This window comes from Mus caroli, unplaced genomic scaffold, assembly GCF_978045245.1.
Source record: "Mus caroli unplaced genomic scaffold, Mus_caroli_1 scaffold_18, whole genome shotgun sequence".
NCBI lineage: Eukaryota > Metazoa > Chordata > Mammalia > Rodentia > Muridae > Mus > Mus caroli.
Genome location: NW_028227273.1, coordinates 64,639,766 through 64,781,277, shown reverse-complemented (window position 1 = coordinate 64,781,277; position 141,512 = coordinate 64,639,766). Strand labels below are relative to the sequence as shown.

The following is a 141,512-nucleotide window of genomic DNA, read 5'->3' as shown; positions in this document are numbered from 1 at the left end:
AAGGTCGATATTGCTAGGATGTAACACCATGTCCAAATGCAACTGGGAAAAATGGGTCTATCTGGGTTACACTTCCACATCGCCATTCATCACTGAAGAAGTCAGGACAGGAACTCAAACACAGCAGGAACCTGGAGGCAGGAGCTGACGCAGAGGGAATGGAGGGGTGCTGCTTATCGGCTTGCTCCTCATGGCTTGTTCAGCCTGCTTTCTTACAGAACCCAGGACCACCAACCTAGGGATGACCCTCCCCATTAATTAAGAAAATGCCCCACCACCTTGCCAGCAACCTGATCTTTCTTTCTTTCTTTCTTTCTTTCTTTCTTTCTTTCTTTCTTTCTTTCTTTCTTTCTTTGAGTTTTTTGAGACAGGGTTTCTCTGTGTATCCCTGGCTGTCCTGGAACTCACTCTGTAGACCAGGCTGGCCTCAAACTCAGAAATTCACCTGCCTCTGCCTCCCAAGTGCTGGGATTAAAGGCATGTGCCACCACTGCCTGGCAGCAACCTGATCTTATGGAGGCATTTTTTCCTCCTTGCTCCGGCCCTGCTCACTCTGACCCAAAGATTTATTTATTTATTTATTTATTTATTTATTTATTTATTTATTATATGTAAGTACACTGTAGCTGTTTTCAGACACACCAGAAGAGGGCATCTGATCTCATTACAGATAGTTGTGAGCCACCATGTGGTTGCTGGGAATTGAACTCAGGACCTCTGGAAGAGCAGTCAGTGCTCTTAACCGTGGAGTCATCTCTCTAGTCCTGGAGGCATTTTCTCAATTGAGGATCCTTCTTTCAATTTGTTTGTCAAGTTGACAGCACAACTGTAATGCCAGCACTGGGAAGATAGAGGCAGGAGGCTTAGAAGTTCAGGGTCATCCTGGGCTACATAGTGACTTTGAGGCCAGCCTAGGCTACAAGAGATCCCATCTTTAAAAAACCAAACAGAACAGCAACAAAGCCCCTAAACTCTGCCACGCTTGCTTAGGTCCTCCAGAGCCAAGAAGCCCTGGGGCTCAGAAGCCGGAGGTACAGCAGCCTTCAGACTTGGCTCTCTGTGTGAGAGAGTACCCAGGGCCTGAGCATCATGGGGGATGATTGCTCGGCAGGGTAAAATCATGACCTATAGGCAAATACAGAGCAGACTCGTGTCAAAGTGGATGCTTTTCCTTCTCCGTGCTAGATGAGAGCTTTATCATGAAGCCACAGCCCAAGCCCTCAGAGCTTTCATTTAACACGTTAATTAGCGTTATGAATGGTTCAAAGAGCACTTTAAAAAGTTGGGCAACTTAACAAAGACAGATTATAGAACCAGATTGCAGAGTTAGGAGTGGTTTTTTTTTTTTTTTTTCTCTTCTTCTTTTTTTTTACAGCTAGTGAAAGTCTACCAGGCCATAAATCCTGGAGTTGTCTGTCTCATCAGACAGAAGTGATCTCCGACGTTCCTGAATAGACTCTGCGAGTTACGTGACTCTGCCTTAATCCGTTCTGTGAGGTGCATTAGCTGTGCGCAGTGTGGTCTATCTCATGCTTCTTACACTTTCTCCACAGGGCTCCTTTCACTGGAGAAACATTTTACAACATCTGGGGATGGAGGCCCATAAAGCAGGCATGCACATCAAATATTTATAGAGACACACTTGTAGTCCCAGTCCCAGGGAGGCAGGGATATGCAGGTTGTCAGGGCTTGCCAGGCAGCCTGGACTACTTAGAGAACTCAAGAACAGTCAGAGACTAGCAAAAAAAGATGGATAATGCCCAAGGTTGTTCTCTGGCCTCCACAGACACAAGCCAGTGAGCGCTGGAGCCTGCAGAGGCCAGAAGACAGAGTTGGATCTCCTGGAGCTGCAGTTACAGGCAGCTTACAGCTAGAAACCACATTCTGGTCCTCTGAAAGAACAAGCCAGACTTTTACCCACTGAACCACCTGTCCTGTGCATGACGGCATCTATCTATCTATCTATCTATCTATCTATCTATCTATCTATCTATCTATCTATTTGAGACAGGGTTTCTCTGTGTAGCCCTGGCTGTCCTGGAGCTCACTCTGTAGACCAGGCTGGGCTCAAACTCAGAGATCCACCTGCCTCTGACTCCCGAGTGCTGGGATTAAAGGCGTGCGCCACCACATCCGGCCACAGTAGCAATTTTTAAGATGAAACATTCTAGCAGAAAACAGTCCAGATGCACTGATTTGATACTTCAATGGAGAGGCTTCTAGGAAAATCCTGACTGTCTTTAGTTAATACATCATTACAGCTTTCTCCTTTCTTTCTTTTGGGGCGGCTGGTGGTTGTTGAGACAGTGTCTCTCTGTGTAGCATAAGCTGTCCCAGAACTCATTATGCAGATCAGGCTGGCTTCAACTGCACAGAGATCCAGGAGCCTCTGTGTCCAGAGCCCTGCAGAAAATTTCCTGCAAAAAAGTAAAACTTTGTATAATCAGTTTGAGACATACTCTTATGTGGCCTCTACTCTGAGCACTTTGGGAGGTGTTCACTGCCACCAAGTGACATGACCGCATGCATTGTGTGTCCAGAACTGTGGCTGTGGTGACGTTACACGGTGCAGCACAGTAAGCTCTGCCAGAGACATCTCGGATTCTGAATGTGAGATTTCAAATGAACTCGGTCTTTCTTTTTTTTTTTTTTTTTTTTAAGATTTATTTATTTATTATATGTAAGTACACTGTAGCTGTCTTCAGACACTCCAGAAGAGGGCGCTAGATCTCGTTACGGATGGTTGTGAGCCACCATGTGGTTGCTGGGATTTGAACTCTGGACCTTCGGAAGAGCAGTCGGGTGCTCTTACCCACTGAGCCATCTCACCAGCCCAGAACTCAGTCTTTCTGATACCCCCTCATTCAGTTATGAAACCCAAGAGCCACAGTTGGGAAAGCTTGCATGTTGTTGTCCCTGGATCACACTGGAAGGATTTCCTGTCCGCTGTGGTGTAGTATGATCTTACAAGTGTCAGATGGCTAGCCGGTATGATGCTACACATCTGATCCCAGCACTCTGGAAGCAGAAGCACATGGATCTCCATGAGTTCAAGAACAGCTTGGTCTATCTCATGAGTTTCAGCATAGCCAGGGCTAAATTACAGAGAGACTCCCATTCTGATGGCATTTAAAGCCATCCTACTAAAGGCTAGGGGGACCACATAAGTGCAAATTTGGGGTAGCGATAGGGAGATGACTTGGAGCCTACTGAGAGCCCTGCTGAAGGATGTCTAATATGTGAGGAACTGCAGACCACGCTCCAGATCGGGCAGGCCCTGAGCAAGCGACACTGACCCCGAGACAAAGAAAGCAGGGTGGCTAAAGACAGATGCCTCCTATTTCTTGCTCAGGCCAGAGTCTTTCCTGTGGGAACAGTAGCCAACTCATTCATGCTTTCCTTTCAGGAGGCCAGTTTCAGCTTCCTGGGTGGCGAGGAGCCGCAGATGATATTTGACTGGGTGGACGTCGAGAGTAGGGGCCGCCTGTCGCTGGAAGAATTCAGCTCTGGACTCAGTATGTCTGTCCTGGAAGGGTCCTGGGGACTTCTTGTACACTATTGGGCTGTGTGACAGGCCAGGTGATCCCCACTAGATCTGAGAGCTACCAGCTGTTCCCCCTGAACCCCTCCCTCCTATTCTCGGCATGTGTGTGTGTGTGTGTGTGTGTGTGTATGTGTTGGGGGAGGGGAGACTAAAAGCACCTGGCTTTGATGAAGGACCATGGGCTATAGTCTCCCCAGGGAGCTCCTTTCTAGTCTCAGTCAAGGCTCCAGGTCCCCAAGGGTGGCATCTGGGGGATAGAGAAGAGGAGGAGGTACAGGAGGTAGGAATGGTATCTAGGGGACAAACCTCCCATGACCTGCCCCTCAGAAGGGACCCAGGCATCAGGATAACTCCCGTGTGAGCCTCAACCACACAGCTCAGCCTTGAACAATCCCGTGCCCACTTGAGGTCCTCAAGGTCGTGGGGCTCAAAGGTTTAGGGTGTAGGAGACAGCAGAGGGGGGCCAGGTATCAGTATTCACAGGCTGGGGTAGCTCCAGGTTTGGGTGATAGAGAAGCTGAGGGTGGAGTGGAGGGACCAGCCTGGAATTGGTGGTGGGTGGCGCTATGCAGTCCTCACTCAGAGCCAGTCCTGCTCCCACCCTACGGACTTGCCAAGTTGTCCCTTCCCAGGATACACAGAGCACATACTACACTGATTCTGTCAGCGTCTGAGGCTCACTGAAGACCATCTGCCCCTCTGTCATATCAGCCTGGCTCCTCACTCAGGGCTGTACATGGGGTTCTCTGCCCAAAGTGCCTCCTCTGGAAACCCACTCTGTGTCCTGCTTGCAAGTCACACCTCAGTTTTCCTGTTACCGTCTTAGGGCACTCTGAGATTTCCCTTCTTCTTCCTCTTCTTCTTCTTCTTCTTCTTCTTCTTCTTCTTCTTCTTCTTCTTCTTCTTCTTCCTCTTCCTCTTCCTCTTCCTCTTCCTCTTCCTCTTCCTCTTCCTCTTCCTCTTCCTCTTCCTCTTCCTCTTCCTCTTCTTCTTCTTCTTCTTCTTCTTCTTCTTCTTCTTCTTCTTCTTCTTCTTCTTCTTAGATTTATTTATTTTATGTATATAAGTACACTGTCACTGTCTTCAGACACCCCAGAAGAGGACATCAGATCTTATTACAGATGGTTTTGAGCCACCATGTAGTTGGGAATTGAACTTAGATGAGGTTCCCCTTCTAACACAGTCCCCACCCTGTCTCAGTGGAAACCACTGGCTCATTTATTTTATTTTATTATTGTTCTTTCTTTCTTTCTTTCTTTCTTTCTTTCTTTCTTTCTTTCTTTCTTTCTTTCTTTTTTCTTTCTTTCTTTCTCTCTCTCTCTCTCTCTCTCTTTCTTTCTTTCTTTCTTTCTTTCTAAATAGGGGTTCATTGTGTAGCATTGGCTGCCCTGGAACTCCCTGTGTAGACTACGGTAGCCTTGAACTCACAGAAATCTTCCTACCTCTGCTTCCTGGGTTCTAGTTTATTTCTCGAGGTCATTTAACAAATTAGCTTTATGGAAAAAAAAAAAAGATGATGATGATGATGAAAAAGGGCCTGTGAGATGGCTTAGTGGGTAAGGGTGATTGCTGTCCAGCATGATGACCTGAGTTCAATCCTCAGAACCCACTAGGTGAAAGTCATGAACCAATCTCTATATGCATACTATGGTGCGTGTGCAAGCACCACACACACACACACACACACACACACACACACAGTGGGAGAGACATATTCTTCTCAACTGTTGAGCTAGAATGTCAGCTCTCCTGGGCCTGGGATTTGAGTGACTTCTGTCATCACTGGACAGTGAATGCTTACTTCCTGAGTGGGTGAACCCCGCTACCCTGGAGCTTGCAGAACGTCTCTAGGCATCTCTGGGCCTCAGGCAATGTGAGAAACAGGTGCTCCCAACTTACAAGACTCCCAAGGCTCAGCTGAGGCATAGAGGAATGTGTCCTTGTTCAAATGTGGGGAAGTCAAAGCCTTCCCTCTGTTACCTTCTATCCCCCCAGAAAATGTCTTTGGCTCCAGCCCTGGTACCCATAGACTCCGCACAAAGCGGTCATTGCCCTCTCAACGAGAATCTGTGACTTCCACCTTCCCTGTCCCCGAGGAGGCTGATGCTGAGGAGAAAGAGGCCTTCCTGGCCCTTGTAGGGCAGATGGAGACTGGCCACTCCCTTTCTGAGTAAGTCTCTGGTGGGGGTGAGGGATTAGGGTAGGACTGGGTGCAGACAGACCCCAGCTTGGCCACTTAATAGTGTGTGACCTTTGACCTCTGTTCCTGGCTACAATGTGCCCTTTAAAGCAGCAGACTGATAGAAGCCCTGTACAAAGATTGTCTGGAGGGTCCCCTTGCTCCACTCTCCCTAGAAAGATCAACCAGTTGGAGCATTGTCTCTGAGGGGGACCTGGAGACTCCCGAAGGGTCCCTCAGTAGTGTAACTTCAGACATGGTGGTGCCCTGGGCTGGATGGTTTTGAGATAGAAGAAGGTCAATTCCTGCGGCATGTCTTGGGATCCGGCTCTGAGTGTATGAGAGTTTCGTGTGTCAAGAAAAGGGGACCCTTCCCGAGAGGCCTGCTAGAGCCAGCCAGGGACTTGCCCTCATCCATGCTCTCCAGCTTGCCCCTCCCCCCACAGGCCTCCAAAAGATGAGATTGCTCCCATCTGGTTCAGAGGGTGGGGTTGCTGTGGGCCAGGCTGGGTGGGACCTGGGGCGTAGGCTGGCAGAACAGGTGGGGCAGGGAGCCATTTACCCACTTGGCAGCTTGGCCCTGCTCCCTCACCCTCTGGGCCTCTGTCTTCATGACTTAATTAAGTCCATGTGAAAGTAGTATGTACCGGGTGCCAACCGTGGGCAGGGCCCCGGGCTGGCACTTACTCTCAGTGTTTCTCTCCTTCCCCCTGAACAGTCTTGCTTCGTAAATATTGGTCTTCGCATTTTCCCAGTGAGCCCCGGGAGGGTAAAGGCTTGCTAGAAACCACACAACTCCAGAATGGGAGAAGAGCGGAGGCGGATGGAAGCCTTGAGCTAGCTGTCAGACTCCCAAATCTCCCCCTCCCCCCACGCCCCCATTAGCCACTGACTCACAGGGAAACATGTGGTACTGGGGGTGGGGTCAAGAAGGGCCAGCTCACATATAGAAATGTCCCAGGAAGCAGTGGCACTTGAGCTAAGCTTTGAAGTATCGTTAGTAGAATTTTGTGATTCAGGTCCCCAAGTCTCTGGGTGTGTTGCCATTAAAACTGAGGACTATGGTTAGGGATATGGTTTTGTTTGTGGAATGGCAGCATACATGAATCTGTCTGTGGGACCCATTCCCAGCACCACCATAAAACGGGACATAGTAATCCCAGCCTTTGGGGGCAGAAGAATCAGGAGCTCAAGGCTATCCTTTGCTACGCAGCAAGTGTGAAGCTAGCCTGGGCTGCATACAGGAGCTCTCTCCCTTCCTAGCCCTCTTGTATCTAATCTCCAGAGCTTTCCCCTACTCCAGGCAAGCTGAGATCTGGAAGCTGTGGAGAGAGTTGCGGCAGGAGGAGCCCCAGTTGGCAGGCAACTTGGAGGGCTTCCTGGCCAAGATGAACAGCCGCTTGCAGGAGGCTCAGGCCGACAGGGAGGCACTGGCGTGGACCCTGAGAAAGTGAGGAGGGGACATAGCAGGTGTTTCCTGAATGCTGTGGAACCCTGTACAAAGGGGGCTTGGAGGGTCCCCTTGCTCAATACTACCTGGAAAGATCAACCAGTTTGAGCATTGCCTCTGAGGGGGACCTGGAGACTCCCTTCTGGAGTGACTGGAAACTGGGAAACAGCCAAGTTTGAGGAGGAACAAACTCTAGGGGTCTGTTTTGTGACCCTCTAACCATCACGGTTACAACCCTGTCACCAGAGCCTGAGTCATGGAGTCTAAGATGGTGACTGAGGCTTGGGGCAATGGGCACCATTGACAGGGGTGGGGGTGGGGGTGGGGGTGGGGGGTGGGGAGGAGGCTACCATTAGAGGTATGATCAGTGTTGTAGACCCAAGGTGACAGGACAGGGGTCTGAGATTGCTGAGGGCAAGCGAGGCAGGAAGGCTCCAGGCATCAAGTTCCAGAGGTCCCCAGTGGCTTTCTGGTGCCCACCTCTTGCCCCTGTAGGCGAGACTCTGACCATCTCCACAAGGTGAGACAGCTCTACGAGGAGACAGAGGAGCAGATCCTCAGGGAGAAGCAGCAGCTGCAGGCCCAGGTGAAGCCATGGATGAATGTCTCTCTAGGCTAAGCAGTAGCTGAGCTGTAGGAAGGCAGCAGAGGGTGCTGGGAGCCACCTGCCCTGCAGCTTACACTCCCCAGAGAGATGGGGTGGGCCTGCCAGGCAGGCATGTGTTCTCTGCAAGGTACCAGTGTTCCCCAGGACTGACTCCCGTGTCTTGGCTTCAGTGTCCTTGTGAGAATATAGGCCCAAGTGGGGAATCCCCAAAGTCCTCTTTGTGGGTACCTTCCAGTCACTGAAACCCCAGGCCAGGGTGGAGGTAAGATAGGTTGGACCCGCTCAGCTAAGCTGGCTCTGGAGTCTGCGGGGCAGGGCTGACCAGTTTTCTCTGCAGAGCAACTCCCGGGGCATGGCTCTCAGTGCTCACATGCAGGAGGCCCTGGAGGCCAAGGAGCAAGAGGTTCAGCGGCTAGCAGAAGGCCAGAGAGAGGTGAGTACAGACAGGCCTTCTGAGAGCCCAGACTCCAGAACCTTTTTCACTGTTCCCAGCTGGACAGGTCTCCTGAAGCCACAGGCAGCCAAGAACTCCCTAGGCTGCTGACTGACACATCAGGGCTCCCTTCCCAGTGTCCTGGGAACACTGCCATGGGTCAGATGAGGTCCCCACAAAGAGCCAGACAGACCCAGGGAAATGAGTGGAGAGTTTACCATACCCTCAGGTTTTCAGTGTCCACGAAAAGAAGGTGTCTACCTCCGTGTCATTTCCCAGGCCTCCTGGGTCAAGTGAGGTTTATATGGAGACATCTGGAAAAGGCAAAGGTTTGGACAGGCTGGGTATGTGGCATGCGCTGTAACCCCTGCTCTCAGAGGTGGAGGTAGAAGAGTCAGGAGTTCAAGGCTAGCCTAGGCCATCTGAGACCCAGAGGGGGCATGATAGGGAGAAAGAAAGGAAAGTTCTGGACAATGGGCTCCATTATCATCTGAGAAACCTTGGCAGGTTCTTTATGTTTGTTTGTTTGTCTTTTTTATTTTTTTAAGATTTATTTTATATATGTAAGTACACTGTCGATGTCTTCAGACACACCAGAAGATGGCATTAGATCCCATTACAGATGGTTGTGAGCCACCATGTGGTTGCTGGGAATTGAACTCAGGATCTCTGGAAGAGCAGTCAGTGCTCTTAACCACTGAGCCATCTCTCCAGCCCATCCCCAACCCCCTGGCAGGTTCTTAACACATCAGAGCCTGCTGGGTGGTGGGTTGGCTGAGGACTCGAGGGCTACTATAGAGGCTGTGCTCTCTGCTCTGTGGGCTCTTGCTGTTGGAACCTTCTGAATTACCTTTGGGTGAGAAGCCCCTGCAGTCTAGCTGCTGCAGAGCTTGGTCCCAGGTGGGCATGGCTGAGGATCTGTTGTCCTCTGTTAGTGATATCTGTCCCCGATATCACAGGTCTCACTGTGTGGGGGATAAGGCAGCTAATTAGATGCTTGAAAGATGACCACCCATCCAATTGGACTGTTTAAGCTGGGTCTCCAGGACCTGGGCCATGGGGGCCAAGGGGACAGGGCATCCTTGTCTCGCCAAAGTCTTGGAGGGTTTTGGCCAACCCTCTCCTCCTTTCTTCTGCCCTCCACAGCTAGAGGCTCAGCTCCTTCACCTCAGCAGCACACAGCAAGAGGCCAACCGGGAGAACCTGCAGCTCCGGGAGGCTGAGCGGGACCTGGCTGGGCAGCTAGAAGAGGTGCGGGGACAGCTGCAGGTGACAAGAGGACACTTGGATACTGCCAGGACTAGGGGCAAAGTGTCCTGGCAGATAGAGGAAGAGCCAAGGCAAGTAACCACCCTCTCTGGACAAGGGTAGAGAGCAGTGACTCCTCGGAGCCAGGAAAGGCTGCTCTCCACATAGCCGGTTAGGTCTCTGTTCACACACACACACACACACACACACACACACACACAAATGCAGGCACAGACAGACACATACATACACACAGACAGACACAGATACACATAGAGACACACACAGATACACACATATAAACGCATACACACAAACATACAGATAGACACAGACATATAGACACATATACGTATATATACATACATACAGACAAACATACACAGATGCACAGATACATGCACACACATAATGTCTCTCATGCACAGACATACATATAAACATACACACACATAAACAGATAGATACATACAGACACATATACATACATATATACACACATACAGACAGACACAGACACATATACACAAATGCACTCATAATATTACACACACACAAAGACATATATACAGACACAGAAACACACACACACATAGACAAATAGGCACACACAGAGACACATATATACACATGCATACAGACACACACAGATACATATACACACATATCTCACACATACAGGCATACATACAGACACAGACATGTACAGCCACATACACACACAGACACGCACACACACAGCTCCCAACGAGTCAGGTACTTGCTCTGTTTGAAACAGCTCAGAGGCAAGAAGGCTTGCCTGGTCAGGGCAGGCTTCCTGGAGGAGGCGAGGCTTCATGTGGATTTTGAGGTACAGAGTGGGATGGGGGTGCTTTCAGCTACCCTTAGAGGAAAGCTAGCCACAGGAGGAGTTATGTGACCAGGATTTGGGGGTACCACTAACCTGTACTCCCCCAACCTCTACTTTTCCTTTCCTCCCCAGTGTCCCCAGGGCAAATAAGGAGGCTCCAGACCCTCAGGCTGTCCCCACAGAGGAGGCCCCACTGCCTGAGCTGTTTGGGAATAATGACAACTGGGACCAGTTCCTCAGCAGCATTGAAGACCACTCCTACAGAACCCTGCAGCTTTGCTGGAGCCCACCCCCAAGCCCGAGTAGCACCTCTGCCCCCCAGACTCCCCGCATTGTTAGACAGATCTCCATTTCCAAGATGTCTGCTCTGCAGTTTTCTCAGGCTCCAGCCTCAGATCCAGACCTGGGTCCAAGAGGCTCCCCCGAGGTGCCTCCTGGTGGTGCCAAAGATGGAAAAGGGGTGGAGGACCCCAAGGGACAGGATGAGCAGGGTGTCAGTTCTAAGCAGCCTGTGGACTCCCCTGACTCAGATGCCAGACCCAAGGGCCCTTTCCTCTGGAGTCTGCCAGGAGCCCTGACGGGGGAGTCTGGGACTGTTGAAGCAGCTTTCAGAGATCAGCTTGCTTTTGAGGCTGAGCCCCCTCCTCAAGGGCTCTCTTCTTCTCCTCAGTCCCCAGCCGAGCCCAGAAAACAGACCCAGACTCCAGATCTGGGTGACAAGAGCCTTTGGTCTGGACCCGATCCAGCCAAACTGTCCTTAGAAAGAGAGGTCATGGCAGATGACCTGAAGCTGGGGTTAGGGTCTCAGGGAGCCACAGCTCTCCCTGAGGGAGCCACAGAGCCTTCTCTGAGCCTGGAGGCTGTGGACCAAGTAGGCCCAGAGAGACCAGTGCAGGATGCAGCACATCTGGCTAGGCAGGAGAGCCATGCTAGGGGATTCCAAGAAGCCCCTGGCCAAGTCCTTAGTCTGGATAGCCTGCCTACCCACCTCCCCCAGAGTCTCGAGGAGCAGCTCAGGCCCGAGGAAGGAAACTTAGGAGAAAGAGGTCAGCAGGACCCCGGATCAGAAGCCAGGGAGGCTCATAGCCTGGAAACTAGAAGCACTGAATCACCCCAGCAAGATGACCCCATGCCTAACACATCACAGCCTCCTGCTGAGATGGAAGTCCCTGCTCCTGGCCAGATGTCTCCTCCGAGGGGCTCTCCCATCTTGGGGGCTGGGGCTGGGCTTGCAGTGGGAACCCCAGAGGCCACACACACTCTCCTTACCCTGGCTGAGTCAGAAGCCCAGCCTGGGCCCATGTCCATGCCTGTTCAGGTGGAGAGCAAGTCAGGTGCCCCTCAGCCCACAGAGCCAGAGGCAGAAAGCAGGCCGGAGGACCCAAGAACAGACTTACAGGAGGCTGAACCGAGTTCTTCCCCTGGGGACCTCACTGCTGGCAAGCCTCAGACTGACCCTGACTACCTCTACCATGTCATCTTCTTGGGGGACTCCAATGTGGGCAAGACATCATTCCTACACCTGCTACATCATGACGCTTTTGCTACTGGGCTGACGGCCACTGTAGGTAAGGCCCTGTGGGGAGGTAGCAATGGAGAGAAGAGGCTGAGCCGGGACCAGCAAGCCATCCCAGGAGAAGTGGCAGGCTCTGCCTTGGCCACAGGCCTTCATGAGGCATTATTTTATATGGGCATAATCTTAGCATTTCGCTAATCGCCTCTAATTACAGGCAATTTGCTTTCCCTGCATTGATCTGGTTAGCTTATAATGCACCACAGGTGCAAAGCACCATGCAATTTAGGTCCTGGTGGTAGTAGAGTGTGAACAGGCTAGTCTCCGCCCACACAGTAGGCCATTCCCTACGGAGCCTAGCTGGACATGCTCACGACATGCCCCAGGTCTGCCTGCCTGCCCTGGCAGGAGATCACAAGCAGGGTATTTTACATAGAATATATTCCGAGTATGGCAAGTTAGGACCCTAGGGGCGTGGGTTCAAATCCTAGCACTACCACTTACTGGGGCTATGAACTCTGTCTACTTTGTCTCACAACTCCCGGAGGCAATTGGCTTATAAAGACGGAAGGTTTAACTCTGGCTGGCTCAAGAGTTGGGAGGTCTTGGTTCATAGTTGATCCTGTTGCCTTTGGGCTGTGGCAAAGCAGTGTATTATAGTGGGAAACACATACTGGAGCCAAACTATGCTACAGGGAAGCAAGAGAGAAAGGAGCCTCAGAGGCAAAACACTGGCTTTTCCAGCATAAAGTTCTGGGCACTGCATTATATTGCTGTCTTAGCACATAGGAGGCAGAGATGGAGGGTCACAAGTTCAAAGTCATCTTTGGCTACTTACCAAACTTGAGGTCAGCCTGGGCTACATGAGACCTTATCAAGATGGGGTGGAGTTGGGTGCGGGGATAGAGAAGGAAGAAGCTGAAGCCAGGATCCCACAGTGCACTTTGAAGGCACGTACCTAATGACCAAAGACTTTAATGCCAGCCAAGCCTCATGGGTTTGGTTCGTTGTTGTTGTTGTTGTTGTTGTTTTGACACAGGGTCTCTCTCTATAGTCCTAGACCTCTATATGTAGACCAGCTTGGCCTTGAACTCAGAGATCTGCTTGCCTTTGCCTTCTGAATGCCCTAACCTCTTTATTATTATCATTATCATTAATTTTTGATGTGTGTGGGTGTTCCTGATGCCCTGAGAGGCCACAGGAGGATGTTACAGACGGTTGTGGGTGTTGGGAGCTGAGCCTGCATCCTCTGGAAGAGCAGCAACGCTCTTAGCTGCTGAACCATCTCTCTAGCCACACGCCTTATCCCTTTAGCTCTGCTACTTCCTGATGGCACCAAGCCATACGTCCATGGGCCTTTGCAGGTGGACAGTTCAGGTCCAGCTCTCTCTGGTTCTCACATCTTCTTCTGACAGCAGAGAGGGGAGTAGCCCCTGCTTCCTGCAGGGGTTGCAGGTTCATGCATGTCACCTGGCATGCGTCGTACACTCAATCCATATTAGCCATCATTTTTGTATGATAAGTCAATATTTGACCATGATAGTTTAGTGGTTCCCAGAAGGGGGTCAAAGGTGGTGTGGTGTGTGCCTCTATGTCAGTTCCAAGTTCCAGGTTAGTTAAGAGTCAGTGCCAAGCAGATGGCTTAATACTCCCCCATTATTAGAGGGGACTGGGACATGCTTTAGGGTTTCTCTGCCCTTGTGTTATGGTTTGCATATGCTTGGCTTAGGGAGTGGCACTATTAGGAGGTGTGGCCCTGTTGTAGAGGGTGTGGTCTTGTTGGAGTAGGCGTGTCACTGTGGGTATGGGCTATAAGACCCTCATCCTAGCTGCCTGGAAGCCAGTCTTCCACTAGCAGCCTTCAGATGAAGATGTAAAACTCTTAGCTTCTTCTGCACCATGCCTGCCTGGATGCCGCCATGCTACTGCCCTGATGATAATGGACTGAACTTCTGAACCTGTAAGCCAGCCCCAGATAAATGTCCTTAGAAGAGTTGCCTTAGTCATGGTGTCTCACGCAACATGTCCACAGGCCAACCTATTCTAGACAATTCCTCATGGAGACTCCATTGCCGTATGATTCTAAATGGTATCAAGTTTGTAATCAAAACTACCCACACACCTTCTTCTTATCATGTGGCAGAAAGATCTGTCAGCCTCTGTGGGGACAGAGTCAGGGGAATGGCTTTCAGGAGGAGGCATATTATTGAGAGTTTAACATAGATTTTAGCTCCGGTGCTCACAGGGACGGGGTAAGAAAGACGCATACCCAAAGACGCATGCACAGAGACTCATGCACAGAGATTGGCCTGTCTTTGTACCTTCCACCCTGAGGCTGGGTTCTAGCATGTTTGCGTGAGTGCACTCAGGTGTGTGTGGAGGCACATGGCTTTGGGAAAGGTCCTCCGGGCCTCTTCTGCCTTATTCACAAAGACAGAGTCTCTCAGCAAATCCAGGGCTTACCAATGTCTCTTCCTTCGGAGGCTGCCACGCCCACCCAGCAATTATGCTGGCTTCTGGTTATCTGAACCCCCGTCTTCAGGCTTGCATGGCAAGTGCTGAAGTCCTGAGCTATCTCTCCAGCCCTCTGATGCTCTCTGTGTGTGTCAGTTCCACACAATTCCATAGCATAGACTCAGGCAGAGCAAGCCTGCACCTGTGGCCAGCCAGGTGTCCCGCCCCCCATCCCATCCCCTCTCAGAAAGTCAGAATGCTTGCTGAGTTCATTCGAGGCCATTGATTGGGGACACAGATACCAGGTGTTCTGACTTCTTCATGTGTGATTCTCAATGTGGTCCCCCCCTGGTGGCACAGAACTGAATCCTAGTGAGGTTTCTGGCCCTTGCTCACCACCCGCCCCACCTCAAAGGTTAGACCCCACAGGGGAAAGTCTGACCTCTCTGTGCCCTGTTCTGCCCTTGACTATTGCGGATGTGTGTGGGCCACCCCCTTGAACCAGTAGACCAAATGTTGCATATCTGACGGTTTCTGTGGCTTTGCTGAACAGTTTTGGGGCACACTGGAGTCTCTTGAGGGTAGATGAGGGGGCGGAAATTAAGTGGGGAGGGGAATAGCAGTTGCAGGAATGGCCGAGAGCCGTTAGTGGGTGGCCCAGCTGAAAGTGACAGTCTCAAGATCCTGTCGTCCTGGGCTCCTGAGAACCTCAGAAAGGGGCTGTAAAGAAAACCACTTTCTACTCAGGAGGCTCCTTGTTGCTGGGCAGGCCAGTCTCCTTGGAGACTAGGGGCCTGTATGAACCACCAGGGATAGCAGCCTGTACTTACAGGGGTCATCATTGAAATCTGTCCCCCACATTGTGGATGTCAGGAGCTGCCAGGCTGCCATGGGCCCTTCAGGGAAGGGGGTGCAAACAAGGACAGAGCACCCCCTCCCATTCATTATTTTCTCTCTCTTTTAAAGATTTCTTATTTGCGGAGTGTCTCTGTGTTTGTACCTGGGTATGCCCATCTGAGTGTAGGTGCCCGTGGAGGCTAGAGAAGGTGTTCATAGCCCAGAACTGGAGCTGCAGGTCCTGGTGAGCTATGAAATATGTGTGCTCAGGCCTGAACTCAGGTCTTCTGTAGCAGCTATAAATAGGATGATAAATGTAGCCACCTTGGTTGTGCCCAGCAGAAACTGCAGAGCATTTAGGCACAGTTTCACTGTGGGTCTTTTAACTATCACCTTGCTGATGAGAAAGAAAGCTCAAGGGGGGCAAGTTGATTGGTCCCAGAGCCCTAGAGGCCCAGGGCACACAGCATGACCCCGTGGTCCTTTCTGCACCTTGGGAAGGCTGCTTGGTGGAAGGCTTGATTGTGGGGTTCTTTGGAGAGCAGAGAGGAGCCCAGCACCGTGACTCCCATCCTTCTATGGTTGGGGTTGGGAGTGGGCACACACCTGGGGCATCTGGAGTTAGTTGTCCTGGGTTGTCTCTTCTGTGTGTCCTAGGGGTGGATTTTCGTGTCAAAAACCTGCTGGTAGACAACAAAACCTTCGCCCTGCAGCTGTGGGACACAGCTGGACAAGAGAGGTATTCAGACCGTCCCCGCCAATGGTCAGGGACCTGGGCTGAGCTCAGAGTGTGGAAGGAAAGAGAGTAGCCCACAAACTGGGTGAGAGACGGGGTGTCCCCACTGAAGCAATAACACTCAAGGAATCAGGAAGGAGGGGCTGTGAGCTCAGGTGCTCCCTACTCTGCACAGCTCTGGGGATGGGGGTGGGGGTGGGGGTGGGGCGCTGAGTGATTTTCCCCTGACCGACCTCCTAGACTGTGGGTCTTTTTTTTTTTTTTTTTTTTTTTTTTGGTTTTTCAATTTTTCGAGACAGGATTTCTCTGTATAGCCTTGGCTGTCCTGGAACTCACTTTGTAGACCAGGCTGGCCTCGAACTCAGAAATCCGCCTGTCTCTGCCTCTCGAGTGCTGGGATTAAAGGCATACACCACCACACCCGGCTGACTGTGGGTCTTTTATGTAACACATGGACCACAGTAATAGAAACTTAAGAGGCACAGAAGTTTGGCCCTGAAATTCCATTTCTGGAAACTTGTTCTAGGGATAATCTCATCCATGAAGCTCACGGTTTCATTACAGACATCATAAAACATGGGAGATGCCCTAAGTGACCCCTAAATACATCAAAGTCCACCCCTAGGATATGACAGTATGTGTGTGTAGGAGGGTGCGAGTCCTTGGGCTCTGGATGCCGTGGTCTCATGCAGACCCTTCGGGCAGGTACCACAGCCTCACACGACAGCTGCTTCGCAAGGCAGAGGGGGTGGTGCTCATGTATGACGTCACCTCCCAGGAGAGCTTCACCCACGTGCGTTACTGGCTCGACTGTCTGCAGGTGGGTCTGTTCGGGACTGCAGGCTGGCCTCAGGTTTTGGAACCCAGAGGAAGCTTGGAATCCACCTATCCACATTCCTCCTTTCACCAGGGTTACAAATGCCACAGTAGTCATAGGAATGACACCACCGGTGGGCTGAGGCATGTGTGGGCGGATGGACTGCGAGCCCTGTAGCATAGAGAAACCACAAACACACCGCACAGCTCCCACCAGCAGCTTGGGTTGACTCCTCGGTGGGATTCCCATTATCGGCGTATAGCTCCATCCCCCACGTACCTAATCTTTTTGTGCCTGGATTCTGTAGGGGGTTGTGCTGAATTGTGGATTCAGCAATTATGGGGCTAGAGAGACAACTCAGCCACTGAGAGCCCTCGCTGCTCTTCCAGAGGGTGGGCAGAACAATCCAGAAAGGCTTGGGGGGGGGGAGGTCTCTACAAGGTTAGCCATGAAAGTAGAAGTATTTTGTAAGCAGAAAGGAAAAAAGAGAGAGTCCCGGTGAGAGGATGGAGTCTAGAAACTTCTAGAAGCTTCTACCTTGGGGCTGGCTGGCATCCAGCTGACAGCACATATCCTGTGTGCAGGATGCAGGTGTAGAGGGGGTGGCCATGGTCCTGCTGGGAAACAAGATGGACTGTGAGGAGGAGAGGCAGGTACCCACTGAAGCTGGCAGAAGGCTCGCCCAGGTGAGTACTGGGGACATCGCAGAAACCAGGTTTCCCTCACATCCCGTGCCTGCCTGTGGCAGAGGCCTGGCTGTCACAGATATGGTTGTGCTTCATCACTCGGCCACTGAGGATGTCTGTCTCAAACTCAGGCTGTGCCCTCAAACCCATCTTGAGTGCTGTGTGGAATTAGCAGTTTCCCATGCACCCCCAGCCCACGTGAAAAACCTCTCCGAGTGAAAACAATTTTAAAAGCATCACTGTAATCCCCAATCAAGTCTTAATTTTATCTCTGGTCTCTAATTAACATACTCCCTTCTTGTTTATTCTATTTTAAGACTCAAATGTTTTTCCTTGGGAAGGCAACATCAAAAGCTTTGCTGCCAGACAGGGGTACTATTATTTATAAGTGAGATTTAACCACATTCTAGAAAAGCCAGGGAGATATATTTTTTTTCCCGGCCCCGCCCCTGACACGGTCCTTAGCCCCGCCCCTGACACAGTCCTTAGGATTCTAGCTAAACTTCGTTGTTGATTCATTTCTCACGATTGTGACTCACCATTGTGGCCCCAGGATGGCCGATTATCCGTTCTGGAACAGTAGTCTGTCCCTTTGAGAGTTCCTTCTCTGAGAATTAATCTTGCTACTAGGGCTGAGGATTAAGGGTTCCTAGAAAATGCACAGTTCACTTCCCCTCGGACATCCACTCAGGCGAGGGCAGGAGACTATTCATTCCTTACAGTATTATTTATAAGGGACATCAGCGGAGCTCCACAGTTACACCTCGGAGGTTTGTGTGAGAGGCCAGCGATTACCATGAAGGATCCCTGTGCTGGGGGGACGGGTGTCTTGTGGGGTCAGGAAGAGAAGCCTGAGTGTCTCTATGTGGCTCCCACTGGAGCAGAGGAGTGAGGGGTTTTTATTGAAAATGCTCGTGGTGAGATGCCGGTTAGAACCAGGAACCTGTATGCTTCCTTAACCTGCTCCCTAGTGTCAAGTCAGCAAAATCACGTGACTGTAGGAAGGGAGGTGAGGCCCGTAAGTATTTTAGAAAAACATACAAACAAACCCTGCGCGTTAAGAAGAGGTCTTGTATGTTTCTCCAAACTGAGCAGTCTGTCTGTCTTCTCCTCCAAGTCTGGGGGACATCTCCAGCTGTGTCCTGCGCATGTGGGGTGGGTGGTGGGCCGAGCCCCAGCCAGGGAATGAGGGTGGCAGACGAGGGCTGGCAGGGCTGGACCTGGCCTCTCAGGCACTCTGTGTACCTGCAGGAGCTGGGGGTGTCCTTCGGTGAGTGCAGCGCTGCCCTGGGTCACAATATCCTGGAGCCCATGATGAACCTGGCTCGGTGAGTGCGTTCCTATACCCAGAGTCCTCGGGAGCGGCCCTGCCCCTCTCCAGGAAGTGGTGAAGGAAGACCCTGGTTACAGACCCCATATTCTGACCCCGTGCTCCGTGCTCACAGCTGTCTCGCACCCTCTCTTTGCCTATAAGATTCCTGCTCCAGCCTTCTAGGGACTTTCATGACTGCGTGAATAGCAGGCGCTATCTGCAAGGCCGTCCTGCCCCGTGGAGCCTTTCCTTCTGACTGCGTCTCTGTCTCCTATCTCGCTGTGTGTTTCTGTCTCTCAACTCCTTACACTCCGTTGGTTCCCTACCCCCCTTCCCACCCCTGTCTCAGGCCTGTGTCTTTCTAGACCACTGTTTTTATGCCTCACACTCACTGGGTGCTCAGTGGCTGGCTGAGACGGGCAGCGGGAAGGGTATCAGAGTCTGCCAGCATTGCTGGCATGTGGTTAGATATGCGGCCCCTACAAGAGATCATCTGTTGTACTTTTCCCAGCTTCCGGTTTGCTCTTGACCTTGAGTTTGGGCTTTCAAGGGAACAGAATGTCCATCCACTTGCACACACATGTTGCTTGGCACCCAGGGGGCCAGAAAGAGTGACACAGTGACAGGACACAGTATCCCAGTTCTGTTTTTCCACTGCCTTGAGCATAGAGGTTGGGGAGCGGGGAGTCTCCCACCCCTCCATCCCCATCCCCCACCCCCAGCCCTCCATGCTGCAGAACAGGAATAACTCAGGGACATTGTCACACAGGTCACTTAAGATGCAAGAAGACCGCCTGAAAGCCTCATTGGCAGAAGTGACACACCCACAGTCAACCAAGAGAGCTGGCTGCTGCCGCTGATCACCAGCATGGTCCGATCCTAGACTGACTCTTCCCGTGGCTCCCATTCTGCTTCTTAGACACAGCTGGGACATAGAAACCCTGCAGGGGCCAATGTCACCTCTGTTCCACTGAGCAAACATGCCAGGGGTGAACGGCAGGACAAATCTAGATAAACTCCACACAAAGTGTCCCCAAGTCTTTCATTCACCCCAGGTGAAGAGATGGTAGGGTATTCTAGTTTCATTTCTGCGATGGTAAAGACTGATCAAGAGCAGCTCAGAGGCGGGGAAGGGCTCTTCCAGCTTATGCCAGGCCGCTGCCATCATTGTCAAGACAGGAACTGAAGCGGGAGCCACGGAGGACTGCTGCTTACTGGCTCACACACTGCCTAATGCTTAGCTTTTATAGATTGCCCAGGTCTACCTGCCTAGGGTTGGTACTGCCCACAGTGGATTGAATCAATCATCAAGCAAAGCAGTGCCCGGCACACATGCCCAGCCCAGGAGGGTTGGCGAGGACAATTCTCTATTTAAGAATTTCCTGGTTGATTCTAGATGGTGTTAGGTTGATAATAAAAAATGATCCAGGATGCAGGACACACGTGGGGGAGGGTGCTATTCTCCTTTTGAATATTTTTGGGGTTTTGTCGGTGTCTGGGGACATCTTGTACAACCAGGGGATGGGATTGTGGAGAAGGAAATAAAGCTTGCAGGGAGACTTTGGTGTCGACTCTGAAGTCACACATCCTGTCAGGACCCACCATGCCTGTGCCTGCCTTGCTTTCCCCTCTCAAATTCAGATTTCCTCCTTGCTAAATTCAATCCTGAGAGTAGCATCATTCTGACAATCGTTATAGAGGGTTGCACCAGGCTCCTGTTCCTTGCCCTGAAGCTTGGGATGCTCAGGAGCTCCTGAGTGCCCATGATTGGCGGGGCCTGGCCTGCAGCTTGGAAACCTGGAGGGAAGCTGGTTCCAGGATCCAGGAGGTTGGGGATGGTGTCTGAGTCAGGGTGTCTCCACCCAGCTCAACAGTCATTCAGCACTGGATACAATCCCCCACAGGAACCGGGGCTGGGATGGAAGCTTTGCAGTTTTTGGAGACAGACAGTTAATGCTATCTCTGGGGTCCAGCTTGGCAGGCCTGGACACCTCATTCTCTGTGGTCCGGGAAGCAAATGAGGATGAATGGGGTGTGTGTGTGGGATCCTCAGTGTTCTGTGCAGAAAGCCAAGAGGAGTGTGTGTGTGTGTGGGGGGGGGGGAGTCCTGGAAGAGGCAGGGGCATCGTTTCATTCTTGTTAGCCACAGTCTCTGCGGTAAGCCAGCACCTTCTTTTAACTGTTTAGGAAGGCCTCATAGTCAGGTTGCTGGCACACAGGATAGATGGTGATACCTGGTTCAGAAGGTTCCAGTACCCAATGCCATCAAAGCTGGGATAAATGCCCTTAAATACCCATTCTACTCCAGCCTCAGTGCAATGACCCCAGTCACCAGTCTCCCTAGATCCTTCACTGGCCCTTCCTCACCTCCTTCCAGACCCTCCCCTCTCCCCAGGTGGTTCCAGGCAATAGTACTCACAAGGGGAAGGGCGGGTCCTGCCATGCTAATGCTATCTCTGGGGTCCAGCTTGGCAGGCCTGGACACCTCCATTCTGTGGTCCAGGAAGCTAATGAGGCCCCTGGTAACAAGCCAAGCAGCCAGACGCTTTCACCTAGGGGGTGAAGGATAGGAGCCTCCAGTCAGCCAGCTCAACTTCCCTTGCGGTGTGGGGTGGAGAAGAGGCACCTCTCAAACTTTACTTGGATTGCTGTGACTGGGCCCGCCATGTGCACAAGGCCCAGCTGTGTTGGAGAGTAAGCCCTTCTAGACGGCCAAAGGCTCGAAAGTCTGCAAGCAGAGGCCTGGAACCCCGGGTGGGCAAGGGACAGCAGCAGGACTACTCAAGGTAGACGGCAGAGGGGATCGACAAGCAAGTGTTCATTTCCCAGAGTATGCCAGCCAGGGGAATCCTAGCTTGATTTGAGGCTGATTAAGAAAAAGGCTGAGGAGACCAGGCTGCTGGGGCATGGACTGTGAACTGGGAAGGGAAGAAAAAGGTGGATGGGAGGCTTGACTGGGGCATTAGAGAAAGGGCCTTTGCAAATTCAAGGTGGGAAGGGACAAACCAAAGGCCATGTGACAGGACACATACTGAGAACTGACCTTATGTAACCCCACATACCTTAGGTCTTACCACAGTAGCCCTAAGAGATGGGCTGGGTGGATTTTATTGTCATTTCCTTTGTTAATTTGGTCTCATGTAGTCCAGGCTAGCCATGAACTTTCTCCTTTTGACTTTTTATTTTAGGACAAGGTCTCCCCAAGCTGCCCATACTGCCTTAGTCTGCAGCCCAGGCTTGAACTTGTGATCCCCCTGCCTCAGTCTTCTGAGTACCTGTAAGCCTGTTCCACGGGGTCTCAGAATGATGTTCCCTTCTCTTTCCCTTTCTTGTGGTGTGATGCATGCAAGTAAGTGTGTGAGTGTTTGTGACCATGTCCAGGCACACAATGGCCAGAGCCAGCCATTGGGTGTCTTCTTCTGGCAATCTCTGGCTTTCTGCCCTGAATCCAAGTTGGTCACCAAACCAGAAGCTTACCATCTCAGCTATGCCGGTTGGCCATTGGCTCTTGGATTCTACCTGTCTACTCTCCAATGCTGGGGCTGTGGGTTCAGACAGCCATAATCTGCCTTTTACTGCCTTTTACCTGGGTGCGGGGGATTCCAAGTCAGGTCCTGGTGCTTGCCCAACAAAAAACTCTTAACCCAGTCTTTAGCTCCCCTTCCCCTCTTCTCTCCCATCCCCATCCCATGCCTGGTGTATTCAGCAAAGGGCTTTGTTTGTATGTACTCAGCAAGCGCTACCAACAGAGCCACACCGACGGCCCCAGAAACAGGGGCTTGAAGCCAGGCTTCAGCATCCACAGGCTGAAGGCTGGTGATGCAGAATTTCTTAGAGGGAAGATGTGGCTTCTCAGAGCAGGCACACACGCAAGCACCTGGTCAGGAAAGTGACTATTCCCCTTCCCCTGGAAGCCCCGTGGGAGTAGGAGATCTCTCTATAGCTGCCCTTCAGCCCTCACACACCATATGTGGCTGTGAGGCCTCAGACACTGCCATAAATACTGTGGCCAAAAGCAATTTGGAAAGGAAAGGATTTGTTTTATCTTATATTCCCACCACAGAGGAAACTTAGGGCAGAAACCTGGAGGCAGGGACTGAAGCGGAGGTCATGGAGGGTGCTTGCTCCCTGTGGCTTGCCCTGTTATAGCATCCAGGACAATCAGTTCAGGGGTGGCACCACCCACAGTGAGCTGGACCTTCCCACACCAATCATCAATCAAGAAAATGCCCCCACGGTCTTGCCAAAAGCCAATCTGGTGAGGTATTTTCTCAATTGAGATTTCCTCTTGCAAAATGACTCTAGCTTGGGTCAACTTGACATAAAGCAAGTTAGGACAGACACCAGACAAACTCCCAGGTCAGGACTTCTGGTGGAGAGGCTTGGGGACCCTGAAGGCCTGGCAGCAAGCTGGCAGGGGAACCTTGCTCCTCCGGCCCCTGTGTAGGAGGAGAGAGAGACTCTGGCTAGAACTGTAGGAGACTTGGAACAGCCTGGCTTGGCTTGCATCTGCTGACCCCAGTACCTGAAGCACGGGGAACGCAGGGCAGGTGGTTTCTTCCCCTAATGTGCCTGATGTGGTGTGTGGCAGACAGGTGTCAGCTCCAGGCTGCTTGTGACATCAGAGCCCAGCCACATCCTTAGCCTGTGCACTCAGAGGGCATGAGGAAGGGACTTATTTTTTTCTTTTTTTTTTTTTTTGGTTTTTCGAGACAGGGTTTCTCTTTATAGCTCTGGCTGTCCTGGAGCTCACTTTGTAGACCAGGCTGGCCTCGAACTCAGAAATCCGCCTGCCTCTGCCTCCCAAGTGCTGGGATTAAAGGCGTGCGCCACCACGCCCGGTTTGAGGAAGGGACTTATTATAGTTTTGTGTCACTACCCTGCCAGAGAGCTGCCCTGGGCCAACCCAGGGACAGTTGCTGTTGTCCCAGATCTATTTCTTCTGTCCTTAGAGCTGAGAGTTCTGAGGCTAAGGAATGGTGTGTGGAACTTTTTCAAGTTCCCCAGTTTCTGAGTGGCAGAGGCAGGATAGGAACTCAGACTGGGCACAGACCATCCTGTTAGACTACCATGAACAGACAGACAGACAGACAGACAGACAGACAGACAGACAGACAGCAGCATGGTGAGGGAACTGTTGTAGGGAGACCAACAGCATGACAGGTGTTCTGAGACAGTTCAGTAAGGCCACCAGGCAGATAGGTCTCACAGGGAAGCGAGGGTGGGGGGTTCGTGTAGTCAGGCTGTCTCTGGTTCCTGGATGGCAGAAAGGGTAGGAATGGGAAGGATGTGAGAAGGGAAGACAAACTCTTAGGCTCTTCAGTGGGTAGGTCTTTCCCTGTAGCAGCAGGGATCCTGGAATCAACTCGTGTGGATAAAGGAAAGGAAGGCTGGATGGAGGTGCCCACCTTTACTCTCAGCCCTCAGAAGGTAGAGGCAGATGGATCTCTGAGTTTGAGGGCAGCCTGGTCTACAGAGTGAGTCCTAAAATTGCCATGGCTACACAGAGAAACCTTGTCTTGAAAGAGGCAGCAGCAGGAGGGTGGGGGTGGGGGGATGGAAACAGATGCAGAGACCCACAGTCTAACTAACCTTAGATAGAGCTCAGGGAATCCTGCTGAAGAGGGGGATGAGGGGATTGTAGGAGCCAGAGGGGTCAAGGACTCCCCCCCCCCACACACACACAAGAAAACCCAGAGAATCAACAAACCCGGGCTCACAGGGGCTCACTGAAACTGAACGGACAATCTGGAAGCCTGCATAGGGATAGCCTCTGCATATACGTTCTAGTGTGTAGCTTGGTGGTTTTGTGGACTCCTACCAGAGGGAGCAGGGGTTCTCTCAGGCTTTTGCCTGCCTTGGGGATCCTTGTCCTCCTTCAGGGTTGTCTTGTCCAGCCTTAACATGAAGGGGGGATGCCTACTCTTACTGAAACTTGATAGGCCATGTTTGGTTGCTATCCCTGGGGTGCCTGCCCTTTCCTGAAGAGTAATAGAGGAGTGGCTGGGGAGGGGAGGGGTTGGGAGGAGAAGGGGGAGGGAAAACTGCAGTTGGGATGATATAACATATGAGAGAATAAATTAATTAAAAAAAAAAACTTTTTTAAAGAAGAGAGTCTGCAGATGGACACACCCGAGAGGGTCTGACTTAGAATCTAGTTTAGTACCCCAGATTTGGAGTTTGGTACAAGGTCACGGGCTGGTTTTAGTCAGGATGCCTTGACAGCCACTGTGAGCCCACAGGTGGGGTGTGGCTCGATTATTCCTTAGCAAACCTAAATCATCACCCTGAAGTTCCGGGCAATCCCCTTCTCGTGATTTCCAAGAGGACTTTTATAGACAATAGACTCAGGAAAAAAAAAACAACAACTTTCCTTAAACTGAAATTATTCCAGGACAGCCAGGGCTATACAGAGAAACCCTGTCTTGAAAAACCAAAAAAAAAAAAAAAAAAAAAAAAAAGAGAGAAACTGAAATTATTTACAGGATTCACCTGTATGGAGTTGAATGTCACTCTCTACACGGAGCTGGCAGCCACCCAGTAGAGGTGGCTCCGCCTGGCCTTCGCAGAGTTCTGTGGCCTCATCCTGCTCGTGGGGCTGCTGGCCAACGGGCTCCTATTGGTGGTGGTGGCCCGTGGGCCTCGAGCGTCTCCCCCGTTCTTGACGCTGACCACCAGCCTTACGGTGAACGTGATACTCTCTGATCTGCTTTTCGTATCCTTCCTGGTACCCGCCCTGTTGCTGAGCTTCTTGCATCAGGGCTGGTGGCTAGGCCCCGCTGTCTGTACTGCCAGCCAGGCCACCAACACGACCACCATGTTCTGTACTTTCCACAGCATGGTAGCCTCTGCACTCGTGTGTCACATGGCCATGGTTCGGCCCCATGTGGCCCTCCCAGCCAGCCCATGTGCCTGCCTGCTGCTCTGTGGGGCTATGTGGGTACTGGGCCTGGTCACCTTGATGCCCAACTGGCTGTTCCAGCGGGTGACAGTATTAGAGCAGGCAGTGGGTGTCCCCAAGGCCCTGGCCTGCCTCTTGTTGTTCAGCCCACCTCAAACAACCTTCTATTTCATCCTGCTGGGAGTCCTGGCTTTTCTGCCCTGCTTGTTGGGCCTGGCCTGCTCTTTTGGCCACATGGTCTGGTGCTTGGGCACACGGCCCGTGGCTCCCCCAGGTGAGAGTGTGCAGGAGCACAGGGTAAACACACAGGTCAGTCTTGTCATGCTGGGGGTCGTCGTGCTGATGTGGGGACCCTGCTCAGCACTGGGCTATGTGTCTGCCATGGGCCGCCTACCAGCCATGCCACTGGCTTTTGTGGCCTTCAGCCTGTGCACCCTGCTGGCCTATTCCAATTGTGCTATCAGTCCTGTTCTCTGCTTTTGCCTCTGCCGCCCTTACCGGGTGGGACTCAGGGCCATTTTTCAGAGGCCCAGAAAAGCAGTCAGTGGAGCAGTGGTGGTGACAGCTCACAATTCATGAAATAACTGTGAAGCTCAGACAACTGTGGGCTCCCAACCTTATAGTTTTGTGGCCTTGGGCACCCTCTCACTTCCCCCTGCTTCATCTGAAAAATGGGATGAGGCTCCCACATCTGCACAGGGTGATCCGCCATTGAATATGCAGGGGTTCAGTGAGCATGGGAGTGACAGGTGTTACCATGATGATGGCGCCATCTTACGTTTACTACTCTGGGCATTTGAAATGAGTAGACAAAGAGGGGAATAGAAAGAAAACTTCCCTGGGGTCCTTAGAGTCCTGGAGAACGCTTCATCTGCCTTGCCTGCCCCTGTCTACCTCCTTTAGCTCTATTCCACACACCCTCAGTTCCAGACAGGAACAAAAATAAAATCCACCTGAAAGCCAGGAGTCTGTGCTTGTGAATCACTGAGCCCCACCCTGTCTTCTGTGTGTGGTTTCTTTTTCTAAGGTGGGTGGGAAGAACCTCTTTCAAGGCCGGCTCCTTCTCACAAGGGCCCACCTCTTTCTCTCTCTCCCACCCATCTGGGGGGGGCTTCCCTTATACTCTTTGGATGTGGCCTCAAATTCTATTTTTGGCCCTGGAACAAGGAAGGCTTGTGCCTACTGTCATTCTCTAGACAGCTTGTTTAGCTTAGCATTACCAGTTACGCACATACAGCAAGAGCAAGACAGAGAGGGGTGGGGACAGAGAGGGGGTAGGAGAGAGAGGCTCTGACTGTGTGGTCAAAAACCTCAGGGACTATTGTGTTGAATCAAGTCAAGCTATTCTCTGCTCTATAGAACTTGCCAGAGCCTTGGGAGCCCCAGAGGCCACTGAAGCTATTCCAGAGAGACTCTGGGAAAAGCAGCTGCTTCAGACTCCATGTCAGGCAACAGTTCTGCAGAACACACCTTTGGAAAAAAACCCAGCAGAGAAGCCAGTGTCACAACAAAGATATTTTTGATGCTGTGTCTGTTCCCCAACATACCTCAGGGGCAGCGGCTCACTGTCTGGACTCCCCTGCCGGGTACCCATCTCCTCCCTATACTTTCCCATGGCGCCCAAGGAGATGGAAAATAGGCCGCTGGTTATGGGAACTTCCCTTCTCTGAAGCCACTACCCCACCCCGTTCCCACTCACGGCGTCATGGGAGTCGCAGAGCATCTGATTATAGAGACGGTCGTGAGTCAGCTCTAATTTACCATGAAGTCATCAGAAGTAAACAAGCCCCGAGCTGGAGGGTAATTGGTACCGAATTCCTCTTGGGTACAGCCTCAGAATGGCTGCCTAGAGGGCTGATGGGACAGCGTGCGCAGTATGTGGTGTGCGCATGCGCGTATGTCCTTGCTCCCATGCTCTACATTGGTGAAGGCCCTGACCTGTAGAAGCACGGAAGATGCTTACGGTGTCCCTGAAGTCACATAAGTCCTGCATGGTCCACCCACAGAGCCTGCCAATGTCACCATCTGTGCACACATGTACCCTACCTGACACTATGCTGGCCACACCCCTGGGGGGGGTCATCTGGTATGGGCCAGAGTGTCTCTTAGTGCCACCACTCCCTTCAAGCTGGCTGGCATTGCTACTTTGTGGTGGCTGATTTAGCCCAGAGGGAGACACTGGGGACTGAGCCAAGTGCCTCTGACCCCTGCGCAGGCCTGGAATGGATTCTCAGTAGATGTTTGTTGAGAGATGAAGAAACCATGCTCCACCATGATAGCGATCCACGTGTTGGGGAGGTTCGGGTCACGTGCTCGTCTCTTTTACTTCCTCAATGGCTACAACCCTCTAGAGCAAACGTCAGATGCCTTGCCATGAACCACAAGGCCCTGTGCATTCTGGCCTCCACCCTGACCCCATCGCCTGCATTCTCTTCCTTGGTTAGCTCCCATCACACCCACGTGCTTGCTTCCCGTCAAACACACCTGGCACCTACTTATCCCAAACTACCAGAGTCCTCTTCACCCTGGCATCAGCATGGCTCCCTGCTCGTTTCTCTTGGGCTCCCCTCAACACCCCTGCTCGTCTCAAGCATGTCTCTACTGGAGTCTGCCCTCATTCTCTCCCCTTGCTCCTGCCTCTTAACACTGTCTGAAGCCAGACTATAGACCTGAGTGTCTGTGTGCTCACTGTCTCTCATGTTGGCGTCCAGGCTCTGGTCATGTGCCCGGCAGGTGAATGGCCTCCGAGTTGAGCAGGAGACCTCTCAATGTCACAAGCTACTCGTGACAGCTCTAGTGAGGCTAGAGATCCACATCTAGAACATTCTAGCATACCACTGAGTCTCTGAGGACCAGGAAGGGGCTCTAGGCAACCATGCCTCCATCACAGTCCCTGATGGCTCACAGACTCCGCTTACAGATGTTTGTGGGAGGTGGGTTTCAATCTCCGCCATGCATCCCCCATGCCTCTTACAGAGTCTGACAGGGACATGGCCGGACGGAAGAACCAAGGCAGCAGAGAGATGCTGGGCAAACAGCAAAGCTGTTTTCGAAGGAAAGGGGGGTTCTATCTACTAAAAGAACTGGTTTACTTCAGTTTAAGGCAAGTTCCACAGAGACAGTCTCAGACAGGCACAGGACCAGACAGTCAAAACATCACTATCACCATGCGGGACAGAGGCGGGTGGGATGGGAGATGTCAGGTGGAGACCCCATGCGGCATAAGGGACACATGCAAGACCTGCCCCAGTGGACAAAGGACGGTGGCCATTGGGGTGACCTTAGGTGAAAAGCCCTTTGCTAACTTCCCACTGCAGGGACAGGAGCTTTGAAGGGCTGAGGCTTGGGGGTGACAGGATGCGACAGGGTGACCCCAGAGTCTAGCTGGCCTGGGTGTGAATGGTGGCCATGAGGAAGGTGTGGGGAGGCTGTGTGTGGAATGGATGTACCCTCAGGATGGCTCAGGAAACGCTGAACCACCTGACCAATCCTGTCATCGCGGAGGTGTGGACACTGAGGCCCAGAGAGCAGAAGGGTGGGCTGGGTGGGTTCCTGCTGGGTGTGGCTAGGGACAGGTTGGCATTCAGGGACCCCTGTCTCTTGTCCCCTAACCACTGAAGGGCAGAGAGCAGGAGCAAGTTGGAGTGCAGGGGCTAACCCTGTGCCCTGCAGGTGAGTGGCCCCCAAGTTGAGCAGGAGACATCTCAATGCTTCAAGCTACCTGTGATAGCTCCAGTGACCATTCTAGAACATTCTAGCATACCACTGAGCCTTTGAGGATCAGGAAAGGGGCTCTATCTGCTCACATATGGAGTCCCTAAGAGGGTCACATGCATCCCTGGCAGCCTACCAGTCTGGGGTTCCCTGGAAACAGGACAGTGGATCTCATGGGACTGGGGACACTAGACACTAGGGCAGGAGGAGACAGGAGCTGGAGGAGGCTCAGCTGGGTTGCAAGAATAAGAAAGTCTTGGAGTTATCCGGCATGAACTAGGGGGGGTCCCCTCAGCCCCAGAATCTGTGTACCCCTTGTCTTCTATACCACAGTTCCCTGGATTTGGGTGTGAAGTGAGGTGAGGCCCTGATACCCCATTTCCCGCTGGCCCTCCAAGCAGAGTCTGGGAAGCCGACCAGGAGGAGAATAGGGTGTCAGCCTACCCTCCAGGCCCTTGGTCCTGTCGGCTTCAGATATGCGTGTGCACGGGGGATCCAGGAGGTGAGTGGGCTGGGGACTGTGGGGGCGACTGAGCAGGTGCAGCGGGTGGCGGGCGTGGGCGGATGCCCTGCGCTTTCATGTAGGACACCAGTTGGTCCGGGATCTCAGCCAGAACATCCCGGGCCAGGCGGGCCATGCTCAGTACGTGGTTGCCGGTGCGGTCCACGTAGTCCCTGAAGGGCACAAACTGAGAGGCAAGGAAGATGGGGTCAAGATGGGGCACGTGGGTCCCCTCCTAGAGAACCCACTCTATCCAACCCCCACTTTGAGAGTTTCCCCGGGGATGGGCCATGCCTCTGTGCTGAGTCCTTCATCTGTATTCCACAGGAGGCCTAACAATGACCCAAGCCTTTCACCAGAGACTAGCAAGGAGAACAGAGGCTCAAGGGATGCTGGGAAAGGCTAACTGGATCCTGCCTCCTTGCTCCCAAGGGATGCTGGGAAAGGCTAACCGGATCCTGCCTCCTTGCTCCCTTTTCCTTTCCCACCCCTCTCCAGGGGGACCCTCTCGGTCTCTTAGGACCCCGACAGTTGTCTAAACCCACACCTAACCCACCTTCCTCTCAATGCTGCCAACCTCTGGCTCCTTCCTGTCTCCCTCCTCCTAGGATCAAGGGTGCCACCTCCATCTATGACGGGTCTCCATGCCACTGGAAGGCCATGTGGCACAGACTCCCTGTGTAGGGCTCTGGATTCCATGGGGGCATCATTCAGGTTAGAAGGGACTTCCTAGAGGGCAGGGAGGGGTGGGGCTTCCTGAGAAGACTGGCCCAGGAAGGGATTCCAGTGTCTATCCTCGAGATGCCTGTAAAGGCGCTCTGGCTAGAGGGCCTTCCTATTTGAGGCACTGCGGAAGGGCGGGGCCTGTTTCACCTGGACAATGTCTCGCTCAGCCAGCTTCCCCCTGGAGGAGATCCGCACATCATCACCGTCCAGCTCCACCATGGCTGTAGAGACAAGGGATGTGTGCGTGTGATCAAGGACACATATACCTGGCAGGGCTTGCCCTCCAATCCCAGGCCAGCCCAGGGCTCTCGCCCCAACGCTAGAAATGGGTGAAGACCTAGGGCCCTGCTCTTTGTCTGGGATGAGGAGCCCGACCTCGGGATGAGGCTGAGACCTGCATGGGTACTGACACACCCTCTCAAGGCACACAAGTCCACCCAGACTGCATGCATGCCCGGGCATGAGCTCCAGCGGGTGGAGACGGGATGCCATGGGGTTCTGTAAGAGAAGGCAGCTGGGAAAGGGACTCTGGACTCACCATCGAACTCGGCCTGGCCCACGCCGACGATGATGATTGACATGGGGAGTTTGGCAGCCTGGGAAAGACAGGGGAGGGGCAAAAAGCTGTGTCAGACAGGTAGGGACCGGAGGGTGGGTCAAACAAAATAGGGCAGGGCAAAGGGATAGAGAATGAAGGTTAGGGGACCCCAAGGAACACCAAGGGACAGGATAGGGAAAGGACGCAGATCAAGAGAAGATAAATTGCTGGGGGGTGGGGGGGCTGGGTCTGCCTGCCTCTGTAAAGCCACCTCCTCCCTCTGGTGCTAGGGCTCTACCATGAGGGGCTAAGGCAGCTGTGGCTAAGGCCCCTTTTCTGAGGAATCATGGGTCAAGGTTAGGGAAGGGAACTTTCCTCACTGAGATCTTCTGCTACATGACAGGCAAGCTGGGGCCTAGGGTGGATGGCTGAGGGGGTCATGAGCTCCCCAGAGAGCACGGCTATCTGTGTGGCTGAGGTCTGAGCTCTCATAGGCTCAGGGCATCTCCATTCCCCAAACCCCTGTCTAGTACTCTCTCTGTCAGTCTCTGTGGAGTAACCAGATGACTTTATGGGGTGGCCAGTAACATTATGGGGGGCAGGAAAAGAAGCCACCCTGTGGTTCTTTAAAAGGAGCACCCCTGGGTTCTCTTAGGGGTAGGACAAGATGCTTTAGTCCCCCTAAACCGTGTGTGTGTGTGTGTGTGTGTGTGTGAGAGAGAGAGAGAGAGAGAGAGAGAGAGAGAGAGAGAGAGAGAGAGAGAGCACCATCCTCCACTCACATTGACAATTGCCTCCTTGGTCTGTGCCATGTCTGAGATGACGCCATCAGTGATGATGAGCAGCACAGAATACTGGGAGCCATCCTGCACAGCTGCAGCGTTCCTGTGGGAGTGGGGGTGGGGTGAGCACACAAAGGTGTAGCCTGGAGCCTCTGGCCCAGGCCCCCTGAACAAGGCTCCCAAACTCTCTGGTAGGAGCTTAAAGGGAATCGATTGTCTGGGCCTCTTGCTGAAAGGTGAGCAGGTGGTAAGAGATGCTGTGTTTAGTTCTCCAGTGATGTTCCCTGGGGATCGGCTGCCCCTGGCTTACCTGGCTACGTGAGTGACAACAGGAGCAAAGTTAGTGGGGCCATAAAGCTGCACGGTGCGCAGGCTGCTGTGGTAGGCCTCCAGGATGCCATCGATGCCACAGCAGGAGGGGTTCTCCTGGTTGCCATTCTGGGATAGAGAGAAGGTAGCTAAGCCCAAGTAAGCAGGAGGCTCATGGAGGCAGGGTTGGGCCCAGGGATATTGGGAGCAGGCAGAGGCAGGGCTGGGCCCAGGGAATGGGGGTCCAGGTAGAGGCAGGGCATAGTTGTCTTTAGCCCAGACCCCAACTCAAGTAGGTGGTCAAGCCTATGAAGCTTACTATGCAAGTATTTAGGACAAGGTCAAGAACTAGAACCCCCTTGCTCAGCCAGCCAGTGGGTGGTGGTATGCCCTTAATTCCAGCACTTGGGAGGCAGAGGCAGGGGGATCTCTGAGTTTGAGGCCAGCCTGGTCTATAGAGTGAGTTCCAGGACAGCCAGGGCTACACAGAGAAACCCTGTCTTGAGAAACCAAAGGAAGGAAGGAAGGGAGGGAGGAAGGAAGGAAGAGAGAGAGAAAGAAAGAAAAAAGAAAGAGAGAAAGAAAGAAAAAGAGAGAAAAGACCCCCACCACACTCCCCTGCTTGTTCCCAGCCTGGGAGCTCCTACCAGGGGAAACTCATGGGACACCCTGCCGTCGGGGGGCAGCTTGGCCCCGAAGCCCAGGGCAGGGAACATCTTGTCACTGTCATAATGCTGGATGATCTCTCCGACGGCGGTCAGCGCCAGCGCGTAGGCGTTCAGCTGGTAGGGACTCATGTAGTGGAGGGATGTGGACTGTGAGGGGTTCCCTGCAACACAGAACATGGGGACTTTTGCCAAACTGGATGGGGCACGTCCGTGAATCCCTCTACCTGTTTACCCTTGAACCTTCTATCACGACCTCCATTCTGTCTTGGTTCATCAGTCAAGAGTGACTACTGGTCCCTTGGGACAGATCCAACCCCCACCCCATTCCTTCTCAAAGCCAGCATCATATGGTGTACAGGACAGAGGCAGCCTCCTCATGGCCCCTGACTGCCCCTGTCCTTACCTCCAGTCCACGCCACACACATGGGCCTGCCAGACCCCACTCCAAGGCCATGTCCTCTGCTCGGAGCACCCTGAGGCCTCATCTCACCCAGGACCCCCCCCCCCCAGAGCCCACCAAACTACAGGATTCCCGAGGAGTGGATCTGGCCTCCTGTTTCCTCTCACCCTCCACGCCTTAGCTCCACAAGCACAGCTTCACCGGCCTCTCCACACTTCCCTGCATGGCCCTGAACATTCACAAGGTTCAACTCCTTGTCTCCCTTCCATGACCAGTGTGGCTTTCCTCTAACAGTGCCCCTCCCCAGCCTCACCCCCGCGCCCCAAGTTCCCTTTCCTTACTTCTGCCATGATGTTCCTGCTGTCCCCTGTAACCTCAAATGTTCAGATTTCACTGATCCATTCATGACCAACAACCCCAACATCTCTGCCTAAGCTGTGGTCTTAACCCTTCATACTCAAGCCTCATCACCTGTAGAACAGGGGTACCTGCCGCCTCCCAAGGTCACAGTTACAGACTAACTAGGTGATGTCAGTAGAAGTGTCTTCCTGCCATTGTTATATCTGTGTACATGCATATCTGCATGTCTGTGTGTATGTACATATATCTACATGTCTGTGTATGTGCATGCCTGCCTGCATGTTTGTGTGTATGCCTGCCTGCATGTATGTGTGTGTGCATGCCTGCTTGCATGTATGTGTGTATGCCTGCCTGCATGTATGTGTGTGCATGCCTGCCTGCATGTATGCGTGTATGCACACATGCCTGAATGTATGTGTGTGCATGCCTGCCTGCATGTATGTGCGTGCACACACATGTGTGAGCACACACATGTGGAGGCAGATTTGAGAATCACCCCTCTTTGCTTGCTCTCCTTCCTTATTCACTGAGGTAGGGTCTTCCAATCAAACTCAGAGCTGGCCAACATCAATAGTTTCACTTTGGCTGATTACAGATGGGCCATCGCATACACCTGCCATGCATGTGTGTTGTGAGGAATGGACCTCCAGTCTTTACTTGCACAGCAAGCAGTTTAACCACAGAGCCATCTCCCCTACTGTCTTCTTTGGTATTAGTACTAACTCTAACGGCCCAGTACTCATGCCTGGTAACCAGAGAAGGGCTTGACACACCAGAGAAGGCTGCCACTTAGGTGTCTTCACACACACACACACACACACACACACACACACACACACACACACAACGAGCTCTGAGCATCCCGAGGGGGTTATGACCCCACAAGCAACTCTGTGCTGTTTTCAGGGTATACTCAGGAACTGTGGAGGCTCCTGACACCCAGCCACAGCTAGATCTAGAATACTGCATTATCTAGTGCTCCAGATAGACTGGGTGCTCCCCATCAGAACAATGGCTTGGGGTGTGCTCCCCTACCCACATATGTACACCGGGATAGGATCCTCTGACCTGGTGAAGCCTCAGCTTTTTTGGCTGTTTAATTTAATTAAGTTTATTTGTTTTTGGGACAGGGTTTCTCTGTGTAGCCCTGGTAACCTGGAACTTACTATGTAGACCAGGCTGGCCTTGAACTCACAGAGACCCACCTGCTTCTGCCTCCCGGGTGCCGGGATTAAAGGCATGGACATCTCTCTTCTAACTTTAGCTCTGCCTTCTCTGGTAGGTAAGTTTCCTCTGAATTGAAGCATTCCACCTCAGAGAAAAGTTCCCAAAGACTTGGCAAGTAAACAGCACAGGAACTCCCCTTTAAACTGTCTGCAAGCTACACAGAGAGCCCCATGGTTTCAGCTTTTCCAGGTTGTCACCCACATTGAAGTGGCTTTCAGTCACCCATGTTCCTGTGGCAACTCTTCTCTCATACTCCTGTGAGGGAGCCCGGGAAACTCAGTGCTTCATCACACTGGACTTTGGTGGTGTCTGCACTTTTGTCTGTTACTGGATCCCTATGTGGGGTGCACAGCTGTTTGCTTACACCACCCTAGGAACTGTGTCATGCAGCAGGAAGATAAGGAAGAGGCCTGGCTCAAAGCCAAGCTGTCCATCACAACCCAGAGACGCCCACTCTGCCCGCTCCTGCTGCACTCACCATTAGAGGCAGTGAAGTCAATGGCCACGGTGAAGTTGATCTGCGTCCTAAAGAGGAGAAGATCTGGAGTCACCTGGGGATGGGGGCAGGGGCGGACAAGGCAGGGAAAGCCACTACTAGGCACTCGTGTTTGTCATGCCTGTGGCTTCAGTGAAGTCACTTGTGTGCAAGCTCTGTGAAGCTGAGACAGTTGCCACCAGCCGTGACCCTCTGTGGGGCCTCTGCGGGCATCGGAGTGGTGCATTCCAGAACACAAGGGGTGGGGGTGGGGCTGATTATGTTGTGTGAGCAGGCACGCACAGCTCTACCGGCTGCCCCTTTCTCTCTGAACTCGGCCTCCTTTGTGCCCAACCTCCTTTGAGCAGGTGAGGTCAGGGCTCACTGGGTTTCTGGTTCAAATTCAGATTAATGGTTAAAACATGACAAAGAGTCAAAATCCACGCTAAGCACCTTGAGAGGGAAGAACAGGACACTACCCACAATGCTGTCTGGCCAAAAACCCAACCCAGAACCTGAGCTTCTACAGCTCTACCCTAGTTCCTTCTCTTTGTTCTCTTTTTCACTTAGTTTTGAGATGGGGACTCGGTGTGCAGCTCTGCCTAGCTTAGAACTCGCTATGTTACCAGGCTGGTCTTGAACTCATGAAAAGCCTTCCACCTTTACCTTTCGATTGCTTGGATTAAAGGTGTGCACCACTACACCCAGTCTCTGAGTCGACAGAAAATACAGGTGACAGGGAGAACATCTGGCCCAGGAATCTCATTTTCATTCCTTCTGGGTTCAGCCGGCAGGGGAGGGAAGCCAGGATGCCTCCTGCTGGGACACACTCCCTCTGCTCCTAAACGTGCCTGTGGTTTTAGCAGCCCCTGGCCTCCATCATGGCCATCCCATGTTACATCAGCTTTTATCGTATCCAGCCCCACTGGGACACAGCCTAGGAGGGTAGCATTACTAATCAGCCAGGAACAATAGGAGCCCCGACAGCACTCAGGTGGTGCAGAATGGAGATAAGGTCTCAGTCCCGCCCGCTATGTAAATCAGGAGTGCTATGCAAATGAGATGGAGAGCAAAATGTGGCTTGTTTGAAGATTGCCAGGTGCTAGGAAGATGAAGGTTGGCTGCTTAATGGAATATAGAAGAGAGGTTTGGGGCTTTTTTTTTTTTTTTCTTTAATGCAGAGAGGCTAGAGGAGGCCTTTGGATACCCAGAGGGTGTGTGTGTATGGATATCTAAAGGCCTCCTCTAGCCTCTCTGCATGGATCCACTATGGCTGCCTTTGCAGAGCTGGGGGAACAGTTCAGGGGTACAGCACTCAAAAAAAAAAAAGCCTCAAACCTCTCCTGCCGGGCTGGGATGCGCCCTGGGTAGCTGCCCTGCCTGGCTCCTCTCAGGCAGGTGCAGTCTTCCCTCACCTGCACCTGTGGGCTCTCGGCTGCCCACGCCCTGACCTGGCAGCCGCCTGCAGGGAGTGTATCAGGGAGGCCCCTCTTTGGAATCGGGCCATTTCTAGTAAGCTCTTGGCTGAGGCAACCTGGCTGTGCTGCCTGTGATGGCCTGGAGGTCACCCCTCTGCAGTTCCTTTTGCTCTTTCAGCTTGGGGTTGGACAACCTGCTGTCCCTGGGACTGTCCCCTAATGTTCCTCCCGACAGGTCCCTTGTCCCACACTTAAACTCTGGCAGGAGCGATACCCACAGTAAGAACATGACTCACTCACAGTAACTCAGGAAATTCAAGGCAAACAGGGACCTAGAACCTGCATCTCCTGATGCCTGTGCAGAGCACTTTCTACCTCCCACTCCTTGGCTCTCTGTCACAGAGCTCCTACCTCCACCAGGGCCTCTCTCTGCTCAGGAATTCCACATGACCCAGGCAGGTCGCCTGGGCTTGGAATCCAGAGGTAGGCAGAGTTCTCAGCTCTAAGGTGGAGTCTCCTGGGAGCCCAGTGTTGGGCTCCAGTTAGGGCCTTGTGGGGCACGCTCTGGTTACATGGTATGGAGCCCTGCCCTCTCCCTGGGGCTGGGGAGGCCAGGCCCTGTTTCTCTCACCCTCCTTTGATGTAATCCAGGAAGGTACTCTCTGACTCTACCGCAAAGGAAAGCAGGGTGACCTGGGAAAAAAAGGGAATGTGGTTAGTGGAGAGCTCAGGGGATGGCCAGGATCCGTTGGCACACTCTGCCTGTGGGCCGTTTTCAGGGACTGGTTTCCCCAGTGCCTGTGGCCATCCCACGGAGGACGTTTATCTCCATTTTACAGCCAAGGAAACTGAGGTTCCAAGGCAGTGCCAGGATGTGGCACAGTGGGAATATGAGCCTAGTAGGCCTGAATTCAGAGCCTCCCTGACTTTCATGTCAAGACAGGGTCTCGCCTTGCCCGAGCTGCCCTTGAACTCCTGTGTAGCTGAGGATGACCTTGAGCCACATTTAACTTAACTTTGATGCAAATCCAACTGCTGAAGCACAGGGCTCAGGGTAAGGGACCAGTCATCCTCCTGGCCTGCAGTATGGAGGCCTGGGGAATCTTCCTGATGTAGATCCAGCCACCCGTCCATGACTGTGTCTCTGACTGGCACGGAGCCCACGCTTCTGTCTCTGAACTGTTCTCTTCTCTGGCCTTGCCTGTCATGCTCCCTTCTGGGGTGCTGTTCAGTCTCTACCCCTTCCCCCCCAAGACCCTCTGAGTATCCCATCCTTTCCCCACAGGTGCCTCCTACTCAAGATTCCTCTTGACTTGAAGCCTCCTGCCTTCTGTGCCCCAAGAGACTGTGGCAATGGCTCTGCCCACTTAGGCAGCCTGCCGCAAAGAATTCTGGGCCACGGAGAGGAGGAAGAGCAAGGCACCTGAAGGGGGGGAGGGGCGAAGACCAAGGCCTCCCTGCTGGTGTGGTCTAAGCGTCAGCTCAGCTAAGCCAGCTGTGACAAAGCTGAAGTCCCTCAACCTGACGAACGGGACACAAGAAGGTCTGTGTGCAGTGGGCCCGGAGAGCCCCACCCAGGGGCACGGTGTGCCAAGCACCTGAGAGGCCACTGAACCTCCTCCCCGGGGTGGTGGCTCAGCCAACCAGAAAGAGCTGCAACAGCAGCCCAGGTGGAGCCCCTGACGAAGACACCAGAGTTTCTCACCCTGTCCAGCTTCCCAGCCCCAACCCTGGCCAGTGTGAGCTTCTGAGTCTTTGGGTCTGAGCAATGGATCTTTGGGGAACTTTAACTCTTCCCATGAGTGCCCCCGCAGCAGGGATGGCCCCACACCACCCCAGACCCTGGGAGGCCTGTGCTGTTCCTAGCTCCGTGTGGGGCCTGGAATAGATCCCTTCTCTTCATTGCTAGGAAGGCTGGGCAAAAGGAATGGTTTCGAGACCTTTTTCATTTTGGTTGCACATCTAAAGAACTGCCAGTCTGGGGAGGTCCTGCCTCCTCTGGGGCACTTAAGATGGGGGGGGGAGGGGGATTACCCAGGTCTAATGGCAAAGACTGGGCGTGCTTCTATTGTGAACGGGGAAGGCCTGTGAGCCCAGGGCACTGCCCAAACAAATGCTGTTTCCACCTGGGGGACACTGCAGCCAGGGACATCAGCGCATCCAAGTCAGTTCCCGAGTGTGAAGGAGCCCCACACGGAGAGTTTTGATTGGAAGGAGTGGTACACAGGAAAGTCTTGGTTCATTTCTCCCACGCATGAGCAGAGTATGGGACAATCACAGGCCTGCCTTCCATAGGTCTGTCACCACCCCCAGTGCTGGCTCCATTTTACAAGTGGGGTTGCTCCAAGGAAGATGGGATTCAGGGAGAGAACTCTTCTGAGCCTAGTGACTACATTACCTGACAGAGACATCTCTCTCAGGAATAAGGGTCAGGGGAGGGAAAGAGGGCACAAACCCAGGTATTTGCATTGCAAATATACGGACCCATTCTAGAACAGACAACAGAGAAAGCCCAGATCTCTCATGTTGAACATGGGAACAGAGAGCTCCGTGCAGTGTGGTCATGCAGCGTGGCTCACCAGGACAAGGTGGCCCTCCTCCCGGCCCCAGGGCTTCTCCAATACCAGTAACCACATCTACAGCTGCCCCAGGGCCTTTGCATATGCTGTTTTTGAAGGCTGGGTCCCTTTCTTAGGTATTCTCAATATCTGACCCATTCTGTTTCACCTTCCCCCACAGCTCTTGAAATCATTTCACCAATGTGTGTGCAGGTACTAAAGAACCCTCTGCCTCCCCTGTTATAAGCATCAGGGACCTGGGTCTACTGTTTCCTGCTTGTGTCATTCCCCTGTACGGTTCTGCTGAGAGCCCAGCAGATATTTGCTGAATGTTAGAATGTCCAGCCCACCAGCCCTCACAAATCAAGGACCAAAGTGGTCTCTGGTGGTAACAGTTACGCAGCGGCAGTCCCTGCTGCTGCCCACGCGGGATGAAAGGCGGAGTTGACTCCTGCATGACTCTTCGCTGTCTAACCTTGGCTGAGTCACTTCCCTGGTCCTCTCCATGATAGTGGATGTCAGTGCGGCCTCTCACAGTGCCCAGTTCCTGGGGATTCCCCACATGCACACCCGCTTTTCCTTCCTGCAGAGATTCTCTGAGGCTGATGGTTCTCTGCTATCCACTCACCTAGATGGGACCCCTGCCCTTCAGCCTGGCTTTTGGCTCAGGGCAATGGCCCCTCCATTGCGACAGGGGGCGCTACTCACCGTGCCAGAATTCACGTATTTCTTTTTCTTCATTTTCTTTTTCGGATTTATCACCTGTAGGGAAAAGTAACCACTGTTTGAAAGCAGTCGGGACAGTTTCGGGGCTCCCAGCAGACCTGGGTGTGGCTTGGGCATCAGCCCAACAGGGTACGGGTGTGACCGCAGCTTGGGAAGGGCTTTGCCAGGCTTTGTGAGATGCTGGCACCTGGGCATCCTCATTAACCCTGAGTCCCAGTACCAACACACTGAGACAGTTTCTTTAGCTTTGTCTCCCAATACCCTTAAACCTGCCCAGAGCGACCAGGTGTTGCAAGACAACTAACTCTGCCCACGCCTGCTTGTGCTGGCTGGGCCGCTCTTTTACCCCCTACACATTTACAGTCCTGCCTTCTCCATTCTCCTTGGGGCTCCCACTCAGGGGTGCCCTGAGCCTATGAGCCTGGCTCTGGGCCACCCTGACCCACAGTAGGAAGCTTCCAAACCAAACCTGCTCGTCCCATGACAAGGCTCCGCACAGTAGGCTCTGTAAAGACTCAGGATGTCTCTATTCCCCACTAGTGAAAACAGTGGGTGACACCCTTCACCCCTGACATCTAGTAAAGTCTGTAGGTGGTTGTCACCACTCAGTCGGGGAGAGAGTGGGAGGTCAAGACGCTGCCTCAGAGCAGTGACCCAGCTGTAGTTGTGGTTACTGGTGTTGGAGAAGCCCTGGGGCTGGGAGGAGGGCCACCTTGTCCTGGTGAGCCATGCTGCACGGAGCTCTCTGTTCACAGGCTCAACACGAGAGATCTGGGCTTTCTCTGGTGTGCAATCAACAGAGCCAGGCTGTTCTCAAATTCTTATCCCCTCTCCCACATGGCATATCCCACGTGCTTCTCTTGGGGATCTTTCCTATGTCTTTTTATTTGTTGTTTTTTTCAAGACGGCATTCCCTACATAGCTCTGGCTGTCCTGGAACTTGCTCTGTAGACCAGGCTGGCCTTGAACTCAGAGATTCACCACCTGCCTCTGCCTCTCAAGTGCTAGTATTAAAGGCGTGCACCACCAGCTTCCTGTCTTCCCTTTCCTATATCTTTAACTGCAGTTTCTTCGGTCTAACAAGGATTGATACCCACTTCAGAGACGAATGGAACCAGGACACAGAGATGCCAGGCGATTTGCTTAAGTCACACAGTCATCTGGGTAGACACAGGAAGAGAAACCTGTCTCCAGGCCAGCGGTGCATACGTACAGAGCTGTCACCGTGATGGATGAGTGACAAGTTCAAATGGGAGGGCTGGCATCATGCTCAGGTGGGGACTGAGGCTGGGTCTGAGATGCTGAACATCCTAGAAGTGCCTCTCTAGCCATGGGGCAGCCTTCTCTAATACCACCTGGCTGCCAGGCAGAAGGGCAGAGTTGCAAACTCAACATTAATGTTTACCCAGCTGAGCTTATTCGGGGTTTGAACAACTGGAACAAAATGTCCCTCCGACCTCTGCTTCACGGTTCCCTGCAGCAGAGTGGAGTGAGCAGAACACGGTTTAGGGGTGTAGATTTCTGTTTTTGTTTTTTTTTGTTTTTGTTTTTTTTTTGTTGTTGTTGTTTTGTTTTGAGACAGGGTTTCTCTGTATAGCCCTGGCTGTCCTGGAATTCACTTTGTAGACCAGGCTGGCCTCGAACTCAGAAATCCGCCTGCCTCTGCCTCCCGAGTGCTGGGATTAAAGGCGTGTGCCACCACACCCGGCTGGGTGTAGATTTCTTTATAGTACCTCTTAGACTCATTTTGTTTTGCTTTCTATTGTTGAGACAGGGTCTCACCGTGTAGTCTAGGCTGGCCTTAAGGTCACAGTTCCCTGCTTCTGCTTTCTGAGTGGTGGGGACCACAGATACACACAACTGTGCCTGACACATTTCTTTGAAGCCTTTGGCATTATCTTTAAATTAACGTGTAGTCAGTCACACTTCCGCTCTCTGAACCTAGTCTCTCTCTCTCTTTTTTTTTTTTTTTTTTTTTTTATGTAAAGCAACCGTTGGCATCAGATCTGAGCGAAGTGGACAGTGAGTTAGCACCCTGTCTGCTCTAAGCTCTCCTGGGATTTCCCAGAACCTCCCTCATCCTAGCCTCTCGAGCTACAAGTGACTGTCAGGCTTCACACAGGGCCACAGCACCCCCTAGAGACGCTACAAGGAACTGGCCCACTCCACTAGGCGGCTACCTTTCCCCATGTCTGAAATCTGGTTTCCTGTGCACCAGGCTGCTGGGAATGCAGAATGAACTGGCCCACCTCTGAGGGTCTCATGGTCATGGAAAGGCCCCAGGCACAACCTCGGGAAGAAGGGTGTGCCGGTAGAGACTTGCAAAGGTGATGACTTCCTTGAGGGGACATTTGAGAAAGCTTCTGGGGACCATATTGTCTCAGAAGAGTCCTTGGGGAGGCAGCTGTGGAGAGGAGGCCATATGGAGGGCAGCAGCTTCAGTGCTCGGGGTCCAGACAGGCATATGAGCCGTGCCTCTCTTCACAGAAGGAGCACACTCCCCTCTGTAGGCCCGTGGGGCTCTGGTGTGGTGACAATGGGGTCAGGTTAATACTCAGTGGCTTAAGTGGAGATCTGCCTTAACATTGGAGAGTGGGGGTGTGGGGTGAAGTTCATTTCAAGGCAACACGGAGCCACACCCAGAGCATTCTGGTCACTGTGGAGGTTAGAAGAGACTAGAATCCTATTGCCAAGCCCCACACCCTGCAGAGGATGGTGGGAGCTCAGGAGTGGGGGGTACTGTTGGTGATCACCCTGAGGGGTTGGAGACTGGAGGCTTGTCTGGGGCTGTCAGAAGGACAGTAGGACTTGAAGAGGCCCAGCGGCTGAGTGATTCTTTAGCAGAGGCTGGGTCCCAGGAGCAGCTGCTTTAGAAGTGTGTCCTGCCAGGGTGGCTTCAGGGTTGGAGGTGGGGTGTTGACTGGGGAGGACCTCTTTCACACTCCTGGGGGGCTTCCTGGGCCCACTTGGTCTCCTGGTGACACCCCTTGGGTCCAAAGCTGTCCCCCCGAGGGGGGGCACCAGAAACAGAAGTGGTTTTCCCCTGGCTCAGTAGTATTGTTATTTCCCATGAGGCAGCTCGTATCTTGTTGATTGCAAAGAGGCAGATAATGGCTGTCTGAGGAAACGGAAGGAAACTGGCCGCCCCATCTGTGCAGCTTCCGATTTCCATTTCACCCAAGACTTCACAGCCACTGGAAGCCAAACCCCAAGAGAGATAACTGCTCCACCCACTTCCCAAAGAAAGGTACAGTCTGCCTTGCCTGGGCTAGGGGACTCCTTCCCCAAAACCACTATGGAGGTCGGAAAGATAGTTCAGTGGTTAAGAGCACTGGCTACTCCTTCAAAGGACCACAAGCTTTGTCTGAAGACGTGGGGCCACTCTGGAGTTGGGACCTCAGGTCTTGGCTTTTAGACTTCTTTCCCTTTCTTCCTGGTGCTCTTCCTGTGTTGTGTGTGAGTGTGTGTTGGAGGTGTGTGTGTAGGGCCGGGTAGTGGTGTTGTGTGTGTGTGTGTGTGGGGGGGTGCGGCTATTAAATTACTTTTATCAAAATTTATTTATTTTTATGTATGTGAGTACACTGTAGCTATACAGAGCTGTACAGATGGTTGTGAGCCTTCATGTGGTTGTTGGGAATTGAATTTTAGGACCTCTGCTCGCTCCAGTCAACCCCTCTTGCTCCAGGCAGGCCTGCTGGTTCAGTTCCTGCTTTCTCTGGCCCAAAGATTTATTTATTATTACACATTATTATACACCAGAAGTGGGCGTCAGATCTCATTACGGATGGTTGTGAGCCACCCTGTGTGCTGGGATTTGAACTCAGGACCTTCAGAAGAGCAGTCAGTGCTCTTATCCGCTGAGCCACCTCGCCAGTCCGCACCCAGGACTTTCTTAAGGACCCATCAGAAGTGTTCTACAGGGCTGGTGAGATGGCTCAGTGGGTAAGAGCACCCGACTGCTCTTCCGAAGGTCCAGAGTTCAAATCCCAGCAACCACATGGTGGCTCACAACCATCTGTAATGAGATCTGACTCCCTCTTCTGGAGTGTCTGAAGACAGCTACAGTGTACTTAATAAATCTTTAAAAAAAAAAAAGAAGTGTTCTACAAGGGGTGGTGTAGCTCAAGAACTCGGAAGTCAGATGACTTAGCTTTGCGTGTTTGTGTGGGGGTGTGGTGTATGGTTGTGTGTGTGTTGGGGGGGTGTGGTGTATGAGGTGTGTGGGGAGATCTGTGAAATGGAAACATGAAACCCACCTTGTGAGACAACCCGGAAATCCCTGGCCCCAACCCCTCTCAGAGCTCCCGGGTCCTTGCCGACCCAGCACCCCCATGAGGAGAGACCCCCACCCCTGGAGCATCTTACCTCATAGATGTTGAACTGACTCTGGCCACGTGCCAGCTCCCGGTAGCTGGTGGTGAACTCCCCAATGAAGTCATGGCTGCGAGAGAAGATGCTGCTGAGGCTGGAGGCCCAGGGTACCGATGTCGATGTTGGCCCACTACAGCCTCTCCCAGGCCTGCCCCGCCCCCATTCTGCCAGGGCCTCCACCCCAAGTCACAGAGGGAGCCATGGACCAAGAAAGCCAGGCTATTTGACAGAAGTCGGAGTCCCAGAGGAAGGAGCCGCAGGTCTGCTTGGATTCTCATTTAAATGAGCAAGAGAAGGCATCTGGGGACAATCTCTGCAGACTTTGGATGACAGTCAAGCACTACTGTCAGGTGGGATTACTGCATTGAGTTCCATGGCAGAAATGTGCTTATTTTTTTAGACATTTCTAATGAAATATTTAGGGGTAAGTGCCACAATGGAATCTCCTTTAAATTGCATTAGTAAAATATAGATAAGGTGATACAGTAAAATTTAACAATTGTCAAATTCAAGTGACTGCATTAAAAGGTATTCATTAATCCAGTCACTGAGACAGTTTCCCCAAACAGGGCCTCACTATGTAGCCCTGGCTGTCCTGAAACGTTCTAATGTAGACCAGGCTGGCCTAGAACTTGCCAATGCCTCCTGAGTACTGGGATTAAAGGTGCATCCACTGTACCCAGCTCAATAACATTTTTTCAAATTGTTTTTATTTTAGTTTTATTAATATTTTGGGCTTTCGGAGACACTGTCTTGTGCATCCCAGCTTAGTCGTGAACTTGTGTCGGCAAGGGTGGCCTTGAACTCCTGAACCTTCTGCCTCTGCTTCCAGAGTGCTGGGATGATAGACGTGACCACCACATGCCTTTCTCATTAACTTTTTCATTCTGAGATAGCTCCCCATTGTGTTGCCCAGGTTGGCCTCAAACTCCAATCCTCCTGCCTCAGACTCCCAAAGAGTCTCATATATATAGGCACATGAAACTACAGTTGGATCTTTTCCAACCTTCCTTTGGTGTTGAAATGGAACCCCGGGACTTGAACACATTATACCAGGGCTCTGCCTCCAAGCCACATACCCAGGTCTCCCAGTAACACTTCCTAAACAGGCAAGGAGAGCCAGTGGCAGGGGTCTTTTTCCAGACTGTGTTTATATTAAACACAGCAAGAACTTGCATAAACAGCACTCCCAACAGCCCCGAGTCCTTGCTAGAACACAGTGCTTAGCACTGTAGCTCTAGCTGGGACATCTAGCTAGCTGTCCAGGTGTCCCTGGGGCCATGCCCTGTTGTGAGCCCACAGTAGCTTTTGTTTATTTTGATTTTTTTAAAGCCATACAAAGTAATGGATTTCATTGTGAAACTTTCATATGTATAAACACTTTGGTTTGGGTGGAGGGGGATTATTGGTGTGTGTGTGTGTGTGTGTGTGTGTCTATGGAGGTCACAAGACAACTTTACGGAGTACGTTCTCTCTGCCCACCTTCTCTGTGGGTTCCCAGAGTTCAACTCAGGTTGCCTGGCTTGTGCTGAACGCACCTTCGCCCGCTGAGCCATTGCCAACGCTGGGAGCTTATCTATTGTCAGTACAGGACAGAACCTGGGATCTCCCAAATGGTAGGCGGGAGCTCTAACCACTGAGCTACACTTGCAACCCCACACTGTGTCGACTGAGTTCTTCTGGGGATGGTAACTTATTCATTGGACCCTGTGGCACCTGGCGGGTGTCCCAAGGTGCCAGAGAAGAGAAAACTCCCAGGTGAAAGAGGTTTGTAAGGAACTGCTAGGAGAGGAGGAGGCAGAGTGGGTTAGAGGCATGGTGGAGCTGACCTGGATGGAAGGGCTGGGGATGGTGGCGGTAAAGATTAACAGAGGCAGGGTGGGCACTGGGGAACCTTCCATGGCTTGGGCTTGGCTCAGCTATACTGGCACAGAGCCTTTTATAATAAGAGCGCCACCCCCATCCACATCAGGCCCCGGGGATGCCAACTGTGACCACCCTTAAGCCAGGATATGTCTGGATTTGCTTCAGCCGGCAAGTGGGAGGGAGACAGGAAAGGATCTGCATTGGTGCTTAGAGAGATATGCTACTGTTCTGCCTAGAAACTGACAGCCACATTTGCTCCTCGTGGGGTACTGAGACCTGCCTCCCATAGTTCCCAAGCAGAAGTCACCCTCGGGCAGGCCTGACCTAGCCCTCCTCAGGCCATGCCTTGTCTTTGCTGAGCCTCAGAACTCCTCGCTGCAGCTGTCCCTACAGACCTAGGTCTATTCTCTGTGTTTATGGTGAGCCTCTGCTGGACTGTGGGTGTCTCTTCCTCTACAGTCTGGTCTTCCTACTGGGCTTTGCCCAAGGCTTCCCACAGAGAATGGAGGTGTCTGTAATGCTCAGTGTCCTATAATGGGTACTTCAGAGCATTCCCAGCTCTGTAGTTGAGGAGAGTGTGGGCACTGGCTGGCTACTGGCAGCTATGTTGGGGAGAGGAGGGCTCTCAGCATACTGTCCTGCAGGGCCTCCATGGATCTAAGCTACTACAACAGCAGACCAACCGGCATGGGACCCAGCCCCTCATTCCCAGATGGGCCTGCCTAGCTTCCCGTGGTTGCCTACATCCACCCACCTCTCTCTCACCCTCCTGCCCTTACCTGCCGTCACGATCCCAGTCATATACCTCCACCTTGATGGTCCTGGAAAACAAACAGCAAAGAATTCTGGTAGGATGGACCCGAGGACAGGCCTCCTGTCCCGGGACCAGGAAGGATGCCATGCAAACATTTCAAGCCTGTGTGCAAAGAAATTCCATCTTAAGACCTTTTAAGGTCTTAGGGGCAGAGGCCACCCCAGAGCCATGGCAGGACATGTTGAGATTTCAAGGATTTGGCTGAAGCAGCCCCGGGCCTCTGTTCATCCTGCCATCTTAGCTTCCCTAGATGGAGTGGAAGCCTCAGCAGGAAGCCACACATTTACCTGTGGCAGGACCATGACAGGCAGATCTCACAATAAAGCAGGGGTGCTTCTATGGGAAAGCACAAGACTGGCAGGAAGGACCCTGAGTCTGGGTGTGACTGGTGAAACGCCAGCCCCAGCCCTGCAGGTTAAGAAAGCATCCCTGGACCCTGACTTGGGGTGGCCTGCTGAGCTTTTCCATCCCCAAGACTGGCCTCTGAGAAAGGGTGGGATTTTCTTCACATTCTAACCCAGGCTGCTTTAATTAGTTTGTTTTGACTCCTAAGCATGGGGCTGGGCTTCGAGAGCCCATCTTATTTTTAGCCTTGTATCCATGGCAACAGGCTAGAGGACCAGAAGCGGGAGGAGGGAGGTGGAGGGTTGCCGGTTAACCCTTGGTGCTGTCTGCTGTCCTCTGGGATGCCCAGGGATGGGGAAGCTGCCAGGCAGCACCAGGAGTCTAGGAAGGTGGAAGAGGCCCAGGAAGTGTGGGTTTCTGGTCTTGAGGTCCACATGGGATGCAGAAAGCAGTCTGAACTGGCTTCTCTTCTGTTAGCATCTATTTATCCCACCATGGTGTGGTCCATCTCGGCTCTGCCAGGAGTTGGCTTGGGAGTTGTGTGGCTCCCAGAAGGGGGCGCTGTCTCCTTTCAGATGAGTATCTCCAGGTGTGTGTGTGTGTGTGTGTGTGTGTGTGTGTGTGTGTACAGAATGGAGCAGAAGAAAGTTCCAGAATAGAACCCTGGGATGCCCAGAAGGTTGTGCATGCATGGGCTAGCTTTCTGTAAATGGAACAATATGAAGCAGATACAGAAGCGTGCTTTAAAGGCATCCTTGGTGTTCTTATTTTATAAAGGCAAACCCTGTGGTTCCTTGAGCCAGACTATTAAAATGAAAGAAGAAATATCATGTGCCTACATTTCTTTCTTCCTTTCTTTTATTTTTTTATTTTTCGAGACAGGGTTTCTCTGTATAGCCCTGCCTGGCTGTCCTGGAATTCACTCTGTAGTCCAGTGCTGGGATTAAAGGCATGTGCTACCAATGCCCAGTTGTACTTCAGTTTCTGAAGGTACTGGAAAGAGACCAGGTGTGACATTGGTGGCTTTGGCTTGGACACTGGATCTGAGCCCCGTGGCCTAGAGATGGTACATCACGTCTCTGAACCACAAGCCCTGACTGTAGGATGGGATTAGTATGGCCTTTCGGATAGCTCATGGTGTGTGTGTGTGTGTGTGTGTGTGTGTGCTCATGGTGTGTGTGTATGTGTGTGTGTGTGCGCTCATGGTGTGTGTGTATGTGTGTGTGCGCTCATGGTGTGTGTGTGTGTGTGTGTGTGTGCGCTCATGGTGTGTGTGTATGTGTGTGTGTGCGCGCGCTTGTGTTGGAATACCTAGAAAATGTCTCTTGATTTCCACATTATCTAACCATGAATGAATGCCTTTTTACACAAACTTTACTTAAAGTCGGGCTGTGGTGTCACAGCACTAAGGGGCAGAGGCAGGCAGGTCTCTGAGTTCAAGGCCAGCCTGATCTACATACAAGTCCAGTTCCTGGCCAGCCAAAGCTACATAGTAAGGCCCCATTCCAAAAACAAACAAATGAGAAATCCCGCAGCTGGTGGAGATCTCCTAACACTCTCGTGAAACGGACCACCCTGGCAACAGGAACCCTTGCTACCCAGAGCACAGACGGAGGTACTGAGTGTGTGCCTGGCGAGACACCTGTGGATAAAGACACCGAGGCCAAGCCTGCCAACCTGAGTGTGACCCCCGGGATCCGCATGGGTGGATGGAGAGAACTGACTCCTAAACCCTGGCCTCCGGCCTCCACAGGTGTGCCATAGAGAAGGCACACTTTCCTCCTCCACCAATAGCTAAACACAACTAATAAAAAAACAACAACTAGATCTCGGATTGGAGAGATGGCTCGGCGGTTAAGAGCACTGACTGCTCTTCCAGAGGTCCTGAGTTCAATTCCCAGCAACCACATGGTGGCTCACAACCATCAGTAATAGGGCAACTGACTCTTCTGGTGTGTCTGAAGACAGCTGCAGTATATATATATATATATATATATATATATATATATATATAATTTTTTAAATTAAATCTCAAAGTTGAAGGGCCTGACTTCTTTCTTTTTTAAAAAAAATATATGTATGTATGTATATGAGTACATAGTAGCTGTCTTCAGACATACCAGAAGAGGGTATCAGATCCCATGTGGTTGCTGGGATTTGAACTCAGGACCTCTGGAAGAGCAGTCAGTGCTCTTAACCGCTGAGCCATCTCGCCAGCCCCAGGCCTGACATTTCCTTGTCTGGGATTTTGGTTGTGAACGCATCTGAAGACTCCTCCAGGAGCCCCAGCAAACTGCAGAGCCACCACTGCCCTCTTCAGTCTCAAGCTTAGGATTCACACCCTGGCTGATTCAGAACCAGCAGGTGCAGGGGGCAGCGTGGATGAAGCGGTGGGTAGAAGCTCCCCAGGGGACAAGAACTGGCAGCTGAGGCTGGCTGGGAGATCCCCTTTGTGTCCTGTTAGGTCTCCCCTAGGCAGCCTAGGGAGAAGCTGCTGAGCTCAGAGGCTGTGCCTCCAGCCTGGGCCTGGGTTGGGAAGAAAGAGAAAGAACGGCTCCCAGATTCATGGGAAGGCCTGGTGAGAAGCCCGTTGTCACCGTCCACAAATCTGTTGCAAGCCCAAGTCATAGCAGATGGGATTTGGGATCCACAGGCCTAAGCTCTGTCCCTTTACCCAGGTCATTGCCAGACTGGCAGTGACTACAAGAGCTAAGAGCTAAGAGAATGTTCTAGGTGAAGGAGACAGGTGGCCCGTAAAGCCAATGTCCCATATATCACAGCAAGGCTAAGAACTCTGAGTCTCAGGAAAGGGGGTGAGGGCAGGGAAGGGAATCACTCTACGGACAGTAGCCCAGGGCGGTGCCCCAGATCCTGCAGGCAGTGGCTGTGTAGCTCTGATGGCTGTTCCTCTGTAAACTGGGATGGTTATGTCCTCTGTGAGGGTGCTGTCCCCAGCCACCCTGTAGGCACTGACATGGCTCTGCCTGGCACACTCAGCCTTCTCTTCATCCTCAGACAATCCTACTGTCTGTCAAAATGTCCTCCACGGGTCAGAGATGGTTTTGCTCTCTGTTGTCATCAGCTCGGCTCCTAGGTCAGTGCCTGGCAGATATTAGGTATTCAAGCTTTCCAGCTAGCTGGCAGGGATCACCTAACACCTCTGTGAATGGGCTACGCTGGTAACAGTTCCCAGGTCTCACAAAACACAGCCAAACATCCTGAAGACAAGGCCAGGAGTCAGTGTCCCAGACCCCTGGCACTCAGGGCTGGAATCTCACAGCCATATTAGAGAGAGACTAACCGGTGAAGGTGCAGGTGAGGCCTCCAGGTCCCCTCCCAGGGTACTGACCATGGTGTATACTCCGTGGTCACCTCTGGACCATGGTGGTACTAATGACCGCTCAGGACAGGAGAGGGACTATTTCCCTGATGTTCACAAAAGCCCTAGGGCTGATGGGCCCTCAAGGCTATCCCTCCCCTAAAGGACTGCTAAGGTGGCCCTTGCCACTAAGGCGGCCCTTGCTGTGACCCTCGAAGCAGCACAGAGTAAGCCTGGTCATTTGGTCTCTATGTCTCTGCCACCATTCAGGGTCCAGCGGCCCTGCGAAGCACTCAGATCCTGCAGGCAGTAGAACACTGTACTGATGGGACACTCCAAGCTCAGGGGAGCACTCTCCACCCTAGCTCCCACTCTTAAGACCTGTGACTCGGCAGACCTGGCTTAATCAGGGAGAATCCTCAACTCCCAGGATTCCAAAGAGAATAGGGCAGGGTCTGGCAATGCCGGGGAAAGTGCTTCTTGCCCCCACAGTCACTCCAGGGCTAAATGGGGTCCGACCCCACCACCACCCCCTCTGACTTTAGCTCTGCTCAGCTGGGCCACTCAGGTTTGGCTTTCTCTGGGAATGGAGACACACGGGAAAGTGGCAAGAGACAAGGAGACCCCAGACCAGGGATGAGCCTCAGAGGTGGCATCTGTAGAAAGAAAAGCTGACACAGACTATGACCCCTCCATTTTTCTCATCTGTGAAATGGGCACATCATGACTCTCCATTTTTCCTCATCTGTAAAATGCTTCTTCACTCGTGAGAGCACTTCCTAAGGCTATTTTTCACCATATGAGTCTGTGTTTCAGCCAGTGGGGACCAGTGTGACTCACATCCTAAGTATCCCATAATTTTAACAGCATGAAGCATCTTCAGCCCGGCAACCTAGGGCACTGCTCTCTCTCAGTAGAGATAGCCAGCCTTCCAGTGTATTGTCCCTGCTTCGCTCCCTGGCAGTGGCCCTTCCTCAGGCCTCTCCTGTCTCCCACTTCACCTTCTCTTCCTCCTAGCTCTGGGTTTGTGGCCTCCCTGACATGGCCTCTGTTCCCTCCCTTTGAGCTGTGCCTGGCTCACAGCCACTTTTCTTCCTAACATTAGAATGATAGTGTTTGCTCGTCTCGAAACATAAACACAGCGTTCCTAACTTAGGGTGGTTCTTTCCAGGCAGGCTGTGGGTAGCCTATAGGCTGTGATAAAAGGGAACACCACACACTGAGCCTATTCAGTAAGGATCTAGCTGGGGGCTGGAGAGATGGTTCAGTGGTTAAGAGCACTGACTGCTCTTCCAGAGGTCCTGAGTTCAATTCCCTGCAACCACAGGGTGGCTCACAACCATCTGTCATGGGATCCGATGCCCTCTTCTAGTGTGTCTGAAGAGAGCGACTGTGTACTCACAGACATTAAATAAATAAATAGGAAGAGGAAGAGCGAGAGGGAGAGGAAGAAGAAGAATCTAGCTGGATCCCACTGTCCCCCAGTCCCACCTCCCCACCCCCACTCCCATTCTTTACCTCTCTCTGTGGTACTGAGTGCCAAATGAGACCACTGCCCACTCATGTCTCCCCCAGCCATCACAGAGGCTCATTATGTGCCCATTTCACCGATGAGAAAAATGGAGGGTCATGATGTGCCCATTTCACAGATGAGAAAGTAGAAGTTCATAGTCTGTGTCAGCTTTTCCTTCTACAGATGCCACCTCTGAGGCTCATCCCTGGTCTGGGGTCTCTTTGTCTCTTGCCACTTTCCCATGTGTCTCCATTTCCAAAGAAAGCCCAAGGTCTTTTGGACCTTCCCTCTTGCTGTCTCCTCTCCTCTCAGAACCATTTGAGACTAATCTCAAAAGGACCTTGAAATGCTTTAAAGCTCTGGAGTGCCCTCATCTCAGGTCCCCAGAGCCCTCAGCTTTGAACAAAGCTTCTCTGAGCTCCCCCACCCTACCCCCAGATTCACCTCACAGCCCTGTCACACTGTGTCATGGCCATCGGGAAAGATTTTAGAGCCAGCTTGGGTCGGACTCCTGTGTCTAACTCTACCGTGGCTGGTAGCATGATGCAGGATGGCCCCCAGTCGTCTCTGGGCCTCAGCCTCTCAGCTATGAGGTACAGCCACACAGGAAGCTCCTCCTAGTCCTTCATAGGTCTAATGTGACAGGAGGTGTCTCTGAGACCCTTATCTGTGATGCGGCCTGTCCTCCTCCCCATTGGCTTGGGGACAGTCTGAGCAGTAGGCTTGAGCCTAAGAATTCAATGGGTCTCCGAAGCTCCCAGCTCAGTGACTTCCCAGGAAGGTATAGGCTCTTTACTGAGTCTGCCAGAGGGCCTACAGGAGAGGGACCGTGGCCTCTGATGCTGTGCCTCCTCAGTGAACTCTGGGGGGCAACACTAGGCCTGGGCGAGAGTCAGCCAGACACATTGGCCCCCGGATTAATTCTGATGCCAATCATGTCACAGACAATTTGTGCCCAGCCACGGAGGAGAGCCAGCCAGCCACCTCGGAGGGAGATGAGGCCGAGTTGAGTTCAGGCCTGTCTGCACTTCCCTCCTCCAGGGGACTAGCCTCAGTCACATTGTCCCTCTCTCTGGCTGTCTCTGATACAGCTGGGTTCTCAGGAGCTGGGAGCCCCGCTCACTCTCCCATCCCTCCCACCCAAGCTCTCCACCCAATACCCACACCCCCAGCTGTCCCCAGCCTCCTTAAGAATCTAATGCTGTCCTGTCCCCTCCCCGACTCCAGGGGCCCTGAGACTCAGCGAGGTGTGGGGGATCTGGGGGGGTTGTTTGTTTGGCCACAACATTCACTTTGGTCCCCAGCTCATTCTGCACAATTGCTTAGCCATCTACAAAACTTGTGTCTGTCTGAGCTTCCATGGTCAGACCAGAAGGTCCCAAAAGACAGAGACAGCCACCTACCCTTGAATACCACATAGTCAGGGACTCAGCACTGGACACAAAGCACTGGATACCTGAGCAGAGACTGCATGTTTCTGTCCCAGTCAACAGAGGGCCACTTTGTATCTTAGACCAGCAGCCTGTAAGTATCCTTGGAGGGAAACAGGTACCAGGACGCCACCCACCTGCTCACCACCCCTATCTATACCCCCTTGGAAACCCTGTGCAGAGTCCCAGTGTAGCCTCAAGGAGTCTGTTCAGATGCCCCAGGGCTTCTGTGGGAGCAGCCAGCAAACCTCCACCCCCCTTCTTCAGCCAGTGGTTGGGTGACTTCGGGCAGACCAATCCTGTCTTGCAGCACCCATCCAGCCCACCTTCCTGCTCTCTCTAGCACCTTCTGCACTGGGTAATGACATGTTTCTCTGTGTGATTACTGGATTAATGTCTGCCTCCCCCACGGATACTTAAGCTCCGTGAAGCTGGGTGGAAGGTGAGGTGGGCACATTTGTTCCCAGCCGACTTCCAAGCTAGATGGCAGGGGCTCCGCAAAGGAGCTGAGGAGAGGCTGACTCTGGACGGGTATCACGGGACAGACAGCCTCCCACTGGGCTGGCCTCTCGGGAGCAGCCCTGGGAGATCAGTGGGTGTTTCTGTGCTCATTTTGCAGGGAAGGACAGTCGAGAGACAGACAGGCCAGAGCTTGCCCAAGCTGACAGCTCCCTTAGTTAGTCAAGGGTGAACTCCGGCACTGACATGGGGAGATGAGGAAGAGAAGAGAGCTTGCATATAATATGTGACAACACTTCATAGATATTGTCATCGTCCCTATCCCTCATCCCTCACTTTTGCCCACCAGGTAGGCAGGAAGCCTCCTTGGGGTCTTGACTCCAGCATCCACTGTCTGAGAGTGAGGTTGCTGGAGATAGACCCCTCCTGCCTCTATTCCCCCAATCCCTTGCCTGCTGCCATCTGCCCTACCCAGGGCAGTAAAGAGCTCCAGACTCCAGTGATGGGGACACCCAGGCTCTGTCCCTTGTAGAGCATGCAGGTGTGTGTGTGTGTGTGTGTGTGTGTGTGTACAAAGGAAAACAGAACACATAGAGAGGCAGGAGGTTCCAATCCCCACTGACATGGAAGTCTGATAACAGCCTGGGAGACCCCATTTGCCTGGATTGAAAAGGAAGTAGGGAGCACTCCCTAGCTCACCTGTCATAGTCTCCGTTGCACAGAGCCCTCACAGGGATGGAGAAGGTTTGCCACACCGGGTTGAGGGTGTTCTTCATGACCTCCGTCTTGTGACAGATGGTGAACCTGGCCAACAGGAGTGGAGGAAAAGCATCAGGCCCGAAGCTCAGATGGCCAATGTGGCAGCCTTCTGACTTCAGACAGGGAGGAACCCACCCCAATGGCCACAGCCAGGCTAGAGCAGGATGACACAGCAGAGGAGTTCCAGGACTAGGCAGGGCCCTGACTAGAACAGCAGCATACCCCATGGGGAATGTCAGAGACCTGAGTTCCAGCCACTGTCCTGGGGCTGGCCTGTGTGACTGCCACCAAGCCCGTTCTCTCTGGATAGTGCCTTCCCTGGGAACCCGGGAACTGAACCTCAGGGCTAGATGGGTGGGTGCGTGCAGGTGGGTGCCTGCTCTTCCCTCCCTGAACACAGTCTCTATTCCCTGGCTCCCTAACCGATCTTCTCTACCTTCAGGCCAGCCATCCCCTCCAAGAGCTTCTGCAACTGCTATGTCTCAGAAGGACAAACCCTGGCTCTGACACCCCTTGTCCCTCTCCTTCCCGGCTTTCCCTTCACGTCTCATTTGTCACCTCTTGACACGGTCTGTGTCTCTCCTTATTAGTCCCGTTACGATCTGTCAATAGAGTTTAAGGTCTGCAGGAGCAGGAAGTGTTCCCATTGTTGATGATGGTATAGCCTAGAACAGTGGCTGGCCCTTTTGCTTGTCTTGTCTTGGGTTAGGTGCTAGGGTCTCACGAAGCTTAGAATGGACTTCAGCTTCTGCTCTTCCTGCCTCCTCCTCTCTCCTGCTGGATCTAAGTACTGTCTCCATGCCCTGCTATCAACCATCAAAAAAAAAAGAAAAAAAATGGCCGGGGCATGGACCTGGTGACACACTCTGATCTCAGTGCTTAGGAAACAGGGGCAGAGAGATCTCTGTGAGTTCAAGGCCAGCCTGGTCTACAAATCAAGTCTAGGACAGCCCAGGCTACACAGAGAAACCTTGTCTCCAACAAAAACAACAACAAAACTAATAAAATAAAAAGGAGCTGCCAGGCATGGTGGCTCACACCTTTGGTCCCAGCACTGGAAGGCAGAGGCAGGCAGGTCACTCGCTATGAGTTTCCAGGCCAGCGAGGGCTACACCGGGTGTCATCCTCTCAAAAAATAAAATAAAAATAAATAAATGAGAGACAGGCAGGAACTGTGTATCCTGAGTGAGAGGTCCCATACCTATCACACTGGTCTTTCAATGCAGTAGAGGCAAAACCCTCTCTTTGGGGTATCTGAGACCCCTTGAGCCCCTCCGGTTGGAATCTGAGAACCTGCCTTGCTAGCTGTGTAGAATGGGCTGTCTCCACTGTTCCCAGTATGGTGTGCTGGCCACCCCTCTAGCCATGCTTGGCCTGTCTCAGGAGCAGCCTACCTCCAGGATGGGCAAACCTCTCTTAGGACCCGCTCCGGTGACATTCCAGCTTGGAAAGGTCACCAGGAAGCGCCAGGGCCCCACCCGCGCCCACACAGCCTGTGCCTTTCTTCTTTGGTAATTTTCAAGTCAAAATGTCATTCTTGTCAGCAGGGCTGAGTGTCTCTTCCCTGCTCCTTCCCACCCACCCACTGGAGTATGAGATCCACGTGGGAGACCTTGTAGCTTGCCCTGGAGCTGGAGGAGGGGCTGAGGCAGAAGGTCCCCCCAGCCCCCACGCCTGGGGCTGGGGCAGGTGGCTGAGAGGGGTGGGGGGAGTGGAGGGGGCAGGGTAGCCACTCCCTCAAAGGGTGGATTTACCCAGTCTCCTCAGCCCGCCCACATAGATCTCTGTCCTTCTTCCCTCTCAGGTCTCCTAACCCCCAGTCCAGTGTTTCTTTTTAGACCCTGGGTGGTCCTGCTTCTGCCCTAGGTGCTAGCTGCAAAGGGTTTCCTTTAAACACTCTGCAGTCCCTACCACTGTCAGACCCACAGGCTTCTCAGAGCCCCTGCTGCACTTGCCTGGTGCCAGGCTCCCCCTAGGCCAAGTGGTCCCTGCAGATGTTCATTTTTACGCACAGTTGGAGCATGGGTGTGGGAGAGTGTCACCCATCTGCCAGACAGATGTGAGTCCCCAGTTCCAGAGCCAGATGTACACCCCCAACACCCCGGGCAATCCTCTCCCTGAGGTTCCCTTTGATGGTAAAATGATATTAAAAGCATGGCTAGGAACAAACAAACAAAAACAAAAAAGAAAAGAAAAAAGTCGGTTGGTGGTGCCCGCCTTTAATCCCAGCACTCAGGAGAGGCTGTGAGTTCAAGGTCAGCCTGGTCTACAGAGTGAGTTCCAGGATACCCAGGGCTACACAAAGCAAGCCGGTCTCAAAAAACCAAGACAACAACAACACAGAATGGCTAGAGCCTAAGAAATGGCTCAGTGGGGAAAGGTGCCATCTAGTGACCCGAGTTAATCCCTAGGGCCCAGATGGCGAAAGGAGAGGGCCTACTCTCAAAAGTTATCTTCTGACGTAAGCATGCATGCACATACACTCACACACACACATGCTCACATACACACACACAAGCTCACATACACACACACACAAGCTCACATACACATACACATGCTCACATACACACACACACAAGCTCACATACACACACACACAAGGTCACATACACACACACAAGCTCACATACTCACACACACACACAAGCTCACATACACACATACATGCTCACATACTCACATACACATGCGCACATGCACTTGCACATGTATGCTCACTCACACACAGGCACAGATACTCATGCTCACACATGCACATGCACACACACCAACACTCACATACTCACACCCTCATATACTCACTCTCATACACATACACTTGCTCATACACTCACACACTCACGTACATATGCATGCACGGGCACACACACACTCTTCCTATACTCACACGCATGCGTGCTTGTGTGTATGTGTGTGCGTGCGTGTGTGTGCACACACACGCACACACACACACATGCATGCACGCACACTCATACACTCACACACTGCTCCTACACTCCCACACACGCGACTGTCCCCTCGTTCCCTGGATAGTCATCTTCCCTTAGCTCAGTAGCTGTCTCGAGTGGGGAAGTGCACTGGCCACCGATAAACTCAGTCAGTTTCTCCAGTACTCAGTCATGCCCACGGAGTGACAGTCACCCCCAAATGAGTCCCAAGGCCACAGCCTTTAGAGCAGTTCCTTTGGCGTCCCCAGCACTCTGAGCTCCATAGCACTGGTTCCCATGGGTCTTCATGAAGCCCCTCTGTCCCCTCCTTGCCCCACTCCCACACACAGTTCAGCTCAGGCCCCTCCCACCTGCTCCTGTCAGTCAGTCATGAGCCCCAGATCCTTCCCACACAGTCCACTGCACACATCCCTCCCCGTGCCGCTCTCCTGCCCCCAACCCTCCTCCTGCCCACTGCCAGGGCCCTAAGGACTAGCTAGGGCTCAACCTCTCTGCAAGGGACAGTGCACAGACAGAGAGCCTTTCTTCTTTCTCCCCACTAAAGCCCACTTAGAGTGCTCAGGAATTATTTAAAGCATCCTGCAGGGAGTCCTCTGAGAGACAAAGCAGCCCTTTGTCATGCAGATGATCACACCTCAATTCTGTTCTGTAATTCGGGTTTAAAAATCAGTTCTCTCTTCGCACTGAAATACACCTCCTGCCTGCTGCTGCTCTGCCCCCAACACACACACACACACACACACACACACCACACTGACTGGCCCTTCAGCACATGGGGGCCCGTGTGCCCTGAGCTCTGCACAAGGTTGGCTCTTGGGCCCTGTTAAGGCTCCTCACTCCGGAGACCCCTAAGGACCCATTACTTCCTTGTCGAGTTTCTCCAATTAACCCTTCTGACCTCATCACTTCCGTCCTCCATAGAATCCCAGAACCGGGCTACTTAAAGAGACCACGGAGACTACCTCCTCCAACGGCTTCATTTCATAGATGAGAAAATAGGCCCAGAGATGGGGAGTAGCTTGTCCTGGGTCAGACACCTGGTTAGTGGGGGGACTTTGGTTCTCAGGTCTTCAATCCTTGTGTTGCTGACCCACATTGGTCACTGTGCTGTGTGCGTGTCCCTTAACGGGGAGAGAGATTAAAGCCTTTCCGCTCTGTAGTTCTGAATATATGCATGGTAGAATGTGGGACCATGGGAAAAAGTCATAGCACTGCCTGGTCCAATGTGCAGTTGGGGAACCTTTGAGGGTGCTCTGAATTTGAGGGGTGGGGTGGGGGTGGCTGGGTTGTGCAGAATGAAGCTTTTCTGCCTTAGCCCTGTTTTATACTCCCTAGGGCATACACAGGGTCTGCCATTGTTGAGAGCCTCCAGGTGGCGATGCCAGGTCTCCACATTGGCTTTATCAGGGCATCAGTTCCACAGCAAGGCTCTCAGGGGGTGGCCACGGCCTCCCAGCCCTGCCTGATGTACAGGTGCCCAGGGGTGCTCGGGGAGACTCACGTTCCGTCTTCATTGCTCCTGTAGAACACCAAGAAAGGGTCAGATTTCCCGAAGAAATCTTTCTTATCCAGCTTGTTGGCACAGAACTGCATTGTGGCCACATCCTGGAAAGGAGGGAAGCACGGGGTGGTGAGGCAGGAGGATTCCAGGGACCAGCAAGGGCAGATAGGGTAGCATTGTTAAGTACACCTGGTACAAGCCTCCTACAAGGGTTACCTGTGGGACATAGGAGCAACTTCACCAGCAGTCAGCAATGCATACACAGGTCTACAGGACCTGCCTGAAGAAGCAGATGGATCTGAAGCTGCCCTGGGTTCAAATCCTACCTCTACCACTTTGGAGCTGTGTGACTCCAAGGAGAGCAGGTAACCTCTCAGAGCCTGTGGGGTTCATGGGTGACAGTGGGGAGCACAGGTGGTCAAGTGTGTGAGGTGTTCAGAGTGTAATCCCTTCTGGTGCTCACCATGGTGATGGGGCAACTAATGGCCATTCTGGGCATGGCCTGCTGACCCCGAAGCCTGGTACTGACCAAGACGCCCCATGCTCTCATGGTCCTGCATGGTTCTTAGAGGACACCTGAGGTTCCGTGTTCCCTTCCACTAACTACAGTGTGTCTACCCAACGCTTTGAGGAGGATGGGACAGGGATCAAAATCAGGGGCCAGAGGCTCTGAGTGGAGGATGGAAGGGGTATGGGGGAGGGGCTTGGGGACAAGGGGAGGCTTACCAAGCTCAAGAAGCAGAGCTAATTTTGATCCCCAGTCAGCTCCCTGCCCCACTGCCCTGACATCTGCAAAGAGGCAGTCAGTCAGACTCTCTGAGGGGGATCTTGCCCAGCCGACTCTCTCTCAGGTTCCGACCCTCAGGCTCTGCCCCTCAGACCCCGTCCCCTTTGCCTCCATCCTTCTCAGGCTCAGACCCCGCCACTACCCCTCAGGACACCAGCCACCTCCACACCCTTCTTGGCTGTGCCCTCTAAGCACTCCACCCCTTCAGGCTCCTGCTCCCCCCCCCCCCCACTGTAGAGGACCCAGGCAGGGCGTAGCCAATCAACGTAAGTCTTTTCACCTAGCCCTGTGTAGCCTCCGCAGTGAAAACCTCTGGGCTGCCTGAAGACCCTCGGGTTCAGCCTGCTCTTCAGGGACCTTCCCTTTTCATTTCCTCTCTTCTGGAATGACCGGTGGAGATCAAATGATGGCGGAGAGGCGGACACAGCCGCTACAAGGCTATGCCATGCACGCCAGCTAGGAGTACAGATACTGTCTGAGACAGCTCCATTCCTCCCCAGCTGTGTGACCTAGGGCAGCTCACTCCCCGCCTCTGTGCTCAGTGTCCCCATCTCTAAAACAGGGGCAATGGCAGTATCTGCCTCATAAGATTGAGAGGATAAAGTGTGCTCCGGGGAACACAAGGTTCAGATCGGCATACGTGGAGCACAGGAGATGCTGTGTGTGGTCTACCATTTCTCTCCATTCCCTCACCTCCCCCACCTTGTGCGTCTTCCCACTCGGCCATGGGATGTCAGCACAAACAGAGCTATCCGTTCCACCACTCAACAGTGAACAGCCACTTTGCCTTTGTCGGTTTTTTCCTAAGCAAGAAAGCTGGGGATGGAAAGTGGCAAACCTAAGATGGCATAAGATGGTATAAGCTGGCAGCTAGAGATGAGGGAAACAGATATTCAAACACCCCGGAGTCTAGCCTCACCTGCACCCTGGTTGCCTGCTGACCAACAGCAAACTGCCTCTCACCAGACTTACTTCCCTGCTTTTTGTATGGTAGACTGACTTCAGCAGGCTGTGGTGGCACAAGCTTGTGATGCTAACACTTTGGAGGCTGAGACAGGAAGATGATGAAGGCTGGGCTAGCCTTGGCTACACAAGATTATCTGGTGTCTGTGGTATCTGGGCCTGTACACCGGGAAGGAAGAGCCTGCTGCACACAGCCACTGGTACAGGAGGGCCCTCATCCTCACCCACTCGAGGGGAGGAGACTAGGAACCTTGTGGGATCCAGGATGCTACTGGAGCTTCCAAAAAGCCCCAGAGTTTCTGGCCCAGAACAAGGGCACCGGGGACTAACCAAGCACTCCCTAGACGTCGGGTGCCACCTGGACCCTTCACCTTTCCAACCTCCACTTGAAAAACTCCTGTTTTCTCACTTTCCAGAGGAGGAGAAAGAGGAGGAGAAAAAGAAGGAGGAGGAGGAGGAGAAGGAAGAAGAAGAGGAGGAGGAGGAAGGGGAGGAGGAGGAAGAGGAGGAGGAGGAGGAGGGGAGGAGAGGAAGTTAACCCATCTGTCCCATGCTGCACAGGGTACAGCCTAAACTGACTTCAGGGCTTGCTTTAATTGACCCACCCAGAAAACTTCTCAAAGGCACCAGGATACCGGTGACAAAATAAGGAAATTCCAGGGACGCTGTCCGGCCTAAGCAATGGAGCCTGGGTAACTGCAAAGCTGGCATTGATGTCTTCCCACAGTGGCTTCAGGGGACCAGAGTCAGCCCAGGGAAGCCATGGGGACAGCTCCTTTGAGACCAGGGAGATCAGAGGCTCAGTCCTGGCTCTATAGGGCCTCGTGGCATTCTCACCTAAGAGAGCACAGAAACCTCTCATGCAATAAACTCAGGCTGACCTTAAACCAAGCACACATGGGAAATAGCCCAACAGCAGAGCCAGGCAGCAAAGGCTTTTAGTACCTTTTGATGAAACTTTAGTGGGTCTAGCCAGAGCAGGTAGGGGGCAGAAAGTTTAAGTCCAAAGTAAATACAATGGGAGTATGTCTTGGGGTGCGTGGTGCTCGGGGTTCGCGGTGCTTGCCCAGCAGGCATACGGTCCTGGGTTTATTCCCGGTATACCGTTTACAGAGTGTCACCTACTTTAGTATATGAAACTGTCATATGTCTATGAAAGTGATGATATAACAAAGCAGAATGTAATGTGCCCACTGACTTGACTTTTTTTAAGGGGTGCGCGTGTGTGTATATGTATGTATGTGTGTGTGCACGTGCATGTGCGTGTGCATGTGTGTGTATGCATATGTGTGAATGTGCGCATACATATGTGTGTGAGCATGTGTGCATGTGTGTGCATATTGTATACTGTGTGTGGCATATGTGTATGTGTGTCTGTGTGTGTACACATGTGTGTGAATGTGGGCATGTCATGGAAGGCAGAGGGCAACACATGTATGTGTGCCTGTGTGTGTGTGCATGTGCATGGGTGTGTGCATGTGTGTGTGTGCATGTGTGTGTACCTATGTATGTGTGCACATGCATGGATGTGTGTGTGTATGTGTGTGTGTGCATGGTTGTTTGCATATGTGTGTGAGTGTGTGTGTACATGAGTGAGTGTGTGTGTGTGTGAGAGAGAATCTGGGCATGCTGTAGAAGGCAGAGGGCAACCAAGGTTTTAGATGCTTCCCACTCACAGAGACAAGGTCTCTGTTCTTCACTGCCCTGCAGGTCAGGCTGGTCGGCCCCTAAGCTTCTGGTGACTGGCCTATCAGCAGCCCGTCTTGCTGTAGGAACCTGAGGACTACAGTTGCTCAGCCTGAGTGTCCAGCTCAGTGCTTCTCAAGCCTCCAAGTGCTGCAGCCCCCTAACACAGTTCCTCATGTTGCGGTGACCCCCAACCAGAAAATTATAGTTGTTCCTACTTTATAACTGTAATTTTGCCATAATGTAAATATCTGATAGGCGACAGGTGTGTGTGTCAGGACTCACAGGTTGAGAACCACAGATCCAATTCTTTTTTTGGGGTGGGGTGGGGAGGATGGTTCAAGACAGTGTATAGCCCTGGCTGTCCTGGAACTCACTCTGTAGATCAGGCTGGCCTTGAACTTAGAAATCCGCCTGCCTCTGCCTCCCAAGTGCTGGGATTAAAGGCATGTGCCACCACTGCCCGGCCTCTGCTTTCTTTAATCCTGTCAACAGTTCTATGCAGGTAGGCACTGTTCTCCTGCCTATTTTACACAGGAGGGGATGGGGAAGGGGCAACTCAGCACTCAGGAGGTAGAGGCTGGCAGATCTCTGTGAGTTCAAAGCCAGCCTAGTTTATTACATAGTGACAGCTCACAGTTCCAGACCAGGCCAGCCAGGCATTCATAGTGAGACCTTGTGACACACTCTGGATTGCACACACACACACACACACACACACACACACACACACACACACACAGGCCCGTTGAGGCTGAGCCCCTGCCACTAAGCCTAAGTTTGAACCCAGGGACCCACGTGGTGGGAGCAAATCCTGCAAGCCATCCTCAGACCTTCACGTTTGCCAGAGCATACTCATACCTATACACACACACACACACACACACAACACAAGGAAATAAAGTGTAGTAAGTAAAGAAAAGACCGAGAGGGGGCTGGAGAGATGGCTCAGAGGTTAAGAGAACTGGCTGCTCTTCCAGAGGTCCTGAGTTCAATTCCCAGCAACCACATGGTGGCTCACAGCCATCTGTAGTGGGATCTGATGCCCTCTTCTGGTATGTCTGAAGACAGTGACAGTGTACTCATATGCATAAAATAAATAAATAATTCTTAAAAAAGAAAGAGAGACAGAAGGAAGGAAAGAGAGACAGACAGAGAGAGAGAGAGAGAGAGAGAGAGAGAGAGAGAGAGAAGAAACCAAAAAGTGGAGGAACAGAGAAGGTAACACTCTTGCTGGACACCACATAGCTACAAATTTACGCCAGAGTGGTACATTACGGCTTCAGGAAAGAGTAACTGAAATTCTAAATAATGACCCCTGCTTCCCCAAGGTAAGCTTAATTATGTTCTGTAGCCTCCAATGGAGGAGGCAGAGAAGTGTGAAATCCATTTAGAAGGGCCTCTATGCAAACTAGCTAAAATGGAAAAAAAAAAAAAACAGGCTTTGAACTCCAGCTAGGTGGGAAGCTTGGCCAGGGAGTGACAGCCCATTTCCTGTCTGTGGTAGATAAGTGAGCTTACATCAGACTCATCTCCATCCCAGCCCCAACACACACACACACACACACACACACACACACACAAACCCAGGGATGGTTCCCTAGATCACACTGTGATTGCTGTACCATGCAGGACTGCTGGAAAACAAGACAGACCTTCAGAGAGGTTTCCAGCTTGTCAACAGAGCTATGTCCCTGGTGACACCCAGTGGGAAAGTCCTGGGGGGTGAGGGGTGGGAGCAGAAAGCCAAGGTCCCAGCCTGGAATGAGGGTGGAATTGAGGGTTGATGCTAAGGTGGGGCTCTCGGTTGGAGCCTGAGAGATGCTGTCATAGCCTGTGCACCATGGGAATCAGTAGCAGGGAAGATAAAACCCGCTCCTGAGATATATAATTTCCTGCAATTTCTGCCTTTCACCCTATCTTTTTTAAAAAAAACATATTAAGTTTCTCTAAAACAGCAGGATTGCTTCAATTTGCATATCCCCAAATGCTAATTGCGCTGCCTCCGGGATTCAGCAGGCAGGCTTTCTCTGCAGCAGGGCTGGCTTCCTCTGGCACTTCAAACTTTCCACCCCAGAGGTCAGGCCCAGAGGTCAGCAGGCATGGTACCTACTGTTCAGCCCTGGATAAGGAGGTAAATGTGAAACTTGAGAGACCCTCTAAGGCCCAGTAATCCAAAGTGTTTTGTTGTTGTTTTGGATTAATTTATTTATTTTATGTATGTGAGTACACTGTCTCTGTCTTCAGACACAACAGAAGAGGACATCAGATCCCATTACAGATGGTTGTGAGCCACCAAGTGGTTGCTGGGAATTGAACTCAGGACCTTAGGAAGAGCAGTCAGTGCTCTTAACCACCAAGCCATCTCTCCAGCCTAGTAATCAAATATTTTAACGTCACTTAAAAAAAAAATCACTATGAAATAAATTTGTGATAAACAACACACAAAAATGTTGAAGCCATTTTTACATATGAATCAACCAAACCACAGAAAGTCACACAGTAGCCTACCTAGAGTCACACACTTGACAGGGTCTCACAGGGCTATAGCCCTGGCTGTCTTGACTCACTGTATAGAGTCACAGAGATCTACCTGTCTCTGCCTTCCAAGTGCTGGGATTACAAGCGTGCACCACCATGCTCAGTTTTTGATTCAGAGGCTTGAATTCTCAATCAGCCTACAAGCCAACTCTGAAAGACATTTAAAAATGGATAACGGTACCATGGTGGCTTCTATTGGTCTGTTGGATTTTCCGAATTTCCCAGAATTAGCACATTGTTCCTTTTGGCCCAACGTGGGATGCCTGGTGTCGTGGAAGGCAAAGATAGGTGGATCTCTTTGACTTTAAGGCCAGTCTGGTCTACAAATCAAGTCCAGGACAGCCAGGGCTACATAGAGAAACCCTGTCTTGAAGCCACCACCCCCCATCCCAAAATTGCTTGGGGTGTGTGTGTGTCCCTGAATCTAGATTGTGTATGCGAGCATGTGAGGGTGGAAATCAGTAAAGCATTTACTACACAGACATGAAGTTCTGAATTCACATCCCAGCACCCACGGTAGATTGTTGGGCATGGTGGTTCAAGTTTGCAATCTCCAGCATTGGACAAGCAGAGATACTGGGATCCCTGGGGCTCACTGGTCAGCCAGCCTAGCCTGATGGGGAGCTTCAGGCCAGTGAGAGAGCCTGTCTGAAAATCCAAGATGCACAGCTCCTAAAAAATGACAAGCAAGGTTATCTTTTGGTCTCCACATGCAGGAAGTACGCACATGCAAGCGCGCAAATACACACACACACACACACACACACACACACACACACACTCTATCTAGGACTCTGAAACTACACCCCAGCAAGAAAGGGTGCACTGCTAAAGAGAAAAGGGGAGGGGAGGCCCCTGAGGAGGCTTTGTGCTGACAGCTATTCAGACCAGGTGGTGGTCACAGCAGCCTGGGAGATGGAGCCTTTATTGCTGCACTGACTGTGGCTGGGCCTTGGGGTCAAGGGTCAAGCTGCCTCACCATTTTTGTGGTAAGGCCAAGTTCTCAAATAATCCAATCAGCTGCATGTCTATTGATTCGATCCTTTGGAGGTGGAAAGCCTTCAGCTGACCACTCTCCCTCCCACTCTCTGTGCCTGCACATCTGGGAAGCTGACCTAAATCCACTGCTTGGGAGGAAAGAGGAGCCATTAGAATAGGCCGTGACCTGGGTAGAGCAGCGCATGCGTGTGATCCCAGGAGGAGGAGTGCTGGGAACTGCAGAGCAATCAGGGACTAAGAGAAGTTCTAGACCTGGGTAGAATGAGACAGTGCCTCAAAAAACAAACAACAAGCAAACACATCCACAGTGACTACAGGCTGCTGTGATGACCCCGTGTTACCCACTGAGTGCCAGCTGTCAAGGCTGACAAGCTGAGTTTGGTCTTCTGCCTCCACTTGGTGGAAGGAGAAAACGGACTCCTTAGGCTTGCTGTGTGATATGTACACATGTGTGTGCACACACACACAAAATAAGTGGATAGATGAAAAACAATCAAATAAGAAAATATATGGGAGCTGGAGAGAGATGTATCAGTACTTAAGAGCACTGACTGTTCTTCCAGAGGACCTGGGTTCAATTCCCAGCACCCACATGCTGGCTCACAACTGTAACTCCAAGATCTGACACTCTCACATGGATACAAATGCAGTAAAAGCACCAATGCACATAAGATAAAAAGAAAGAAAGAAAGAATATAAGGGGGCTGGAGAGATGGCTCAGTGGTTAAGAGCACTGACTGTTCTTCCAGAGGTCCTGAGTTCAAATCCCAGCAACCACATGGTGGCTCACAACCATCCGTAATGGGATCCGATGCCCTCTTCTGGTGTGTCTGAAGATAGTGACAGTGGGGCTGGTGAGATGGCTCAGTGGGTAAGAGCACCCGACTGCTCTTCCGAAGGTCCGGAGTTCAAATCCCAGCAACCACATGGTGGCTCACAACCATCCGTAACGAGATCTGGCGCCCTCTCCTGGAGTGTCTGAAGACAGCTACAGTGTACTTACAGTGTACTTAATAAATAAATAAATCTTTAAAAAAAAAAAAAAGATAGTGACAGTGTACTCATATACATATAGTAAATAAATAAATCTTTTTTAAAAAAGAATATAGGAAGGTCAATGAAGTGTTACTTAAATGTATTGAAGAAGGAGCCATATTCAATCAATGATGATGTATCCACCACACAATGAGGAATAACATTTCTAAGACTATTGACAGAAACTTATAGTCCAATATCTAGGTGCCATATTAGCTGGGTGATAGTAGTGCACACCTTTAATCTGTGCACTTGGGAAGCAGAGGCAGGAGGATCTTTGAGTTTAGCCTGGTCTACAGAGGGAATTTCAGACCAGTAAAAGCTATACAGTGAGGCCCTGTCTCAAAACCACCAAACAACTAGGTACCAAATTATACCAAACAAACAAACAAACAAAAAAAAATATATATAGCCATAAAAAGGCATCCAAATGTCAACAATAATTCTCTCTGGGTAATTTTTCTAGATTTCTCAACTTGTTGCAGAATTACATGTTATTTTTTTTTCCTTTTCATTTCCATATGTGTGTCCATGTGTATGTGTGTTCACATGCTTATGTGCTTGAGTGTGTAGAGAGGTTGAGGTTGGGAACCTTCCCCTATCATTCACCATCTTATTCTCTGGGGCAGGTGTCAATCAAACCTAGAGCTGGCTAATGTGGCTATGGTTGCTAGCTTGCTTGCTCCCTGGGGGGTGGGGGGTGGTCCACATCCCCCTTCAGAGGCTGCGATTACAGGGTTACTGTGCCCATTAAGCATCCGCGTGGATCCTTAGGACGTGAACTATGGCTCTCTTGCTTGTACAGTGAGCACTTTACCACTGAGCCATCTCCCGATGGCTAATATGGTTAACCTAATTGCGCATGCACACATATATTTAAGCATCAGAGACAGTCTTTTTGTTTTGTTTTGTTTGTATTTAACTAGGGAAAATTATTTCTGAGACTAAGAAATTATATGCTGTGTTTTAGGGAGGATTCTCATGTCTGTCTGAGCACCGACAACACTCCTTCCCTACCCTTCATGATGCCAGCATGCAGCTGTGTGTCGGAGGACCTGCGCTCCATAGCCACTTTACCACCGGGTTCCTCTTGTCTCCCTCCTTCCCTCTAATGACTGTTCTCTCCCAAAGTCTGCAGCAAGGAGAAACACTACCCTCAAGTCTCCTGAATCCCCCCCTGCTGGGAGGTCTCACAAAATCCAGCTGCCATAATGGTGCACACTTTTGATCCAAGCATTTGGGAGGCAGAGGCAGGAGGAGGACCTCTGAGTTTAAGGCCAGCCTGGTCTGCAAAGTAAATTCCAGGACTGCCAGGGTTACATATAGAAACCCTATCTTGAACCCCACTTACCATGTACCTGCTTTTCCACATGGGCCTCTGTCTCTCTCTGCTTCTCTCTGCTTCTGCTTCTCTCTGCCTCTCTGCCTCTGCCTGAGGAGCAGGGATTAGAGGTATGCCCCCACCATACTGGGCCCTGATTTTTTCTTTTTTTAAATAAAAAAGATGGCTGGTGTATAGCTTAGCGGTGGAGTGCTTGCTTAGCCTGGGCAAGGTCCTGGGTTTAATCTCTAGCAACAGGGTGTATTTGTCAACAAGTGAGCCTCAAAGTTGAAGACCTTGAAGGAATTGTCAATCTCCTCACTGGGCGTGGGGAAGTGAGGGTGACTGCAGAGCTGAGGCTCACCCTGTCTACACAAGGATCCCAAATATGCTTCCATCAAATCTGACTGTAGGAACCTTCTTGGTATTAATATTCTGATGAGCAAGGTTTTTCATTTACCTACTAAAGTAAGCCTGTCACAGGCTGGTATCCGCTCCATCCTTTGCCGTCCCTGGCCACCCACACAGGCTCCAGGCTGAAGGCAGGAAGCCCCACGCCTTGCAGACCCACTCCAGACCCCGCCTTCTCCCTTTGATCCTCCCACTGAAAGCCTGAGTTGCAAAGCTGCTCACATGTAATTATTTTAATTCAGCCAGATGCTAAGAATTAGTCTGTTCCTTGCAAGGATTCTAGGGAAAGAGAGAATTCAGCCAAAGATGTGCCAGAAGAAAAAGAAGCTGACAGCCTCTGGTGGGGGAGGCAGCCCCCAAGCCCCCCCAGTGTGGGCAAGAGCCTCAAGCAAGGAAACTGCAGTGTCCAAGGATGGGGGGGGGCAGGGAGGAGGGGGAAGAAGAGGAAGGGAGGGAAGAGGGAATCTCAGGTGGGAGGGGGTCTAAGGTGGTAAAGGAAGATGTTTACAAGCTGCTGGGAAACCACCAGAGCCAGCCCCACTAAACTTAGACACTCCACAGTGCCCTTGCTGGTGGTACTTAAAGATAAACCAAGGAGGAGGGCTTGAGCTCAGGGAAAACTGAATCGGAGCCAGCAAGCAGTTCCTGCACAGCCCCTCCTGAGCAACATCCCCATCCCCTTCATCCACAGCATCAGTTCATTAATCCAACTGCTCCACAGCCAGGGAACCCTGAGGCTCTGGGCTTAGAAGCTAGAAGAGGTAGTTGGAGCCACAAAGACTAGAGTTATCGATAGTTGTGAGCCATATTGTGGGTGCTGAGAATCAAACCCAGGTCTTCTGCAAGAGCAGCCAGTGTTCTTAACTACAGTATCATCTCTCCAGTTTCCCATGTTGATTCTTTGTTTTGTTAGGATGAGATCCCTCTATGTATTCTTGGTATCCTGAAACTTGCTATCCAGACCTTGAACTCAGAGATCCCCCTGCCTCTGCCTCTCAAGTACTGGGCTTAAAAAGGCCACCACACCTGGCTACTATGTTGATTCTAAATGTGTTCCATTGTTGTTGTTGTTGTTGTTCTCCTTCTCCTTCTCCTTCTCCGTCTCCGTCTCCGTCTCCGTCTCCGTCTCCGTCTCCGTCTCCGTCTCCGTCTCCGTCTCCGTCTCCGTCTCCGTCTCCGTCTCCGTCTCCGTCTCCGTCTCCGTCTCCGTCTCCGTCTCCGTCTCCGTCTCCGTCTCCGTCTCCGTCTCCGTCTCCGTCTCCGTCTCCGTCTCCGTCTCCGTCTCCGTCTCCGTCTCCGTCTCCGTCTCCGTCTCCGTCTCCGTCTCCCTCTCCGTCTCCCTCTCCCTCTCCCTCTCCCTCTCCCTCTCCCTCTCCCTCTCCCTCTCCCTCTCCCTCTCCCTCTCCCTCTCCCTCTCCCTCTCCCTCTCCTTCTTCTTCTTTTTGTTTTTTGTTTTTCGAGACAGGGTTTCTCTGTATAGCTCTGGCTGTCCTGGAACTCACTTTGTAGACCAGGCTGGCCTCAAACTCAGAAATCTGCCTGCCTCTGTCTCTGCCTTTGCCTTCTGAGTGCTGGGATTAAAGGCGTGTGCCACCACGCCCGGCTCACTGTTATTATTCTAAAAGGGGTTAATTATGACCTAACTTGCTCTGTCATAGTTCCTAACATGGTGGATATATAGTTTCTTTTCTTTTTTTAAAAGATTTTTATATATTATTCTATCTAAGTACACTATAGCTGTCTTCAGATACACCAGAAGAGGGCGTCAGATCTCATTATGGATGGTTGTGAGTCACCATGTGGTTGCTGGGATTTGAACTCGGGACTTTCAGAAGCGCAGTTGGTGCTCTTAACCACTGAGCCATCTCTCCAGCCCAATATGTAGTTTCTAACATGGTGGATACATAGTTTCTAACATGGTGGATACATAGTTTCTAACATGGTGGATACATAGTTTCTAACATGGTGGATACATAGTTTCTAACATGGTGGATACATAGTTTCTAACGTGGTGGATACATAGTTTCTAACGTGGTGGATACATAGTTTCTAACGTGGTGGATACATAGTTTCTAACGTGGTGGATACATAGTTTCTAACATGGTGGATACATAGTTTCTAACATGGCTGATACTAGGGGAAGGCTTCTCTGATCTGGGAAGGTCAGGAAGTCTTGTTTCCGCTCTGTTTTACAGTGCAAGAGGAGTCTTGTCCCTGCACCCAGGCTTGGCCTTGAGTTGTCACTTTGCCTTTCGCTCCATGAGAGGTTCCTCACTGACCTCAGGGATGTCTAGCTTGGGTGGCCTGGGGACCCAAGCCCTGATCTTAGCGTCAGCTAGACCTGGAATAGAGTCCAGTTCTGCATCCTGTTGTCCCAGAAAGAGGCTGTTGTTTGTGGTAAAATAAGACTCTTGCTCAAGGCCTTCTCCCATGAACAACTGAGCTTCATCTTACATCTCAGGACCAGTGTGAGTGCCTGTCATCGTTAGCATCCACTGTCAACTTTACAGAAAACCTAAAGTCACCAGGGGAGAGGGATTCTCAACTGAAGAGTTTCCACCATCACGTTGGTCTGTGGCCATTTTGTGAGGCATTCTCTTCTTTCTTTTCTTGCTATTTATTTTTTATTATACTTAATTATGTGTATGGGTGTGTGCACTTGACTGTAGGTACTGTGAGAGGCCAGACACATCTGATCCCCTTGGAGCTGGATTTACAGGCAGTTGTGAACGGCCAGACATGAGTGCTGGAGATTGAACTTAGGTCCAATGCAAGAAGAATGCACATTTTTAACCACTGACTCGTCTCACCAGCTCTGGGGTAGCTGGTGGTTGTCTTGATAGTTAATTGGTGTAGGATGGCACAGCCCACTGTGGGTGGGGCCATGCCTAGGCAGGTGGGTCTAGGATCTATAAGATCATTATCCTGAGAATAAGCCAGTAAACAGCATTCCATGGTGTTTGCTTCAAGCTCTTGCCTTGCGCTCCTGCTCTGACTTTCCTCAATGCTGGACTGTTACCTGGGATTATAAAGTAAAATGAACTCTTTCCTCCACAAGTCATTTCCAACATGGTGTTTACCACAGCAAACTACAACACCACCGCTCATCAGTTGACAAATGGCAACATCTGTCAGTACAGCATCTTTACATGTCTCCCTGTCATCAGCCGTCAGAGCCCTGAGCCCTTTTTTGGTGTGGGGAGCCACCCCTATTGCCTGCTTCGCCACAGTCCTACACAAGAGTCAAAACCAAAGGCTGCCGGGGATTGCAAACTCTCAGCTTCGCAACAGCCGTGCCCACCCACGTTTGTATTCATACCTACCTATGCTCATCCACCCAGATGCACACACTCACACTTGTGGCCACACACACATTTCTTCCCTCCATTCCACAGGGGGTGTCACCCCATGCCCAAGACAAAACTGATCGTTCTACAGAGGGTGTCACCTTATGCCCGAAACAAAACTGAAAAGTGACAACAAATCACAAGTGCCCAGGGGCAGTCTGGGCTGAGGAACTTGTGAGAGAGCCTGGAAGGAGCCTGGCTCTGTGGTGCAGACTGTAGGCTGGTCCTTCCTGCCTTGGGTCTTACTCTGCTCAACCATAAGGATGGAATCTTCTAGCTCCAGTATCACACAGTCTCATGCCAGCCAGGTCAGGAGGAGCCTTGTCTGACCTGGCTCCCTCCAGGTCCACGGAGAAATAGGCTCTGTTACTCACCCTGCAGTTGCTCAGTTCCTCTGCAGACAGGATGATGGTACCACATTTCTTCCCTGGGACACCACTGAAGGAGAAGAAGCCAACAAAACAAAACAAAACAAAAACAACAAAACAATGACAAGCCAGACAAGGACAGACCAACCACCTGACACTCCTGGGTCAGCCACTCCCATGCCCACCCTGTGCCATCTAGGCATCTGCCCCAACACCCCTGAGAAAGAAAGTCTTCAGAAGTACCTGGGCAATGTGGCCAAGCCCTGTGTGGCTGGGGTCACGCCCCCAGCCTCAGTGGCCCCGCCCCCTGCTCCCAAGGCCCACTGGGGAGGTCTTAGAATGGCAACAGCACCCAGACTCACCCGGAAGCTTCCGGACCAGTGGTTCTGGAGCTTTCCATCCAAAGACCACTTCTGTGGGCAAAAGACCTTGTGGGCTAGCCACCCTGTACCCGGCTGACCCAGGGCCCCTTGCTGTTCCAGCTCTGAGCCGGTCTCCTTCACTACTGAAGAGCAGCTCAGGATGTACATGGTCTTGGGGAGGGGGGACTCTTCCTGGCTCTCGTCTGCAGCTACCTCCCTTTCAATTCCTTGGCTGGGGCTTTCTAGGGACAAGAGATAACTCATTTCTCCTTAGTGAGGGGCCAGGCAGGACAAAGAGGGACAGACCATCTACAGAGGAGAAGCCCCCTCAGAAAGGCATGCTGGAGAGGGGCTCTATTCAGGCTACTCCACCCCTATTCCCCTTGTAGGTGAGATGGGGGAATGCCCCAAGGACTAGAGTGACCATGTCACTCTAAGGTTTGAGACTCAGTCAGGAGGATCTCAGGGTCACTGAGAGGGACAGTCATATGTGAGGCTGTGGGGCAGCTGTGACTAGAGTTCAAAGATTACTCTTCTGTCCCTTCCCATATACGGGGGTGACCTAGAATCTGTTTTTCTAATATGCAAACACAGTGCCTTGTGCAGAGAAGGCCTGAGATGGGCAGTTACCCTCACTGTTGAGGGGCACTGTAAAATCCACACCCCAGCTCCTGCCCAGCCCAGGGCTGCAGCAGCGTGCTGTGTGGAACCCTATGAGAACCACCGAACTTTCCCCAGCATCAACTCTTGGATGGGGAGGTTCCCAGCTGAGGAGGAATGAGAGGAAGAGAAACTTCCTAGGGCTGAAGAAACAAACCAAATCTCTCCAAATCCGGTGAGCAGAGTAGGGACCACACCTGCCCCCAGCATGTGGCAGTGCCAACACTTGTCCCTTACTCTTGGGCAGTCCTTCCCCGAGCACTGGCCTGGTAAGAACCAGGCGGATGCTGGGTAGCAGCCTCCTCCGCCCCCGGCTCTCCATCTGTTGCTCTGCCTTGGACCCTCACCTTCTATTTCTAATCTTGCTTTTCCCTCCTCGCTTGCCTCAGCCTGCTTCCACAGGCTTGGCCTTCCTTCCCTGCTCCCTCTGGCCTTTATTCCTCTCTTACATCTGCTTTTGTTCTCTCTCAGATCATGGTATCCACTCCCTTCCTAAACCAGCAGTCACACTAGGCGCCAGCTGTGAGGGAGTCCACATCTGGCTCCTTCCACATATGCAGGAAGCTGGGACTCCCTTGTTCAGCCCCAAAGGCCCTTTAGACCCACAGTGTATGAGAAGAAGCTAGGATGGAGAATCTCCTCAGGAGAGGAGAGGGAAGAACACGGAGGGTCTGTATTGGTCACATTTTGATGAGGCTAGCCCAAAGCATGAAGTCAGAGTGGAGACTGACAAAGTGCACAACCCTCTGCAGCTGGCAGCGAGCTATGGAGGCAGTGGGAGAGTTGAGCCAAATGGACTTCATAGGGAGAAGGCAGCTCGTGTTCGGTGTTGAAGAGGGAAACCATGGAGAATAAGGGGTCAATAAGAATATTAGATGATGGCGCCCTCTTCTGGAGTGTCTGAAGACAGCTATAGTGTACTTACATATAATAAATAAATCTTTAAAAAAAAAAAAAGAGACTCCACCTCTTTAAAAAAAAAAAAAAAAAGAATATTAGATGAAGGAAGGGGGCCAGGGAGGGAATGGGGCAGAACTTGGAAGGACAAAGGAGACTGAGAGGTCCCAGGCCTGCTAACCCTGGGGACAGTTTGCTCTTCTGAGCCCAACCCTACTCCCTAAAATCCCAAGAGCCACCAGGCCTCAGCAGGCTCCAGCTCTGGCTTTTGTAGAAGAGGAGGGTGCCTGAGACCTTGTAAAGGGACTTAGGACCCTTTGTCTTCCTATCCAGGGATTAACAGTAGATCAGGAGCTGGACCCAGAGGCAGTAGGTAGCCTCTGTAGAGTGGGCTGAATACAGGACAGGACAGCCACAGCTACATGGTGACCTACCCGTTAGACACGGCTGGCATAGGCTTGCCTGTCCGGGAGTTGAGGCTGAATGTTCCTATCCTGTGGAGACAGAGGAAAAGAAAGCTATGCATGAGCCCAGGACCAGTCTTCAAAGGCCAGAACAGATAGACAGATGGATGCCCGGAGCCAGGTGTCTACCCTGGACATCATTAAAACAGGACCAAAAGTCCAGGCCACAGAAGACCTTCCAAGGCTTCAGAGTGAAGCCTGGGCAAGTTACACTACCTCTGGGGTATTCAGTGTCGGGCCCAGACCAGAAGCCCCAGTGTCCTCTGGGAAGGTGTTACAAACATATCCAGACCCACTAGGCCAGAAACTCTGAGGGTGGAGACCAGCTTCTGCTCTGGGTGACCCTGAAACCTGCTGAAGTGAAGACTGCATCACTGGGCCTCAGTGGTTTCCCTGGCCCTCCCCATCCGGATGCTGAAGGCCCAAATGCGCTCATGGGATTATATTTGGAGATAGAACCTTTAAAGGGGCCGAAGAGATGACTCAGCAGTTAAGAGCCAGGAATGCTCTTCCAGAAGAACCAAGTTTGGTTCCCAGTACCCACACTGGGAGGCTCACGACCAGCTCTGGGAATCTGACGCCCTCTTCTGGCCTCTGAGGGTACCTGCGTTCATGTGCACGTATCCACACACACAACCATAGACATGGACACTTGAATAATTAAAAAAAAAAACAAAAACAAACAGTTAAGGAAGTGAGATCACATGGGTGGGATCCAGACACATAGAGAAAAGACAGGAGAACAAACCCCACAACCATCTCAAACCCAGGAGAGCGGTCTCAGCAGAAAGGAGCTCAGTTGGCACCTTGAATTTGGACTTCTGGCTTCCAGAAGTGTGAAGTTTTTAATTTCTCTCACTAAGTCCCTCAGTGTGGGGATCACATCAACACCCTAGTAAATTAATACAGCTGGCTGCATGCGGCCTTTCATGCCCACTATTCTAGCATTTGGGAGGCTGAGGCAGAGAGATGTGTTTGAGGCCCTCCTGGGCTACAGAAAAAGACCCTGGACGCCGACTCCAAAGCTCAGAGGAAACTCGATGTGACTATGCCCACTTGAGATCCCAGGACTCACACAGGATCTTGAGTTTGAGGCTGCCCTGTAGTGCGACCCTGTCTCAAAACAACAACACCCCCCTCCACCCTCAAACACAAGGATACCAAACTAATTCCATCATCCCTTAATAGGCACAAGGAACTGGTTCGTGGACCCCTCTGTGACAATAGAACCTCTGGATGTGCAAATCTATTTGTTTGGTTTTGCTTTGTTTTTAGAGACAGGGTTTCTCTGCATAGCCTTGGCTGTTCTGGAACTTGCTCTGGAGACCAGGTGGGCCTCAAACTCATAGATCCATCTGCCTCTGCCTCTGCCTCTGGAGTGCTGGGATTAAAGGCGTGTGCTACCACCACCTGGCTGCCACCATATCATTTAAATATGAGGCACACACAACCTCCATGTGTTTTATTTTACTATTTACTTAGAAATAAATAGTAAACAGAGTCTCATGGAGCTGAGGCTGGCCTTCAACTTCTGTAGCTGAGGGTGGCCTTGAACTCCTCCTGCCTCCACGCGCAAGGACTAGGTTACATGTATACTCCACCATGTCTAGCATATCCTATACTCTACATCATCCTTAGGTGCTTTAGAACACCTAAGGCAGAGGAAATACATGGCACAGGCTTGGCTCGCGGTATTGTCCCAGGAACAATGACCAGGCCAATGGCAGTGCGCGTCCAGTATTTAGTGCATGGTGTGCATGCTTGTGGATCCCACAAACAGTGAGGGCTCCCTGTGTTGCTTTCACTAGAAAGGCACTGACCCTCATGTCTGTCCCAGAATAGATGCACAGTAAATAGGAGCTGCGGTGGGGTTGAGTCATGAACAGCTAAACTTAGACACACAAGACCTTCGGGGGTGGGGTGGGGGGATGACCTGCCTCCTCTGAGGTGTTCCCGAGCTGCTACAGTTCAGATCTTGTCCTGGGGCTCATCTTCTGGGGGTGGGGGGAGGGGTAAGGATCCCTCCATCCCCTATCCATCCAGCAAGCAGAAAGCAGACCTGTGACTGGTTAGGTTTGGACCCAGGTGGGAGCTGGGAGGGCTTCTCCTCAGCCAGAAGCTGAGTGCGGGCAGTGGGCAGTGAAAAGGATCCAAATGTATTACGCGAGTGTCAAGGAATGAGTAAAAATAACTTAAAAACGTGTAAATTTGAATGAAAGAAGAACGCTTCTTAGCAAGAGCTAATTGTAATTTCTCCTGGGAAAACCCTACTTTTCTTTTTTGATGTTTTTGCTATTTTTAACTCTGTGTGTGCGTGTGCGCGTATGCGTGTGTGCCTGTGAGGCCAGAGGTACCTAGTCCCTTGGAGCTGGAGCTGTAGATGGTTGTGAGACACCCGGCTGCAGTGTGTGTTCATAACCCGAGAGCCATTCTTCCAGTCTTGTAAGCTGGGTATAATTTTTAGGTGTCCTTAAATCTATAATTCAGTTGTGACTACATGGTAAGTTCCAGGCCAGCTAGGGCTACACAGAAAGACCCTGTCTCGAAAAACAAAACAAAACAAAAAAACACCTCCACAAAAATCTAAAACAAGAAAAACATCCAACCAAAAATAAAACAAAACAAAACCCCTAAAATTCCAAATTAAATCATTGTTGTTTTTGTTTAAAAAAAAAAAAACCTAAATGAGTTAGATAAAAAGCAACTATATGCTGTTCTTAGCCTCCAAGGACATATGAGATCTAAATTTTGATTTTAAAGATGTCTCTTCTTGGGCTGATGAGATGGCTCAGCGGTTAGGAGCACTGACTGCTCTTCCAGAGGTCCTGAGTTCAAATCCCAGCAACCACATGGTGGCTCATAACCACCTGTAATGAGATCTGAAGACAGCTACAGTGTATTTACATATAATAAATAAGTAAAATCTTTTTTTTGTTTGTTTTTTTTGTTTTTCGAGACAGGGTTTCTCTGTGTAGCCCTGGCTGTCCTGGCACTCACTTTGTAGACCAGGCTGGCCTCAAACTCAGAAATCCGCCTGCCTCTGCCTCCCAAGTGCTGGGATTAAAGGCATGCGCCACCACGCCCGGCTTAAGTAAAATCTTTTTTAAAAAGATGCCTCTTCTTTTTACTTGTGTGTATGCACGCAGTAAGGCCCGGAGTCTGGGAGGAAGCTTCAGTTTCTCTGGGCCTGGGGCTACAGGCGATCCTGAGCTGTCTGATGTGGGCCTGGGAACCAAACTCAGGGTCCTCTGAAAGAGCCGCAAGCTCCCTTGACTGCTGAGCAGCTCAGACCCTACATACTGTTGTTGGTTTGGGTTTTGTCTTGTTTTGTTTGTTTTTTCGAGACAGGGTTTCTCTGTATAGCCCTGGCTGTCCTGGAACTCACTTTGTAGACCAGGCTGGCCTCGGACTCAGAAATCCGCCTGCCTCTGCCTCCCAAGTGCTGGGATTAAAGGTGTGCGCCACCACGCCTGGCTCATTGTTGTTATTTTTAAGGGATCAGTTATAGATATGTTGGGACTGTGAGGCAAATGCGAATTTGTATCATTTATGTGTGTGGACGTGTGTGTGTGTGTGTGTATGTAGGCATGTGCACATGTGCATGTCGTGTGTGTATGCACATACAGGTGTGTGCATGTGTGCACATGTGTGTGTGCATGTGTGTGCACTGTGTGCATGTACATGCATTCGCACTTGTATGTATGTGTACATGCATGTGTATGTGTGCATGTGGCGTATATGTGTATTGTGTGTGCCTTTGGAGCACACATAGGTCCTTCCTCCATTAATTTCCAACTTATAAAGAGGCAGCAGCTTTCACTTGAGCCCCAAGATCTGCACCTCAGCTGTCTGCTGAGAACCTCCTGTCTCTGCCTGGGAGCCTGGAGTCCTAGGCTGCCATGCCCATCTAGTTTGTATGTGGTGCTGGGGCTCTCTCTTCATGCCAGAGTGATAACTGCTTTTCCCATGTGTCTCTGTGTGTGTGTGTGTGCCTGGGTGTGTATATCCCCGACTTCTTGTGCCACAATTCTTTCAAGGTTCCCCAAATTCTTTAAGTTCCAAACCTATTCCTCCCCCATCTCAATAAATGATAGCTATTATTATTTTCTGGGGACCCAGAGAGGGGGCTTTTGAGGGGGGAAAGAGACTTTTCTTGAGGTTCTGATCCTACTATATAGTTACTGAAGAGTTGTAGGTGAGTGTCTAGGAGAAAGAGTCTACTGTCTAAACCCTACACACAGAGACAGACAGACAGACAGACAAACAGACAGACAGAGACATATACACAGAGACACACATATAGACATATATACACAGACACATACACAGGGACATATCTACAAAGACACATACACACACAGACTTACACACACATACAGGGACATATACGCAGACACACACACATACATACACACACAGTGACAGACATACAGACAGATACACAGAGACATATACACAGAAACACACACACACACACACACACATACACTACAGTTATGAACTATAGTGTGTAAAAGAAACTTGGTAGAAGCAAGTGAGGGGTCCATGCTTAGCCTAGCCTGAATCTTCTCTCTTGCATGCTCTGCCCTGTGGCTTGGACAACTGTTCCAGTCTGTGCCTTCTGGTGCTGGGGCCCTGTTTCTAGGGCTTCCTTGGAATAATGATAAGCCACCCTCAGCAGCATGTGGGAATCCTGGAGACACCAGAGATCTTTCAGAGTAATAATAGCTCTCCTCACGAGCCCCATGCCACCCTGTCCTACAGACTGTCATAGACAGGAGGTAAGAAGGCCTCACTGCATCCAGCCCCAGCCTGTTTTTAGCTCCCAGCTCAGGCCTATACCTATAGGCAGTGCAAATAAAGGCCAGGTTCGAATCCCAGCTTTCCCACTTGCTAGCTGTGTGGCCTTTGGTGAATCATTTCCTCTGCTGTTCTCTGTTCTCTTCCTTACACAGCGATAGAGGTGTGGTTGCAAACTGACTAGATAGCTCTCAGCCACTGTCCCTCCCCACGGGACACAAGCTCTAATAACTTAGCCTGGTTGGCTTCCTCCAGAATAACTGGGTTAGACGCAGGCTAAAGATGGCTCACTCCACGGAGTGCCACCCAGACAAGCTGTACCCCTCTACACTTACGTGAGAGGCTTCTCCAGACGGCTCCCAGAGGACCCTACAATTTCTCCAAGAGTACAGAAGGCCTGGCCCAGGAAGTCCTACACATTCAAGGGCAGAAGAGAGAAGAGTTAGTCACCTTGTTCACAGCCACCCCACTGCCCCCACTGAAGTGACCACATGCAACCATGGATACACTCTCCCTTGAGTGAAGCCCAGGGCCCAGCCAGAATATGACATTTAAGAGACAGCCTGAGCTCGCTGGGCAGTCACGGGTGGAACTCACATGTTTAGATAGATCCGGGCTCTTGGAGTCAACATCGTAGCTACAGGGAACACAGAAAGATGGTAAAGGCAGGCAGGGGACATCCCACTTAACCCTGTCTCCAACTCTGAGTCCACCCCTCAAGTAGGCTGTCATTGTGAGTACTGGGAGTCTTGGAGGCTCATCCTGTCCTGACCTCAGTGAAGACAGGGATAAGATAAACCTGAGCCTCTTAGGATTTGGGTATTTCCCAGCCAGTGAGATGGCGCTTTCGGCCAAGCCTGGTGATCTGAGTTCAGTCCTCGAGACTCACATGAAGGAAGGAGAAAACCAATTCTCACAAACTGTCCTCTGCCCTCCATACCCTGCCATGCACACACGCATGTACACACACACACACACACAAACACTCACACACACACACTCACACACACACAAATAAATACCCTTCCCTGTGAGTGTGTTCTATCTTACTAAGAATGAGAAATGACACAAGTGAACCCTGTACCCTGGCTGGGTCACAGGTGGCTAGATTACTACAGGTGGCTGGGTCACCACAGGAGTCTGGATCATAGGTGACTGGGTCATAGGTGGCTGGGTCACAGGAGACTGGGTCACCACAGGTGGCTGGGTCACAGGTGTCTGGGTCAACATAGGAGACTGGGTCACCCTATCCATCAATCCCAGTTGTCTGTCCCTCCAGCTTCATCGGTGCCTGTTTGGCAGCTCTGTCTTCACATCTTCTCCTCACCTGGAGCCTGCCTCTACACTGAGCTGGTCGCTCCTAAGAAAGGGAGGCATGGCTACCTCCACCTGAGTGGGCGGCAGGCAGCTTGGTCCTGCAGCTGGGCTGGCCCCTTGTGGAGCCAGCTGAGCTGCAGCCCGTTCTCCCAGGATCTTACTCACAACCTTCCTTCCAGCAGCTTCCTCTGTTCTAGGCTGCACCTGCTGAGGGCTGGAGATTGCTGCCCACTTCTCCTGACAGTTGGCCTTGCCAGACTGTCACCACACCACACACACGCACACGCACACACACACACGCACACAAATGCTCACATACACATGCATGCACACACACGCACACACACATACATGCTCATGCACGCAGGCACACATGTGCATGCATGCACTTGCACACACATGCGTGACATACCCATACATGCACACAAATACACTTGAACACACACATGCACATGCATATTTTAAAAAATATATTAATGCATGCTGTAACAGGTGCTTAAAAAAATATACCCACGCTCAGCCCTGCCAGAGGTCACACACACACACACACACACACACACACACACATGCGCGCGCGCGCGCATTCACACACACTTTTGCCAGATTCCCTCAAGCTCCAGCCCTTTTCTTCCCCACGCTTTTGACTCTTCTCCAGGACACTGGCCTTTTACAAGCCACCTCATGTCCTCCACAGCCGCTGGAAATGACACAAGCTCCCTGCCCAGTCACCAAGAGGGCAAGCCCTTCTGATGGCCCTGTCCCTCTTTCTGGTGGACACACAGAGATCAGAGCCCTACTTGTCCTGTGACCTTTGCAGGGAGACTAGATGCACATACACATACACCCCACTACACCATAGGGAGAGGCCAGCAGGTACCTTGGATGCTAGGGAGGAAAAGGCTCAGAGGTGGAATCCGTAATTGCCTCAATGGATGCTCCCCAGAGTCAGGCACCTCACCCCCACCCCCATTTAATTAAGGCAAATGCTGGATAAGATCTGGCATGCGCACACACCCCATTTCCCACACCCTAGCAGGGCTGGGGTAGATTTCATCTGTCATGTTTATCTCCCTGGTCTCCCAGAATATCCCTGCTTCTCCACCTGTACCCTGTCACCAGGGCCCCAGTCCCACAACTCCCCTCCTACCCCCATAGCGTGAGCCCCACCTTCCACTCACAGATCAAAACGGAGGTTCTGCTTCTCCTCAAAGAAGTAATCCACAATGAACTTGCGCACGAAGTCCGGGTTGAGCGTGTTATCTATGACCTCGGTGCGTCCAAACTGCAAGAGAATGAGCTGGTGAGGTGTGGGGGCACTTGTGGGCTCCAGCCCTCGCACTGGGCTCTGGCTCCAGGCTTTGGGCGCTGCCTCCTACAGGTGTGGAAACGTCTCTCCTGTCTTCCTCTCTGATCCCTAGATCCCTCCCTCCCTCCCTCCCTCTCCAGGCATGAGCTCCAGGGGTAGATGGTGTCATATCTGAGTGACCCTGTGTGGTCTATCTTGCCTTTAACCTTTGCCTGCCCCCCATCCCCCACCAGGCAGTGGGCTATTATTGCTATGGTGAAAGGTCATGGCCAAAAAACAACTCAGGGAGGAAGTCAGACAGGAACTCAAGCAGGGCAGGAACCTAAAGACAGGAGCTAATGCGGAGACCACGGAGGAGTGCTGCTTACTGGCTTGCTCCTCTTTCTGTGTGTTCTTTAACTAAGCTACTCTGCAAACTGCAGGCAAGAAGTGCGCTCAGTGCCCAGAGTGGGCTACTAACCAGCCTCCGTAGACAAGTGCACACTGCAGCCAGCTCCTACCCAACCTGCATAGACACATGTGTGAGTTCAATGTCTGCAATGCACGATCGGCTCCCACCTGGCCAGCATCGCCACACTGAATCTACCCATACACTTATGTCCGAGTCACTGTGTGTCTTGGGGTGTGACAAATTAAATGGATTTTGCTCGTTTCATGTTTGTGTGAGTATATTCACACAAACATGAAATGAGCAAAATAAATGAGCATATATATATATACATATATATGCTTTAACAGGTGCTTAAAAATGTATACTCACGCTGGGCGGTGGTGGCGCATGCCTTTAATCCCAGCACTTGGGAGGCAGAGGCAGGCAGATTTCTGAGTTCGAAGCCAGCCTGGTCTACAGAGTGAGTTCCAGGACAGCCAGAGCTAATATATATATATAATATATATATCCACGCTCAGCCATGCCACAGGCCAGTTAAAGTCGAATCAATGTGCATAGGGCCCAAACAACTGTACATCCTCCCAGGAGGGTCTCTAGACTCTAGACACTGCTAATAAGCAGATGGGGTTGAAAGCCGCTAATGAATGAGGACTGGGGGAGGGGGGCGGGAGGGGGGCAAGAGGGGGAGGAAGAAAACTAACATTTACCGAGCCTCTCCTGAATGTTCACAGATCAACGGGATCGTTAAGCTATCTCGTTTAATTCTTTAAAAATTCTGAGGGCTGTTACCGGCTCACGAGCACGGAAACAAATCAGCAAGGTTAGGTAACCTGCCCACAGCCACAGAGAGAGAAACTCAGGATATTTTTTGTACCTCACCTGACTGGAGGGAGGGGCCACCTAAGCAAATGAAAATCAGAGAAGGTGGATTATTTTCCAAGCACTGTGGACAGCCCTGCTGTGTGCAAGCAATGGGGTCGGGGTGGGGGTGGGGAACACCACACTCTGGCCTCAATAAAACCCAGCTCCTGTCTCTCCTATAAATTCCATAACAACGTCACAAACATGCAACCCTTTGCAAAGGATTTCCTACAAGCTCTCCGCCCCTTCTAAGTAAACCTCCTGGCTTCAGACAAAAGGAAAATTTCCCCTAATGGCTTCTTTGCAGGAGTCCTGCAGGTAAATACTTATGTCTTAGAGAATTCTCTGGAAAGATCAGACTTCCTGCTGTTCTCCTTCAATTCCTCTAGCCTGAAGCATCCCCCTACCAGGGCTGACAGACAGCCCCACTTCCACGGCCCACTCCCAGTCCACAGTCCACGGACACCCCCCACCCCACCCCCACCCAGCAGGGAGGATGACAGCGGCTGCTTTGAAAATGGCACTTGACGCTTCAACAAGGGGGGGAATTCCCTGGAGACTGCTTTCTGCTGCAGAAGGAGCCGGGGTTCCCCTGGAAACAGGATGGGAGGGGGGCTCCGAAGGTCCCTGGAAAGTGGAGGGGCTTGAAGGATTGCTGGGATTCGGGCGTAATTAACATATGTACATTGCAACTGTGAAATCAACAGCCCAGGGGCCTGCTAAGAAAGCTTTATGGGTTTTCATTAGTTGGACTAATAACAGCAAGGTGTGTGTGTGTGTGTGTGTGTGTGTGTGTGTGTGTGTGTGTGCTGAAACACAGATTTTAAAATTCTAAGAGACCACCGGGTGGGTGCCTGTCAGGCTCAATGCATACTCCGGCTAATGAATGCAAGAATACAATAATTGATGGATAATGGTGTGTGTGTGTGGGGGGGTGGTCAACCTGGACGCTGTATTTCACATAGAACTGCAGAGTTCTCCAGACAGAATGGCCTTGGGGAGAAGAGGTATGAGCAGCAAAGCCTGCCTGCAGTCTAACTGCTGTGTGCATCCCATTGCATCCTAGGGGAGCAGGGAGGAGGCCAGGCCCCTCACCATCCTCCACCTGGAGCCCGGACACTTCCTCAGAATCACCTGTCCATCACACTAGTCCATTCTGAACCACTGCTTGGTCTAAGCTCTGGGCTCGGCTCTCGTTAGCATGTGCACCATGAACCCTAAGCAAGCCCCCATGCAAGCGCAGGGGTCCAAATGCACCTTGGCTGTGCGGAGCCAGGAAATCAGCACGTGAAATAGATGCAGAAAAGCTAGAGAACCTTCCCAGGGTACTCCGAGGGGGGGGAGCGATGTCGGGGAGGGGGCTCACTGACCTCAGGACTGGGATGCCTCCTAGGGGAGAGAATCAAAAGCATAAGCCAAAAGACGCCCCGCCCCGGAAAGAAGAGCAGTTACCCTCTGAAAGGCTTTGTCCCTAGCAACAGACCCAGAGAAGCTTTTCGAGGAAGCCGCTCCCGAGGGCTCCCATGACTAAGCCCCAAGAACACCAATTAAGCGGCATTAACTGCAGATCATCCTGTCCAGTAGACCCTCAAAGGGAGGCAAGCCTTGAAACTTCTTTGGGGACTGAGTTAAGTGGTTCCTAGGGGGCTCTGCTATACAGAAGAATTGGTATTTCTGGGAACAGGTGAGCTCCCATGCTCACGTGTCCTCGTCAGAGCTCCTCAGAGCAGACCCTGATCAGCCAAGGGTCTTACCTCACCTCACATGAGGCCCGGGACAACTGGCCTGTCAGGACAGTGGCTTGGCTACAGGCTGTGGAAGACCCTGGAAAACGCAGGCAGACAGGTGCTAGGAGGGCTCGTCTCTCAGTACCACAAACTCTCCATCTTACACCCCAGTGAGGATTCACTGACCCAGCAGGCCCAGTGTGGGAACAGCTAGCTCCTCATGGTGGCTCGTCCCTAAACAACTCACCTTCAATCCCACCCAGGCCTTCAAAAGAAACCCCTACGAACACCTTCCCACTACACGTCAGAGGTAGATTCCTCCCTGCGAGGATGCCAATGTGGGTTTTTCTCCCACAGACATAATCTCCAGCAGCCCTTGACGCTCACTCTGTTCTGCTTAAGTCCACTGAGTAACATTTGTGTCACCTAAGAAATGGGTAAGGACCCTCGAGGTGGCTAACTGGGAAAGGTGCTTGCTACCAAACCTGGTGACCCACAGGGTAAGAAAGAACTGACACCTTTAAAGCTGTCCTCTGACCTCACAAGCTCATCCATGGAGCCCCTGGTGGCCAGTGCCCAAGCTAGCTGGGTCAGGAGGGCGGGAGCTGATGGACCGTGCCTTTCATCCCAAGCTGCTCTCTATCCAGCTGCCCTGCAATCTTTACAGAGTACTGATGGCTCCTAAGCAGGTGCTTGGAAAGCTTGGCTGCTGAGCCCAGCCCTGGCAGGTCATGAATCACGTTCACCAGGATTAAAATTAGAGGCCAAGATCCACATCTGCCTATAGAACAGGGAAAGGAAGGGCCCTACTGTGTGCCCAATACCTGACCACCTGGAGGCATGGGAGGACATGAGGGTCCATTCCAGGCCTACTGGCGTTTTGAGTCTGGAAAGTTCTCTCATTAGAAGAGTCCAGAATACTGCATGGCCCAGATACAAAGTCCCCTCCAGTCACTGCAAAGCAAACTGGGCTCAGAGGATGGAATTCCCAACAGAAGAGGTCATGGTGCTCTGGGGCTCAGTGTCTCCCATACCATATTTTATTCTGTTTGGGCATCAAGGTGTGGAGGATAGGGGGAGCTGGGGGAAGGTGATTGGAACACCCGACCGAGTGAGAAGACCCAGGCTCAAAAGCTTTCCTGCCACTGGAGCAGGACAGAGAAGGTGCCCTCTCTAGCTGGGATGCAAGACTCTATGTAGCTCATAATGAAAGACTTCCTGCCAAAAACCCTCAGCTCCTAATTAGCCATTGTTCCACATAATCTGTTAAATGGTCCCAGCCCTGGGGGAATAGCCATTTGCCAATGAACTTGGCTGCCAAGCCACCAGCAAACCAATCTTCTCACCCTGCTCTACCCACCCTGGCCTCGTGAGGCTGTGGGATTGGGTGAGGGCAGGAAATCCCAGTCCGAAGGGCAGCTGAGCCCAGGAAAAGTCCCCAGGATCACTGTTGCCCATGCTCACCCCAAACATACAGGCAAGTATGCTATTGGCATACCTCCTGGATAAAGCACGGCTTCTCTCAGGAAGCACCATTGCCAGCTGTGTGTGCATGCTGAGAACCTTCCACCAGTGAGCTCATCTGACCCCACAGCAGGCCGTGAGCCGAGGACCTGCCTGGGTTCTCTCTTCTAGACAGGCAGAAGCCGATTTGGGATCTGACTTTGGGACCACGCTCTGGACAGCGCAGCTAGAGGCTGCCACCGGGAACCTCCAGGCTACCCGAAACACCAACTCTCTTCTGCGGATGAGAACTTGGGTGACTGTTTACCACACCACCCAGAAATAATGACTGTCTCGGGCTGAAGGAGGGACAGGGCCCCTCCCCCGGCCCCCACATACAGGGGGACAGAAAAGCCCACTTTGAAACTCAGTGGCCTGGGCGGGATCACTGCTCAGAAGACCAGTCTACGTTCTAGCTGGGTTGATGGAGTGAGTTGGTAGAACACGTGCTCAGCAAGCCTTGTGTTTCCTCCTCAGCGGTTCTAGGAGGGCAAAGGTCGGAGCAGAGATGCCACCGCTATGGAGCATATGCAGAAAGCAGACATGTCAGTTGTCCTTGTTAAAGGAAGGGGAGGGAAGGGGATAGAGTCTTTTCTCTGCCTGTCAGAGGACACTGCAGATCCTGCCATTTAACCCCTGCCAAAGCAGAAGGAAGCTGGCACCAGGATCCCATTTTACTAATGACAAAAACTAAGGCCCACCCAGGGATGAAGTGGCAGAGACAGGGTATTTAGAGACACCCATGACGGTGCCCTGTCAGGCCAACGTGGGTTGGGTGGTTTGTTTGTCTGATTAATTATTACACTCATGTGTTTGGTGTGTGAAGGGGGGTGTGCACCAAGGTGTGTGTAGAGGTCAGAGGACAACTTAGGAATCATTTATCCCCTTCTCCCATATGGATCCCAGAGACAGAGCTTGGGTGGTCGGGCATAGTGTGGCACTTTTCCTCAATGGCCCCAAAGGTCTAAAAGCATTCTCCTCAGACTGTGCATAGGGGCTCATTGGCAAAATGCCTGAGGTCTGTGAGGAGGAAGGTCTCCAAGGAGAGATCACAGCATTCCTTCCCACTCAGCTGCTTGTCACTCACGTGGGTAGTAACTGCAGGTGACCCAGGCCCGGGAAATGGCCAGGATGCTGACATTGGACTGTAATACGTGATCGCCCCATGCTGAATGGAAGATGGGACTCCAGAGAGAGACACATGATAAAATCACACGGTTGGGTTAAACAAACAAACAAACAAGGGGGCTGGAGAGATGGCTCAGAGGTTAAGAGCACTGACTGCTCTTCCAAAGGTCCTGAGTTCAATTCCCAGCAACCACATGGTGGTCACAACCATCTGTAATGGGATCTGATGCCCTCTTCTGGTGTGTCTGAAGACAGCTATAGTTACTCATAAAAATAAAATAAATAGGTCTACAAAGTGAGTTCCAGGACAGCCAGGGCTATACAGAGAAACCCTGACTCGAAAAACAAAAACAAAAACAACAACAAAAAAAATCTTTAAAATAAATAAATCTTTAAAAAAAAAATCTCGGGCTGGAGAGATGGCTCAGGGGTTAAGAGCACTGACTGCTCTTACAGAGGTCCAGAGTTCAAATCCCAGCAACCACATGGTGGCTCACAACCATCTGCACTGAAATCTGAAGCCCTCTTCTGGTGTGTCTGAAGACAGCTACAGTGTACTTAGATATAATAAATAAATAAATCTTTAAAAAAAAATCTCATCACCAACTCTGAGCTGAGAGAGACACCAGTGTTTCCAAACTCAATATAAAAGAAGCAGAGGGCTGGTGAGATGGCTCAGCGGGTAAGAGCACACTGACTGCTCTTCCAGAGGTCCTGAGTTCAAATCCCAGCAACCACATGGTGGCTCACAAACATTCGTAGTGAGATATGATGCCCTCTTCTGGTGTCTAAAGACAGCTGCAATGTACTTACATATAATAAATAAAATCTTTTTAAAAAATTAAATAAATAAATAAATAAATAAATAAAAGAAGCAGAAAACACCTGCCACAAAGGTCAGCCTTGGCAGTGGGTGGTGCCATCTTGGTGGGGGGTGGGGGACCGGACTGTGTGAGAGAGAACAGAGAAGGCAACTGAGGGCAAAGCACGGCTGCCCTCATTTCTCTCCATCTTAACTGTGGATGGGGCATGACTAGCTGTTTGAAGTTCCTGCCCCCTGCCCCCGAGATGACAGACTGCAAATCTGTGAGCTGAAGCAAACCCTTCCTCCCCTAACTTATCTTTTGTCTTTCTTTTTTTTCTTTTTCATTTTTGGTTTTCAAGACAGGGTTTCTCTGTGTAGCACTGTCTGCCTGAAACTCACTCTGTAGACCAGGCTGTCCTCGAACTCAGAGATGTGTCTGTCTCTGCCTCCCGAGTGCTGGGATTAATGATGTGCACCACTACCGCCCGGATTCTAAGCAGCTTTCTGTTGGGGTGTTTTATCACAGAAACGGAAACAGAACTGGACTCCATCTACAGTGTTTTCGTTCCAGCAGCTTCAACAGACTAAATCGACATCAGTCATATGTGTGTGTGTGTGTGTGTGTGTGTGTGTGTGTGTGTGTGAACAGGGCCACATGAAGGCATGTGTCTAGCAGCACGGAAGATCAGTCTGAATATTTCCACGAGCCACCATTCCCAGCTGGTGTCCAGATGTTAAATGGTCTGGATTGCTCACTGAGTAGCGCTCTTGCAGAAGCTGAGAGCAGCTGTGGTGGTGGCCTGGATTGCATGCCCTACAGAAGATGGTTTGGGGGGTGATGAGAACACCCAAATCTTTGCCTCCTATCTTTTCCTCTCCATGGGGACCTCAGCTTGGACAATCAGCTGATGGGGGTGGGGGTGGGACTCCCCTCTTTCAAATGCAGGAGTCCTGAAAGCTTCTCTTCTCAAATGATCTGTTCTGAGACTCTGTCCCCTGGCCACCCGAGGACACGCAGGAGGCCCAGGCAGGGCCTGATGCAGATACTGCTCAATTTCCTGGGCTAAAATTACATCTTAGAGTCAATTTTCATAAAATACAGTGACAGATTTAGGTGCTGAGAAGACGGGGCTTTCTCAGAAGGCATAAAAATGACCCAAATGGTTAAAATCAGCTGAAAATAGACAGGCGGGGCCCTATGAGGGCAGCCTCCTCCTTTCCACCATGTATCAAGATGGTCTCCATCCTTGACTCTCCTGGCAGACTTAGCTCACATCCAAGGTTCTGCTAGAGAGAGTGGCTTGCCTCCTCCCGGCCATAAACTCACAGGTACAGTTCCCAAGGTGGCTCTGCCTTCTGGAAAGGGACACCCGCTTCCTAGAGCAGCCAGGTGGATGGGGATTTTCTACTGTGGAGTAGCACTGTGGACATAGTTGAAGGCTCTGGGTATGTGTGCGCCTCTGAGTGTGTGTGTGTGATACACACACACAGGAGCCACCGATTCCCCCAGAAGCAACGACAGAAGTGGTTGTAGGTGCCACGTGGGTGCTGAGAACTGAACCAAAGTCCTGCTCAAGAGTGGCCAACACCATCTCTTTATCCCACCACTCCTTTATTATGTCCCCCAAGGACACAAGGCCTACATGGACCTGCTCGTTCCTCTTCTTGCTCCCACAACTATCTTTGCTACCGTGGGCTGGTGTCATGTCCCTGACTTCCTTGAAACCCAGTGCTTTGAATAAATCCAAATGCAATCCCTCTGACAAAGGCAGGGTAAAGCGCCTTAACACTACAGCCTGAGGCCAACCTAGACATGGAGCCAGAGAGGACTGCAGGGTCTCTGGCTCACATTCTTCTCTTGAAGCACGAGGCTTGCATATTGGGTTCCAATGGTGTTGAAAAACATCAAGTAGTGAGCTCAATAGATGAAGGCGCTTGCCGCCAAGCCTGATCACCAAGTTCAATCCCTGATACCTACAAGGTGAGAGAAGCAATGCCAAGCAGTCCTCTGACTTCCACACGTGTGTCGTGTGTGTACATACCCACACACATATGGGCACATATATGTGTGTACACACCTACACACAGAAATAACCACAATTTTAAAAGAGCTTTTTAAAAATCTGAAGAGGGCCAATCAGATGGCTCGTCGGTAAAGGAGCCTATCAGCAGATCTAAATGGAGTTCTAACCCCAGGACCCACAGGGTAGAAGTTTTCCTCTGACCTCCAAACCCTGCCCCCAACTCAAATAAATGTAATCTTTTTTTGAATTTGGTTTTTGGACAAAGGTCTTTCTATTATGCAACCCTGGACGTCTTGGAATTCACTAGGTAGACCAGGCTAGCCTCAAACTACACACACACACACAGACACACATACACACAGAGACACCAGACACAGACACAGACACACACACACACAGCAAACATCCGGGTCCCCACTCACTCTCCTCAGCCACTTTGCTTCCCTTGGTACATTGCTGGCATCTGCATATGCTGTGCGCTACAAAACAACTAACCAAGAGAGCCAACAGCAAGGCCTGAAGTCATGTCAGTGTTCCACAGCTACTGTCCTGTGTGAACTCAAGGGATTTTTACCGCTGACATCTTGTTTCCCATCACAGGCCATTCATACCCTCATCTTCTCTGTGTGGAATTCAATTCAGGCCTGACCTCCACAAAGACCTGAGGCCCTGAGCCAAGCTCAGGGGTGCCCCAGCCCTGCCCTGCATGTGTGTTTTGGGGCCGGGTGGGAATGGGGGAAGGGAACCAAAGAAGCTTAGACGCTTGGAGGCCCAGGACCTAATGGAGACTATTTTCAATTATAGAATGTAATTAACAGTCCGCCAAAGCAGTGCCCTTCTGAAGAGGTCCTCCCAGACCTGCTCTAATGAATCACTGAGCCACGAGTGTATTCCTGGTACTCAAATCTGGAAGCTCGGCCGAAAGGCCTCAGAAGTAATTAGTCCACTTAAGCAGGCTAAACGCTTCCCTGGCAATCCGGTTTGCGCGCCGATGGATTTCAAGTCTCAGAGAGTGACGAGTCACATGAGCCAGCCTCCGTGGAGGGAGCTCCATCTCTCAGACTCAGTTTACCCACTCTGCCCTTTGCTTCTACTAAGTCTAACAACTGGCCTGCTCTTCCCGGCTTCATGATGGCATTTTCCTGAGGGGCTTCATGTTAGAACCCCAAGAACCTAGGCTTTTCGCTCTTTTAGAGGACACCAAGCAGAGCCCCCACCCCACCCCCACCCTGTACCTCTCTCCCAGGAGTTGATGGGCAGAGGAATGATGTGAAATTGTCCTGTCTGGGAAGACCACGGTTTCAGCCAACCCTTTCCTGTCCTGTTCATTAGCCTACTTTAAACAGCAGAAGCAGCAGACTCAACCTTCAGCCGGCTCAGGCATCCTGGACAGCCACAGCAATAAGCCAAAGAAACTGCATGCTCCCACCATAGAAGAAAATAACCCTTCCCTCCGCCCCTCATTTCAGTCCAGCCTTTTCTAGAGTTGGGGGAGGGGGGGCAGCGTTTGTGTCATACAAGGAGGACAGGGCCTCCCGGGGCCACCTGTCTCCACCATATTCCACTAGCTCATTTTTCTCCGCATCTGAAGACCTGGGAGCTCAGCGAGAGGCAAGGAGGCCGAGGAGGGGGGAAGACAGCAGCCACCACTTCCTACCAGCCTGCATAGGTAGGTCCAAATCCCATTTCTAAGCTGCTCATCCCTTTGGCAACCAGTTCTGAATGAAGAGCCTGCGTGTGCTGGGCGGGCACTGTTCTAGGTACTCAAAAGGGACTGGTAGGCAAAGGGGGGCGCCTTGATCCAAGCAGAGGGAAGCTGGGAAAGGTTTCTGAGCAGGGAATCCCTTCCCTGTAGTCATGCTCACGTTAGACACAAAAGTGGGAGGGAAGTCTGCTGGGGAAAGGTAAACAAAGGGCCCTGCCCCAGGCACCAGGGGGTGGCGATGTGAGTCTGGTTTGGTCCCTTTGTGTCTTGGGAGCATCCCTGAGGATGTCCCCTCATTTTGGGGGGGTCCTTGAGGATAGGACCACGGTGATGACTAATTTTGTCAACTTGATTGGATTAAGAAGAGCCTAGGAGAGCAGAGAAGAACAGCTCTGGGTGCCTGTGAAGTTCATCTCTAGAGGCATAATTAGATGGTTTAATTCACTGTTGGGAGTCAAACTTTGAGTAGACTACAAATTGGAAGAAAAAATATGCAAAGTGGGTCTTGGTTGGAGAAAGAGGTCACTGGAGGGCATGTCCTGGTGGGGGTGGGACTCTATCTTTTTATTTAAAAAATTATTTTAAAGACTAATTTTTAATGATATACATGTGAGTGTCTGCATAGGGGCATGTGCAAGGCCCACGTAGGACAGAAGAGGACATCTGGTCCCCTGGAACTGCAGTTACAGATAGTTGTGGGCTGCCTGGTGTGAGTGCTGAGACTTGAACTCGGGTCTCTGTAAGAGCAGCAAGTGCTCACGACCACCTAGCCATCTCCCCAGCGCCGGGGTAGATATCTTGCCCAGAGGTCCTTTCTCCTTCTCCTGGTTTCTCATCCACCATGAGAAGAACTGCCTCTTCCTCCACAAATCCCTATTCTACCCAAGCGGAGGCCAAATGAGCATGGCTGCTCCAAAACCGAGCAAAAATTAATTCCTCCCCGAAAGTAAGGATGTCCTCAGTGTGCGTGACAGCCATGCCATAGGAACCAATACAGGAAATGTGTACCCGAGAAGTGGGGTCACTGGCATGACTAAACGACCCTACAACGGTTCTTAAGCCTCTGGCTTGTGGAAGGAGCTGGAAATGTCACAAGAGGCATGAGAAGCCTCAGGATGCTGTGAGCAAAGCTTAATTGATTATTCTGATAGGAGCCAGGAACAACAAAGAAGATAGCCAAGGCCAGCCTCCCGGGATTCCAGGCTCCCGGGATTTCAGGTAAGGAGCCATTCAACCGCCGATCCTGGCAAGGACTTTGTGTGTACCTGGTCCATGTTCTGAGACTTTTGGAAAGGCTGGGGTTAAAAGTAATCATTAGAGGTAGTAGACTCATGGATGTGATGGAGGAAATATCAAGACAGCAGCAATACATCCAGGCAATGCATGGACAGTGCTGGCTGCTTTTAGCCAAACTTACAGTGAGAGCCAGAAGCAAGAAGCAGGCAGGAAGATCGGAACACCACAGTACAGCCAGAAGGGAAACATGTCTGAAGTCATGGACCAGGAGTTCACAGAACTAAAGAGATTCCAATAGGATCACTACAAAGAAGCCACACACTCAGCACAGGGACAAGACGGAGATGCCCTGAGAGAGCATGCTGGTAGTTAACCAGACTCCATCCATGGCAGGTGAACATTTATAACCAGATAAACGCATCTGAAAGACTCACCCCAGGGCTGGCAAGATGGCTCAGCGGGTAAGAGCAATGACTGTTCTTTCAAAGGTTCTGAGTTCAAATCCCAGCAACCACATGGTGGCTCACAACCACCTATAATGAGATCTGATGCCCTTTACTGGTGCATCTGAAGTCAGCTACAGTGTACTTATGTATAATAATAAATGAATCTTTGGGCCAGAGCAAGCAGGCACTAAGTGAGCGGGGCTGACCAGAGCAGAGGTCCTAAAAATTCAATTCCCAACAACCACATGAAGGCTCACAACTATCTGTACAGCTCTACAGTGTACTCGCATACATAAAATAAATAAATAAATCTTTGGAAGGAAGGAAGGAAGAAAGGAAGGAAGGAAGGAAGGAAGGAAGGAAGGAAGGAAGGAAGGAAGGAAGGAAGGAGAAAAACTCTCTCTTCCAAAAGGTCCTCTGAGAAATGGAATGTGGCCGCCTAAGGGGGTTTTCTCTAGTTATTCACTGAGAGCCCACTACAATGATGTCCCAAAGGGCCTAGCCGATGCTCACACTGGCAGATGACCCTGGTGTGGGCCACATGATGCTGATGGCATTGGCATTCAGAATGCAAAGGTCACAGGTCATGGAGGCTCACACCCAGGTTTCAGAGGGCAGTGTATGGCCAGGTCTGAGCTCCCTTGAGCTGCCCCAGAGAGGATGATTTATGAAGCTGTAAGAATGGAGCTTGGCTAACCCCCGGAGGCTGGAGTTGACAATGGGACATCTGCTGAGGAAAGCTGAGGCAGTAAAGCAAATGTGGCCTAAGAGAGAGGCCACATGGGCTGCAAACAGCAAGGCCATGAGTGGCGCTCCTGTTAGGGTGGACACAGAAACACCACAGTGTGTCCACAGGCACGGAGCTACAGGGTCTGGTGTTGGCTCTGCTGGGTGGCTCTGGTGGCCCTGCCTTAGCCTGATCCCGGCTCGTTGTGCTCCCGTTCCTCCATGCTGGAGTGGGAAGGTGTACTCTGGAGCACCGTATCTCGGAAATGTGTAACTTGTGTTTTGTGTTTGCTTCCCACATGAGTTTACAGCCAAGAGTTGTCTTGAGTCTCCTGTTGGGACTGTGAGGAACGGTGGGGACAAGAAAGATGAACTGAACGCATTTTGTATTATGAGATGGATGTGAGCCTTTTGTTGGAGTCAGCAGATTTTCAGTAATTAATGCTGTCAGTTTGACTGAGTTGAGAAACACATAGACAATCCGCAAAGCAGTCCTCTTCCTCCCCCCCTTCCTCTCCCTCTTCCTCCTCTTTTTCTTCCTCCTCTTCCTTCTCTTCCTATTGACACAGGGTCTCTCTTTGTAACCCTGGCTGTCTTGAAACTTACAAAGTAAACCAGGCTGGCCTTGAACTCACAAATCTCCTCCTGTCTCTGCCTCTTGAGTGCTGGGATTAATGACTTCTGCCACCACGAATGGCTTAAGCATGTTTCTATGTGTATGGAAGGAGTTTACAGAGATTAGTAGTTAGATCATAAGGGCTCTGATCTAATGAATGGATTTTTTTTTCTTCTTTTTAATGAGCGGTGTGATCCCCTGAACACAGATTGTCTGTGGAAGGTTTGGGCGCTGGGGTAGAGGAAGCAGGTCAGTAGGCCCATGCCCCTGGGTACTACTCCTTCAAGGGCATTTCCTTTACCTTGGCTTCCTGTCTTCCATGGGGTGAATAGCTTCCTCTTCCATGTGATTCCCCCACCAAGTGCACGGGGCCAAGAAACCATCGCTAGACCCACCCCCATAATCTGAGCCAAAATTACTCTCCCTTCCTTTAAGCTTGTCTCATTTACACAAAACAACTAAGAGTCACATCTCCCCTCTAAGCAGAGCAGGCACAGCCTGCTCCGTCTTCACTCTTTACACTCTCTGCTTGCCCTGCCAGCCTTTGGTACTACAGAGGGACCAACATCATGCTGGCACATCCTGGGTGGGAAAGGGGCAGGGCTTACCTCTCGCCATTGCTTGTTCTCCATCCCTTGAGTGTACATGACACACACTGGGGAAGAGAAGAGAAAACATGGGTTAATACCTCAGGCCAAGAGGAAGGGAGAGGGTCAAGAGCCTTAGCCTGGATTGCTCTGCTGGGTTTAAAGGAAGGGTGGGCATCTGCTGAGGCGGCTGGGGCTCTGGAGAATGAAGAAGCACCTGGTTTGGGTTTGCTGTTCCTGTCGTACTGAGATCAGCTCCACATCCTTGCACAACCATCCGGCCACTGAGTTACATCTCTAGCTCCCCAGTGGGTCTCCCTCTCCATGACAACACCCGGTGATCAGCTTGGCAAAGGGGCCTGGGACCTTCTCATGTCTTTCAGGAGGGAACTCAAGGGCTGTTAATTGCTACACCATAGAAAGGGCCCCTGATGTGAGGCGGGTGGACACATGGGCATGACACAGGCCTGGGTGGCAGGTGTGGTGAGGACACATGGGCATGACTGAGGCCTGTCATGTGGTGGGTGTGGTGAGATTGGCATCAGAAACACTGTCCTTCCAGAGTCTGAACAGTCCATGAGGCCTGTTGCTATCACCAGATCCTCTTAACTGATGGGGACACTGAGGCTCTGTGAAGGCCAAAGACCTACCCAAGGTCATGCTCATGGCCAGGACTGCTCAGTACTAGAGCCCAGCTCTCCCAAACCCATGCTCATTCCCCCAGACCAGAGCCACATGGGGCTCACAGGGCAGAGGCCTTCTTGTGCCAGACACCGCAGCACCTTCCAAGATGCTCTGAGAGGCTGACTCCCAGGATGGTGGCAAAGTGGGGCCAACTCCCCGGTTCTTCTCTGGACACCCTCAGTGTAGTGCTTGAAAGCCTTGCCTACCTGACCCCACACCTGCACAGCTCTAACACTTAGCCAGAGCAGCTGCTGGCCCCTGTCTCTAGTCACCGGGCTGCTGTGTCACTGGGGTGGTCATAAGGGAAGGACTTACATGGGTCAGACTTGGAAAACATGTCTTTGTCCAAGAGGTTCCTGAAAGAAGGGAGAGAGGAGAAATTAGCAGGGGTGAAGGGGACAGAGTATCGGGACCTAAGGTCGGTGTCGATCTTGGAGATGGCCCCTGGTCTGGCCTCAGATGGAATGGAAAGGGAAGAAACCCCTTAGCACACTTGATCAACTTCGTTAAATGCCAGAGACCACAAGGATTCCATGTTTGTCACGCCATAACTCAGATCAAGGAGTAGGAGACTGGAGACCAAGGGAGACAGGAGTTCAAGACCATTCTGGGGCTCTATTGTGAATTAGAACCACCCAGGGGCTACATGCAACCCTGTCTTTAAGGTGTGTGTGGGGAGGGGGGTTGGAGAGATGGCTCAGCGGTTAAGAGCACCTATTCTTCCAGAGGTCCTGTGTTCAATTCCTAGCAACCACATGGTGGCTCACAACCATCTGTAACGGGATCTGATGTCCTCTTCTGGTGTGTCTGAAGAGAGTGACAGTGCAATCACATACAATGAATGAATGAATGAATGAGCTGGGAGTCTCTGAAGCCACTCCAGTCCCCAGTATACTAAGACCTGAAGTGCTCCCTGACCCAAACCACAGCCATGGCTTTTCCAGATTAGCACCATGGTACACTGGACCCTGGAGCGTCTTATTAGCCAAACCTTAGTGAGTCTGCTTCAGACATCAGCCTTTCTTAGTTAGGCCTCTCCTCCTTTCATGTGCCTATCACTTAAAAATAAGAAAGGAGTGAAAGAATGAATGAATGATAACTATAACCCATGAGAAAGGGTCTGTTTAACCTCTGGTCTCCCAGAATACGTATCACGGTCCACTGATTCCCTCGTCCAGTGCATACAGAGAAATTAATGATTGATTCCTCACTGAGGAATGAATGAATGACCCCCTCAAAGGGAACGCTGATTCATTAGGACAAAAATCCTTCTAAGGTCAAGACCAGATCTGAGGTTGGGTGTGGTGACCCTCATCTATAACCCAAGTACTTGGGAGGCTGTGGTAGGAGGATCCAGAGTTCAAGGCTGGCCTAGAGCATAAGGTGAATCCTGTTTCCGAAAACTCAAACACAGCCAGACATGGTGTAGCAAGCCTGGAATACCAGCACTCAGGAGGCTGAGAGAGGCAGACCATGAGTTCAAGGTCATCCTCAGCTATATAATGACTTTGAGGCCAGCCTGGGCTACACGAGACTTAGCTCGCTCATGGATCTGAGTCTTAGGCTGCGGGAGAAGGAGCTGGTTAGTGAGGGATGGGGACAAAGGTCCCTGAGTGACCCTGGAAGCCTCCTGCCTGGCCTGCAGCAACAGCTCCTGCTCGCCTCACTGCTGCAGGAGGTGAAGTCTGGCAATGTCTTAGACAATTTCAGAAGCCCTGGGGGTGTGTGGACATGGCTGAAAGGTAGAAGCTGAGGCTTGGGGAACCATGCTCTATAGAGTATCATCCCTCCACAGAAGTCTTTGGGAAGCTACACAGCCCAGTGGAGACTGTCTGAAGTGGGGCACAGGTCCATCCTTTCTGTCCTAGAGACTGTCAACACCACCTGTCCTGGAGCTCTAGGACTCCATGCCACTACCTGGGTCCCAGTCAGTAGCAGACAGAAAGTCCTGCTCCCGGGGACAGCACAGCCAATGACAGCAATCGCTAGGGAGTGTGTGCCCAGCCTCCAGCCTCCCCAGTGACAGCCTCCTACAGACTGAGGGGACAGAGCTGAACAGATTCCTCCAAGGTCTGGGTCTCCTCCAAGTTTGGGTGTGGGACTCAAGTTTCATCCTTTCTAGGCTAGTGAGAATAAGGAACCCCCTAGATTTCAGCTGGGGTGGGGTGGAGGGAGACAGAGGAGGAAGGGTCAATAAATGCAGTTGTCTATGTTGTAGCCAGGCCATGGGCACACAGCTAGACTAAGCATCAGAGTCTGGATTGGAGATATAGCTCAGTAGTGAGATGCTTTCCCAGCATGCACAAGGGCCTGTGTTCAACCAACAATACCGCACTAAACAACAAAGTGTATGGGGGGCTGGAGAGATGGCTCAGAGGTTAAGAGCATTGACTGCTCTTCCAGAGATCCTGAGTTCAATTCCCAGCAACCACATGGTGGCTCACAACCCATCTGTAATAGGACCTGACGCCCTCTTCTGGTGTGTCTGAAGTCAGTGACCGTGTACTCACAAATAAACCTTGAGCAAACAAACAAAAAGACCCAGCAAACCAGAACAGGATAACAAGGCGACACTCAAAGCCTTCATACTCCCCCTTACACAGACAAACAAACTGCACCACATCCCAGCACTGCCTGGGTGACTCAATACCTCATGCCTCAATTTCCCCATTTATAAAATAGGACTCACTACAGCCCAGGGCTGCTTAGGTCAAAAAATGTGCATTGTCTGGCATTTATAGGTCAGTCCTCCCTGGCCTGTGCTGGCCAGAGCAGACACTCATCTAAGGAACCTCAGGCTCACAGGTGACAAAGGGAGCCACAGGCCACCTCCACCCTTCCTGGTCCAAGAAGCCAGGCTTTACCTTGTCCTGAAGGAGGACTGAATACCTCATTGTCCGAGATGAGGTCCCGGCTTCTGTCTTCCTCCTGTGCCTTTGGCTGTGAGAGTCTTGCCTGGGTCTCCATCCTGATGCCCTCTCTGACGCCCACCCATGGTCTCACTTTGCCCTTGCTCCCTGCAACCTAACCCCTTACTTGATAGAAATGGGGATCCCGAGAAGCCTGCATCACTGTTTAGCAAAGGGCTGCTCACTCCCTGGGGCTCATGTCAGTTTCCACGGATAAAAAGGCAGGTTCTCAGGGTCCTCCCCTGAGCCGGGCATGGTAAGTCTGAAGTGTGTCTGAGATAGCTTTAACCAGAAGCTGTCCCACCCACCAAGCTTTAACCAGATGCTGTCCCACCCACCAGCCCTCTCCTGGGTTTCTGACCTACTGATTCAAATAAATATCTTGGGTCAAAACACTTAGTCTCGGTCTCCCACTGGACACCAAAGACCCCAAGACATGTTTGTTCAGCCCCCCAAGAATTCCCTGTAGTTATCAGGTCCCCAGTCACCCTCACCTGCCCCTCCGAACACTTCTGGCTTAGAGAGAGAGAGTAGCCTGCCCAGAGACACACAGCCAGAGGAGCCTGTGAGACCAGGCCTTCAGCCCCAAGCAGGGCCCCAGCCACCAGGGCACTAAGCAGACCAGATTAAACTGGACCTTACATGCTTTTCCTCTGCTTTCTACTTTGGGAGAACTCAAAGAGAAATAAAATAAAAAAATTCCCCAACAGTCAAAATGTATTTTCCCCCCAAAAAAGAGCACGAAGCCTTGAGCTGTCAGCTCAGCAGCCTGCAGCTTCGCCTCCTTTGTTCCTTAAACCGAGGCTGGGAAGGCAGAGCCAAGGCCCTTCGCTTCCTGCAGCCCCCAAGGGCTCATTTCCAACTCCCCAACTCTAGGGAGGCTGGGAGGAACATTAGCAGGCTGTGGGGCCTGGGCGCCTCTGAGGTCCCCGTGGAAGGTGATGGGGGTTCCCTTGCAGGGTCTGAGGGTGTCACTTTCTAGCAGAGAGGCCAGAGAGAAGTGAGTGAGGGGCTGGGACAGAGCCCCTGGCTGAGGGGATATGCCTCCCTGGTTCTCTCTCCCAGACATGCTGAGCTTGTACTCGGCTGTATTGAGAAAGTACGTTAAGACCCTGGACTTCCACTATTCCAGGCTGGGGGGTCCTCAGTGAGGATCATGGACCCCCGAGACCAAGCGATCGGTGATGGTGCATGTGTGTTGGATGCAGGTTTGCCTTGTCCAATTCTCAAAGAAAACCACCAGGCTGCAAATGTTAGGAAAGGGCTAAGCCTGACAGCCCAGGCCTGCTAGCTATGATTCTGAGATAGGAGAATCACAAGTTCAAGGCCTGCTTGGCCACATGGGGAGTTCAGTGGGAATCTGGCAACTTAGTTGTCTCAGAAGAACACAAGTCAGAAGGGTTAAAGCTCAGGGGCTGGAGAGATGGCTCAGCGGTTAAGAGCACTGACTACTCTTCCAGAGGTCCTGAGTTCAATTCCCAGCAACCACATGGTGGCTCACAACCTTCTGTAATGGGATCCGATGCCCTCTTCTGGTGTGTCTGAAGACAGCGACAGTGTATTCATATACATAAATTTTATGTATATGAATTTATGGGGGGAGTGGTAGAGCACTTACTTAGCATGTGCAAGGCCCCAGGTTCAATCCCCAGCACAGGAAAGAAGGGAGGGAGAGAGGGAGGGAGGCAGGTTGATTTCTCTGAACTGGGAATAGTAGTATACACCAGCCAGGCCAGCCAGTATGAGACTAGCCTCTCGTGATAGGAACAGATGAACTGACATCAGGTAGCAATGACAGGATACACAGAGAGCCCCAAGTCCTAAGAGAACACAGATATCACTTTGTTTTTCTTTTTTTGTTTTTTGTTTTTGTTTTTGTTTTTTGGGGTTTTGTTTGTTTGTTTGTTTGTTTGTTTTTTTCAAGACAGTGGTTTCTCTGTATATCCCTGGCTGTCCTGGAACTCACTTTGTAGACCAGGCTGGCCTCGAACTCAGAAATCCGCCTGCCTCTGCCTCCCAAGTGCTGGGATTAAAGGCGTGGGATACCACGCCTGGCCTCTTTGTTTTTCTAAATCAACTTCATGCCAAATATCTGGTTGATGCAGTGGATGAGGGGTAGCTGCTCACACGATTGGCCAGGTCGTTGGTCAGCTACCTAACCCTGAAACATTCAACTGACCCTGCATCTCAATGCTCGCAGTTGCTGGCTCACATTCCTAAAGGGGGAGGACCTGACCTCTAAAGTTCCAGTCACTGAGGTGCCCAGGAACGCCTGTGTCACAAAACCTGGGATCTCCCCTGTCTCTGTGGGCCACCTGTGCCCCCTCCCACTCCACTAGCACACCAGAGAGGAATGGAAAGATAGCCATCTCCTGCACTCCTCACGAGAAGAACTCATCACAGAAGACAGGCCAGGAGGAAGGACCTGGGCACGTGGGCCCACCACCGCCTCCATGCTATCTCCTGCCAAACAATCTTGCCAGGCCTAACAAGCGGCTCTCACAGGCCATCCAGCAAGCCTTCTGGGGCTGGCAACGTTTTTATTGCTGTGAGATATTGGCCTAATTATCCCTGCTGGGTCGCAGGGTCAGGGGAGAGAGCTGTGGCCACAGAAGCATCCAGGTCGGGACACTGCGTGGCCACGCTGCAATCTGTCACTCTGGAGAGTCTCTCCTTGCCTCAGCTTCTTGTCGGTACATGGGGGTCACTTGCATCTCAGAGCAGGCATGAGCCACTAGCCACCAGCTCAAACTGGAGAGACGGGAAGTGGCTTCGTTGCTCTCGGCCCCTGTTCTGTTCCACTCACAGAGCTCTTCAGACTCTCCTTTGAGCCACTCCCCAGCCTGTCCACTTGCCCCATGTTACCCTCACCATCCTCCGCTTGGCCTGTCCAGCAACACATCTACCTCCTGATGTGCCGTACGCCCCACCAGCTCAGCATCTCAGTAACCAGAGGCTTGTTTGTGAGGTTAATCATAACTCCCGCCTAACAGCATCCATCCGCCATGATGTGAGAACAGTCACCAAAACTCCTGCCTGTGTCCTCCAAGGCTATGATGTATAGTTCCCCTCTCTCTGATCTCAGCTGAGACTCCGGCTGCTCATCCTATTTCTGCCACACTGGCTCCCTGTGTGTCTACCAGCCCCAGGGCCTTTGCGCCTGCCTTCCTGCTCTGTAAATCCCTCAGCTTCCTCTTCAGGTCACCTGCCTCCCCGCCCGAATCAAATGAACTCATTTGCTGATACGTAAATTAACGTGAGATAGAACTGGTGGTTCATGCTTCTAATCCCAACGCTCGGGAGGCAGAGGCAAGCAGATCTCTGTGAGTTTGAGACCAGCCTGGTCTATGCAGTGAGTACCAGGACAGCCGGGGCTACATAGTAAGACCCTCCAGTCTCAAAGAACAAAACAAAACAAATGTGCATAGCTGCGTGTGGTGGTGCACGCATTAAGCAAGCCCACCAATGCCGAAGCTGAGAGAAGAGAGAGACGGCCTTGAACTCACAAGGGCAGCTGAGGTACACACTGAAACTGTCTCACAAAACCAAAGGGGCGTGATGCGCAACGGCAGAACACTTGCTAGGGAAATGGTCAGGCCCTAGTTCCATCCCAGGCATTGAGCAGGTTTACTGTTCCATACACACAGCCAACAGCAGGAATGAAAGCTGGGAGACCAGGGAACGAAGGTACCAGAAGGCTGGCTTCCATTATAGAAGCCTGTGTTTGTCTCTCAGAATCAGCAGCCTTTCGGGCAAGCAAGAGGCTTGCTTTCCTTTCCCTTTGCCTGAGGGAGGACCACCAGCCTCCAGGTCCCACCAGGATCTCTATAAAGCCTGGCCCTCCACCTGGAGAAGCTCCAAAGGCCTGAACATCTGAAGACACAGGCTGTGGATCCGCATCTCCAAAAACCTGCCGGTACTAACCTCAGGCACCGGCCTTCACCTCTCTGGGCCTTGATTTCCTAGGCAGACAAAAAAGAAACGCTGCAATTTACTGCAGAGGATTGTAGGGAACTAAAAAGCCACCGTAGGGGGTGGGATGGGGGAAGCTGGAGAGATGGCTCGGCATGAAGATGGGAGCTGGGGTCCCCAGAAATCCATAGAAATGGTGGGTGGGAATGACAGCTTCCCTGTAATCCCATTCCCAGAAGGCAGAGACAGAGGACCCCTCCCACCACCCCCACCCCCGTGCAATCTGGTTAGAGAGATCTCTCGGCCCATCACAGCCCTTGGAGGAGCCAGACTCCCCCTAAGCTTGAGGAGGTCAGCTGCCTTCCTGTCAAAGGCAGCTTTCTGGGACCAGCAGCAGTCCCAGGGAGTCGGCTGGGGGTGGGGGTGGGGGGCGTCACTCTGGTCCTCACCAGCAAGACACATCCTTGCTTGACTCTGCAGCTGCCTCCAGTTAAGTTAGCAAGCCTGGTTGGGTGGTCAGGGCCCACGACTTGGGTGAAGAAGTCCTAGCCCCAGACACAGAGTTGGGAGGGGACCAAGTCAGATGTTCAGGAAACACTGTGGCAGCTGAAAACGAGCGCTCTGACCTTCTAAGACAGTGTGATCAGAGGTAATGGCTTAGATGGCACATCTAACACACACACACAGACACACAGACACACACACACACACACACACACACATATGCGTAAGTCTAACAAGGATGCCAACTGCTCAGCTGGAGTAATCGTCCAACCTATACCATGGTGACCTTCCCTGGCTCTGTTGACTATCTGGGTGTGGTCAATTGTTAAACAGCTCTGGTTTTCCTAATGCTAATTTACAGTTACCACCAGGCTCACCCCCTCTCCACTGCAATCTCCCCTGCCCTCTCAGAAGCAGGAGAGTGAACTCACACCTATCTACAAGGCCAGGACACAGCTCCAGAGCTGGGCTGTCTTTCTCCACGGGGTACCAGAAGTGTGTTAGCTTAAACAGACAGCAGTAACCAATCTATGGGGCAGAAGCCCAGCTACCCACTAGCTCCTGCCAACTGGTGGGGAAGGAAAGCTGTAGGAGATCCTGAGGAGCTACACAGCCTGCCCTGGTCTCAGGAGCCCTTGTATGCCCGTCCAACAGTCCAACATGACCCTCCCTGCCCAAGCACGAAGTATTTCTGTAATATGAAAAACATAAGCTATTCTTTCCACCCACAGAGCTGGTGCAGCTGTAAGCATAAGACAGAGATGCTGGCCTGTCAGGGCGTCTGGAGGAAGAATGGGGCAGCAGCCAGGTGAGTTCTGAATGGCTTTGCAGAATGGTTAACACTCCTAGTCACGAAAGGTCTGGGACAGACCGTCGGGAAGGAAGAGCTCAAGGCTCTGAGGTGTTTAAAGTCACACTTTCTAGCACTTCTGCTGGATTCTAGCGCCTGGAACCATCTTTCCTCCAGGAATTACTACATCAAGCCATCTCCAGGGCTCTCCACATCCCTGGCATTCAAGCACAGACACAGACCTTGTTACTGTGTGATGTCAACTGCTCAGCCGGCATAATCGTCCAACCTGTACCATGGTGAAGCCATGCTAAGCAGCGGTGACACCAGCCACTGTTCTCAGATTGGTCCATCGCATCTCTGTGATTGACGGGAGGGATCACTATGCTCCTTTTACAGAGGGGGAAACTGAGGCCAGACCAGAGAAGCAGCTCTCCAGGAGTCCCAAGAACAGAGCTGGGATGTGCTTCAGTGGCAGTGTGCTTTCGTGATATGGGTTTGATCCCCAATAGCCTCAAGTGACTGTCCATTCCAGTGCGTGTGCGCACATATGTGCATGCAAACACACACACACTCACACACAGAGAGACAGGTGGGGGGAGATCACAAGAAAACTGGGATTTGAACCCAGGAAGATAAAGACAAACTTTTTTATTTTTTAAAAATAGTCTCACTACATAGATCAGACTAGCCTGGAACTGACAGAGCTATACCACCTGCCTCTGTCTCTGCTTACTGGATGCTGGGACAAGATTCCACTCTTTTTTGCTATTGTTGTTGGGGATCTGAGGCAAGGTGTCTCTATGTCGCCCTGGCTGTCCTGGAACTGGCTATGTCGGACAGGCTGGTCTTAAATTCGCAGAGATCCTACTGCCTCTGCCTCTCAAGTGCTGAGATCAAAGGCATGAATCGCCATGCCTAGCTAAGCTCACATTCTTTTTTTTTTTTTTTGGTTTTTCGAGACAGGGTTTCTCTGTGTAGCCCTGGCTGTCCTGGCACTCACTTTGTAGACCAGGCTGGCCTCGAACTCAGAAATCCGCCTGCCTCTGCCTCCCGAGTGCTGGGATTAAAGGCGTGCGCCACCACGCCCGGCTCTAAGCTCACATTCTTAACCAACGTATCAAATAACACAAGGCTGGTTACACCCTCAGGCTTGGATCTACCACAGTCAGTGACAGTAGTCATTTGGGAGTAGACCACAGATTGGCCAAAGATGTTCTCTATAGAGGCAGAGGCCCTAATGTGTCTATCCCTTGGTGTCGTCTGCCTTCTATGCACACACTAGGCGCCAGCGAGATTCTGGACAAGATATAGGACCCTGCCCTGGATGCTCTCTGTTCTGCTGAAGTGCCCAGCTCAGGAACAGCACGTGTCTAGAACAGGCCCTAGGACAAGGCAGAGTTCCTGGGGCTGGATCAAGGGAGCCAGAGAACCCACCAGCCACCCTGCAGCCTTGCTCCCAGCTGCCCATCTGGAAGAAGTTGCCAGCAGGAGTTACTGAGATGCTCATGGTAGGACACCCCAAAGTCTCTACTCTAGGGGTTCCAGTTAGTGCTCCAGGACACAGGAGAAGGGACTCTCTAACTGGTAATCATAGAATAAAGCTTACAAGGGCAGTGTGGGCTCTTCAGGTCTCCGCCCTCTCCCAGAGCTGGACCACTTGCCCCAGCCAAAGCAGAGATGATCTAGAGAGTCGAGGCCACCCAGACTGTCCTGTCACTTCCCCTCTGGTCCAAGCGACCATTCTGTCCTCACTCTCCTCACCCAAACCACATCTCCCTCATTTTCTTTTTTTTTTTTTTTTTTTTTTTTTTTTGGTTTTTCGAGACAGGGTTTCTCTGTATAGCCCTGGCTGTCCTGGAACTCACTTTGTAGACCAGGCTGGCCTCGAACTCAGAAATCCGCCTGCCTCTGCCTCCTGAGTGCTGGGATTAAAGGCATGCGCCACCACGCCCGGCATCTCCCTCATTTTCACTTCAGGAGGGAAGAAGCAGAGGTTGGCCAGGCCTTCTACAAAATGTGGACCATGTCTCTTCAGAGAGATGGACAGCAGGGTCAACTCAGAACCCTTAGGGACTCTCTGGCACCAGGCACCTCTTACACAGGACATCTTCATCCTTTGGATGCTTCCAGAAAACAGAGAGCGGATCCAAGAGATCCACATAGGTCTTGGGCTGACCACTGTGACCACCTGCTGCTCAGTGTGCCTACCCCCTTATCTATCTCCTTGTAGTGCTCAGGCCCACTGTGCACCAAGCCCGTGAGCTACCTCTGTAAGCAAGACTTTCCTGGGAGGAGACAGACTTCCCAGTTGGGAAACTGAGGCTTAAAGTTTGTTTCAAGTGACAAGTGAGGAATCCCTCACAAGATGTCTGACTCCAGGTCTCACAGTTATGACCCTTCCTCTCCATGGAGTGGAAGACTCTCACAGGAACGTTCCCGTCTCCCATGCTCACTCAGAGGCTCTGCACTCAGGGTCCTGGAGATGTAGAAGCCAGTGCTGTAGGCTGATGTCTTTCGGGACAAAAGGATGCCCCTGGAAGTGGAGAGCACAAAGCCCTTTCCGGGTAGGGAACAGGCTGTTCAGGAGCTCAGAGGTGGGAAGGCTCTGGGAGACAACTCAAGAGTCTGAAGGCGACGGGCGTGATTGAAGGCGGGAGGCAGGGCTGTGTGCAGAAGGAGGGCAAGCTAGCAGCTGCTGACAGCTGAGGAGGTGAGACAGAGCTGATGGGCCATCAGGAAGCTCCCAGCAGAGTAAAGGCAGGTTCAAATTGTCTTTGTGTGGGACTGAGGTGTGGGGGGTGGACACACATATGGGAGTCACTGAAGTAGTCCCCTAGAGAGCCTGGCTGGGGACACCACCTCAGCAGCTCTCACCTCAAGTCCTCAGGAGGCAGTTCCCCAGAATCCATCCTCTTTCACACCCGAGACTAGCATCTCCGGACATATGGACACTTGCCCAATGTCTCAATTCAGTAACTCAGAGATGAGGTGGACAATATCTGACCCAACAGTGACCCGCATAAAGCCGAGGTGAGTGGTTTGGAACAAGGGTGCGATGGGGCTCTGGAAATGCTATATGGGCCATTGCCAGGACCTCCAGTGAGTTATATCTGGACCACAATGTTCCTCACAAACCTATCAAAGCAGTGTGCCTAGGGCCAGCCACATGCCTGTCCAGCCTCGGGGCAGCCTATTAAGAGAACCTGAAAGGCCCAGCCCCACAGAGAAGGCCAACCTGTATGGCATTACCGGGGACTTGGAGGTGGCAGCCTACAAAACAAACTCCTTCCTCCCCCTCTTGCCTGGGGATTCTGACACTTCCTCATCAGCCCTTCGCTCGTTTGGCTTAAGATTTTCCCATCAGAGTTACTGGTTTTTAATGGCGCCACACCACTCCTAAGTTCGGCAGGGCTTCCTGCTCTCTGAGACTTGTCCCGGTAGATCCTTCTTGCTGGAGGCTAAAGCAAGAGACTTTCAAATCCTGGGTTCTAAGACAGTGGAGGAGAGGGAGAAGGCTGGGGCAAAGGCCAGGGTAGGGGGAGAAGGGAGGTTACAGGAGGCACAGAGGGTCATGCCTGGGAGGAATGGCGCCAGTCCCCCTCACTTCTCCTTTTGGGGAAGGATAAATCAGGGAAAAAGCCAGAGAGGAGACCCTGGAGCGGCTCCTCCCCTTCCCACTCTGGTGCTGGGACCCCTGTTTCCGTGTCTTCCTCCTGTCCTGGAAGCAACAGCTCCGAATGCAAACTTTCTGGGAACCTGACCCCTGCCTGGCTGCCCATTCAGCCATCGCCACCCGCCGCTGGGCAGGGGGTCTCCGAAGACAGGCAGCGGGGCGCCCGGGAGACGAGAACAGTGAAAAGCAGGCTCGCTAAGCAAAGGCTGAAAGCTACAAGAGAAAGAGGGATTCCGGTCCAGGGGCGGGGCAGGGGGGCCCGAACCGCGGGCGGCTCACCTGCATGACACCGTGATCTCCACCTTGGTAGCCGGGATGCTGCCCGCCAAGGAGTCGAACTCGCTGAGCGACGCCATGTCCTCGGGTTGCTCCATCGCCCACCGTCCCCCCCACCCCACCCAAATTAGTCAATATTCCTGCGCGATTCACGCCTCCTCCGGAGCGGCTGCAGCCCTGGGCTGGGCGGCCAGGGGAGGAGATGAGCGCGAAGAGGGGGCGTGGGAAGTGCGAGCGGGAAGGGGGCGGAGAGCGGGGGCCCGAGGAGAAACGGGGCGCGAGAGCTGCTGCGGGGAAAGGGGGGAGCGCGGCGAGGGAACCGGGGCGCAGCGGGGAGGGGTCCCCAGAGGGGGCGTGGGGACTCGGGGATGGGGGACGAGGACTGAGCCGCCTCGGGCTTGGGGCGCAGCGCCACGTCCTCTGCTAGGGCTCCGGCTCCGGGGTGCCCTGGACTGCGGGAAAATCAAATGTACCCGGAGTCGCCGCCAGCGCCTCCCGCCAGGCGCGCGCAGCGTGCGGGGTCCCCGGGCGCCGGAGGGGCCGCCCGCAGGGGCCGGGGCGGGGCCGGGGCGGGGTCTGCGCGGGGCGAGTGTGGGAGCAATGTGTGAGTGTGCGCGCGTGTGTGTGCACGCGCGTGGCAGGCGTGGGGACGCGGCTCCGGATGACGGGGACAGGGCTGGCGACAGCCAGAGTCGGTCCCAGGGCGCGCGCCGCCCTCTGCGCAAGTTCCCCCACCCCACTTGTCCAGCCGGGGTCTGCGTGCTGGGGGAGGGGAACGGTCCAAGGGGCACCTGTTTGGGCAGCGTCTAGGCGGGGTTTGGGGAAGAGGGCTCGGCTGAGTGTGCGCACCGCCACCGGAGGGTCTAAGCCCTCCACCCTCCACCTCATTTTGGGGAGGCGGCAATCCTGGTGCCAGGAAGGCTGGTCTGGTTTCCGAAGTAGGGTGGGTCAGTGGGAGCTTGCCCATCTGCCTCTGGTGTCCGCAAAGCCTGGTCTTGGCTAGTCGCCTGAACCTTTACCCAGCTCCTTCGTCGTCGTCGTCCTCCTCCTCTCGTCGTGACCACAGGGGCCGAGCCAACCCCCGGGTCTGTCTGGAAGCTTCCTCCACTAGACTGAGTGGCTGGCCTCAGCTCCCTAGGCTTTGCAACCAGCAACCCAGTATACCAGGCTCAGAGCCCTGCACTGGGAAGCGAGGGGAGGGTCAAAGCATCTCTCAGGCAGTCTTCCCAGGCTCAGCCTGCCCTCTGGGCCTGGGGTTGCAGCGCCAAGCCAGCTGTGCACGGAGTTTCCTCTCCAGCAAATCCACCCGCAGCCCCTCCTCAGCCTCAGTGTAAGCTTTGCTGAGACAAGACGCGGAGCCACAACTTCCTCACCCACCACCTCATACATCGTGGATGCCTGTCGCTATCAGTGGTGGCCTTCTGGCAGCCGGGCATTCCGAGCAGGTGCACCGGAACGCCGTTTGAAATCAGTTTTCAAAACGTCAGTCAGAGCTCGAGTTGAAGACAAACAGAACACCTTCCTTGGACCTGCACAAGTGATTCCTGTTTACCTACGTCTCCAGATCAGCTGGACTCAGTTCTGTTGCCTGGGGCAGACAGCCAGGGGTGCTGGATTCCCCCAGGAAGAAGGAGAGGGGACAACTCACTTTTGGGTTGGGCTGTACAAAGAACACCTCAGTCTCTGCTTGTTTCTTTGTGGGGCTTTGTTTGTTTTTTTTTTTTTATTGTTTTTCAATTTTCAATTGATTTTAAATTTAGAACAAAATCCAGTCTGAACCCCAAGTGAGCTGCTAGTCAATATGTCTAAAACTATCGTCCAATATGGTGGTGAGACAGAATGAGCCTAAGGAGACGTTCACACCCAGGACGGTGCTCGGCCTGTGTTTGTGGGACGAGTACCATTTCTAACGCCGTAGAACGGGATGGTACCAAGGCAGAAAGATGTGAAGTGACTTGCCAAGATTTAGGATTAGGAACATGCTTTTATTTTTTCATCATTTTGTTTTGTTTTTCAAGACAGAGTTTCTCTGTATGTAGCCCTGGCTGTCCTGGAACTTGCTCTGTGGACCAGGCTGTCCTCAAACTCACAAAGATCTGCCTTACTCTGCCTCCCTGGCATGATTAAAGGCATGCGCCACTGCTACCTAGTAGGGATGTGGGGGTTTTTTGTTTGTTCTTTTGTTTTTTGTTGGGTTTTTGTTTGTTTGTTTGTTTTGTTTTTTTCGAGACAGGGTTTCTCTGTGTAGCCCTCCCTGGCTGTCCTGGAACTCACTTTGTAGATCAGGCTGGCCTCGAACTCAGAAATCCATCTGCCTCTGCCTCCCAAGTGCTGAGATAAAGGCGTGTGCCACCATGCCCGGTAGGGATGTGTTTTAAAACACAATTCTAAATGATTGGACAAAGATTAGGTTACCCCTTTACTACAGGCATGCTGTGGGCATGGGGCAGCAGGAACAGTACTGCTCACCCGGTACCTCCCCCCTCTGTCTCTCATGTCGGCTATGGGGAGGCAGAGAAGTTGTTCAGCTGAGAGTCTGCCGATGATCTTGAAAAGTGACAGCATTTGGAGTGGTGACTCTAGGGTCTCTTTGCAGAAGCATATAGTCTGTATTGCAGAGGCAGGAGGATCTCTGTGAGTTCTAGGCCAGCCTGGTCTACAGGGGGAATTCCAGGACAGACAGGGCTATGTAGAAAGACCCTGTCTCAAAAATAACCACAACAAAAGGCAAAAAGGCAGGGTGTCTGTTCCTAAAAGCTCCAGGCTAGTTGGGCTTCAGGATATGTAGACAGAACTAGCCAGCATTGAAGAGGGCTGTGGAAGGTGACATAGAGGGCCAGGGATCAGGGGACAAGGGGGCAGAATGGGAACCCAGAGGGGAGGTAACTGACAAATCACACTGAGAGTGAGGCCTTGCATGGGCGCTAGAGTCAGCCCTGAGACAGACTGGACAGAGTGCCTAAGAGGTCAGGGAAAGCAGGGTGTCTGGCAGGACCACTGATCCCTGCACAAGGACTGGGTTCCAGGATTCTTCTCACTCCATCTGCCCAAACAGGGGCTTCTGCTAGCTCTTGGCTCCATGGCTAATATGGCTGACAGCCCCATGCTCCAGAAGGAGTCACCTATGGCATGGCTAGCCTGACACACAGGGTGGCTGAGACTGTCCCAGAGCCAGGGAAGGTCCCGGCCTGAGATGCAGACTCCAGCAGGTGTACTGGGCTTAACTTTCGCCTCATCGCCAGCAGTAAGGCTGAGCTGCCTTTTTCGGGGATGACTGTAGAACTTAGGCCGGAGGTCTGTGCCTGGCAACCACAGATCTAGAGTGTGTGTCAAAGGTGAAGGCTCAAGGTTAGTGGAGGTACAAGATGAAGCCAGGAGGCTGCAGGTAAGAAGTCACAATGACAGGCTCCAGCTGCCACCAGCCTGTCCAAAAGGGGACACCTCTCTGCACCATGGCCAGCTTAGCAGTCAGACCCAGAACAAAACTCTCTGATGAGTGTGCAGAGCGTCGCTTCTGGTCTTTGCTCAAAGTATTCACTGCAGGTTTAAAGCAATCTCGTGAGTGATGCATTTGGGTGAATTTGTTCTCTAGAAGGTATCACAGAAATCTGGTCACTGGGCCACCCAAGACATCCTGATAGGCCCTCTGGTAACCCATCACATGCTACAGACTGACTCTGGGGTCCTAGAACCCAGATCAGAAGCAACCTTGACCCCGGCCCACCCGCCACGGAAGCACCATCATCTCTCTGATTAAGAACCTCAATCACGGACCTGGGGGGCGTGCCCGAAAGAGCTAAGATAATCAGCGTCAGCACTTTGCCTTCGCCGTCCAAGACTGCAGACGGCCTTCATCTGACCTGATTCGTGGTGTTAATGACAGCAGAGCAATTTTGAGAGGCAGCTTGCTCTCGGCATCTATAAGGAGAGGAAAAGCACTGAGGGCTGGGGACCAAGCTCCTTGCAGAGGCGGCAGCTGCAGTTGCCCTCCCCCTCCCCCTGCCCCTCCCCTCCCCTCCAGAGGCACTTTGAGTAAGTGCTGCCCTCCAATCTGCCCTGATACAATGGGAGAAAGCTGATGTGAGGGCTGGAGCCAGATTGTGCAAGGGGACAGTGTGTGCATGTGCGTGTGTCGGGGAGGGGTACCCGTGCTATACCTGAGAACATTGCTGGTTGAACACAGCCTTGGACCTGGAAGAGCACATAGCTTACTTAGAGGCATGGGCTGCACATGAGCTGCCCATTTACCTGCTCATTTAGAAGCTATGTGCAGGCTGGCAAGATGGCTCAGCGGGTAAGAGCACTGGCTGCTTTTCCGAAGGTCCTGAGTTCAAATCCCAGCGACTACATGGTGGCTCACAACCATCCGTAATGGGATCTGATGCCCTCTTCTGGGGAAGGAGAGCCAGAGGACAGGAGGAAGCTTGGAACCGCCATAGCAGTAGGAATGAGGTAGGATGCAGAGTCTGACTCCATCCACTGATAGAGATAATAGAAGGGACTTGGCTCAGAGACTGTGTGAGTTAACCCCCTTGATTGCTGAAAATCTTAGAGGAGAGTGATGTATTCAAGGTCATTGGAGGCTTCCCCAGCGAGAAACCCCACTCATAATAGTAAGGCTGGGTACTCAAGACTCCCCATCCTGCTTGCTGCCACCAACTCAAAGTGAAGCCCTGATTGTTGCTGTAGCTCGGGATTCCCTTTTCTCTCTCGGGACCAGTTCCCAAGTCTGACTGGCCCTCTGTGGCCTACCTTTCTTTCTGGCTTTCTCCCTCCAACCTCTTGCCTTTACAGCCCAGGACCTGGAACCCTCACAAGCATGTGTGTGTGTGTGTGTGTGTGTGTGTGTGTGTGTGTGTGAATGCATGAAGCACAGATCACCCTTTGCTCCAGACCTCCTCTCCCACCATGTTATCGTCCCACACTAGAACATTCCATTAATCTCTTTGGCTGCATCTCTTTGGTCACTTCAGTGGCCACAGCCAGCCGCACGGGCCTTCCTGGGCTACAGTTCATCACCTCAGCCTTTATACCTGCTCTTTCGTTTCCCTTGCTTGGAAGAGTGTTCCTGTCTGTTTCAATGCCCACCCCCTTCACAGAGAAGAACCCTCCCTGTCAGAGGAGCTTGCCACTCACCGCTGCCTATCTCTGTCGTTTCCTTTTGTCTGTTTTCCCACTAGGAAAAGCTTTACACAGACAAGGGCTGTCTTGCTCATTGTTGATTCCCGGCACCGGAGGACAGTGCAGGTACCAACAGGTCATGTGCGGCAGGCGCTTGATTCATCTGAAATGCCCACTCTTGCCCTTGGAAGCACTGAGTCCTTGGAAAGGACCCCCCAGAGTCCTCTTCAGTATATCAAAGAAGTGCCCATCACGCGCATCATTAAACATTCATTCTGCATGTGTCAGGAACGCATTGAGGGAACTGTGTGTCAACAATCTGGCTGACACCATCAGGGTCTGAGGCCAGAGCCTCGCAGAAAGGAAGGATAAGATGTCTCCATCTTATTTACTGAGAATCTGCCACGAACACAGCATCGAGAATCTCACATCTGCCGCCCACTCAGTCCTCGACACTGCCGTCCCACTTAACAAATCTCTGCTCCTGCACCGCCTGCTGCACCCAGTCATCTCGAGGGTGGAGGGCTCAGGCAGCCAGAGCTTCAGGCTCAATGCAGGGCAGTTCAGATACACAGCTCTAGAGTTTCCCACTGGCTGCACTTCCTCAGGTGAGGAACCTGGACCCAGTCCTCTCCAGCGGCTTCATTCTCCCAAGCTCTCGGAGCTAAGAGCCCTGGACAGGATGCAAGCTTTGGGTCTTGTAGGCTGAGACCCTGACCCCATGCAGACCTCATCCTGATTCTCAGAGCGACGCCCATCTTCCAGTCTCACCACATCCCAGCATAAACATCCCAGCCTGTCACTTCCCTTGATTCTCCTCCCTGGCAAACTTCATCCAGTGTCAGTGCCGCAGAAAACTTAAAAGATGGCTCTGCAGATCTGGAAACTGAGGCCCATGGGGGGGGGGGGGAGAAATCCCTCTAGGGCTGTTTGCCAGTGAGTGGTAATTAGCAACAAAAGCTAATACATGCTCAGATTCAAATTAGACTCTGGGTTTTTTTTTGTTGTTGTTGTTGGTAGTGTTGGTGGTGGGTTATTTGTTTGTTTGTTTTTGTTCCTTTTGGAGACAGAATCTCATGTAGCCCAGGCTGGCCTCAAACCCTCTATGGCCCTGACTCCACCTCTAGGGCGCTGAGATTAGAAACTTGGTTTTAGATACTGCAGAGGATTAAACTCAGCGAACAGTCTACCAACTGAGCTATATTCCCAGTCTAGATCTGCACTGGCCCTGATTCTTGATTGGACCATACATAGCCCTAGCTGGCCCTGAACTCACAGGCTATCCTCCTGCCTCGGCCTCCTGAGTAATGGGATTTTCAGTATGAATCATTTTATCTCAGCTTCTTCTAGGAAGGATGGTTGCCTTGACTCTCACCTCATTAGCATGTAGATGTACCGTTTCTGACCCCACAATAAGCTCTGTGTGCTCATCCCTGCTAACAAGATCCATAAGAGCTAGCTTGGCTGCCCCTGCCCTTTTCTCTCAGCTTGTGCCTCAGACTCCGCCTCTTCCCGATTAGCCAGGACTCCATGATCATCCTCCTGGCTTTGCCCAGCCTCAGCCCTGGGTCCAAGTCCCCACCACTCCACCCCACCCCACCCCGCCTCCCAACTCCCTTTATAGTGCTGGTGCTGGAAGCTAAGGCCTAGCCCATGCCAGCAAGCACTCTGCCACTTAGCTACAACCCCAGCTCCTAGCTCCATTTGGAAACAGCCTCCTCCCTCCCTCATGTGGCAGCCTGGCTTGCTTTGGGGTTTGCTGAACTCCCCGCTCCATGTTAAGACCTCTCTCCTTGGCTGAGCATCTTAGAAAACAGGAGACTTGACTCCTCACATTTGTCTCAAGCTGCAAAGCAGACTCAGCCCCTCCCTGTCCTGCCAGCCTCCCAGGGTCTTCTGGACCCACACACTCAAGCCTAGGGGGAGGAGGAGGAGCAGGGAGCACAGCTTCTTGTCCAATTCCATTCCTTAACTCCTACTCCTCCTCCCCTGACTGGCTCCAAAGACCCTGGCACCCTCTCCCTCGGGCATCTAAAAACCGGGGGGGGGGGGGTGAGATTCAGGAGAGGCTGTTGCTGCCCTGAGGCCCTAGCTGTCTGTCTCTCTCCTAGTGGTGCATGTGCAGGGCAGCCTGGGAAGCCACTGAGGATGAAACATCCTCTCCCCCTCTTAAGCTCTAAATTGATTTTCATGCCACGCGATTCGTGTTTGCTTGCCTGGCTGCGGAGGTAACTGAAATGTGCACAGAATGCCAGGAGCCCGGCTTCCTGTGCAAACCGAAGTCCCGGAGGCCCTGCCCTGGCGTGCCTGCTGGAGTCTTCAGCTGCCTGCCGTGATTTCCCTGAGTTTATTAGCTCTGCCTCCCACTCCCAGCAGCTCAGCAGGCACATTTGGTGGCCTGCCTCTTCTACCTTTGGCTAGGAACAGCCGCCCTGATCTCCAGTTCTCTGATAATTCCATCAGCACTTAGGTGAGGCTCAGGTGTCGGGCTCCGGAGCTGCCATTGGCCTAGCGTCTTTCCACCCTCTCTTCTGGGATCTTCGTTCATTAGGTTTCCCCCAGTAGGGAAAAGATAGGGCCAAAGGTATAATTCCATGGCACAGATCTTCCTTAGTATGTACCAGGCTCTGGGTTCCATGCACATACACACACACACACACACACAAACTTCCAGTGCGACTGAGGGACAAGGCAGATCAGAGAGGAAGGGAATTTTGCAGCCCTGCATTGAGCATCCATTGGAACCAGAAGTCACCCAGCACCTGAGCTCACCAAGTCTCTTGTCCCTCCTGTTTCCAGAAAGGGAGCCACAGAGGCAAAGCCTTCAGGATTAAACGTGGCTGAGAACGATGGTGGACTGTGGATTCCCCTTCCTTTGATGGCTTCCTTCTTACATGTGTATGCTGACCCAGAACGGCCACTTTCCCTGTCAGTTAATGAGGAAGTAGAGATGTGCTTGGCCCCTCCCCCGCACTGCCTCTGCCTCTACTGAGTACACAGGGCACAGCTCTTAATGGAGCCCAGCCAGACCCTTAAGGAGAGGGAAGTGATTTCAATGAGCAGAGCCCAGCAGTTCGGCCATTATACTTCTGACCCAATAAACACACTGATTAGGGTCACGTGTGTCCTGGCCCCAGCGGCTGGCTTCTGGGAAGGGGCTAAGGACTTAGGAACAGGGTGGATGTCCCTACCTGCAAGGTCATCTTCCCCCTCTATGTATCAAGGATGGGAACAAATGAAACAGAGCTAAACTCAGCAAGAAATCCCCAAATCCGTTCTTAGCTAGCAGCCTTGGGTTCATTGTTCCATCTGTCCATTCACTCTACTGGGCTTTGGTACATTCTCAGTTTGATTATCCAGAAATGGGTGTAATAAGGTCAGCCTCAGAGGTTGGTTTGGTGTTAAATACACAGTGGGCAGCAGTGGCACATGCCTTTAATCCCAGCGCTCAGATCTCTGAGTTCAAGGCCAGTCTGGTCTGTAGAGAGTTCCAGAACAGCCAAGGATAGAGAGACCCTGTCTCAAAAATACAAAACAAAGACAGAAATACTCAAGTTGAACTGTTTTCTCAAGTGAAGTTATTTCCTGCTTAAAGTGAGTGACTACGAATTACCAAAGAAAGGATGACTTTACTGCCCAGGGAAGGACTAAACAGAAAGAAGAAGCCAGCTTCTTTAGGACCAAGTACATACACAAACAGGCCCAGGTTCAGCTCTCCTGCAACCCGGACATGGGAATGTCTGACTAGACCAGCCGACAGAGGATGGTGCACCTCGGCTCACTCTGCTGGGCTCACAGCTCAGTTCTAGTTGGTGGCAATCTGAGCAGTCCTTGATTTTCCTTGGTTTTCCTCATTCCAAGAGCAGCTGGCTTGGCTTAGCAAAATCATGAAAGGTGTCTCTGCCTCTTGAGGCAGCTGTGAGGCTAAACTGTATTCATAGTGCCCCCTAGTGGTAAACTTCCAGAATAGCATGCGAAATCCAAACTTGGCAGCTGGAGGGATCTTCTCACATTGACCTACATTCAGACCACAGGGCAAAATGTGCGACCTTGGGAGTGTAAAGACTTTTGTGTCACCTTGGCGACACAAAATGACAGGGATCTTTTTTTTTTTTAAGATTTATTTATTTATTATATATAAGTACACTGTAGCTGTCTTCAGACACACCAGAAGAGGGAGTCAGATCTCATTACGGATGGCCGTGAGCCACCATGTGGTTGCTGGGATTTGAACTCCGGACCTTCGGAAGAGCAGTCGGATGCTCTTACCCACTGAGCCATCTCACCAGCCCAGGGATCTTTTTTTTTTTTTTTTTAATTTATTTTATGTATGTGAGTACAATGTAGCTGTACAGATGGTTGTGAGCCTTCAAGTGGTTGTTGGGAATTGAATTTTTAGGACCTCTGCTCTCTCCAGCCAACCCTGATCACTCCAATTGACCCTGCTTGCTCTAGCCCAAAGATTTATTATTATACATAAGTACACTGTAGCGGTCTTCTGACACACCAGAAGAGGGCATCAGATCTCGTTACAGGTGGTTGTGAGCCAACATGTGGTTGCTGGGATTTGAACTCAGGACCTTCATAGGAAGAGCAGTCAGTGCTCTTAACTGCTGAGCCATCTTGCCAGTTTTCTCTTGTCTTCTTGCCCCTCCCCCTCTCTCCCCATTCCCCGACCCCCTCTCTCTGTGCTCATGGCCAGCCTCTACTCTCTTTCTCTGCCTTTGTCTCTAATATCCTCTTCTTAACTCCCCTCCCATGCCCGAATAAACACTTTTCTATACGGAAAAGAAAATATGTGAGTGTGTTTGTATGAGTTTATGTACACATGTGAGTCCAGGAGGCTAGAAGAGAGGAGTCAGGTGCCCTAGAGTTTGGAGTTACAGGCAGTGGTGAATCTCCCTGTGGGTACCTCTGCAAGGGAAGCAAGCACCGGCTCTTAACCACTGAGCCATCCCTCCCACCCAGATAGAACTCTTTAGTTTTCTCTTTTTTTTTTTTTTCTCCTGGAGACAGGGCTCTCACTATGTAGGCCAGGCTGGTCTCCAGACTTACCACCACAGGCAGGGATTCTAAATCCCCAGTTTAGAAGAACAAACAGGAATCCAGTTTCTCTGAGACCAAACCAGCCTTAGCTCCCATCCCTGTCGCCTGCAATTTGTCTCAACTGTCCCCAGCTGCTGGACTGTTGTCCTCTTTCCTGGCGCTCACCTAAATCACAGAAGCCTGCTCTATGGAGCCCGGTTCTGAGGGCGCAAAGTGCCTCTTGGCAGGAACCACCCGGCTTGAACACATGTTCTTGCCAACGTTCCCTCCCCCGCACCCCGCAAGTGTGGTGCCGGAGGGGCCACGGGGAGGCTCAGATTGGCTCGAGGATCTGGGGGTAGGAGCCGATCGCCATTTGTGGGGAAAGCTATTTTGACATATTCTCGAGATGTGATCCAAAAATAAACGAAGCTGAGGGCTTCCAGAGGGCCGAGTGGAAAAGGCTTTTGCTTTCACACCAGCCAAAACCGAGGTCTGTGACTCTGGGCACAGCTATTTCGGCCAGTGAGCCTCCATCTTTTTTTCCTGATGGAAGACGTTTTATTTGAGTCACTCGGCAATAACCTCAAAAACATTGCCCAGGTGCTGGGATGCATGGAATGAGAATGAGACCGGCCTTGCTGAGGTCAAAGCAGGGAGGGGGGCGGGCTTCTGGGGGATGGGCATCAAAAAGGGGGTAGGAGGAGTTGGGTGCAGTGGTAGGGTACTTAGCTGAGCACACAGGTTCTTCCTGTGTTCTCTACCCCAACCCTGGGATGGGATGAACACACAAGGCTGAAGAGGTATGTGATGTGGCTTTAAGGTCTACCGGTACCAGAAGTGTTTCCAATACCAGCTCCTGCTCTGAACACCTGCTCTGCCATGCGCAGTAGTGCGTGACCCCATCGCAGAGGATGGCCGTGAGTTCAAGGCCAGCCTCTGACCTAACCCCAACTTTTGGATAAGAAGATCATTAGCAGTTCAAGATCCACTCCCAGCTACAGAGAGCGAAGGGGTGCCTGGGATACACAAGGACCCCAAGGAAAGGTGTTTCAGGTCACTTCACGGGTGTCCGATGGCTCCAGGGTTCCCTCCCTTCTCTGACACTTGCCCCACTGACAGGCTCTGTGGTGCTCACAGCAGGGCCTGGTACTTGATGTCCCTAAGGGGGCACAGCAGGGGACTGTCCTCTGATGTTCATCTCAGCAATCAGATCAGGACTCACTGAACTCAGCCTGGGCTTTCTCTTCTCTCCCCAGGCCACTCAAGGCAGGGTGTGGTGTCAAGGACCTTATGCTGTTGCAAAAATCCCCTCCTTGGGTTCTTGTTAGACAAACACAGCTTCTTGCCTTTCGACCGGAAGTGTGGCACCTGGACCAGCAGTGAATGCTAATGTACTGAGCCTGAATGTTGGCTTGCATGCCTCATAGCATGGATGCTTGGCTTCTTCCACTGACTTTTTTTCTCCTAGCCTCAAACCTTCTCACCAAGTCTAGAATCTTCCCACAAATACCTCTTCCTGTCCTTTGAGACCCAGATGTCCCACAGCCCTTCATTACTCTCTACCTAAGTCAGAAACTGGTGCCTTCCCCACCACCCAAGGTGGAAACGGTCACACCAATGGTCTAATGGTCTTACTGTGACAGTGACAAAGCTAACAGGCTAATTCAGTGGGACCCCTGTTAACCAGGCTCTGGACCGCAGGCTTCCTAGCAGTCGCTACAAGTTGGGAAACACTCAGGTCCCCTCTTTTGAGGCCCTGCGCTGTCAGCCTTGGCATGTGTGTGGAGACTTTTCTAGAAGCTAGGAACAGTGCTGGGCTGCTCTCTTGCCCAGGGTATGCAGAACTGTAACCTCACAGCAACAACAGCTCTCCTGCTGGCCCGGAGCCGGTGACACATGACACAGGGACGGGTTATAGCTCTGGGAGGTGACAGACGGGTGACTTGCGGTTGAAGGTCACAAGTTACTAACAGTGTGGGCCTCTGCACACCAGCGCCATCTTCAGGGCTTGTTGGTGGGTTTTCCTTCTTCATTATTGAGAGGAAATTTTCTTCGTTTCTGTACGCAAACCCATGCGGCTAAGGCCCTTACACATTTAATCGGGTACATTAACCCTGGACCAATGGCAAACAATGAAGTCGAACCTTTTCTGCTGACTTCTGTACAATGCAAGGTTTCTTCTTTGCCAGGAGAAAGGGCTTGAAGGGGGAAGGCTTGTGGGGTGAAACTTAGGTCAGTTCCCAAAATGTATGCACAATGACACACAACTGTGAGGAAGCAAAGCCATGCGGGGCGCTGCCTCAGGCCCACAGCAACACAGGGGTGGGGTGGGGGTGGATCTCCTCCCACTGCAAGGGATGACTGTGTCCCCGGGAGGAACTGCTTTCATCCACCCTGTGAGGTTTTCTTGATTGATAAGGAGGGCACAGCTCACGGTGGGCAGCCCATTCCTAGGCAGGTAGGCCTGGGTGATTTAAGAGAAATGGCTGAGCAAGTGAGGGACTATAGCCAGGGAGCAGCCTCTCTGGTGGTCTCCATTTGAGTTCTTCCTGCCCCATCTTCCCTGGATGGGAGACTGTGACCTGGGAGCTGAAAGATGAAGTGAACCCTTTCCTTCTGCAGGTTGCTTCTGCTCGGAGTTGGCTCACTGCAGCTCAGCAACCAGAGTATGTGAGGTTCACCTGCAGCTCACCCCTCCCTCCCCCAGAGCACCGAGGCGGTGCTCGAGACGTCCCTTGGTTCTGCCTCTCTCCAGCAGGAGCTGCTCTTGCATGGGGGAAGCTAACAGAGACTCAGGACCACCAGGACCAGGCAGTGTGAATCTTGAAGGCAGGAATGCTGCAGCACCCCCCTACCTCCACTCTACTGGGTTGCATGCACGTGTGGCGCATGCCTGTAGTGTCGGCACTGGAGGTAGATGCACTTATCGAGTTTGAGGCCAGCATGGTCTACATAGGAAGTTAAGACCAGCCAGTGCTACACAGTGACATCCTGTCTCAAAAAGAGAAAAGGCTGAAAATCTACAACAATACCAGACCACAGCAGTGATTTCCACCACCAATGGTGGTTTATTCTGGAAGTTTCTATGTATTACATAGGTATTAACACCCTTCTTGCCCCACCCCCTTCAAATCCAAATAGTAAAAACAAAAACAAAAACAAGGACATCATGCACAAAAACCTCTTACCCCTTTTCTCTAAAGCCCTAAAACACGTCACTTCCTGTGGGAAGCCTGTGAAGGCCTTGTGCTCACTAGACTCCCAGTCCCTCTCCAGGAAAAATGGCCAAGGCTCCTTCCTGCTTCCTCTCAGGGATTTATTGCCCAATCATTACGCATTATCATCCCCACTTGACACCTTCTCAGCACTTGACTGTTGGATGCATTTTTCATTTGGCAACAATTCAATCTGGCTTTGCGTGGGATGTGTAGTGTCAGAAGCAGCAGTATTGATGCTCAGGCTCAGAGGGAAGAGCGAGCGAGCTGTGCATATTCCTGGAAGAACTCACACTGGAGGCTGAACAGGGCTGTGAACAGGGGCTGCGCAGCTAGTGCGCTCATGAACGTGGCCCACTTTTCAAGTCTGTGACTGTCGGCCAGAATACAAATGTCCCCAGAGACGACCCCTCTGCTTCGGAGTAGGTATGCATGACGCAGAATCACGCAGCACCCTACATCATCCAGAAACCAGATCCCTGGGGCCTGGGTGTGCCGGAGACAGCATCCCACCTATCCAGAGGGGTATGCCTTAAGGATCTTCACGTCGTCCACAGGACGGTCCTGGGAGTTTGTTTCCACCATGCCCACTCGATTCACCATCCCTATACCCTGGCACACTCGGCCAAAAATGGTATGCTTGCCGTCCAGCCATTGCGTGGGGGCCAGGGTCACAAAGAACTGGCTGCCATTGGTGTCTGGTCCTGCGTTGGCCATCGCGAGAATCCCAGCCCCTGGGGACATAAGGAGAGAAGAGCATGAAGGGCAGCCCCTCCGGTTGGCAGAGCTGCAGCACTGTCACAGATACAGAGGACTTCACCCCGCTCTGTCACCACTGCCAGGACCCACAGCGTCCCTTCCTAGGGGCAGAAAGGTCTCTTCCTGCACCACCCCAGCAGCCCTGAATGCCTCTGCCTCCAGCTTGTCTTGTGCTGTGCCTCACTAACCACTGGCCCACCTTACCCACTCCTCTCAAGAGCCCAGCAAGGCCTTGCTTTGCTTGGGGGAAGCTCCAGACAGCCTTTGCTTTATGAGACTTAGCAAGGAGTCCAGGACACAGACCATGCTCAGATCTGCTAAGGACTCTCCAGAGGCACTGTTCTCTTTCATCTGCCAGGGCACTTTGTGGCGCCACAGCTGGACAGCTGTCTGGCACTGTGCCACGGTGTCAGGCACTCACCTTGAATCACAGCCAAATGAGCAAGCTTTCAACACACACTCCCTGTCCCACCCACCCAGCCCGAGTACACACTCACCAGTGAACTTCAGGTCGGGATGAAGCTCATCTTCAAACTGTTTGCCATAAATAGATGCGCCACCTCGACCTGTCCAATCAGAAGACAAGCGATGAACTGCCCAGCCTACCTCACAACAACAGCCTGAGGTCAAAGGACATTTCACAGTCCAGGGATGGGAAAGACAGTGAGCATCCAACCCCCAGTACACACATTATAATGTTCCAGTCACTAACCTCATGCAGGTAAGACAATGCCATCTGCTTGTTAAGTTAACGTTCACTGGTAACAATGTGCAGGAAACAGAGTATCTCAGCTAGAGCACCCAGGACCCTAGTCCAGCGCTAGCCTACCACAAACACCGCTAATCACCACGCTTTGCTGTGCCTTCCAACCCACCACTCCAGGCACCTGTTGTAGAAGGACCTGAGATGACCGCTGCCTCCCCTGGGGGTGGGGGGGTGTGACAGAAAGGGAAAGCTATCAGCTTAGGGAGGTGCAGCGATGGCACTGAGACACGTACAGTGGAACAGGATCACACGGGCACAGTGCACAGAGAAGATGGGGTGGGCAGTAAAGGTTAGACGGAGACTTGTGGCCAGCTAGCAACTCATCATGGAAGGATTTCAGAGCAGGAACTCAAAAGGGATCTAAAGGCAGGAGCGAATGCCAGGGTCATGGGGTATGGCTAGATACTGGCTTGCTTCGCTTCGCCAGCCCCCTCTTAGGACCACCAGCCCAGGGACTGGGCCATCTAAAATGGGTGGGCCTTTCTTTCCACAGCAATCACTAATTAAGCAAATGCCCTTATAGGCCCCCACAGCCTGAGTTTATGGAGGCATTTCCCAATAGTGGTTCCCTCCTCAAGTGCCTCTGGCTTGTGTCAGGTTGACAGAACACTAGCCAGCCCAGGAGCCTGAAAGCCACTACATAAAAGCTACCATAAACATTAAGGCACAGGCCAGTTAAGAGCTGGATGTGGCAGGAATCTGACTTTGGGCCAGGACAAGGAAGAAGCGCAGGCAGGAATCTACTTTTAGGCTAGAACAGGGAAGTAAGTGGGATCGGAGTTTAGGGTGGAACAAAGAAGTAGGCATGAATGACTGGGCATGAATATGACTTTGGGCTAGGACAGGGAAGTAGGCTCAGATATCTTGGTCATCCTGATAAGCCTTAGAAACAGTGAACACGGTAGTGTAGTGACAGTGACGGTAGTGACATGGGACTTTGTTTATTGCCTTGCTGTTTCTTGACTATTTGTGTTTATTGTCTTGCTTGTTCCTCAACCTAGAACTGACCGTATTATTTGCATGTATTTAAAATGGTATAAAAGCAGATTGGGAAAAAATAAGCCTGTCTCACTCAGCCTTAGAACTGGCTGAGGTCAAACTACAAAGTTGTCTAATTGTCTTTTCTTTTTAATCCTCGCTCCAGCCCTGGAGAACCTGTTGACTGACTGAGCTGGCTTGGCCAGCTGGCACAGAATGGAGACTATAAATAACCAAAGAGACAAGAGGATGGCGCAGGGAGGCCCTTACATCTCTCAACAGCTCGGGACAACTGGCTGGGTTTTCCAGAGCACCATTTACTCAGAGCTCGCTCTCCTTTCACAACCCTGCTCAACCCTTCGAGGTTCACAGAAAAGGCCAGCAGGACACCTGGTGCTGACACTTCTGAAGGCACATGGAGTAGGGGAGAGGCGGTCAGGCAGGGAAGGACGAGTGTCCTCAGCAGTGGACCCTGTGCAGACACTGTCAGCAGAGCGAGTGCCCAGCACAGGCCCTGCAGGCTGGCTGTGGCCTGGCCCAGACAGCTGAGTGACATGCTTCTGGCCTCTGGGAACATGTATCCAACATAGAGATTGCAGATACATAAAAAGGGCCACTCTGTTGCCCGACCCTTGTCAGCTAATGCTCTGCAAATGTCTTTCGGATGGTGTTTTTAATTACACTTACTTATTTATGTGTTCATGTGTGCGTATACTCTCTATGGTGCCCAAGTGGAGATCAGAGGGGTCTGTTTTCTCCTTCCACTTTGTAGGTCATCGGGCTTGGTGGCAAGTGCCTTGACCTATGGAGTCCTCTTGCCATCTCTTGATTGTGTAAGGGGGAATCTGTGAGGCATGGAGGTGTTTACGGATGGTCTGTGCTGTTCTTTTTTTTTTTTTTTTTTTAAAGATTTATTTATTTTTTACATGTAATACACTGTAGCTGTCTTCAGACGCACCAGAATAGGGCATCAGACCTCATTACGGGTGGTTGTGAACCACCATGTGGTTGCTGGGATTTGAACTTCGGACCTTCAGAAGAGCAGTCGGGTGCTCTTACCCACTGAGCCATCTCACCAGCCCGGTCTGTGCTGTTCTTACAAGATAAAGCCACTTGACAGGCGGGCAGTGGTAGCTCTGGCCATTGACACCAGCACTCAGGAGGCAGAGGCAGATGGATCTTTGAGGCCAGTCTGGTCTACTGAGTGAGTTTCGGGGTCTCGGCACAGCCAGGGTTACAGAGAAACCACGTCTCGGGAGGGAGGGAGGGATGCTAAAGTCTGGCTGGGATGCTGGCTCAGTCACTTGACTGTGCTGCGCTCTACTCTCAGGACTAAGTCTCCACCAATCTAGAACTTCCTCTGCTTGCCAAGACCACCTGAGATTGACTACCTTACTACCAAGACAGCCGCTGGCCCTCTGGTCTGGACCTGTGGCAGCCTAGCCTGGTCCTGGCCTCACCCGCGGCCAACAAATCACCATGTACAGTGACCCATCTTCCTCTGCGTCTCAGCTGGAGAACCAGGTAAACACATAAAGCTATTTCTAAGACTCTCCAGCACGTCCTCCCCCCAATCCTGCCCCCTGAAACCCCCAAGAGGAACAGACTGACGTCGAAGGCACGAGACACTGCTACATCCACTCCAGTAGTGACAAGCGCGACAGGCCCCGAAAACCTGGGCACTGTCCTGAGGCGAAAAGTTCACGGAAACTTAGTCTCCTGGAATCGTGGCATCCTGTATAACGAATGCTCCAATGTCCTTGCTTTAGTTGGTAAACGGATCTGTGTGCTTTCCCTTAATATTGCTTTATTACAAGTGCTCCTAAGGATTGATATTTTAACATATAGCTAAGTTAGATTCTAGGCAGTCCTTGATCCCCGACCATGGGCATGGATAGCTAAATCACTGCCCTACACAGGAATTTACCATTATCTAGGAAGGAAGTTTGTGACCTAAAGAGGAACCAGAGTAGATACTTAGAACTATAGATAGCTGAGTTACACCTATATACAAGTATTTACAATGGCCTAGGGGGAAGGTGGACTATACAATAGACTAGAGTAGGAACGAAGGCAAGGGCAGGCTAGGCTGCCACAGGTCCAGACCAGAGGGCCAGTGGCTGTCACTGTCCCCTGGGCATTCCCAGGGCTTTCTCCCCACCTTCCCTGGCCTCAGACAGGGCGGCTCCTTTGAGACCAGCTGAGGCTGATGGCCCAGTTCTGTCTCACAACACAGCCAGGCCCTCTCTCTCCTTAGCATTTCCCTGTAGCTGTTTCTCATCTTCCTTCAAAAGCGGCTTCGGGCCTCTCACAAGGCCAAGATCAAAAGCAAGAAGTTAAGGGGGATGGGGGAGCAAGCTCAGGTTTATTAAACTGTGGGAGAAACAACACAGCCACAATCGCCACCTCTGTTAAAGCCCAAAGCACCCCAATGATATACCCACTTAGTAACAACAGTGTACCAAACCACTGTTAGAGATTACCCACCAAAAGTACCCAAGGCTACCCCTGTAAGGCAGCCTACAGCTACAAATGTCCTGTCTCAGTTTTCCCTTCCTGTCAGCACATCATTAGGATTTCCTATCTTAAAATCAGAACAGAACCCCAGCTGCACAGTCCCTCAGTGTCCTACGTCCCCTTCACAGGCATAGGCTTATCTCCTCTCTCCACTCTCCCTGACCGGCTCATTCCATCCTGAGGACTCTCCACACACTTGTCCCTTGCTCTCCCCCAGGCCTCCCTCGGTCCCCAGCAGCCTCTCACAGCTGGTGTCACCCCCCCCTCAAGACTTCCCAGTGCTCCCCTGTCCCTGGCAGCCCCTTTTCCATTGGTACCTTCTTTCCTAGGCCCATGGTGCCCTGAGAACGCACCTCTTCCCCTCCCCGTTCTCTCCCCCTGTAAATCTCTGAACATCTGACCATGCCTGGGTGTCTGCTTCCCAGGGATCACACTAACCCTGGTCCACACTACAATGTCCAGCCCTGCTCTGCTCGCCCACAGGCAGCCTCATGATGGAGCAGCTGGAGGGCCCTACACTGCCCTGCTGCAATCCCTCCGTGTGCATCTCACCACATTCAGAACTAGACCATCCACATTACCATCCCAGAGGACAATCTGTGCTCACTGCCCCCTCTGTGGTCATTGTCGTCATCCTCCCTACCCCACCCCACCCCTCCAGTTCCTGAACTGTGTCTTGGCAAGCGTTGTGGTCTACAGGCTCTAACTGGCATTCACTCTGGCATGTTTCTGCCCCAACCCTGGTACTCAGAGCAAGTCAACCTTATCAGAGGTCTTTCCTACACGTACCACAACCAGCACGGTTCCACCCTCCAGCCCAGCAGTTTTGAACAGGGGTTGGCTGTGGCCCTGCGGATCCTGGTTCACGTCAGGAACAGCTTTGGTTGTCATAACTGAAGGGTCTACTATCTAGCGGGTGGATGCCAGGCCAGGCCAGCTGCTGAACATCCTTCAGTGCCAGTCCAGCCCACATCAGAACCCTCTAGCCTCACCTGATAATGTCAAGGTGGAGACGCCCTGCCCTGTCCCCAGCAGTCACTTGACAGTACACAGCCCTGCTCACCTACTGCCTTCTGTCAGGGCTATCTCCCTGCTGGACCCCGGCCCATAGCAGCCAGGCCCACAGAGGGAGTCTAGCAGGTACCTATGAAATGCTAAGTAAATTAACCAAAAGAAATGATCTTTTGAAAGGATTCTGTGCTAAGGCTTTGCCTACGGCATTTCCAACAAGAATCGCTTAGCTGTCACCATAACCCTGGGACAGCTATGGACAGCCATATCCCCCATCTCCTGACAAAGAGCTCTGCAAAGTTACCTAACCAGCTTGTGTGACAAGTGATCATGTGGGGCCAGGACACTGGCCCTGCAGCACTCACTGCCTGGCACCTGGACGTGATCCTGCCTTGCCAAGGATCCCAGCTGGATTCAGCTTCTCAGGTATTTTGTGTCTTACTCCAGACACAAGGGTCCCTGTGCCAAGTTGAATCTGACTGTGCGTGTCAGCCTGCACCCTTGGTTGGTGGGCTTTGCATTACCTGGCCCACCTTACCTGACCCCATGCCTTGTCCCACTGACGAACGATCCATCGATCCATCTACCTAAACTGCTCCTCTCCTGTTCCCATAGGTGCACTTCAGAGATGAGGCCTCAGAGTCATCCACTACAGACAGACTCAAGAGTGAGCGGTTGGTGGGATCCCAGCACAAACCAGTGACTCTAGAGCGGCATGCTCTCCTCCACGCTTCCCTGCGAGTTTATCAACACTGCTCTCGGCTTCCCAAAAGTTAAGTTGTACGATTCCTTCAAGGCCCACCCACAAGGCCTCCTCTCTGGTCTAGCCCCACTCCATCGAACCAGCCCCTCATTATGATACACACAACCTGCCTGACATACACAAACCACAGGACACCAGCACAGAGTCGCACAGTCACAATCTCACCCCTTTCCTGCTTCTTACACGGAACGGCTTGTTTCCTGTGGAGCTGGGAGCTCTATATAAGGAGAAGCCTGGGCTTCTGTGCTCAACACTCCTCAAAGGCCCTGGAAAGACGGGATACCTAGTGGACTCTAAGCAAGTATTTGCTAAATGAGTGAAATTAACAATGGCCTTACTGTTTCAATGGACAGGTTCTGTGTGTTCCTGGGGCTACCAAGAAGACTAATAGAAGAGGGGGCCACCAAGCACAGTGACCACGTGTGATCCAAGGCCAGGAACAGAGCAAGATGGCCTCCCAGAGGCACTTGACCGGGTGGCAGATCCTAACTGGAGGTGAGGAAGGGTAAGCAGAAACAAATGAAGGCTCACAGAAAGTCCAGGAAAGGGCTGGTAGGTTATCTCAATGTGGGCAGTGCTCAGCATGAGATGCTGGAAGCCGAGAGCAGCTGTCGAGGACTGGTTCCAGGAAGGTCACAGAAGAAAGGTTTCTGAGTAGCCAGGCTGCAGACAGCGGAAATGCAGAAATACACCAACTTGCTGCTGAGAACCTGCACCGTTACCTGCTATGTACCTGAAACACAGAAAAGCCGTGTCTTCCTTGGCTGGCTGGCTGGCTGGCTGGCAGGCATGCTCTAGTGCCTGGGGTTGAGGGGAGGGGAGGGTGTTCTCTCCTGCTTGCTTTTTTCACAGACCTGCTGGCTGACTGTGCAAACACTTGTTATACTTGAGGCTGCAGCAGTATTGGAAATCCTCTGAGTGCTTCAATTTCATTAAAAGCACATTATGGGGCCGGATGTGGTAGCACATGCCTTTAATCCCAGCAACTTGGGAGGCAGAGGCAGGCAGATTTCTGAGTTCGAGGTCAGCCTGGACTGCACAGAGAAACCCTGTCTCAAACCACTCCCCACCCCCAAAAGTACATCATGGAAATGTGACATTAGGAAAGAGAGCAAAGTAACTAGAGAGACCAGGAGGGCACTGCACCAACAGTTCACTTCTGAGTCCCTTCCACTCACTGAGCGTGGATTCTCAGCACTGTGTTACAGATAAAATCCACTTCATTATAGCAAGGAGGAGAGAGTGAAGCACCTTGGCGCACGCCTTTAATCCCAGAACTCGGGAGGCAGAGGCAGGTAGATCTCTGTGATTTCAGGGCCAGCCTGATCTACAAAGTGAGTTCCAGGACAACCAGGCTACACAGTAAAACCCTGTTTCAAAAAACCAAAGTCAGGAAGTCAGGAATCAAGCCTGCCTTGCCTGGATACCCAATACAATGAACAAAACACAAAGATTTTTTTTTTTCCAAAGGCAAAAATAAAGAGAAACAAAGAAACAGCCTGGTGTGGGGAAGTACACCTGTAATCCCAGACTGGGGGTGGGGTGGAGGAGCAGAGACAGGCAGATCTGTGAGTTCCAGGCCAGCCAGGGCTACACAGGGTTTCTTGTCCCTACACAGACCAGAGGACTAAAGCAGAGCCAGGCCCTCAGAAGTCCCACACCCTGCATCTGAGAAGCCAACAGAGGGCGCCAGCGAGCAGCCTAAGCGCCACCCAGCACATGGAGCTGGCTGTCTTCAGGGCTATACTTGGGGGATGAGCCTGGGGGTAAAACAGAGGAACCCTGGGACATAATTTACTGGCATCTGGGAAGACAGGAGAGAAGCTAGCCTGACCAGGAGCTCCCAGTTCTCTTCAGGCTGGGATGCAGCGGAGAGCCAGCAACCTTGAATTCACAGAGGGCAAGATACAGAACACCAAATAAGTCTGGATAAATGGCAGGAGTCTACTTATGCTGTACCCAAACAAAAGCAAGGTGGGGACAGGACACACAGGTGCTGCAAGGTGGGGACACACAGGTGCTGATACCAGCATCAACAGAAAGGGCACGGGAGGTATGGGACAGACCACAGCAACAGTGGAGGACAGCAGCAGGAGGAGGGGGAGGGCCATCAAGATGTGCAGTGCTCAACAGAGGGTGAGACACTAATGAGTCAACAGCTCAGACAGGAGACGAACACTGAGACAGACTGGAACCCAAATGACCCAACAAGGCACTAATGCAGCTACTGAACAGACCATCTAGAACAGACACAACCGAGAACCAAGCAAGACAGAGTGGCAGTGGTGGCGCACACCTTTAATCCCAGCACTTGGGAGGCAGAGGCAGGTGGATTTCTGAGTTCGAGGCCAGCGTGGTCTACAGAGTGAGTTCCAGGACAGCCAAGGCTACAGAGAGAAACCCTGTCTCGAAAAAACAAAAAAAAAGAGATGGTCTGAGGGCTTCAGCGAAGGCGGGGGTTACAGGAAAAACCTATCTCACAACAGACAGACAGGAAAGAGCAAGGCACAGCACAGCACTTCCCGGAAGGAGGGCAGTAAGGATGACCGGGAAGTGCTCCCACAGGCTGAATTTGTCAGCAAATTCTTCAACCTAAGTAACTTGCTGGGCTGAGGCCATAGCATGGACAGTCGAGTGCTGCACATGTGCAAGATCTCAGCTCCCAGAACCACACCAACAGGACCTGGGGTGTGCACGTGTACGCTCATGGGAGCTGGGGATGTCTCCCGACCTTTTCATCGGCAGCCTACTCTGCTGTGTCCATCTAGCCTGCATGGGAACGGCCTCTCCCTGATCTGGGCCTGATCTCTGTTCCTCCATCTACTCTCTGGGCAGCAGCCTGAGTGACCCCGGAAAGCACAGACCAGATCCTGCCGCTCTACTCAAAACACAGCAGTGGTCACACTCCTGTGACATGCTTCCTTCTGTAAGGCCCGCTAAGGGCTCCGCCCCCAAGGTCAAGGTCCCAACTCTCTTCAGTCACACTTCCATTCTACAGCACCCCATGGAGAACTTTTCTGGCTTTCTACTAAAACTGGCTCTCCACCCATCCCCCCCTAGTCTGAGAGTAGGCGTGTCTCTGCTCATTTGCTCACAGCTATATCCCTAGAGCTTAGGTCACGGACACAGAGCGGCCTCACATCTATCTGGTTTTTTACTGTTTTTGAGACAGGATCTCTCTATGTAGTTCTGGCTGTCCTGGAACTCACTCTGTAGACCAGGCTGGCCGAGAACTCACAGAGATCCACCTGCCTCAGACATCTGTCAAATGAATGAGTTGGAATAAAGGAACACAGTTTTATCCTCCAAGACTGGGGACTGCCTGTTTTTCACTCCTGACTGAACCAAATCCATGTCTCACTGCAGCGGTTTCGTCTGCTCAGGAGCAAAGACAATTTCCCAGTGAGTTACACACATAGTAGCTATGAGGAGGACAGACACTGTCAGCAGAATCAGAGACCAGAGCCAGCCATGCGCCTGAAACCCTGTGAGGTGGAGGCAGGAAGAGCAGGAGTTCAAGGACACCCTGGGCTACACTGACACCCTGGTAGTGGTGCGTGGAACTTCTGATGCAGTCCCATGCTGGAGGTGGGGAGTGGGCTCTACTGAATCGGTTGAGTGCTTGCCCAGTATACTTTAAACCCTGGGTTCAATCCCCGGCTCGACAAAGACCATGCATGGCAGTAGACGGTCAAGCTGTGGCTGCCTTACCACCCAGTTCCTACCCAATGGTGGCTTAAGTGTACCTGTGCCTGTCGGGTCGCCGCCTTGGATCATGAAGTCCTTGATGATCCTGTGGAACTTGGTGCCATTGTAGTAGCCCCGCCGAGCCAGCTCCGCGAAGTTCTTGCAGGTCTTGGGCGCATGCTTCCAGTACAGCTCCAGGACGATAACTCCCATGCTGTGGTGGTGACAGAGCATAGGTCAGCGCAGGCGGCAGCCCCCAAGACTCCTGCCGTTTGACTGTGCGAGATAGCAGCTAACTGCGCCCAGAGTTCATACTCAGAAGGGAACAACCCAGGAAGCAACAAAGCCACAGCCAATCACTGGAGCGTGACATGCAGGACAGCTTCTGGCATACAATGTTCTAAAGCAAAACAACCATAAACAAGCCAACATCCTAAAAGCATGTGCCGATGCTCTGAAACTAACCCCGAAAAAGGGGAAAGTCCTCACGTGACATCTGTAGATGTAATAAAAAGACATTAAAGTATGAGTAGTTTATATACATTTGCATCAGTCTGGGGCTTAAGCTGGGCAGAAAGCAACCAGCTAAGAGAATGTTCAATAAATATTTCCTAGCTTACTTCTGATCAGGTAAAACATATCACCTATTGAAACCAAACTTGAACAGAAAAATAAAGCAGCCCTTGTGTTAAAGAGTGGGTCAAACGGGTGGAGACGACTCAGCTGCTAAGAGCATGTCCTGCTCTTGGGAAGGACCACACTTCAGATCCCAGCACTCCACCAGAGGGCTCACAGCCACCTGTACCCCCATCTCCATGGTTTCCAATATCTCTGGCCTCTGAACTCATGTGCACACACACATAATTAAAAGTCAAATCTATATCAAAAGATGGCCTACTAGGCCATCACTGGAAAGAGAGGCCCATTGGACTTGCAAACTTTATATGACCCAGTACAGGGGAATGCCAGGGCCAAAATGTGGGAGTTGGTGGGTAGGGGAGTGTGTGGGGGGAGGGTATTGGGGACTTTTTGGATAGCATTGGAAATGTAAATGAGGAAAATACCTAATAAAAAAATTAATTATAAAAAAAAAAGTCAAATCTAGAGCTGGAGAGATGGCTCAGTGGAGAGATGCTCTCCCAGAGGTCCTGAGTTCAATTCCCAGCAACCACATGGTGGCTCACAACCATCTGTAATGGGATCTGATGCCCTTTTCTGGTGTGTCTGAAGACAGCTACAGTGTACTCATGTAAATAAAGTAAATAAATATATCTTTAAAAAAAATCAAATCTAAAGAGAATGTGCAAAGCAAATACTCAGGCTGGTTACTTCGAATGTCCACACACACCCATACAAGTGCTTTTATTCTCTTCTCCTAGTGCCTTTAAGGATAAGACAAGGCAGGGCTCCTGCTGTACGTTACCCACTGAGCTCTGGGGAGAATCTGTATGGCCCAGGTTCAGGAGGTCCAGCAATGTGAGCACTCTGTAGAGCTGGGAGCAAGAGCAGTGGTGTGTGCCTTCCTAATGTCTACACTCAGGAGCCAAGGGCAGACAAAATGGGGCTCAAGTCAGTAGACAGGGCAGACCAGGCTCCAAGCAGGGTTCCCTTCAGTCAGTATGAAAACCAGGTTGCAGGTAAATCTATAAAATGAAGCATTTCTCTGCTAAAACTGGAGGGGTGTGTGTGATACAAAGCCTTCGGGACAGGAGCTGCTAGCAATAGTAAACTGAGCGCAATCACACACAAGGGAGGCAAGGCACTAGGAGGTGGCTTAATTTTACATATTAATATAATAAAATGTTAGGTAAGCAGTCTATTCTATCCAGCCCAGCCCAGCCCAGCCCAGCCCCTAGACTTCTGATCCTCCTGCTTCCACCTCCAGAGTGCTAGGATTACAGGCTTGTGCAACCACACCGAGTATATATGGTGCTGTAGCCCGAGCTTGGGGCCTCGGGCATCCCCAGCTCAAAGATCACGCTTGGATTGTGGAGAAAATTAATTTTCTTCTACTTCCAAAGAAATTTGTTCAGACAACTCTACTACTTGTCCCGTGATGTTTACACATCCGTCTCCTTCACCATAATATACTGTTTTATGTGTTTTCAAAAGTCCAGGTCCTACGCGCATGGCTTGTGTGATCAACACACAATTGTTGAGGGGAAAAAAAAGAGTGAGTGAATGAATGAATGAATGAATGAAGATGGAAGGTGGATATAGGTAAATGAACTAATGAACGGCGTGGGAAAAGGACAGCAGGTAGAAATCGCCGAGGTCTCCACGATGTTGGAGGGGCTCCCCCGAGGTCCCTTGAGAACTCACAGGTACTCCGGGCCGCAGCTCCGTGCGTGCGGACAACCTGCGAGTCAGGCCGGCCTTTCTTAGCCTGGCCACTACGGCACGAACCCGCGTCTCCTCGGCCAATTCCTCCCCCCTCCAACCCTCACCTAGTCTCCAGGTAGACGGTGGGCGGCTGCCAGGTGTCTGGGGGAATCGCCGCCATGCTGAGCGAAGGTATTCCCCCTAGCAATCACTACTTCCGGCGGAGTTCACAGGGGACCCGTCCCTGGGCACACACTTCCGGTTCCCGCCGATCCGCCGGTTTGCGTGCCAGGATTTAGGGCGCTGGGACAAGAATGACAAAGGATCCTTCTTTCCAGGCTGGGAAGAGGGTTGCAAGTCGAAATGCTCAGTGCAGGGACTCAGACAAGTGCAAGATTGTCCAGGGGCGATTCGCGCCACGCTCCGGAACGGTGATTGGTCTGTTTTGGCACGGAAGGCGGGAACAATCTTCTTCACTCTGATTGGAGGGCTGGAGAATTTCCTAGTTCCCAGTCTTGGGTGACTCGGAAACGAGCCATACTATCTACTCCGTGCCCCTGGCTAGCCTTGAACTCATAAAGGTCCGCCTGCTTCTGTCTGCGGAGTGCTGGGATTTAAGGAGTGCACCACCACGCCCAGCGTCTATTCCTTAAAGCAATCCTGTGGATGACAGGAGTCCTGTTTTTAAGAGGAGAAAACTGAGACTCCGCCGTTAAGTTCCACGTGGCAAATTTGATCCTACAGACTCCAAAAGCAAGGAGCATGTGGAAAGAGGAAAAGGCTGGGAAGAGAGACAAGGCTTAAAATGACTGTCCCAGGAGATAGTGGTGCACGCCCCCCAGCGCTGGAGCGTCAGAGGCAGGGGGATCTCAGAGTTCAAGACCAGCCTCGTCTACAGAGCGAGTTTCAGGATAGCTAGGACTTCGCAGAGAGACCCTGTCTCAAACAAATACATAAAAATTAAAAAAGGACTGCCTCAAGCCGGGCGTGGTGGCGCACGCCTTTAATCCCAGCACTTGGAAGGCAGAGGCAGGCGGATTTCTGAGTTCGAGGCCAGCCTGGTCTACAAAGTGAGTGCCAGGACAGCCAGGGCTACACAGAGAAACCCTGTCTCGAAAAACCAAAAAAAAAAAAGGACTGCCTCGTGAAAGGTTGGCACCCCAAAGTTGTTCAGGGTAAAAGACGCGAGAGGTCTAGAGGGAGCACAAGACAGAGGTGGGATGAATAAACTAGTATCCTTGGAGCTGGAAATGCAGGCCTAACAGGGCTTAGTGGGTAAAGTACCTGAGTTTAGGTCCCTAGGACCCATGCAAATGCCAGATAGATATGCACTTGTGGCCTTAGCAACCGGGAAAGCAGAGACCATGGGGAAGAATCCATAGGGAGCTGGCTAGCCATCCAGTCTAGCCCAAATAGCTCTCTCCAAGTTCAGTGAGCCACGACGGAAATGTATATTTTATACTAAACATCCCATAATTAACAACAAAGAAGTAGGAAAATATTTACAAGATTTCCTGAGTTCTAAGATGCATCTGCCCTCCCACCCACCCACTTCCTCCTGCACAGCAAAGCAAAAACCGAGCAAATGCTTACTCTTAACAACCTGCGGCTCTTCAGAAAATTGAGCAATGCATATTAAAGAGAAGCAATCTGAACCTCAGCGTGCAAGGCACTTACAGGCCAACAGAGCTGTGGGTGAACACTCTGTCTGGGGAGGTTCTCTCATCAAAGATCAGATAAATAAAAAAGTCTTTAATTTTTTATTTATTGTGTGTGTGTGTGTGTGTGTGTATCTGGGTTCATATGGGCACACAGGAGCCCACAGAGGCCAGAAGAGTGTGTCAGATCCCCCAGAACTGGAATTATATGCAGGTTCTAGCTGGCTTATGGGGGTTAGGAACAGAACACCTGAACCATTTCTCCATCCCTAAGAATGATATTTTTCATGATTAAGGAAAATTATTTTTAAAAACAGTCTCTTGGACCGGAAAGGTGGCTCAGAGGGTAAAGTTACCTGCTTCCAAACCTGAAGACCTGAATTCCACCTGGGACCCATACAGCAGAAGAAAAACACTTCTCTGGGGGCTGGTGAGATGGCTCAGTGGGTAAGAGCACCCGACAACTCTTAGCTCTTCCAAAGGTCCGGAGTTCAAATCCCAGCAACCACATGGTGGCTCACAACCATCTGTAATGATCTGACGCCCTCTTCTGGAGGGTCTGAAGACAGAAACAGTGTACTTACATATAATAAATAATAAATAAATAAATATTTAAAGACACACAATACACACACACACAGAAGGGAAGGGGCAGGGGCTGTAGCTCAGTGAGAGCTTAGTTGCCCAGCATGGCAGAAGCACTCGCTAAACCATCAAGAGCAGCAGCTAACTTCCACAGCCTAAAATCACATATGCTTATCTTTTGGGGGGGGTCCTTTTTTTTTTTTTTTTTTTTTTTCCGAGACAGGGTTTCTCTGTGTAGCCCTGGCTGTCCTGGAACTCACTCTGTAGACCAAGCTGGCCTCGAACTCAGAAATCCGCCTGCCTCTGCCTCCCAAGTGCTGGGATTAAAGGCATGCACCACCACGCCTGGCTGGGGAGTACTTTTTAAATCTTTTTTTTTTTTTTAAGTTTTGTAATGTTTTGGCGTTTTCGATGTGTTCTACAATTATGTTATATTAAGGCGGGCCAATGTCAACTTAAAAATAATCCAGTGTCGAATCTGACCCTTAGCTCAGCACCATTTCTGACCCATATTTGACACTGCACTGTGAGGCAGCCTGTCAACCTTCTCTGTGTTTGTGAGGGTGAGCGAGCTGTGTGAGCCCTAGTTACTCCTCACTCATCAGTAGGCCTTCAGGGGGCTCCTCCCCAGAGATCTTGGGGTCCATGTGATTAGGCTACCCCATAGTTAGACACTCCTGTCCCTTCCTCCTCCTCCCTTGCTTTGCCCGCTTCACCCCTTCCTTCCCTTCTTCTCCCTCTTTCTTGGGCATGGCTTGCTCTTCAGGCTTCCCTTCAACCTTTCTCCCTAGCGACACCTAGAGAGACTTAACTCTGTCTGTCTTCCTGTTCCCCTCTCTCTCCCTTAATCTTCATGGTTTATGTCATTAAGAATATCTTTATAGGGCTGGAGAGATGACTCTGCAGTTAAGAGCACAGACTGTTCTTCCAGAGGACCTGAGTTTGATTCCCAGCAACCACATGGTGGCTCACAACCATCTGTAATGGGATCTGATACCCTCTTCTGGTGTGTCTGAAGACAGTGACAGTGTACTCACATACATGAAATAAATAAGTCCTTTTTTTTTTTAATCCTTAAAAATCTCCAACTCAGCTTTAAAACCTCTGCTATATCCAAGTCATGACTCCTGTAGTTTGCCTGAGTCAAGGTCCCTAAAAGATTAACAGACAGTTGAAGGTGACATGGTGGCTCTAGGTCTCTGTCACTCTGTTACCTCTGACATCTTGGGGGCTCATTCCTGAGTCCACCCAAAGCAACATAGCTGAGTGTCCCTGACCACTGCTTGGTTATGTGTGGTCTTGGTTTCTTTGCTTTTCTTTTTCTGGGCAAATCCCAGTTAATGTTTACTGAGTGACGCTGCCACAGAAGGTAGAAATTCCCTAGATTCATCTACACTCTGTTCCTAGCTCGGAACAGTAAATGTCTCTTCTTGGGAGACATCATCAATAAGGGTTAATCCCCCAGATTTTTTTTTTAATTTTTTTTTTTTAAATGTACGTGAGTACACTATTGCTCTCTTCAGACACACCAGAAGATGGCAATGGATCCCATTACAGATGGTTGTGAGCCACCATAAATTGAACTTGAAAGACCCACAACGTGAGGACTCCCTCACGTTCTGACTCAGGAGAGGCGACACCCCAAAATCACCCACAAGAAACGATCTTGCTGCAACTTGCAAGAGGATTTTTATTCGAGAGCGTTCTCGGGCCCATGGTCATACACCACGCAGGGGTAGAGGACCATGGCGCGCTGAGTAGCTGAGTAAGGGGGTATTTAAAGGAAGAAACCACAATTCATGGAGGTGGGGAGGGCGTTGTTGGAAAATACCAAAAATACCAGTTAAGAGTCACAAGGAAGTATAAAGTCACAAGTGTCAGGTTATCTCTCAAGACAGTTTCTAAGAGCCCCTAACAATCTAAGAGCCCCTAAAGATAGCACATTTGCATTGCAGGTTCCAGTAATGGTCAGGGTGCCATTCTTTGAATTGAACCCAGGAAGCAGGTGGGTGGAGGAAGGAATGTCGCTATCTGTTTTATGACCAGTACCTGGAGCACTAAGCCACAAAGGCTACACTCCCAAGCCTGGGCCCAAAAGCCTCGAATTTTGTTTTTACTTTGCTATACTTTTTTAATACTTCTTCATTCCCCACTTCTTCTAGTTAATAGTTCTAATCTTAGAACTAGACACTATCTTCTCCCTGACATAGTTGATCCTTTAGGGCATGGTACTGTTATCTCAAAACTAAAAGCCACACTGCATTAATTCTTGTTTTAATAAAGGTGACTTGCCTATTTAACACACATGGACCTATAATTAAAAGCAGAAGCAAAATCAAAAGGGGTCTCATAAAGGTAGATAGTAGGGTGGTCAAGAGTACAAGATAAGGGCCTTTCCATCCGAGGCTCAAGGTTTTCTGCGTGGAGATGTCTAGCAGGTCTTCTGGAGCAGGCCTTCTGGAGCTGCTTTTTGCTCGCTGTCTCACTCACTGGAGCACCTTGAGCCTAGAGAACAAAGGCTGGGAAAGCAGCATGTCAGCACTATGTACAGAGGCTATTTTTACCAGTGGAGGGGGCCCCCTGTAGAGTAATTCATAAGGGGGTCAGTCTAAACTGTCCAGGGGTGTTTCTAACCCTGAAGAGCAAAGGGTAGGAGAGCTATCCAATCATTAGCGCCAGTCTCTGTTGTCAATTTGGTAAGGGTCTCTTAATGGTTCTATTTATTTTCTCTACCTGTCCTGAGCTTTGGGCCTGTATGCACAATGTAACTTTTAACCGATCTCTAATATCTTGGCCAGTCCCTGATTTACCTGGGCAACAAAGGCAGGTCCATTACCTTGGGAAGATTTCTTTTAGGATCTTCAGTCCTGGTAGGAAAGGCTTTTATCCATCTTGAAACGGTGTCTATAAACACTAACAAGTACTTGTTGCAATATCTAGCTGGCTTAATTTCTGTAAATTCTACCTAGTCATAGCACAGGCCTTGCAGCTTTTGGCTATTTCTTCTGCCAAGTCAGAGAGTCCTGTAACATAGTAGTCAAAGGACCTAACCACACCTTTGAATTTCTTGGCCCCCAGGTGGGTCAAATACTGTCCAAACTTGATAGTGCTCAGGGGTGTATCTAAAGCTGGTCTCTCTGATGTCATAATAATCTTTAGGCTCCTTGACTGCCAGGATCATTGCTCCTTGAGTCACCTGTTTGGCAGTTAGATCTGCTATCTGATTTTCTTTAGCCACAGCATCTTAGGTCTTTCTCTGCAGATGTCAACAGCCCTCTCTGTCTGTATATTGCTCCGTACAGTGGCAAAAGCATACCTGCTGTCAGTGTAGACTTTTCTTTTGCCATTTATGGACCTTGTCTCAAAGTCACAAGTTCAGCTTTCTGGGCCGACGTCCCTTCAGGGAGGCTGCTGGCCTAGATCACTTGCTTTCTGTCCACCACCATACTGCTGTCCCCGCCTTCTGCTTACCTTTAACCTTGAGGCTGCTGTCATCAGTGTACCAGCTCGAACCCTCAGGCCAAGGCTGATCTGATCCTTCAGATCATTTCAGCGCAGTGGTGAGTAGGTGCAGTCTCACACAGTGGGACAGCAGGTGGAATGAAGCGAAGTTCAACAAAAAGTTCTGATGTGTCACAGGAGCATTGGTAGTCATCTATCAGTCAGGGGGCTTTCAGATAATGCTTTCAAGAGCGTGGGATGCCATTACAGCCAGTTGCTGTCCCAGAGTGAGCTTATCAGCATCCTTGACAAGCAGATTATGGCAGTAATAGCTTACAGGCAAGAAAACCACCCGCTGGCAACAGGGTGTAACTTCTTGGATAGGTAAGCCACTGGCCTTTTTCAAAGTCCCAAAGTCTGAGAAAGGACTCCTCTGGTGACCCCTGATCTCTCTTCAGGTGATCTGGGATCCACACAAACACTTCCCCTTCCTTGGTTAGGAGGTACAATGGGAAGCTAAGGTCGCCAACCCAGGTGTCTAGAGTCTGTAGAAGCCAGCAAGTACCCAAGAATTTTCTTACTTGCCTTGGCGT

At 51.6% G+C, this 141,512-nt stretch overlaps 3 protein-coding genes and 1 pseudogene across 4 annotated transcripts in view; 2 read left to right on the top strand and 2 right to left on the bottom strand.

Moving 5' to 3' along the window:
• The window catches only part of Rab44 (RAB44, member RAS oncogene family), a 27,092-nt gene extending 7,415 nt beyond the window's left edge, over positions 1 to 19,677 (top strand). The window contains exons 2-13 of the mRNA XM_021150013.3: positions 3,407 to 3,515; positions 5,540 to 5,714; positions 7,027 to 7,173; positions 7,669 to 7,759; positions 8,118 to 8,213; positions 9,360 to 9,553; positions 10,444 to 11,879; positions 15,773 to 15,854; positions 16,557 to 16,671; positions 17,253 to 17,354; positions 18,606 to 18,682; positions 19,436 to 19,677. Coding sequence (XP_021005672.1) covers positions 3,407 to 3,515; positions 5,540 to 5,714; positions 7,027 to 7,173; positions 7,669 to 7,759; positions 8,118 to 8,213; positions 9,360 to 9,553; positions 10,444 to 11,879; positions 15,773 to 15,854; positions 16,557 to 16,671; positions 17,253 to 17,354; positions 18,606 to 18,682; positions 19,436 to 19,526 — 2,715 coding nt within the window. The 3' untranslated portion in view covers positions 19,527 to 19,677. The remainder of the gene's footprint in view (positions 1 to 3,406; positions 3,516 to 5,539; positions 5,715 to 7,026; positions 7,174 to 7,668; positions 7,760 to 8,117; positions 8,214 to 9,359; positions 9,554 to 10,443; positions 11,880 to 15,772; positions 15,855 to 16,556; positions 16,672 to 17,252; positions 17,355 to 18,605; positions 18,683 to 19,435) is intronic.
• A 5,485-nt stretch (positions 19,678 to 25,162) lies between these two features.
• On the top strand, positions 25,163 to 26,146 carry LOC147000459 (allatostatin-A receptor-like; annotated as a pseudogene).
• Positions 26,147 to 28,639: 2,493 nt separating this feature from the next.
• On the bottom strand, positions 28,640 to 109,501 carry Cpne5 (copine 5). 2 transcript variants are annotated; one of them, XM_029470852.2, is made up of 22 exons: positions 109,072 to 109,501; positions 97,317 to 97,357; positions 96,339 to 96,385; positions 82,435 to 82,538; positions 80,537 to 80,576; positions 80,275 to 80,351; positions 75,110 to 75,169; positions 73,119 to 73,169; positions 72,763 to 72,826; positions 59,299 to 59,402; positions 54,787 to 54,891; positions 46,987 to 47,028; positions 44,336 to 44,411; positions 39,953 to 40,006; positions 37,318 to 37,379; positions 35,272 to 35,318; positions 32,786 to 32,967; positions 32,140 to 32,267; positions 31,830 to 31,932; positions 31,048 to 31,105; positions 30,657 to 30,730; positions 28,640 to 29,970 (listed from the first exon to the last, which is right to left on the bottom strand). In XM_029470852.2, exons 1-22 carry the CDS (start codon positions 109,164 to 109,166, stop codon positions 29,752 to 29,754), a joined length of 1,833 nt encoding a protein of 610 aa, XP_029326712.1. In that variant the 5' UTR covers positions 109,167 to 109,501; the 3' UTR covers positions 28,640 to 29,751. The 2 variants fall into 2 exon arrangements, with proteins under 2 accessions (XP_029326712.1, XP_021004707.1); XM_021149048.2 differs by lacking the exon at positions 73,119 to 73,169 and having other exon boundaries at positions 109,072 to 109,500.
• A 12,761-nt stretch (positions 109,502 to 122,262) lies between these two features.
• On the bottom strand, positions 122,263 to 135,650 carry Ppil1 (peptidylprolyl isomerase like 1). The gene is made up of 4 exons (XM_021149208.2): positions 135,361 to 135,650; positions 132,973 to 133,127; positions 123,689 to 123,757; positions 122,263 to 123,166 (listed from the first exon to the last, which is right to left on the bottom strand). Exons 1-4 carry the CDS (start codon positions 135,414 to 135,416, stop codon positions 122,946 to 122,948), a joined length of 501 nt encoding a protein of 166 aa, XP_021004867.1. The 5' UTR covers positions 135,417 to 135,650; the 3' UTR covers positions 122,263 to 122,945.
• Positions 135,651 to 141,512: the final 5,862 nt, after the last annotated feature.

Coding starts and splice junctions, on each gene's coding strand:
- Cpne5 (XM_029470852.2), bottom strand. CDS start 109,166: ATGGAGCAACCCGAGGACATGGCGTCGCTCAGCGAGTTCGACTCCTTG. Junction 97,358..109,071: donor GAGATCACGGTGTCATGCAG/GTGAGCCGCCCG, acceptor CCCTTCTTTCAG/GAACCTCTTGGACAAAGACA. Junction 80,352..80,536: donor GCCCGGATCTATCTAAACAT/GTGAGTTCCACC, acceptor TTGAATGTGTAG/GACTTCCTGGGCCAGGCCTT.
- Ppil1 (XM_021149208.2), bottom strand. CDS start 135,416: ATGGCGGCGATTCCCCCAGACACCTGGCAGCCGCCCACCGTCTACCTG. Junction 123,758..132,972: donor CGGCGACCCGACAGGCACAG/GTACACTTAAGC, acceptor CTGATTGGACAG/GTCGAGGTGGCGCATCTATT. Junction 123,167..123,688: donor TCCCGACCTGAAGTTCACTG/GTGAGTGTGTAC, acceptor TTATGTCCCCAG/GGGCTGGGATTCTCGCGATG.